The 117,667-nt window shown below is 45.6% G+C and overlaps 1 protein-coding gene across 3 annotated transcripts; it reads left to right on the top strand.

Annotated features, from left to right (window-relative positions):
- Positions 1-21,593: 21,593 nt before the first annotated feature.
- On the top strand, positions 21,594-101,730 carry GABRG1 (gamma-aminobutyric acid type A receptor subunit gamma1). 3 transcript variants are annotated; one of them, XM_068137636.1, is made up of 10 exons: positions 21,594-21,797; positions 47,332-47,480; positions 62,720-62,787; positions 75,055-75,275; positions 78,409-78,491; positions 81,168-81,305; positions 81,440-81,592; positions 87,104-87,315; positions 94,011-94,299; positions 95,166-101,730. In XM_068137636.1, exons 1-9 carry the CDS (start codon positions 21,706-21,708, stop codon positions 94,287-94,289), a joined length of 1,395 nt encoding a protein of 464 aa, XP_067993737.1. In that variant the 5' UTR covers positions 21,594-21,705; the 3' UTR covers positions 94,290-94,299; positions 95,166-101,730. The 3 variants fall into 3 exon arrangements, with proteins under 3 accessions (XP_067993737.1, XP_067993738.1, XP_067993736.1); XM_068137637.1 differs by having other exon boundaries at positions 81,530-81,592; positions 94,011-101,730; XM_068137635.1 differs by having other exon boundaries at positions 94,011-101,730.
- Positions 101,731-117,667: the final 15,937 nt, after the last annotated feature.

Below are 117,667 nucleotides of genomic sequence, written 5' to 3'. Positions count from 1 at the left end.
GGCCCCTTTCAGATACTGGAAGGCCACAATTAGGTCTCCTTGGAGCCTTCTCCTGTCCAGCCTGCACAACCCCAACTCCCTCAGTCTGTCCTCACAGCAGAGCAGCTCCAACCCTCTGCTCATCCTCGTGGCCCTTCTCTGGACATATTCCAGCACCTCCAGATCCTTCCTGTAATAGAGGCTCCAGAATTGGACACATTGCAGAGGAGGAGAAACACCTCCTTCACCCTGCTGGCTATGTTTCTCTTGATGCAGCCCAGGATCTGGTTAGCTTTCTGAGCTGCAAGTTCTCACTGCTGGCTCCTGTTGAGCTTCTCATCCACCAGCACACCCGAGTCCTTTTCGTCAGGGCTGCTCCTAAGCCAGTCCCTGCCCAGCCTATATGAGTGCTTGGGATTGCCCTGACCCAGATGCAGGACCTTTCTCAAAGCAAACTTGCTGAGTGACTGGGGTTGGGGGGAAAAGCTTTTTCCAACAGAAGTTTGTTTGAATCCCATTTGGTTAAGGGTTGGGGGTGGGTTTAGGGTTTTTTTGATTGGTTTTGGTTCTTTCCTAGCACAGTCCATCCCTATGAATTTTTCCATTAGTGAAAAGAAGTCTTCCTTATCATCAGACTTTCCCAGATGTTTCCCAATCCTTTACAGCTTCAAGCTTTTCCAAAACTGATTTGCTTCAATTTCCTTTGTTTGAGGGTTTGGGGATTTTGGGCTTGGCTTCTGGTTGTTTTCCTGATGTTTCCTAGCAGTGAATTCTTCTTCCTTAGCTTAGTGAAATGAATTTTTCCTTGGCTTCAATACTCCATATCATATTTATTTCTATAAAGGTTCAAGAGCTTACAAGAGTATTTCCAAGTCTCTTATCTCTCCCCAAACCCAAGGAAGATTAGATTCAATGCACCTCTTGCTTCTGAGGCACAGAAGAAACACTTCTATTGTCAGAAGCTGCTGCATGCATCATAGAGAAGTCAGTAACAGGCAAGCTGCAACTACATAACATCCTTTTGCAGTTCATTTGAAGGTATGAAGGTGTAAGCATTTATAATGTATGTAAAGCTCAAATCCTTTCCTTTGCTTTGCTGAATGATATGAGAAATTCTGCCTGGTTCAGGCTTGTGGAGAGCTCCCTGCTCCTGCAGGGCAGGCAGGGGCTGCCACTCTTTCTGCTATGCCTAGAAGGAGATTTTATGGGGTGCTTGGTGCCATGGTTTAGTTGATTAGATGGTGTTGGATGATGGGTTGGACTCGATGATCTTGAAGGTCTCTTCCAGTCTGGTCTGTGCTGTGCTATGCTATGCTATCTCCTGTGCAAACTGACTGTGCAGGGCAGGATAGAAGTTAGTGGCCCACATCCTTTTGATGCAGAAGAGAATGCTCAAGTAAGACAAGCAGGGAAGTCATTCTGTCCCTGTACTCAGCACTAGTTAGGCCACACCTTGAGTACTGTGTCCAGCTTTGGGTCCTTCAACTCAAGAAGGATGTTGAGTTGCTGGAATGTGCCCAGAGAAGGGCAAAGAGGCTGGGGAGAGGTATGGAACACAGCTCTGTGAGGAGAGGCTGAGGGAGCTGGGGTTGTTTACCTTGGAGAAGAGGAGGCTCAGGGGAGACCTTATTGCTCTACCTGGAGGGAGGTTGTAACCAGGTGGGGGGTGGTTTCTTCTCCCAGGCAACCAGAACAAGAGGAGAGAGTCTCAAGCTGTGACAGGGGAAGTTTAGGTTTGAGGTGAGGAGAAAGTTCTTCACAGAGAGAGAGATTGGCCATTGGAATGTGCTGCCCAGGGAGGTGGTGGAGTCCCCATCCCTGGAGGAGTCCCCATCCCTGGAGGTGTTCAAGAGGGGATTGGATGTGGCACTTGGGGCCATGGTTTAGTTGTCAGGAGATGTTAGGAATTGGAAACAAATTAAGTGTGGGGGAACTCAGACTCTTGAATTCTGTAAAATATTTTGCACTTAGCAAGTTTTCAGGTGTTCCTCATGAGATGATATGTGAGGTGATAGGTTGGATTCGACGATCTCTGAGGTCTTTTCCAACCTGGTTGACTCTATGAATGAGATTCTGAAGACAACCTTTCTTCCATGCATTATTTTTTTTTCCTGGAGAAGGAAATGATGGGAGTGTTTCACTCTTCCTGCCTAGGCAAAGAAATGAGAAAGTACAGATGGGTGCTTGGTGCATGCAAAGCAATCAGGAGGAATTCTTGTAAGGCAAATTAAAGGACGAGCGAAACAGAAATATTTCCTCATGCGATTCAGGCTGACTGAATCGGGAAGGGAAATGCTGAAGGGAAGGAAATTGCAGAAGCCTGAGCTGTGTTTTATCAAAAGCTACAATGTGATCTGCTTTAAGAGCATTCCCTGGAGATCAGTTCAAGGCATTCAAGTGTGGGAATTAATATGCTCCCTCACTCTCCGTTTCAGAGCTGTGAGACACCAGGCAAGTTGGAGGGGAGGAGAAAAACACCTGAGAGAGACTGAAGTAAAGGATCTTGTGTCAAAATACTGTGGCTTTCAGGGGCCAAGAAGCTCCTTTGGGCTACTGCTGTCTCCAACTACCTGAAGGAAGGTTGCAGCCAGGTGGGGCTTGATCTCTTCTCTCAGGCAACCAGCACCAGAACAAGAGGACACAGTCTCAAGCTGTGCCAGGGGAGGTTTAGACTGGATGTTAGGAAGAAGTTCTTCCCAGCAAGAGAGATTTGCCATTGGGATGTGCTGCCCAGGGAGGTGGTGGAGTCACCATCCCTGGAGGTGTTTAGGAAGAGCCTGGATGTGGTACTTGGTGCCATAGTTTAGTTGATGAGATGGTGTTGGATGATAGGTTGGACTTGATGATCTTTGAGGTCTTTTCCTACTCTACTCTTTATAATTGTCTCCCACAGTATTCTAATACTTAAACAACCCCAGATGCTTCTAAATGGAATATATGGATAGATAGACATCTCCAGCTACTTTGCAGAAATGCATCAGGCAAAATGATTGCTACCATCTGATACACATAGAGGGAATTTTATTCCCAAAAGCACTTCTAAGGCACCTACTATCTTGCTATCAGGACAAACACACTCAAGCATCTTTATCATAGAGAACTAGCATGGGATTGGCTATGAATTAATAAAGGTTTGGAATCATCTCGAGGCCTGTTGTGGGCAGTTTGGGTTCCAATGATATGCATCCTCTAATTGGCTTAAATGCATATTTTCTTTTATCTCTTGTTAAGTTTTCCCTCTCTCTGTCTCCCCCCCTCTCTCTCTTGGAAATTCTCCACCACAGCTTTTCTGAAGGATTTTCATTACTGCTGTTTCATCTTCATAGAGTCCCCCAGGTTGGAAAAGACCTCAGAGATCATCAAATCTAGCCTATTACCTCTTACTTCCTGACAACTAAGCCATGGCTTCAAGTGCCACATCAAACCCTTTTCTGAACACCTTCAGTGATGGTGACTCCACCTCCTCCCTGGGCAGCACATCCCAATGGCCAATCTCTTTCTGGGAAGAACTTTCTCCTCGCCTCCAGCCTAAACCTCCCCTGGCACAGCTTGAGACTGTGTCCCCTTGTTCTGGTGGGTTTTGCCTGGGAGAAGAGACCAAACCCTATCTCTCTGCAACCTTCCTTCAGGTAGTTGTAGAGAGCAATAAGATCTCCCCTGAGCCTCCTCTTCTCCAGGCTAAGCAACCCCAGATCCCTCAGCCTCTCCTCACAGGGCTGTGCTCCAGACCCCTCCCCAGCCTCACTGCCCATCTCTGGACACATTCTCTAGGTCAATCTTCAGGAAGGTTATATTCAGAATCTCATTCTCTGGGTCCCTCCTCTTGCAGAGTCTCATTCTCTTGGTACCTTTCTTACATTGGATGTGTGACCTGGTACAGGTGACCCTGCTCTGGCAGGGGTATTGTACTGGATGATCTCTCAAGGTCCCTTCCAACCCCTAACATTCTGTAACTCTGAGATATAGAATCAGAGAATTGTCAGGGTTGGAAGAGATCTCAAGGATCAGCCAGTTCCAACCCCCTGCCATGGGCAGGGACACCTCACCCTGCAGCAGGTTGCTCACAGCCACAAACAGTGTGGCTGCAACAACCTCCAGGGTTGAGGCTTCCACCACCTCCCTGGGCAACCTGTGCCAGTGTCTCACCACCCTCATGGGGAAGAACTTCTTCCTAACATCCAATCTGAATCTATCCATTTCTAGTTTTGCTCCATCCCCCCAGTCCTATCACTCCCTGACACCCTCCAAAGTCCCTCCCCAGCTTTCTTGGAGCCCCCTTCAGATACTAGAAGGCCACAATTAGGTCTCCTGGGAGCCTTCTCCTCTCCAGACTGAACAGCTCCAACTTTCTGTCTGTCCTCACAGGAGAGGAGCTCCAGCCCTCTGCTCATCCTCGTGGCTCTTCTCTGGACACTCAGCAACAGGCCCAGCTGGGGGATGACTAAGCAGCAGGCAACAGCCAAGTTCAGTGTAAAAGCTGATGGAGCACAAGCAGCCTTTTCTTATCCCAGGCACTTCCATGTAGCATGTGTAAAAAAAATTGAGAGACATATTAATACCCAGGTAGTGACTGTGCTCTGCAAGAGCTGTCTTGTAAAAGGATTGTTTGACTGCCATAGCATCTAACACCTTTTTTTCCCTAGAATGAGTTTCCACACTTAGATGTCATTTCAGTGTTGAAGAAGTACTGTTTTAATCTGCTGAATGCTGGATGGTCCCTAAGGGAGTTTAGAACACCATTGAAAGTCAAGCTTTATAGCTTTTATATCTATTTTTTAATGTTTTATGGCAAAGGCAGTTATTTTGAAGGGGAAGGAATACCTACAAAGTAGATATGAGGGGTGGGTAACCCAAACAAATAGAATTCAGCTTTAGGCATTTCAGAAGAGGAAAAGGAGCAAGCAAATACATTAATAACTTGCTCTCTTTAATCACCAACTCCTGAATTATTCCCTTAAAGGGGAATTTCCTGGAGATATTCTCCTTAAAGGTTATTGATTTATGGTAGGATGACAGATTACTTAAGGGCTTCTGTGAATGGAAGGAGTCAGGTACATCAGGGAGGCAAAAAGACATTGATCATTTAACAAGCCCAAGTGCTGGGTGCTGCACTTCGGCCACAACAACCCCATGCAGTGCTACAGGCTGGGGTCACAGTGGTTGAAGAGCAGCCAGGCAGAAATGGACCTGGGGGTACTGGTTGATAGTAGGCTGAACATGAGCCAGCAGTGTGCCCAGGTGGCCAAGAAGGCCAATGGCATCCTGGCCTGCATCAGGAACAGTGTGGCCAGCAGGAGCAGGGAAGTCATTCTGCCCTGTGCTCAGCACTGCTTAGGCCACACCTTGAGTCCTGTGTCCAGTTCTGGGCTCCTCAATTTAAGAAGGATATTTTCATACTTGAATGTGTCCAGAGAAGGGCAGTGAGGCTGGGGAGGGGTCTGGAGCACAGCCCTGTGAGGAGAGGCTGAGGGAGCTGGGGTTGCTTAGCCTGGAGGAGAGGAGGCTCAGGGGAGACCACCGTGCTCTCTACAACTACCTGAAGGGAGGTTGTAGCCAGGTGGGGGTTGGTCTCTTCTCCCAGGCAACCAACACCAGAACAAGAGGACACAGTCTCAAGCTGCACCAGGGGAGGTTTAGGTTGGATGTTAGGAAGAAATTCTTCCCAGAAAGAGAGATTGGTCATTGGAATGTGCTGCCCAGGGAGGTGGTGGAGTCACTGTCCCTGGACGTGTTCAGAAAGGATTGGACGTGGCACTTGAAGCCATGGTTTAATTGTCAGGAGGTGGTGGGTGACAGGTTGGACTTGATGATCTCTGAAATCTTTTCCAACCTTACTGATTCTATGATTTCCTGGAAAGGAGTTTTGTGGTGGTGGTGGTGGGGGAGTTATGTATTTAGGCAGCTGCAGTATTGAAAGAGACATTTGAAACCCCCTGTGCTGTGCTATACAAAGTGATTTGTTGTCCTTCATTAATTGTCATGGTCTGGCTGTGATTTTTATCAAGGATTCCACCATCTCATCTCATAGGTGCTTACCACTGGCTAATAATAATTTGTTTTCCCCAAACTGCTTCTCCTACTGAAAAACTTTCCCCAGATAAGGAAGATTTTCTTTCTTTGATTTTCCTCCCTTATAGAATAGAACAATAAACCAGGTTGGAAGAGACCTTCAAGATCATTGTGTCCAACCTATCAACCAATCCAACCTACCTAAACAACTAACCCATGGCACCAAGCACCCCATCAAGTCTCATTAAAATCTTAGATAAAAGGCTTCTGTTCTCAGAAGGAAGTAAGGTTTTCTGTGCCAGAAGAAGAGTTTTACCTCCTTAAGGTGCTCTAGGGGAGCATCAGAAGAGGGGACCTACAAGAGAACTGGGGAGGGACTTTTGAGGGTGTCAGGCAGTGATAGGACTGGGGGGAATGGAAAGAAAGTAGAACTGGGTAGATTCAGACTGGCTGTTAGGAAGAAGTTCTTCCCCATGAGGGTGGTGAGAGCCTGGCACAGGTTGCCCAGGGAGGTGGTGGAAGCCTCATGCCTGGAGGTTTTTGCAGCCAGGCTGGATGTGGCTGTGAGCAACCTGCTGTAGTGTGAGGTGTCCCTGCCCATGGCAGGGGGGTTGGAACTGCATGATCCTTGAGGTCAACCTCAACAAAGCCACTAAATTAACTAATTCACCTGTATAAAACATCAGGAGGCTCAGCAGCATGCTGTTCTCTGACCCTGACAGCAACATTTCTATTAAAAGCCCCCATTGCAGTTTCCAGTGTGAGAGTGCAGCAGCTACTTTGCTTTCCCTGACCTGTTCATCCCAGCAGCACTACAGCACCACCACCACAGCCCGTATTTACAGCTGAGAGGGAAGCACCACTGCAATACAGCACACCTAAGGCATGTGTGTTAATAAAAAGTAGTGTGGCTGCTTAAATCATTTAAGCCAATAAATCAGTTTAGTTTTGGCTTAGAACTTGGCCACTGACGTAGCTTTGCCTCTTCTCAGGAGCATCTTTCCATTGGTAGATCCTGATATTAATGAGGCCAAGTTGTGCCTTCCTGAAGAGAAGCTGCAACTTGGATTTAATGACCTTGCATTCCAACACATGTGATAATAAACCATCCAGATGACTTTTAAAAGCTTTGCTAGATAAAAGAAGTGAGATTGTTTCAATAGAGTGAATCTCTTTTCTCCCCCCAGAATACTTCTCCAAGGAGAAGTTGACAATATTTCAGGGCACAGTCTTACAGGATAAAAGCTTATCCTGATCTCTTGAAATGCCTCTAAAGCAGAGCAAACCCAACCTATAATAAGTGAGATTGATTAGGTAGAATAGAATAGAATTAGCCAGGCTGGAAAAGAAATCAGAGGTCATCAAGTCCAACCTATCATACAACAAAATGTAATCAATTAAACCATGGCTCCAAGTGCCACATCCAATGCCCTCTTGAACACCTCCAGGGATGGTGACTCCACCACCTGCCTGGGCAGCACATTCCAATGGCCAATTACTCTTTCTGGGAAGAACTTCTTCCTAACACCCAGCCTAAACCTCCCCTGGTGCAGCTTGAGACTGTGTCCTCTTGTTCTGGTGCTGGTTGCCTGGGAGAAGAGACCAACCCCCACCTGGCTACAATCTCCCTTCAGGGAGTTGGAGAGAGCAATAAGGTCTCCCCTGAGCCTCCTCTTCTCCAGGCTAAGCAACCCCAGCTCCCTCATCCTCTCCTCACAGGGCTGTGCTCCAAACAGAATAGAACAATAGAATAAGCCAGGTTGGAAGAGACCTTCAAGATCATCGTGTCCAACCCATCATCCAACCCCACCTAATCAACTGAACCATGGCACCATGAATGAACTCACCTGTCCTTACCAGGTGCCATGTGTGAGGTCACCAGGTTGCCACAAGTCTTGAAGAGGATATCCTTGTGAACAGGCAGCTTACTCTAAGTCCAAAGACGAATGAGATGCTCCTGGCTAGGACATTCAGAGAAGGCTCCAGCAATCGTGTTGTTACTGGCAGGACTCTCCATTTTCCCCAAGGCAAGTGGCTTTGCTTTTTCAAGACTCTTTTTGTTGTTTGCTCATCATGACAAAAATGTTCTGAGATCCCTATTTGGCAGACAACTACACCCCTGCCTTTGAGAAGTATTTTGCCATTGTAGTAGGCTCTGGCAGTTCCTGGTATTTGTGCAGCTGTGACTCACTTCATCTGGGATTTAACACAGGGTCTGCTGCTCTGCAGAATGTAGCTGTGGCTGAAGGCCAAGAGATAGCATGAATGTGTGTTTCCCATTGGTGCTACCTTTATTCCAAAGGGCAAAACTCACTCTGCAAGGGAGCCAAGCTCTGAAGGTAACACAAAGGCTGAGACTGGCTCAAAGCCTCTCGTTCTTGCTGTGATTCAGCTAGAGAGCACAGCTTCATTTCAGGTGCTGCTCACAACTCGGATTGTAAATGTCAAAACCTGGAGGCAGGACTTTATCAGCAGAACAATTTTCTGGCAGAAATTTGGGGAATGAAGAGAGGCAAAGTTCATGATCAACACAAGGCTCTGCAGAAAAAAACAGCTCTTAGAAGAGTTTCACTTCCCCATAAGCTTCTCCACCTAACCTCCACAATTTTGGCTAAGTTGAGTGTGCAAAACCTCCACTGAGATTTAACAAGAAAATGATGCAAAGTCACTGCTACTATAGGAAATATGTTGAAGAAATTCTGAGGGGAGAATGATACAAATCATGTGAGGATCAGCTGAGGAAACTGGGGGTGTTGAGTCTGGAGAAGAGGAGGCTGAGGGGAAATAACATTCCCTATGACTACCTGAAAAGAGGCTGGGGAGGGGTTTGGAGCACAGCCCTGTGAGGAGAGGCTGAGGGAGCTGGGGTTGCTAAGCCTGGAGAAGAGGAGGCTCAGGGGAGAACTTCTTGCTCTCTACAGCTACCTGAAGGGAGCTTGTAGCCAGGTGGGGGTTGGTCTCTTCTCCCAGGCAACCAGCACCAGAACAAGAGGACACAGTCTCAAGCTGCACCAGGAGAGGTTTAGGCTGGAGGTTAGGAGGAAGTACGTTACAGAGAGAGTGATTGGCTATTGGAATGTGCTGCCCAGGGAGGTGGTGAAGTCATCATCACTGGAAGAGTTTAGGAAGAGCCTGGATGAGGCACTTGGTGCCATGGTTTAGTTGATTAGATGGTGTTGGGTGAAAGGTTGGACTTGATGATCTCGAAGGGCTGGGCTGGGCTGGTCTGGTCTGGTCTATTCTATTCTATTCTAGCATGGCTGATGCAGCATGGTAACTGAGGTGAAGCTCCCCAAGAGCATGCAATGATTTTTAGCAGCTATTAGGCAAATCAAAGGCTCTAACATCCATCCAGCGTATCGCTCGTAGCACAGCTGAAGCAGAAGATAATACAAGTGCCACCAATCTTGTCAGTGGAATTATTTTAGGAGGTGCTTTCAAGAATGGTTGAATTACCCCATGGAAGAAATCCTACTCCAGAATAATAGTATCATCAATGATCCAAACTGAAGCAGCTGCTCCATTAGTCTCCAATCAAAAGGGTGAATTGGTATTGATAATCCTGAAAGCGTAGCATAAACCAGCAGGATAATTCTTCCACTTTTAAAAACCAGTTGATTTCTGTGGCATTCACCAGAATTATCTCTGCACAGCAACATTTCTTTCCATGCTGGAGTGATGAATTTTCATCACATGCAGATGCTAGAGTCTGCAAGTTGGTGATTAAAGGCAACTGCAGACACAAAAGTTTGTCTAGGAGCAAAAGACTAAGGGCCTTCTAGTCCCGCTTTCTTGTACTGCTTGAGAGAGGAAAATACTCCTCTCTGGGAGAGGTTAAAAAGCAAAATCCAATCATTGTTTGTTTGGGGATATTTTGTTTTACTTGATTGTGGAAATTTGGGGCTGTGCCTAGAAAACTTTCCACAGATCCTGAACAGAAAGTAGTAGAATGCAAATAAATTGTCCTTAGATGTAAAAGGGAAAAATAATAGAATAGAATGGAATAAATCAGGTTGGAAAAGACCTCAAGATCATTAAGTCCAACCTATCACCCAACACCATCTAATCAACTAAACCATGGCATCAAGCACCTCATCCAGGCTCTTCCTAAATACCTCCAGTGATGGTGACTCCACCACCTCCCTGGGCAGCACATCCCAAAGGCAAATCTCTCTTGCTGAGAAGAATTTCTTCCTAACATCCAGCCTGAACCTCCCCTGGCACAGCTTGAGACTGTGTCCTCTTGTTCTGGTGCTGGTTGCCTGGGAGAAGAGATCAAGCCCCACCTGGCTACAACCTCCTTTCAAGCACTTGTACAGAGCAATGAGGTCTGCCCTGAGACTCCTCTTCTCCCTTGGTGCACCTTGAGACTGTGTCCTCTTGTTCTGGTACTGGTTGTGATAAGTTCTAAATAGTGCCCCTGGGCTGAAAATCAACACAAAGTTGGAGCTGTGTAAACTAACTTTCTCTCTTTTGGCTTCCTTCACTCTGGCAGATACTAGCTGGTAGCCTTTGCTCAGCTGTTGCTGACCTTGGCTGTGTTCTTTGTTGTGGATAAGTATTAAAAGCAACTCTCTGCTCTTCTCCCTTCTACCATGTACAGGGAGGAAGGGAGCAGGGAGGGGGAAGCTATTAGTAGCCCCCTGGTTTTGTCCAGGGGCCTCCTTGTGTTGTTTATAAATTGCAAATATATGTAAACATAGTCCATTTGTTACATGTTCCTTGCATTTCATATTTGGATTGCAGTTTAGCTTGAAAATGTAGCTTCATTTGTTTGCAAATGAGCTGGTCTGGCAATTTCATGTTGAGGGGGAATCTCAACCCACCACAGTGAGGATGCAATGGAGTTATTTGGAAAACATACCATGAAAATCACAGAATTGTCAGGGCTGGAAGGGACCTCAAGGATCAGCCAGTTCCAACCCCACTGCCATGGGCAGGGACACCTCACACTACAGCAGGTTGCTCACAGCCACATCCAGCCTGGCTGCAAACACCTCCAGGGATGAGGCTTCCACCACCTCCCTGGGCAACCTGTGCCAGTCTCTCACCACCCTCATGGGGAACAACTTCTTCCTAACATCCAATCTCAATCTACCCATTTCTAGTTTTGTTCCATTCCCCCCAGTCCTATCACTCCCTGACACCCTCAAAAGTCCCTCCCCAGCTTTCTTGTAGCCCCCTACAGATACTGGAAGGCCACAATGGGGTATCCTCAGAGCCTTCTCATCTCCAGACTGAACAGCCCCAACTCTCTCAGTCTGTCCTCACAGGAGAGGTGCTCTTAAAGAAAAAAGAATCAGCAGGCAGCTGCCTTTTGACACCATGGAATGTGCATTTCTTCCTTAAGCTCCATGGTGCTGTCTCAGTGTTGCTTAATGTTTGGTATCATCAGCAAATGATTACTGGTAATTAAGAGCATTTTATTTGCACAGTCCTGTGAGGACCTGTCATGACACACTGCTGAAGAAGGTTAGGGGGATGTTTGTTTGTTTGTTTTCTCTCAATAATTAAGTTTGGAAGCAGTGCTGGGCTTGCAGGATGTATTTTGACATATTGACAATATCACAGAACATCAGGGGCTGGAAGGGACCTCCAGAGATCATTGAGTCCACCCCCCCTGCCAAAGCAGGATCACTCAGGGTAGTCTGCACAGGAATGCATTCCTGCCTCAGTAAATAAATCTACTGACCCAAAAGCTGAATGCACACCAAGCTGTGTTGTAGGAGAATTCTGTTTGATTATGCAGGCAATATTCAATTAAAATAATTTGAAGTTCAGCCAGATCTCTGCTTCCCCCTGCTCCCTACTGCTGCAGTTCAGGGCCAGTGCCCCAGCCCAGTGTCCAACTGTAAATAAGAGTTTATTCCAGAGAATTTGAGTCTATACTCAGCACTGGTTAGGACACACCTTGAGTCCTGTGTCCAGTTCTGGGCCCCTCAGTTTAGGAAGGATGTTGAGTTGCTGGAAGGTGTCCAGAGAAGGGCAACAAAGCTGGGGAGGGGTCTGGAGCACAGCCCTGTGAGGAGAGGCTGAGGGAGCTGGGGTTGCTTAGCCTGGAGAAGAGGAAGCTCAGGGGAGACCTTCCTGCTCTCTACAACTACCTGAAGGGAGGTTTTAGCCAGGTGGGGGTTGGTCTCCCAAGTGGCCAGCACCAGAACAAGAGGACACAGTCTCAAGCTGTGCCAGGGGAGGTTTAGGCTGGATGTTAGGAAGAAGTTCTTCCCAGAAAGAGAGATTGGCCACTGGAATGTGCTGCCTGGGGAGGTGGTGGAGTCGCCATCCCTGGAGGTGTTTAGGAAGAGACTGGATAGAGTGCTTGATGCCATGGTTTGGTTGATTAGATGGTGTTGGCTGATAGGTTGGACTGGATGATCTCGAAGGTCATTTCCAACCTGGTGAATTCTCTGTTCTGTAATTAGGAGGTCTAGAGGTCAATTAGTAACAATTATAGAACTTCAGAAAGTTTAAGTGTTGCAGAGTCACTGTTACTGTTGTGGACAGCAATTGCATCACCCTTCATTTATCTTTTTGCTAGGGGGTTCTGCTACCAAGAGTTTAAATCCTCGCTCTGGAGAGAATTATTTTTCCTTCTGATTATCAGACAGAGCAGTCCTGTGAAGAAACCTTTTTATGTCTTGTGCTTTGCAGGTTGAAACACTTCTTGTGCTCTAAGGAGGATTGGTCAGGATAGGGTACAGTGAAGAGCCACTTTCAACCTTCAGCAAAGGCTGAGTCAAATATCAAATGACTCTTTTTGAAACTGGAAAAGAATACAGACTGCACCCTCTTGCCTGCCCCATTATTTTTCATTTTCACATGTCTTTGTCCTCTGGATCTGGCTGGAACAGTAAGTGCTCGCAGTAGTCAGGTAGAACAGCTGCCCTGTTAGCCTCTAACAAAATAAGACCAGACAGATAATCAAATAGTTGTCTCATGAAAGCATCCTATAAGCCACAAAACAATTCTTATTCTTAGTATTTGCAGGCACTTTCCATCTTACCTGGACATGAGAGGAAGCAGCAAAAACAAAAGGGCTCTCTACAATGTGATTTCAAAGTATGGGAGCACCCACAGTAGCAGACTCTCCAGAGTGCCTGGAGGGCAGCCAGGTGTAAAGAGACTTGGGGGTAGTGGTTGACAGTAGGCTGAATGTGAGCCAGCAGGGTGCCCAGGTGGCCAAGATGGCCAATGGCAGTATCAGGAATAGTGTGGCCAGCAGGAGCAGGGAAGTCATTCTGCCCTGTACTCAGCACTGCTTAGGCCACACCCTGAGTCTTGTGTCCAGGTCTGGGTCCCTCAACTCAAGAAAGATGTTGAGTTGCTGGAATGTGTCCAGAGAAGGGCAAAGAGGCTGGGGAGGGGTCTGGAGCACAGCTCTGCGAGAAGAGGCCGAGGGAGCTGGGGATGTTTAGCCTGGAGAAGAGGAGGCTGAGAGGAGACCTAATTTCTGTCTACATCTACCTGAAGGGAGGTTGTAGCCAGGTGGGGGTTGGTCTCTTCTTCCAGGCAAGCAGCACCAGAACAAGAGGACACAGTCTCAAGCTGAGCCACGGGAGGTTTAGGCTGGATGTCAGCAAGAAATTCTTCCCAGAAAGAGAGATTGGCCATTGGAATGTGCTGCCCAGGGAGGTGGTGGAGTCACCATCACTGGAGGTGTTTAGGAAGAGACTGGCTGAGGTGCTTGGTGCCATGGTTTAGTTGCTTAGGTGGTGTTGGGTGATAGGTTGGACTCAGTGATCTCTGAGGTCTTTTCCAACCTGGTGAATTCTGCATTCTGATTTGCTAGAGTCTTTGTCCTCTTATAATTCATTGTGGCTTTGGCTACATCAGCAATTAGTATGGTGAAATAGAATAAGGTCTTCAGAGAGAATCAGTTGACCCTGAAAAGCTAACACCCATAGTAAGCATGTTTGGAGTAGATTACTTTTAGACCATTACTAATCTAATCCCACAGGCTGAAGACACATTAGTGCTGAAATACAGTAGGTTCCAGTACTCCTGGAAATCACCTCCAAAAAGATGCTGCAAGCACCTTCATGTGCTCCAGGGACTCTGTTATACCAGCTAAAACTCAGAAGGTGGTGGCTGGGAGACTCACTTTGAAAGCATGCTCCTCACTACTGCTCAAGTGCCAATGTGTGTAATGTACTTTCTGTGTGCTGGCACCACTGCACTTAAACTATGTCACTTCCTTGCTAGGGGAAAGAGGGCATCAGCTTGAAGAATTTGAATGGTTTAGTCATGAGGTCTGTTGTGACAGGTTGGACTTGATGATCTTTGAGGTCTCTTCCAGCCTTGGTGATTCTGTGAATGCTTGCCCATGCTTGCTAGGCTCACTTGCTGCCCATGACATTGTGGTAGTCCAAGATGGACTTCCTAAAGGAACTAGAGTGCATCCTGGTGCCCCAGGCCCCTGTAAGACTTGTCCCTTGCCTGCAGCATACATGTTCTTCACGCTTCTCATCAGTCACCACATTACCTAACCAAGTCTGCTGTCTTCAAAGATGTGCTTTGGCAGATGGGAAATGCAAGCTCCTGAGACTTCCAGGCCTCTGGCCTCTGTGTTCTGGTAAAGATAAAACTGTGCTTTGGGGGAGGAGAAGGATTGTAGATTTAGACCTTGAGAAACAGGAAGCATCAAAATGTATTTCTGCTGTTTTCTGACTCATTTTTGAAAACACTTGAGGATCTGGGTGAAAGGGCAGTGTCAATTATCACAGACCAAGGGCCCACTTGTGCTTTGAAGTTATCTTTCTGTACTCAAGCACTTCAACCTAGACACCACAGTGTAGGATTTGATTTATTTTTTTTCCCTTCATTTCATCACAGCTTAAATCTCTGCCAATGCACCAACAGCATAGCTTGAATGCAAAGGGAATGTTTTCTTTGTGGTCTAACCCTTCCCCTCTCCCTTGGAAGGCAGACATGGCTGCAGTTTCCTCCTTTCCCACATCCGTCGCTCTCCACTTCAGATTTTTTAAGTGCTGCTAAAGTTGTCCTGCTAGTAATGATCTTAATGAACAAGATAAGTGAGCAAGCAGTTAAATCAATGTATTGGAGATGAAATCTTAATTAAAATGATATTTAGCTATGGGAAGTGAGAGGTTTGTAATTTATTTTCTATTAAGATGTTGACTGTTTCACTGAACACAAACCATTTCGTGGCTTTAATCACAGCGCTCTGAAGTTGTGCTCCTGCACCTTCCTGTTCTCCTCCCATGGATAGCCATCATCCTCATATTTAAAGGTCCACTTGAAAAGGCCAGTCCTAAAAAATGCTTGCATTCATTTTTCTTTGTTGCCCTGAGAAGTGTGGAGCTGTCTTCATTTGAACTCCAGGCTTAAAATACCTGGTGTGTGACTCTGCACCTTCTAGCGCCTGAAGGGGTCCTGCAAGAAGGATGGAGAGAGGGTGTTTACAGAAGCCTGCAGTGCTAGGATGAGGGGAATTGGTTTGAAATTAGAGAAGAGGAGATTTAGATTGGATGTTAGGAACAAGTTCTGCACCACGAGGGTGGTGAAACACTGAACAGGTTGCTCAGGGAGGTAGTTGAGGCTACATCCTTGGAAATATTGCAGGTGAGGCTTGACAGGGCTCTCGGCCACCTGATGTAGTAGATGATCATAGAATCATAGAATAGTTAGGGTTGGAAGGGACCTCAGGAATCATCCAGTTCCAACCCCCCTGCCATGGGCAAGGACCTCTCACACTAGATCAAGCTGCTCAGAGCCACATCCAGTGTGGCCTTAAAAACTTTCAGGGATGAGGCTTCCACCACCTCCCTGGGTAACCTGTGCCAGTGTCTCACCACCCTCACAGGGAAGAACTTCTGCCTAACATCTAATCTCAATCTACCCAGTTCTAGTTTTTTTCCATTCCCCCCAGTCCTATCACTCCCTGACACCCTCAAAAGTCCCTCCCCAACTTTCTTGTAGCCCCCTTCAGATACTGGAAGGCCACAATTTGTTCTCCTCAGAGCCTTCCCTTCTCCAAACTGAACAGCTCCAACTGTCTCAGTCTGTCTCTACAGGAGAGGAGCTCCAGCCCTCTGCTTATCCTCGAGGCCCTTCTCTGGACACATTTGTCAGGCAGGATTTGCCCTCGGTGAAGCTGTGCTGATTGTGTCAAATCACCTCTATGTTATTCTTCTACCTCAGCAGTGCCTCCAGGAGGATCTGCTCCATGATCTGTGAGACTGACTGGCCTGTAGTTTTCTGGGTCATGCCTCTTTCCTGCTCACTGCAGGATCATTGGGCTAGATGACCTTTGGAGGTTCCTTCCAATCCAAACCATTCTGTGCTTTGTGCTCTACCCAGATGCACTCACACAAATCACATGTGCATGCTTTCTGAAGATGCCCCTGAGCATTGCAGGTGGGTTGGACTAAAGAGCCTTCAAAGCTTCCTTCCAACCCAACCTATTCTATGGCTCTATCAGTCTACAGGGTGAGGCACACACAGGAAGTTGCTGTGTGTGTCTACACTTAAGGTGTACATTGGTAACTTCACCAAAAGAAAAGGGTTGAATCTATTCCTTTGAAGACATGGCTGTGTTAGTCCTTGAGCCCTGGCTGGTTTATGCTTTTTTGTCTTGGTGGAGAACAGAACACCACAACAATTTTCTCTTCTCTCCCCAGGCACTGGATGACTTTACCCTCAGTAAGATAAGTACTCCTCACAGAACTACATGAGTAAGGACCATCCAGCTCCCTCTAACAGGGGCAATGAAGATGGCTTGCCCACTAGGGCTAGATTTTCAAAGCTTTTTATGCACTCCAAGTGGTCTGGAGGTACACAAACCTCCCATCAAGTCTCACATGGTCCTGTCAGGGAAGTAGTTGTGTCCAGGAGAAATAGAGCAGATGTGTGATGTCAACTATGGAAAATTACATATGAGTGCTTGAAGAAATGAAATGCTCTGCAATACCAGGTGTGAAGGCTCCCAGGTGAAAAACAGAGTGATATCAGCTAGCTTCAGAAGTTATTTTTCTCTCTGCCTTCTATTTGGACTTCAGCTTTAAGGATGACAATTCTTTCTCATGCCATTTTTAGATACATGATAGATTATAGGTACCTTGCAGTTGAATAGGTGGCTTCCAGACTGGAAATTAGAATAGAATAAACTTTATTAGAATAAACCAAACCAGGTTGGAAGAGACCTTCAAGATCATCATGTCCAACCCATCAACCAATCCAACCCACCCAACCAGCTAACCCATGGCACCAAGTACCCCATCAAGTCTCCTCCTGAACACCTTCAATGATGGCGACTCCACCACCTCCCCGGGCAGCACATCACAAGTTTGTGCTCACTGCCTTGGCTCATTTTGCCAGAGCCTAAGGGTTAGGCCTATTTCTACGGAATCCAAATCAGTTCTTACACTTCTAAGGAGTGATCTACCCTGACAGTGTTTTAGCAGGCTTCTGCTTGCATTTCACTATCCTGCTCTCTTGCACTCTGACCTTGTGGCCAAGAAGGCTAATGGGACCCTGGGGTGCATTAAGAGGAGAGTGTCCAACAGATTGAGGGAAGTTGTCCTCCCCCTCTACTCTGCCCTGGTGAAGCCACACCTGGAATATTGTGCCTAGTTTTGGGCTTTCCAGTTCAAGAGCAACAGGAATCTGCTCAAGAGAGTCAAATGGAGAGCTACCAGGATGATTGAAGGACCAGAGCACTGACTTATGTGGACAGGCTGAGAGGGGGTTTAATAAATGTTTATAAATACTTGAGGGCTGGGGTTCAGGAAGGAGGGGACAGGCTCTGCTCAGTTACACCCTGGGATAGGTCAATGGGTAATGGATATAAGCTACAGCACAGGAGGTTCCACCTCAACAGGAGGAGGTTCTTCACTTTGAGGGTCACAGAGCACTGGAACAGGCTGCCCAGAGACGTTGTCGAGTCTCCTTCTCTGGAGACTTTCAAGACCCATCTGGATGCAGTCCTGTGCAACCTGTGCTAGATTCTATGCTCCTGCTCTGGCAGGGGAGTTGGACTTGATGATCTTCAGAGGTCCCTTCCAACCTGTGATCCTGTGAAAGATTTCAGATGAACGTGGATAGAATTTAGGTGCTGAGCTGCTCAAATTGGTGCTCTTCTGGATGTTCCTATGGGTGCTGCCCTGGAATCCTGGAGCAATTTCACAGTTACATTTAATGCTTTCTCTGGATCTTCTGCTATTAGGCAGAAGCAGAGCTGAGGTGTGATTTCCCATTTAGGTACTTAAAATCTTCAACAATTCAATCCTTGAATTATTGTGCTCTTTCTGTTTGCCAACATACCATCACTTCCAGGATTAGGAAGACTTTTCTATACTCAGATGAATTAATTAGTATTCTCTGTTCTGTTCTATAAACTCAACCAAACTAAAGCTTTAATCTGTGTGTTTTCCTATTTCTTGTCTTTAAAATCATTACTTCAGTGGGGAATTGGCTAAGCAAGATATTCTCAAGAGTAGGTTCATAAGAATCACAGAATGGTCTGGATTGGAAGGGATCTCTGAAGGTCAAGATAGAATAGAATAGAATTAACCAGGTTGGAAAAGACCTTTGAGATCATCAAGTCCAACCTATCACCCAACACCATCTAATCAACTAAACCATGGCACCAAGTGTCTTGTCTACTGTCAGCCAGGAAATGCCACCTAAACATGAGGAGGAAATTCTTTATGTTGAGGGTGATGGACCACTGAAACAGGCTGCCCAGAGAGGTGGTGGAGTCTTCATCTCTGGAGTCAAAGCCCACCTGGACTCCATCCTGTGCAACCTGTTCGAGGTGATCCTGCCTGTCTCTCTGTGACTTTCAGATTCCATTTTGCAGTTTTCCTTTATTGCTTCTTTGGTCCTCAGGAGATGAGACAATCAGAATGTTCCACTGGTAGTTAAAAAAATTGTAGTATTTCTTGTTTCCTGTTTGCTTTTCAACATTTTCAGACCTATTTTTTCGTGGAGCTGGGATTGCTTAGCCTGGAGAAGTTGAAGCTCAGGGGAGACCTTCTTGCTGTCTACAACTACCTGAAGGGAGGTTGTAGCCAGGAGAGGGTTGGTCTATTCTCCCAGGCAACCAGCACCAGAATGAGAGGACGCAGTCTCAAGCTGTGCCAGGGGAAGTTTAGGCTGGGGGTGAGGAGAAAGTTCTTCCCAGAGAGAGTTGTTGGCCATTGGAATGTGCTGCCCAGGGAGGTGGTGGAGTCACCATCCCTGGAGGTGTTCAAGAGGGGATTGGATGTGGCACTTGGAGCCATGGTCTAGTAGTCATGATGTCTTGGGTGATAGGTTGGACTTGATGATCTTTGAGGTCTTTTCCAACCTTGTTGATTCTATGATTTTCAGACCTATTTTTTCATGTAGTATTATATTGACTCATGAAAGAGGCTCTTCTCTAGCTTTGAGAGGGGTGGGTTTCTATTGCTTGCATAAAAGCACAAGGTGGGGGGGGGGAGGGAAATCAGATTTGGGACTTCCTGCTGTCACCCTTAGTCTCATGCTCTTTGAGGAACACCATTGATGCAGATTTTGTTTTAAATAATGAAGATGGAAAAACTTTGTTTTGTCACTGTTTGAGCTACCTGCCATTTTAGCTGCAGTCCTTCACCTCCTTCAGTGCTAGCAAGCTGCTTGGACCTACTACCCAGGGGTGCAATCGAATGCTTTTAAAGAGGTGCTCCAAACTGCTCCCATAGAGATTAGAGGGGTTATTTTAATCCTGAAAGTGCCCTTAAACGTCTTCCATCGAACTTCCTCACCTGTCACATTAATTACATAATATATTTTAAGGACAGGACGAAATTTTATAGACTAGTAAAGAGTTTTAAGGGCTCCATAAACATCAGAATGCAAAAGCATCAGAGGAGTTCGTTGCTTATTTGGCGAAACGCAGGCAATTTGGCAGATCAATCCATAATAAACCTAAGGACCGTGGCTATTTGCAGGGCAAAAGGACTTCCCAGAGAGAAAGGGACTTGGGGACAGGCTGTGCTTATTTTCTTGCTGGAGGGGACAGCAATCCTGCTCCCGGGAGCCGGTGCCACCAGCTGCATCAGGGAAGCTGCTCCTGCGCTTACTCCGTAATAAATGCATATTTCCCCCTCTGAGCTCATCATGGTAGGATGCTGCCTGCTGTGTTAATCCACCAAGAAAGAGACCTCAGGTCATACAATAATATGTGCCTTTACCTTCTGCCAGTCCCCCCAGGACTGGCTATTAATTTTCAAGTCGTTGAATTTTCACTTAATGTACTGCAGCTCTCTGAGGCGTGCTGAGTTTCTTTAACCATTAAAGCAGCTGTAAGCTGTGTGTATAAAATAATAGCCAGATGATGTGTAAAGTAGCAGGAAAAACCCCAGCCAAAGCCCTGCCTTTCATCAGCATAACCACGGCAAGAAGGATTATTTACATTTCGGTGCAGTTACATCTTGACTCGGAGGAGGAGGATGGCTATAAAGCGATTTGGTTTTGATGCAGCAGAGGTTACTCCAGGAGTGCCTTGTAAGATAGCTGCAAGCCGTGGCACCTCCGGGGCCAGGAAATTGGGCTGGGGACCCTGAAGCCGTGCCGAGGAAGACCCTTTATTGAAGCGCTGGTCCCGCCGCCGCCTAACTGGCTGTCCCCGCCGCCGGGGGAAGCGGCTCTCACCGCGGTTGCTTCTCCTGCCTCGGCTTTCGTTTTGGTGGGGGATTTGGGGTGACGGTAACAGTGGTTGTTGGGGGATTGTTGGCTACTTTGCCCCGTTACTCTCCCGAGAGAGACAGGAGGAGGGAGCAGCAGAGAGGAGACAAGAAAGGGAGGGAGCAGAGCGTTTTGAATCTTGCAGCAAAGCCTTGTGCGTTTTATAGCACCGCGCATCGCCCGCTTTCCTCCCCCTTCCCCCCCGGGGGCGCTCCGCGGCCGCGTAGAGCCGCCCGCAGCCTCCTGGCTTGCACCACTCCGGTTCCGTGGCTGCGCGGAATTCCCGCCGTCGCACTTGCGCCCTTGACGAGCATGCCGCCGGCCTCCAGCACGGCTTTAGGGACCGCGGTTAGAGGGCTGCGCCCCTTCTCCTGGGGACGGACGAGGGACTGGAGGGTCCCTCCTAGCACCCGCAACCGGCGCCGCCCTCCCCAGAATCGCTTTCTCGCCGGACGCGGGGCCGCGTAGCCTCCGCGGGTGTCCGCGCACATCCCCCGGCGCTTCTCCTCCCGCCTGCGAGTCTCCACTTGGCAGGTCCGAGGGGCTGCCGCTCAGATTGCGAGCAGATCCCTGAGTGGCTTTAAAGATAAAAAGATTTGAATATCGGTAGACACGTAGCTTCAAATATATGCTTATGACTTTCTCTCTGGGCATATTTCTGTGCGGGCAAGACGGCATTATTTTCCCTCGTCGGAGGAAATAGCAAATCAATGCCACCCTTTCTCCCAAGCATGTTTCCCTTCTAGTAAAGGAGGCTCCACCTCTGCCAGGGACTGATTCGCCCAGCAGTTTTTAGGATAATTTATGGAGCAACCTGATGAGCCTATTGGGCGAGTTGCTCGCTCCTTGTAGAGTGGGTTCCTACCTGTTTGGGTGGTTTATTTTATTTGATTTTATTTTATCTCCCCCCCCCCCCCCCCCTTTCCTACCCTTCCTGCTGCCTGCCGTGTGCCGGTGTGTGTTGGGGGGGACGCACGGTGGGATTGGCAAGGTCGCTATTCCCCATCCTCTCCGGAGAAAACTCGGTGAAGGGAGAGAGCCTTCAGCCTCATGGATGCGTGGGGGGGCCCCGCGCCCCTCTGGAGCCGGCGCCGCGGGGCCCGGCTGCTGCTGTTGCTGCTGACGGTGCGGCTGGGGAGCGGGTGAGTACCACGGGCACCCCGGAACCGGCCGCCCGCGCCCTGCCGCCGGCTCTCGGCTGGCTGAGCCTTGTGCCCGGGGGTCGAGGGGATGTGGGCTCGGAGCGGGCTTGGGGAGGGGAACAGGGGAAGGGGGCGCGCTACGCGCCGCCAAACTTAAAAAGAGAAGGTCCCCGTGCTCCCATGGCGTCTGCTGCGGGAGGCTGCGGGGGAAGCCGGCGCCGCCAAAGTAAAACTTCAGCCGTATCCCGCTCGGTCTCTGAGCGAGTTGGGTAGTCTGGGCTCAGCTCGCTGCTGGGAAAACCGCGGCGATCCCCCCGCAAGGCCGGGCCGGAGAACACTGGCTGGTAGAGAAGCCCTAAGTCCCTCGGGGGGCCGTCGGTGTGGGCTGCACCCAGGCAACCAGCTCCCGCCGCGCCCGCACCTTCTGCCGCGGTGCCTGCGCTGCTGCTCAGCAGCTGGGAGCGGGGCTGGAGCTGGGCTGGCGAGCGGCTGCGGCGCTGGAGGCTGTTCCGGGAGAGGTCTGGTCCAGCGCTCGGTGGTAAGGCGGGGGCACTGCCCGTGGTGCCGGCACTTACTCACGGCGCTGCCCGTGCAGTCGGGCACTACCTTGTGCTGCCGCCGACGGCAAGGGAATCGGGCCCACGCGTGGGGTGGTGCCGGGCAGCTGCTCAAGTCCCAGAAGTTGGAAAGGTGCGTTTGAAGGGAGAGTTAACGACAGCGATTTGTAGAGCTCCGAAGACATAGCAGCTTGGCATTGCTGTGCAGTTGTGTTATTAGTACCCATAACAACGAAAAGCAATCTAGTCGTTCATCCCTATTAATAATGCAGAGCTAATGTGAACCATTCCACAGGTTATACTCTCATAAAAATCACAAAGCAGTACTGAAAGGGTATTTGTCTGTGGCTCAGTGTGCCTTTCTTTGGAACCATAGACCAAATTATCATTCTAAGAGGATATAACCAACGTGTAGTATAAAGACTGGCTAAAAAAAAAACCGAAGTTAAAAGTCTAGTAAACATCTTCCTTGAAGTCTGTCAAGCACTAGACCCCTTCCCCATACTGAATGGTGATTTATCAATCTCTGTGGAGTGTGGTATCTCAACTCATCTCGTGTCTTCTGTGTTATCCCACTCAGAAATGCCACTCACTGATTAGGCTTTTCTTATTCTGTGCCTTCTAAAAACCTTGCTATGTCAGGGAAATATAATTTCCATCAATGCTTTTGGGGGGTGGGGGGGAAAAGAGATAATAAAAAATAACCAGTGCAGCTGTGCATCTTCTTCAGAATGCTTCTTAATGAACATATTGTACCTCAGGTATGAAAGAAATTATCAAGTGGTTTGAGAGAGGAAAAGAATATGCATGCTAATTTATCAGTTCAAAGTCTTGGATGCAAAAGAGGAGGACCAGCTGAAAAAAAAAATAGGTATTTTTTGGGTTTTGTTCCCTCTTGAAGTGTAGTTGTGATTAGAGGATTAGGTATAGATTATTATGTATGCATCTCATTAACATTAGCTTGCATAAATAAGTTGCTAAGAAGTCTTCAGTGAAGGGGAGGGGGGGAAATGAAACCCTAAGTTATACATGCATTATTTTGTGTTTCAGAGCATCTCAGATAAAATGGAACCTTTTGCTGTAGGTATTCATGTATCTGAATCAGCTTCAGGCTTGCCTGGAAGGGAAGGGAAGGGAATGGAAATGGTGGAATGGTGATTGGGAGGTATATTTCTTTCCCAACTTTGAAGTGGCCACCAATGGACATGTTTTTCACATCCTGATTCTGTGCTCTGTAGTGCCTTACAACTCGGGGGTGTTTGCAGAGAGCTCTGGAGCTCTTAGAGCCCTTTAGCAGCCTGCCACAAAGTAGGATGGAAATGCTATTTTTTTTTCTCCTTCTTTGGGTGCCTTTCTGTAGTTTCAGCCCAAGCTTTACCTATGAAGGTCAAACTGAACCACCAAAGTAATGTCTTTCTCAAGAACAGACTAGGTTGCAGCAACTCTGGCTGCTTTTCTGAGCTAAGCCACCTTTTCAACACAGACTCTTGCAAGGCTGCAAACTGCATCCCTTCCAGTGTGCATTTATAGACTTTGTGCTGAGTGTGAGTCAAGTTACTTCACGTGTAACAAGTGGAAAAGACTTTGGGAGCCAAGTCCAACCAAGAGTTTATCCTTTCAATGCTGTACTGTGACATAAGATCAAACTTCCTTCACCAAAGGGGTTCATTGCATTTAATGTCCATTGGAATGTGCTGCCCAGGGAGGTGGTGGAGTCACCATTCCTGGAGGTGTTTAAGAAGAGACTGGCTGAGGCATTTGGTGCCATGGTTTAGTTGATTGGATGGTGTTGGGTGATAGGATGGGCTTGATGATCTCAAAGGTCTTTTCCAACCTGGTTAATCCCATCCCTACCCCATCCCTACCCCATCCCTACCCCATCCCTACCCCATCCCTACCCCATCCCTACCCCATCCCTACCCCATCCCTACCCCATCCCTACCCCATCCCTACCCCATCCCTACCCCATCCCTACCCCATCCCTACCCCATCCCTACCCCATCCCTACCCCATCCCTACCCCATCCCTACCCCATCCCTACCCCATCCCTACCCCATCCCTACCCCATCCCTACCCCATCCACCAATTCCACCCGCTCCCTCCCTCATCCAGCTCTCTACATGCAGCACAAGCAGGCCAGAATGTCCAATGCACTTGGTGTAACTGTGTGAGTCACTATTTTGCCAATAGCTGACATCCCTTCTGTAGCAAATATTGGGCTGTAAGCCCTCCTCTGAGGTACATGCAAGGTAAACTTCTCAGCAGTCACTGAGTCCTCAGTGTTCAGCAAACCCACTCTTCCTGCTGAACTTCAACAAATAGCCAATTCACAGGGAGAGCATAAGAGCTGACAATATAATTAATATTATTTCCTTGGTCCTAACCATGCAGGTGGAGCAGAACTGTTAATTTCTTCTAATTTATGCTGCTCTAAGTGGTAGGTGCTGGTCAGCATCCCCAACAGTCTGTTGGAAGCTGTACTTAATGTTGGCCGTATCTTCCCTTTTAGTTGTTGCAACCTGGCGTTCTGAAAAGCAGTTCTAAATGCTCCACTGCAACGTGGCTGTCAGCAGGCACAAGTGTCAGCTTATGTTTGCTTACCCATTTCAAAGCATCTCTTAGGGAAATACTTTTATAATGGGGCCTACATTTTCCCCTCACAGAAATTCCTGGGTCAGTGTTCAGCTTGTCATAACACTATGGGTTCCTTAAGGCTTGATGGCAGTGATTTGCTGTTTCATTTGAACATCTGTGGCATTTATTCATTATTATCCTCGCTCTTATGTGCTTCGTGCATGATGTGATGGTGAAGAGGAACTTGTTACTTTAGCAGTCCTGGTGGTTTGAGAGATGGCTTATTTCATTAAGAAGTTTATTAATGTTTTGTTTGGTTAGTATCAAGTTTAATGAGACATAGGCGCTGAGAAATGTTTCTGTTCTTTGCACACAGTTTACTAACTATGGATTTAAAGGAAACCTTCAGACTATGACAATCCATAACAATAATAACAACAATAATAATAGAATCTCTCCCAGAAAATTGTACTTCATTTTCAATTACTTTTAACTTTCTCTTTGTTCAGTGTGCTTGATGTTGTATAAGAGATTTCTTGCTACCAATCCAAGCCTTCATGAGGTGGGCAGAAAAGCTTACAGTCAAGCATTTACTGACATCTGTCAACTTTCTTGCTGGGTACATAAGTCAGTTACTTAGGGGGTCTGTGACCCTTAGGAGTTTCTGTGGTCTCTAGAAATGGGTAGATTCAGATTGGGTGTTAGGAAGAAGTTCTCCCCCATGAGGGTGGTGAGAGACTGGCACAGGTTGCCCAGGGAGGTGATGGAAGCTTCATGCCTGGGGGTTTTTGCAGCCAGGCTGGATGTGGCTGTGAGCAACCTGCTGTAGTGTGAGGTGTCCCTGCCCATGGCAGGGCGGTTGGAAGTGGATGATCCTTGAGGTGCCTTGCAACCCTGACAATTCTATGATTCTCTCTGAAGCTGTAGAGGAATAGTAATTAGCTGGGTCAAATGCAACACTTATTTTTTATGGTCAGGAGGTAGGACTACTGACATGGACTTAGCATATCCAGTGCTTGAAAGTGGATTGCCTTGGTTTGTGCTATCATATATGCATACACTAAAAAGTCAGGGTGTGTGGGGGGCTCAGACTAAAGCAAAGAAGAGCATCTCCCAAGGTGCACAGAGACCTTTTTGTAGTACCTTTGCTAATTACCTGCAGAAGGCTTTCTTGCACTGCATACTAAGTCAAGCATCTACGCCTGGATGCATTCCTGTGTGATCTGCTCCAGGTGCTCCTGCTCTGGCAGGGGGGTTGGACTGGATGAGCTTTTGAGGTCCCTTCCAGCCCCTGAAATTCTGTGTAAAATAACAACATCATAACTTGGTGAGGAGCAGCAGAGAGAAGTGGTGATGACAAATGAGAGCACGACAGGAACATTTCAAAGGGTGGTGGATGACAGTGACACATACTTTTATTTCTTCACACTTTATCTGAATGGTAATCATTTGCAAGGAGTAATTCACAATGCAATTGAATTAACCTGGAGGTGACACAGAAGCCCTAATTTTGCATTTTCACACATGCAAACATTCTTAATAAGGCTGTGACATCGGACCAAACTTCCTCCACCAAAGGGATTCATTGCATTTAAGGTCCATTGGAATGTGCTGCCCAGGGAGGTGGTGGAGTCACCATCACTGGAGGTGTCTGAGAAGAGACTGGATGGGGCACTTGGTGCCATGGTTTAGTTGATTAGATGGTGTGAGGAGTTCACTGGCCTACCAGCCTGTGAAAGAACTTGACTCCACAGCTCTAAACTTAAAATGGTAAATCATGCAACAACATTGAACTAATAAAGGTAGCAGGAGAGACTAGAAAGGTCATCAGGAGTTCACCAGGACAGAGCTTGTTTCAAAGGAGGAAATCTCAGTGATATGGCCAAGATGGAAAGAAATAGTTTCTAAAACATATTGTCATTGTGGATGCTCAAGTCAGAAGGATCTGTTGTGATAATCCAGACTGGTATCAGAATAAACAAAGCTGCAGCATTTATCTTGGCTTCTGCATCAGGTTTGTTGGTTCAGTATAAGTGTTTTAAGTCCCTGCATAAAGATTTGATGAGGAGAAATCGATGAAGTGTTGTACAGTGTTTCTAGTCTGAGTTTTCCCTGGCTTCCAGCCAAAGGATCCAGCTGAAAAGGCTGATTTAGTTATTTTTTTAACTCCCCCCCCAGTGCTACCTGCTACGGCTGGCTCAGCCACTGGATCCCACATCCACATCATTGTGAGGAGATGCAGGTTTTTGGTTCATACCTCTGGTTCTTCAGGCTGTCCTCAGGCTGTGTGGTAGTTTTAGGCTGACACCTAGAAATTTTCCCCAGGTCTTGAACAGAAAGTGATAGAAAGTAAATAAATTCCCACTGGATGCAGAAGGGAACATAATGATGAGGTCTAAGAGAAGGGCAACAAAGTTGGTGAGGGGCTTGGAACACAAGCCCTATGAGGAGAGGCTGAGGGAGCTGGAGCTGCTTAGCCTGGAGAAGAGGAGGCTCAGGGGAGACCTTATTGCTCTCTACAACTACCTGAAGGGGGGTCGTAAACAGGCAGAGGTTGGTCTCTTCTCCCAGGCAGCCAGCACCAGAACAAGAGGACACAGTCTCAGGCTGCACCAGGGGAGGTTCAGGCTGGAGGTCAGGAGGAAGTTTTACACAGAGAGAGTGATTGCCCATTGGAATGGGCTGCCTGGGGAGGTGGTGGAGTCACCATCACTGGAGGTGTTCAGGAGGAGACTTGACAGGGTGCTTGGTTGCATGGGTTAGTTGATTAGGTGGTGTTGGATGATAGGTTGGACACGATGATCTTGAAGGTCTCTTCCAACCTGGTCTGGTCTATTCTATTCTATTCTATATTATCCCATTGGCCTGGTGTCTAACATAAAGGCAGTTGTGTACACTAACTTTTTCCTCTCTTTTTGCTTCCCCTGCTCTGGCAGATAGTGGCTACTGCTTCTGCTACCTTGCTGACCTTGGCTGTGTTCTTTGCTGTGGTTAAGTACTAACAGCCTACTTCCTGCTCTTCTCTCTCTTTTGCCTTGGGTATAGGGGCCCAAGGGGGAAGGGAGCAGGGAAGGAAAAGGAGCTGGTAACCCCTTGGTTTTGTCCAGGGTGGGGTTCTTGTGCTGTTTCTAAATTGTAAATACATGTAACTGTTTTATATTTTGCACATAATCACAGAATCACCAAGGTTGGAAGAGACCTCAAGCATCCTCAAGTCCAACCTGTCACCACAGATCTTATGACTAAACCATGGCACCAAGTGCCACGTCCAATCCCCTCTTGAACACCTCTGGGGATGGTGACTCCACCACCTCCCTGGGCAGCACATTCCAATGGAGAACAACTCTCTTGGTGAAGTACTTTCTCCTCACCTCCAGCCTAAACTTTCCCTGGCACAGCTTGAGACTTTGTTATTCATTGCATTTCATATTTTAGATTGTACTTCTGCTTGAAAATACAGCTTCATTTACTTTCAGCTGAGCTGGTCTGGTAAATTCATTTGCTTTCAGCAGAGCTGCTCTGGCAATTTTATGTTGGGGGGTGTGTAGTGGGTGGAATTTCAACTCACACATGGGTTCAGACCCATGGCTGCAGCTGCACATCCTGAAATGGAGTATGGTCTGCAGCCATCTACTCTTCAACTGGAAGACAGCCACCAAAACTCTTCTTTCCCTTGTCTGCCTCTGCCAGGTTTTGCCTTGACAAGAACTCACAGTGCCTCATCAGGCTGCACCAGGGGAGGTTCGGGCTGGATGTTAGGAAGAAGTTCCTCACAGAAAGAGCAATTGGCCATTGGAATGTGCTGCCCAGGGAGGTAGTGGAGTCACCATCACTGGAGGTGTTTAAGAAGAGACTGGACGGGGTGCTTGATGCCATGGTTTAGTTGATTAGATGGTGTTGGGTGATAGGCTGGACTCAATGATCTTAAAGGTCTTTTCCAACCTGTTCTGGTCTGTTCTGGTCTATTCTATTCTCAAAGCAATTAGCATTTCTGGTCACAAAACATCCTTCTGTCTTTTTCTTCCCAGCCTAGTGTTCCATGATACGTTGTAGATTATCAGCTTGGAGAAACCCCTTCATCTGTCAGAGATGAGAAGCTGCAGTGCAATTCTGTGCCTAGCAGTTGTTGCAGGAGAAATGATCCAGTCCACAATGGAAGTTTTAGACAAATGGGTTGCAGTCAGAGATAACTCTCTGCAGAGTGGAAGTTTCTGCTGAATCAGATTCACCCATGCTACACTCATACTAACTACCCCTGGAATTATTTCCTCAGTAGATGTGATTTAAGAGGCAGCTTGACAGCAGCTTGCATTTTCCTCTTGGAGAAGTAAACTGAGCCACTTGATGTTTATTCAGAAAAGGCTGAAATGTTTGTCTAACCATTTTATAAACACTTCCCATTTGTTTCTTTGAAGAATAGACCTCACAAATGAGTAGACTGTACAAATATTAGCCTCATTATAGAATACTTCCCTGCTACTACTTCATCCTGCTGCCTCAGCCTGCAGTAGTGTTCCAGCATCACTTAAGGTTTGTTTTGCTCTCTGCCTTGGTCCTTAAATCCTTTTCCATGGCAATACATTAATTTCTGGTGAGGTATGAATGGCTAATTCTGTATTTCTAAATTTGCATGCAGCTATTTTTCTTATTTTCAGGAAGACACTGAATAGAGTTCATAGAATCATAGAATTAATGAGGTTGGAAAAGACCTCAAAGATCATCAAGTCCAACCTATTACCCTATACCTAACACCTCATGACAACTAAACCATGGCTCCAAGTGCCACATCCAATCATTTTTTGAACACCTCCAGGGTTGGGGACTCCACTGCCTTCCTGGGCAGCACATTCCAGTGGAAAATCTCTCTTTCTGGGAAGAATGTCTTCCTAACATCCAGCCTAAACTTCCCCTGGCACAGCTTGAGACTGTATCCTCTTGTTCTGGTGCTGCTTGCCTGGGAGAAGAGACCAACCCCCTCCTGGCTACAACTTCCCTTCAGGTAGCTGTAGAGAGCAAGAAGGTCTCCTCTGAGCCTCCTCTTCTCCAGGCTAAGCAACCCCAGCTCCCTCAGCCTCTCCTCACAGGGCTGTGCTCCAGACCCCTCCCCATCCTCATTGCCCTTCTTGGGACATGTTCAAGAGTCTCAATGCCCTTCTTAAACTGAGGGGCCCAGAACTGGACACAGGACTCAAGGTGTGACCCAGCCAGTGCTGAGCACAGGGCAGAATGACTTCCCTGCTCCTGCTGGCCACACGATTCCTGATGCAGCCCAGGAGGTAACAAGATGTGTCCCCTTTGGATGTAATTAGATTATTAGCACTTTCAATGAATGTGCTGTTCCTGTTGTTTAAGGCATTGTATCATGCAGGATGAAGCTTTATTCTTATTAAGTCTCGTTATTATTAATGCAATTTTATGGTCCAATTTATCTTCCAGGATAAAGTTCCGCTGGGGCGAAATTTATAGCGGGGAAAAGTTGTGGTGTTATGTACTGAATTAGGTAGCTAACACTTGTCACCATAATTCAGAACACACTATTGTTGTTTTAATTTTAAGATTAATTCTCTGATATATTGTCATGGTTTAACCCCAGCCAACTACTGAGCACCACCCAGCTGCTCTCTCATTCTCCCCACCCAGTTTATATGGTATGGAACATTCCTTTGGCCAGCTTGAGTCAGCTGTCCTGGCCATGACTCCTGCCAGCTTCTTGTGCCCCTCCAGCATTGTTGCTGGCAGGGCATGAGAAGCTGAAAAGTTCTTGTCTTAGGACAAGTGCTTTTTAGCAATAACATTCTGCCCCTCTACTCAGCACTGGTTAGGCCACACCTTGAGTCCTGTGTCCAGTTCTGGGTCCCTCAGGTTAGGAAAGATGTTGAGGTGCTGGAATGTGTCCAGAGAAGGGCAACAAAACTGGGGAGGGGTTTGGAGCACAGCCCTGTGAGGAGAGGCTGAGGGAGCTGGGCTCAGAAGAGACCTTCTTGCTCTGCACAACTACCTGAAGGGAGGTTGTAGCCAGGTGGGGCTTGGTCTCTTCTCCCAGGCAACCAGAACAAGAGGACACAGTCACAAGATGTACCTGGGGAGGTTTAGGCTGGATGTTAGGAAGAAATTCTTCATAGAAAGAGAGATTGGCCATTGGAATGTGCTGCCCAGGGAGGTGGTGGGGTCACCTTCACAGGAGGCATTTAAAAAGAGCCTGGATGGGGTGCTTGATACCATGGTTTAGTTGATTAGAAGGTGTTGGGTGATGGGTTGGACTCAATGATCTCAAAGTTCTTTTCCAACCTGGTTAATTCTACTGTACTCTACTCTATTCTACTCTACTCTATTCTACTCTACTCTATTCTACTCTACTCTATTCTACTCTACTCTATTCTACTCTATTCTACTCTACTCTACTCTACTCTACTCTACTCTACTCTACTCTACTCTACTCTACTCTACTCTATTCTACTCTACTCTATTCTACTCTACTCTACTCTACTCTACTCTACTCTACTCTACTCTACTCTACTCTATCCTATAACTATCAATGTTTTAATATCATTATTTTCTAAATTATTCTCTTAGTTATGAAATCCAAACCACAGATCTACACCAGCTATTAGGAAAAAAACAATTGGCATTAACCCAGCTGAAATCAGGTTATACATCTACATGGCAGAATTAATTCTGGAGATACTTTACAAAATAAAGTATCCTCAGTGTCCTCTCTGGGGGAGAAAGGTACTTGATCTTACCAGCATGCAGCCATCAAATATAGAACTGTAGAAAGGTGTGGGTTGGAAGGGATCTCCAAAGGTCATCTTGTCCAACCCCACTGCAGTGAGCAGGGACATCCTCCGTTAAATGAGGTTGCCCAGAGCCCTGTGGTGCCTTAAATATCACCAGGGATGGGGCCTCAACCACCTTCCTGGACATCCTGTTCTAGTGTTCCACCACCCTCATGGTAAAGAACTTCCTCCTAATATCCAATCTAAATCTCCTTTAATTTCCAACCATTGCTCCTCTTCCTATCACTTCAGGCCTTTGTAAACAGTCCCTCTGTGGCCTTCTTATAGGATCCTTTCAGGTTGCTATTAGATTTCCCTGGAGTCTTCTTTCCAGGCTGAACAACCCCATCTTCCTCAGCCTATCCTAGTAGCAGAGATGTTCCACTCCCATGATCTTTTCACCACCCTGCTCTGGATCCTGTCCATCATTCCATGTCTTTCCCATGTTGAGGACACCAGAGCTGGACTCAGTACCAGATTGTATCACACCTGATGCAGGTGAGCTATGGGCCTGTACCATTGGCATTGCTTTATCAAGCCATCCAGCTGATGGCTTGCAGGTTGAATCCTTTGGGAGACACCTGTGACAGTCATGAATTTAAGTCACCATATGATAAGAGGTGGATTACTCTGTGGTGGGTTAAAATCCATCCCCTCCCCACCCTCCAGCATTAACTGTGCTCATTATGAAAGAGATGGAAGCTGTATTTACAAGCAAAACTACACTCTACAGTGGAATGCAATGAATGTGGACAAAACATACAGGATTCACAATATTATACAGATACTTACAATTAGCAAACAACATGAAACCCCTCCTGGGCAAAAAGACCAAGGAAACTGTTCCACTGCCCCCTGACTCCCTGTCCCAAGAGAGAAAGCCGCAGAGGGAAAGCAGTGCTTAGACTTAACGAAAATAATGCACCCAAGGTCAGCCAGAAGCAGAAGCAAGCAGAGAAGAGATCAGAAAAGAGAGCAAATTGTTATCACATAATCACCAAGGTTGGAAGAGACTTCAAAGATCATCAAGTCCAACCTGTCACCACAGACACCATGACTCCAGTTCTGGGCCTCTCAGTTTAGGAAGGATGTTGACTTGCTGGAACGTGTCCAGAGAAGGGCAACGAAGTTAGTGAGGGGTTTGGAACACAGCCCTATGAGGAGAGGCTGAGGGAGCTGGGGCTGCTTAGCCTGGAGAAGAGGAGGCTCAGGGGAGACCTTCTTGCTGTCTACAACTACCTGAAGGGAGGTTGTAGACAGGCAGATGTTGGTCTCCTCTCCCAGGCAGCCAGCACCAGAACAAGAGAACACAGTCTCAAGCTGTGCCAGGGGAAGTTTAGGCTGGATGTTAGGAAGAAGTTCTATACAGAGAGAGTGATTGCCCATTGGAATGGGCTGCCTGGGGAGGTGGTGGAGTCACCATCATTGGAGGTGTTCAGGAGGAGACTTGACAGGGTGCTTGGTGCCATGGGTTAGTTGTTCAGGTGGGTTGGATTGGTTGAAAGGTTGGACGTGATGATCTTGAAGGTCTATTCTATTCTATTCTATACCATGGCACCAAGTGCCACATCCAATCCCCTCTTGAACACCTCCAGGGATGGTGACTCGGTACAGCCAGTCTCACCCTGGCTATTTTCTCCAATGAAATTGTTTAGAATACTCTTTGGTTTTCCTTTTCACACCCAACAGTGATTGATTTATATTTTTCCACTTTACTGCTCAAAACCTGGAACTTAATTTTAAAGGCAGAGCCTAAAACCCACCACAGCTCTTGTTGTGGAAAAAAACACCAATAGATGTTCTGTTTAAGACCCAAGAAATTGCAGTGGAGAAGACATAATTTTGCTTGCAGACAGGGAGAGGCAGCAAGCTCTTTTATGACATGATTAAGGTATTTACCTCAGCCTTTATGGAATACATTCACCTCTTTTGTACAATTATTCATTAATTTCATTGACCTTGGGGTTAGTCTGTAAGTGCCTAATTTTAGTAGAACCCATTCACCATATTTATCCTGGGGATATGTCATTGCCTAATTTGGGAGCTGTATGGCCTTTCCTGGGGTTTTAAGCCAGATTGTATGCCACAATTACAGTTCAGTGCAAGTCTCTGGTTCTCTTTCTGCTTCAGTCTATCTGCTGCTGCTTCAGTCTGTACATATTTCCTTGCTTCCTGTGGAAGGAGTCTCAAGCTGCACCAGGGGAAGTTTAGTCTTGAGGTGAGGAGAAAGTTCTTCACAGAGAGAGTTGTTAGCCATTGGGGTGTGCTGCCCAGGGAGGTGGTGGAGTCACAGTCCCTGAAGGTGTTCAAGAGGGGATTGGACGTGGCACTTGGTGCCATGGTTTAGTAGTCATGAGGTGTTGAGTGATAGGTTGGACTTGATGATCTCTGAGGTCTTTTCCAACCTTGTTGATTCTATGATTCTATGTCTGGTCTGAGAAACTGGGAAGTATGTCTGTGACCATATATGGGGGAAAAAGCTATGCTTCTGTGATTCTCTTAATCTTCCTGATGCTTGGTCTGGATGAACAGCAAGAAGCTGTTCAGTCTGCAGAAGAGAAGGCTCCGAGGTGACCTAATTGTGGCCTTCCAGTATCTGAAGGGGGCCTACAGGAAGGCTGGGGAAGGACTTCTCAGGTAGTGATAGGACTAGGGGGAATGGAATGAAGCTGGAGGTGGGGAGGCTCAGGCTAGATGTGAGGAGGAGGTTCTTCACCATGAGAGTGGTGAAACCCTGGAATGGGTTGTCCAGGGAGGTGGTCGAGGCCCCGTCCCTGGGGGTGTTAAAGAGCAGGCTGGATGAGGCTCTGTCCAGCCTGATCTAGTGTGGGGTGTCCCTGCCCATGGCAGGGGGGTTGGAACTAGATGATCCTTGTGGTCCCTTCCAACCCTGAATGATACTATGAAACTATGAATATGGCTGTTTACATTTTCATGTAAGCATTGCAGTTCTATTCTATTCTATTCTATTCTATTCTATTCTATTCTATTCTATTCTATTCTATTCTATTCTATTCTATTCTATTCTATTCTATTCTATTTCCTAATCTCTGAGGGCTTTTCCAACCTTACTGATTCTATGATTCTACTTCAATGAAGCTTGTTTGTGTGAAGACCTGCAGTGGATTTCTAGTTAGTTGAAAATTAGGAGGAAATGTCCACTCACAGAATCATAGAACCAGTAAGGTTGCAAAAGACCTCAGAGATCATCAAGTCCAACCTGTCACCCAAAACCCAATGAAATGCTCACATAAATACCTTGAAGTACCAGCAGCTTAAAATGACTGAAAATGTCTTATAAAGGAGAAGTCATTTCATATATTACTTGAGATGCTGCTGACGTTTTAAAGTAGTGCTCTAATGAACTTTACTTTGCAATGTGATGAATGTTATAGTGACTGTGGGACGGCATTTAATTAGGGTAACTGCTTTTTATTGAGGCTGTGGTTCTCAGCATTCATTTTTGTTAGATTTGTTCAGTGTAGTTCCACTGTGGAAAGGGTTTCTTGGATTAATGCACTCAACCCTTCAACAATGTATCAGTTCATCCTGGACTTGATGACCGTTAAGCTCTCGTCAATCAAGTACAGAGAGAGATCTGCAGCCTCTTGAGCAGGGTGCTGACACGTGGCACATGGATTTATGTGTCTGTCTTTGTGTGATGATTCCAGTCTGCAGCTGCCAGATCTGATACTGCCACAGTTGGCACATGTTCCAGACGTCCAAAGGGGTGATGTCTTTTCATCATCATGTCCTTCCTGAGCAGGTTGGGCATATTTTGTCCTCTGTTTAATGTAGTTTGTCCTTTTCAGTTGTATCTGCTTAGGCTTTATGATCTGCCATTGTTATTATTTATCTTCTGTTCCCTCAGTTCAGGAAAGATGTTGAGTTGCTGGAATGTGTCTAGAGAAGGGCAACAAAGCTGGGGAGGGGTTTGGAGCACAGCCCTGTGAGGAGAGGCTGAGAGAGCTGGGGTTTTTTAGCCAGGAGAAGAGGAGCCCCAGGGGAGACGTTCTTGTTGTCTACAACTAGCTGAAGGGGGGTTGTAGCCAGGTGGATTTTGGTCTCTTCTCCCAGGCAACCAGCACCAGAACAAGAGGACACAGTCTCAAGCTGTGCCAGGGGAGGTTTAGGCTTGAGGTGAGGAGAAAGTTCTTCCCAGAAAGAGCAATTGGCCATTGGAATGTGCTGCCCAGGGAGGTGGTGGAGTCCTCATCCTTAGATGTGTTCAAGAGGGGATTGGATGCGGCACATGAAGCCATGGTTTAGTTAGTCATGAGGTGTTGGGTGACAGGTTGGACTTGATGATCTCTGAGGTCTTTTCCAACCTTGTTGATTCTATGATTCTATGTCTGGTCTGAGAAACTGGGAAGTATGTCTGTGACCACATATGGGGGAAAAAGCTGTGCTTCTATGATTCTCTTAATCTTCCTGATGCTTGGTCTGGATGAACAGCTGTTTACATTTTCCTGTAAGCATTGCAGTTCTGTTCTGTTCAGTTCTATTCTATTCTAAATCCTTATCCTATTCTAAATCCTAATCCTAATCCCAATCTTAATACCAATCCCACTCATAATCCCAATCCTAATCCCAATCCTAATCCTAATCCCAATCCTAATCCCAATCTTAATCCTAATCCCAATCCTAATCTTAATCTTAAAACTAATCATAATGTTAATCCTAATCTTATTCCTATTCTATTCTATGCTATTTATTTAATTGCATGGTCAGGCCAAAACCCACACTGAAGACAAAAACCAACTGAGAAGATAAGACTTACCAGCTTATATTTCTATCTTTCATTCAAATCCATCTGAAATAGACCTCCCTACGAATGTTAGTAGGTTTAGACTGCAGTTGCAGTGTCTGGAAGGCTTTCCTTTAGAAGGCATTTATAAGAGGAGGATATATATGTATAAAAAAAGGTGCAAAATGCTCTTGATCTCTAAGATTAAATTATAGCTGACATACAGGCCCCCAGCTTGCATTAGAAATGTTTGGACTAGGACAAATTAAGGACCTACTTACTGGAGATAATGGATACTCTCAAGCACTTCCCTCAGCAAAGGGCTGCTTTAAGATGCTCTCTCAGAAGAGAGGAAGGGATGTAGAGGTTCTGTGAATCATACAATTGTTAAGGTTGGAAGGGACCTCAAGGATCATCTAGTTCCAACCCTCCTGCCATGAGCAGGGACCCCTCACACTACAGCAGGCTGCCCAGAGCCACATCCAGCCTGGCATTGTGGGTGTTACAATCACTGAGTTACCTCAGTGGTTTTGTAAGCTACAACAAAACACACAAAACACACTACAAGTTTACAGTCAGAATGTGGAGTAATTGATGTGAGGATAGAGAAGTGAGAAATGTGTCCTGTTTCCATGCTTGTCTGGTGTAGAACAAGAACAGCTCAGAGCATCAATCCCAAGCACCAATATATGCTGGGCAGGGACTGGCTTGACAGCAGCCCTAAAGAAAAGGGCTTGGGGGTGCTGGTGGATGAGAAGCTCATCAGAAGCTAGCAGTGAGCACTTGCAGCCCAAAAATCCAAGCAGAGCCTGGGCTGCAGCAAGAGAAGCAGAGCCAGCAGGGCAAGGGATGTGATTCTCCCCCTCTGCTCTGCTCTGGTGAGACCACACCTGGAGTACTGTGTCCAGTTCTGGAGCCTCTATTACAGGAAAGATCTGGAGGTGCTGGAAGGTGTCCAGAGAAGGGCCATGAGGATGAGCAGAAGGCTGGAGCTGCTCTGCTATGAGGACAGACTGAGGGAGTTGGGGCTGTTCAGTCTGGAGAAGAGAAGGCTCTGAGGAGACCTAATTGTGGCCTTCCAGTATCTGAAGGGGGCTGCAAGAAAGCTGGGGAGGAACTTTTGAGAGTGTCAGGGAGAGTGATAGGACTGGGGTGGAATGGAGCAAAACTAGGAATGGGTAGATTGAGATTGGAGGAAGTTCTTCCCTGTGAGGGTGGTGAGACACTGGCACAGGTTGCCCAGGGAGTTGGTGGAAGCCTCATGCCTGGAGGTTTTTGCAGCCAGGCTGGATGTGGCTGTGAGCAACCTGCTGTAGTGTGAGGTGTCCCTGCCCATGGCAGGGGGGTTGGGACTGGATGAGGTCCCTTCCAACCCTAAAAATCCTATGATTCTATGATTCCAAAACAGTGCATGGTAAGAGGATGAGGAACAATGGTGATGTCATGCAACAAGGAAATCCCAGCTAACTGGGATTAACACTGGGATGTTCATTTAACAGTAGAATATGTTGTCCAGTGTAGGTTGTGGCATCTCTGTCCATGGTATTTTTAAAGGTCCCAGTGTATGCATCATGGCCTGAATTCAGTATTGGCCCTTCTTTGAGTAGAAGTTAGCTTTCCAAGATCCCTTCTGAATTGCATGGTGATGTGGAAAATGACAGGAAACAGTTGGTGGTTTTTTGTTTTTAGGTTGGGGGTTTTGTGTGTGAATTTTGTGTTTTCTTTGGATATGGTTTGTTGTCTCATTGTGCCAAGAATATCGCTCTCTGTTGTGTAGCATAAAATACAAGGGTGCAGACACAGGTAATTGTTTTCATCAGAAATAGTGTTCATCAGGAACAGTGTGGCCAGCAGGAGCAGGGAGGTCCTGGTGTCCCTGTACTCAGCTCTGCTTAGGACACACCTTGAGTACTGTGTCCAGTTCTGGGCCCCTCAATTTAAGAAGGACATTGAGACACTTGAACGTGTCCAGAGAAGGGCAACGAGGCTGGGGAGAGGTCTGGAGCACAGCCCTGTGAGGAGAGGCTGAGGGAGCTGGGGTTGCTTAGCCTGGAGAAGAGGAGGCTCAGGGGAGACCTCATTGCTCTCTACAACTACCTGAAGGGAGGTTGTAGCCAGGAGGGGGTTGATCTCTTCTCCCAGGCAAGCAGCACCAGAACAAGAGGACACAGTCTCAAGCTGTTCCAGGGGAAATTTAGGCTGCAGGTGAGGAGAAAGTTCTTCCCAGCAACAGAGCTTGGCCACTGGAATGTGCTGCCCAGGGAGGTGGTGGAGTCACTGTCCCTGGAGGTAACCACATATAGAATAGAATAGAATAGAATAGAATAGAATAGAATAGAATAAACCAGGTTGGAAGAGATCATCACGTCCAACCTATCCTCCAGCACCACCTAATCAACTAACCCATGGCACCAAGCACCCTATCAAGTCTCCTCCTGAACACCTCCAGTGACGGCGACTCCACCACCTCCCCAGGCAGCCCATTCCAGTGGGCAATCACTCTCTCTGTGTAAAACTTCCTCCTGACCTCCAGCCTGAACCTCCCCTGGCACAGCCTGAGACTGTGTCCTCTTGTTCTGGTGCTGGTTGCCTGGGAGAAGAGACCAACCTCGATGTGGCACTTGGAGCCACATGGTTTAGTAGTCATGAGGTGATAAGTAGTAGGCTGGACTTGATGATCTCTGAGGTCTTTTCCAACCTTGTTGATTCTATGATTGGGTCTAAGAAACTGGGAAGTATGTCTGTGGGGGTCACATATGGGGGGGAAAAAAAAGCCATTTTTACTAAGACTGTCAAAATGCTATCACTGTACTAATCAGGCTGAATATGTCCAGCAGCTCTTAACTGGCACAGAGAATTACCTGTAGGTAGATAGATGTGAAGAAAATTTTCAATTGATTTCTGGACTGCAGCTTGATAGGAGTAGAGGCAGCAGTTCTGCTGGTCTGAGTATATCAGTATTTGGATGAACTGTCAAGGAGATAAGATTAATTCTGTGTTATATGAGAAGACTGACAGATAAAGAATATCTCTGCTGCTCTGGGCTCAGATAATAATTCTACTGAGGTCCTTAAAAGCCATTTGAAGTGATAACAAATTTGACCAGTGATGGTTTCAAACAGCATGGGGGATTTTCTGAGAGTTGATTTTGGTCTGGAACAGATCTTTAATAATACCTGTTGTTCTTCACCTTGAAAAATTCCCCTGTCTTAGATTGTTCTTTGCAGTCAGGTGGAGCCTTCATTAAGTGCTCATAGTTAAGGCTGGCTGCGCTGTTCAGCCATTTCTGTTCAGAGCGGTGTTTGTGATATCAGACACCACAGAGATGTCAAAGATCATCTTATAAGAAATTTGATAAGGTTTTTAAGTGAGGGCCTTGCTGGGACTAAATGTAATTGTACTTAGAGTATTGTGTGTGAGAGAAAGTGTGTCTCTGAGGTCTTGGGTGAGAGGTTGGACTCGATGATCTTTAAGGTCTTTTCCAACCTTACTGATTCTATGGCTCTATGATTCTTTCAGAGCTGTACTTCAAAGCTGCAGCGACTCAAGAGAGCTTGATCACCTGATACTTGTGATATGTGTTAAGGTATCACAAGTCTGATGGTCTAAACATTCAAATACACAGGCAGCACTTTTTGTCCTGTGGCATGAACAGCAGATGCTCCTGCTTTTATCCTTGGGGTGCATTAAGAGGAGAGTGTCCAGGAGATGAAGGGAGGTTCTCCTCCCCCTCTACTCTGCCCTGGCGAGACCTCACCTGGAGTATTGAGTCCAGTTCTGGGCTCCCCAGTTCAAGAGGGACAGGGATCTGCTGGAGAGAGTCCAAGGGAGGGCTACCAGGATGATCAAGGGCTTGGAGCACTGACTGATGAGGAGAGGCTGAGGGACCTGAGGCTTTTTGGTCTGGAGAAGAGAAGACTGAGAGGGGATTTAATAAATGTTTATAAATATCTGAGGGCTGGGAGTCAGGAGGGAGGGGACAGGCTCTGCTCACTTGCTCCCTGAGATAGGACAAGAGGCCATGGGTAGAAACTACAACACAGGAGGCTCCACCTCAACATGAGGAGGAACTTCTTCCCTGTGAGGGTCACAGAGCACTGAAACAAGCTGCCCAGAGAGGCTGTGGAATCTCCTTCTCTGGAGACTTTCCTGACACATGTGGATGTGTTCCTGTGAGACCTGTGCTAGATCCTCTGTTCCTGCTCTGGCAGGGGGGTTGGAATCAATGATCTCCAGAGGTTTCTTCCAACCCCTGACATCCTGTGATCCTGTTAGTGCTATGATTGTTCTTTTCTCTTTTACACAAAGCTTTTCTTGTTTAATACTAAGAACTTTATGTGGCTTCTCTATACAGTCTTATGTTTCTTTTCTCATGCTCCTCCATGATAAATTTACTGCTGATTTAAGGTCCACATTCATTCCTACACCTAAAACTCAGGCAGGAGAAGGGAAAGTATAAACAGGGCAGGAAATTACAGATAGATAAATATGAGATTAAAGAAGGGAAAGAGCACAACACAGGTTGTGTAGCCCAAAGAAGAATTAACCTAACAGTATGTGGTGGGTTAACTGGAAAAAAATACGCAGAGAATAAGTAAAACATAGGATCATAGAATCAGCCAGGTTGGAAAAGACCTCAGAGATCATCAAGTCCTACCTAATACCTCATGACAACTAAATCATGTCTCCAAGTGCTTGAACACCTCCAGGGACAGGGGCTCCACCACCTCCCTGGGCAGCACATTCCAATGGCTAATCTCTCTTTCTGTGATGAACTTTCTCCTCACTTTGAGCCTAAACCTCCCCTGGCACAGCTTGAGACTGTGTCCTCTTGTTCTGGTGCTGGTTCCCTGGGAGAAGAGACCAACTCCCACCTGGTTACAACCAGGTCTATTCTATTCTATTCTATTCTATTCTATTCTATTCTATTCTATTCTATTCTATTCTATTCTATTCTATTCTATTCTATTCTATTCTATTCTATTTTTTCTGGTTTGGAATAAGTTTGCTGTCTTCTCTCTTTCCTTCTGCCTCATTCCAAATCCAGGAGGAAAACAAATATCAACTAGAGTTTACAAAGTGAGATGCATAATGATTTAAGTAAAGCCAAGAGGTTTGGACCACCTTATCTCCCAAAAGTGAATAATTCCTTAAAGAATGTGGTCTAAGAACTTAGGTTCAATCCTGATAGATCATCATCCTGATAGATCATCATCCTGATAGATCATCTCAACTGATCTTGCTGAGTGTAAACCTTAAGAGATTTATACCTTTGAAACAGAGTAGTTCAAATCTGTTCAGTAAGACAAAGCTCAGTGATCCAGCCCCTAGAAATGAACATGCACACAGCGTCTGTCCTGTTGTCCTCTTGTGTCTAGGTGTTCTTTTGGGGGACTTTTATGTGACACCCAGACTGAGAATTCAGGTTGACAGATGTTGTGTGCTCTGCTTCACTGGAGAGAGTACAGAAGACTTTCTATATATTCTGGACACTTCTTTTTCTTCCAACCAGCATAATTTCTTTCTTATCTCAGTCCTGTGGCTGCTACAGCTTAGGAATCAGAAGTGTAGCACTGGGTGCCCTCAGCACTGCAGCTTTTATGGCATGTTCACTGGTCTTGAGCATACTTTAAGGAAGAGTTTAAAAGATGGGCTGGTGGTAGCTGGATGGGTTAATCACAATCAATCATCTCTGAAAAGGTCAGTAAGATAGCAACAGAAAGAGTAAGACTAAGTCCTTTCCCTGTATAGAACAGGTGTGGTCCAAGTTAACGTGCCCAGAGAAGGGCAACGAGGCTGGGGAGAGGTCTGGAGCACAGCCCTGTGAGGAGAGGCTGAGGGAGCTGAGGGTGTTTAACCTGGAGAAGAAGAGGCTCAGGGAAGACCTCATTGCTCTCTACAACTCCCTGAAGGGAGGTTGTAGCCAGGTGGGGGTTGGTCTCTTCTCCCAGGCAAGCAGCACCAGAACAAGAGGCCACAGTCTCAAGCTGTGCCAGGGAAAGTTTAGGCTTGAGGTGAGGAGAAAGTTCTTCACAACAAGAGAGACTGGCCATTGGAATGTGCTGCCCAGGGAGATGTTGGAGTTCCTGTCCCTGGGGGTGTTCAAAAAGGGATTGGATGTGGCACTTGGAGCGATGGTTTAGTTAGTCATGAGGTGTAGGCTGATAGGTTGGACTTGATGTTCTCTGAAATCTTTTCCAACCTTATTGATTCTATGATTGATTCTAGTTCCTTCATGTTTGGTTCTATTGATTTCTGTGTGTGCTGCTTTAGCTAATAGATTAGTAAGCCACAAGCTCTGGCTAACCTTGTGTACTGGTATGGAACTCCAGTGTATTTCTCTTCTGGCAGTTGGCACTTTGTTCAGACTGTCTTATTTTCTAGACAAAGCGAGATGATTGTGGGTAAGTAGTGGGAGATGTGCATTTTAAGCCAAGGCTCTTGTCAGGCACAGAGAAATATTGCCTTTAATATAAGTGCCTCCTTAAATCTATTTGCTTAGTAGTGACTGGAAAACCTCTGGGATGTTGGGATGGAATTTTCCCCTCCTCCTCTGAAACTGAATTATTAAGACCTTTCTGTAAAGCTATCAGTGTCCTCAGCTCTATACCTATTTCTGGGGTTGCTTAGCCTGGAGAAGAGGAGGCTCAGGGGAGACCTTCTTGCTCCCTAAAACTGCTTGAAGGGAGGTGGTAGCCAGGTGGGGGTTGGTCTCTTCTCCCAGGCAAGCAGCACCAGAGCAAGAGGACACAGTCTCAAGCTGTGCCAGGGGAAGGTTAGGCTGGATGTTGGGAAGAAGTTCCTCCCAGCAAGAGAGATTGGCCATTGGAATGTGCTGCCCAGGGAGGAGGTGGAGTCACCATCACTGGAGGTGTTTTAGGAAGAAACTTGATGGGGTGCTTGGTGCCATGGTTTAGTTGATTAGATGGTGATAGATGATAAGTTGGACTTATTGATCTCAAAGGTCTCTTCCAATGTGGTTAATTCTATTCTATTCTGTTCCGTCCTGTCCTATATCCTATCTATAATTCAGAGTTATCCTATACTATAATTCAGAGTTCTAAAATTGGAGCAGGACCAGAGGGCAGAAAGTGGAAATCTGAAGTGTATTTGTTTGGTTGGTTGTTTTTCTTGTTAATTCCAAGTTTATTTAACTATGGTAAATAGGGGAAAAGAGAGATGTGGAGAGCAGGTTACTCAGAGACGTCATATCGTTGTCATCCTTGGAGTGCCAGTGTGAATCAAGCCTTAAGCAACCTGCTGTGACCTCAGTGCTGGCCCTGCTGTCAGCAGGAGAGTGGTCTAGAGAGCTCCCATGATCTCTTTTTCCACCAGAGCTGTCCTGTGACTCTATAAATAAAATTGAGAACACTTGAAAATGTCAGGATGTTGCAGTGACTGTGAGTGAAGGTATCATGGTTGTATCTCCTCTTGGGTTTAGGTGGGAAAGGCCTGACCTCTTGTACTTTTCATTTCGGCTAGATCTGTGCTGCTCTTAATAATAGTGTGGAGAGAACACTAAAGCAGGACAAAACTGTGTCACCATCACTTCAAATTCCCTGCAAATAATTGAGCTGACCCTGAGATTCTGTGCAAAACTGGGTGCTTGGGGTTATGGTTTAGGATTGAACTTCCTAGAGCAGGGTCAGTGGCTGGACTTGATCCCAGGGGTCTTTTCCAACCTGAATGATTCTATGAACTCTGGCAGCTTCACCATGCTTTCCCCTGCTTGTGAGATGGAGGGCAAGAAGAAGGAGAGGAAGAAAAGGTCACTTTTGCAGTGGGCACAGAAGAAAAGGTCAGTTTTGTAGTGGGCATGTCTCTTGCCTTAGAGAGCTGCTTATAAATTAAGTTTTGCTCCTCATCATCTTAATGCTCCTGGGGAAAGACCAGCAATGCCTCTGCACTCTTAGCAACCATAACCTCATTTATGTAGCAATTAGATGACATAAAGTGCAAGCAGACCAAAAGGATGTACTCAAGAAAGCTGCATGGTGCTGAAAGATCAAAGATCTGGCAGAAGGTAGCTCTGAGGGAGAAAGAGTGGACAGCTCCAAAACCTAGTTTCCTACTTCTTTTAGTGCTCCTGTTAGTGGGCTCCTGCTAATGGGAAATGTTAAATATTTAATCTCTGGCATTTCTGTAATGTCTGTGTAGTAAAGTAAAGACCAAGTGGTTTATGGTGCATTTCAACTTAAAAGAAAGCAAGCACTTTGCAGACTGCTACAGGGGAAGCTGTCAGGGAACCTTGTATTTAGAGTCCATATTACTCTCAGCTATAATAGACCCTTGCAACTTGTTTGCAGGTATGAAAGTCCTGATATACAAGCAGGCAGTGCCTTTTGTTCATCCTCTGGGAACCTACTGAGCTGTGGCAAATTCCCTGTTGCACTTCCTAAATTAAGCAGGCATGCCAAAGCCACTAATCCTTTTCCACAGCAGTGACAGTCTTGATTTTCACTATTATTTGAGAGCTGATGCAAGGTCTTTTGCATGCAGGCTGCTTTGGTGCATTCCTGCAGTGGAGTGTGATAAAAGCCATGCACAAGTACTCCATCTGTCCTTTCCTCTTGGAGGTGTAGTCTCCATGTGTAACACAGCAGTGGTCTTCATTCCTGTAGGAAATGTGGCCAAGAGAGCCAGTGGTGTCCTGGGGTGCACCAAGAAAAGTGTGTCCAGCAGGTCTAGGGAGGTTCTTCTCCACCTCTGCTCTGCCCTGATGAGACCACACCTGGAATACTCTGTCCAGTTTTGGGCTCCCCAGTTCAAGAGAGACAGAGACCTGCTGAAGAGAGTCCAAGGGAGAGCCACAAGGATGATTAAGCGACCTGAGCATCTCCCTCATGAAGAGAGACTGAGAGCCCTGGGGCTGTTAAGCCTGGAGAGGAGAAGGCTGAGAGGGGATCTAGTCAATATCTATAAATACCTGAGGGATGGGTGTCAAGTGGAGGGGGCCAAGCTCTTTTTGGTGGTGCACAGTACTAAGACAAGGAACAACAGGTTCAAGCTTGAACATAGAAGATTTCACCTCAACATTAGTAGAAACTTCTTGACAATGAGAGTGCCAGAGCCCTGGAGCAGGCTGCCCAGAGAGGTTGTGGAGTCTCCTTCTCTGGAGCTTTTCCAAACCCACCTGGATGCATTCCTGTGCAGACTACCCTGGGTTTGGCAGGGGGGTTGGACTTGCTGATCTCTGGAGGTCACTTCCAACCTCCAATGCACTGTGATACTGAGATAAATGTACTGAAAAAGTCCACCCTTGGTTGTGACAGCAGCGTGTCTGTGTAATTTAGAAGCCCTTAAGTCCCTTTCTAATGACATTGCAGCAGCATGTTTGGTTTTGCTGTACAATACCAATTAGTACAAGGACAGTCATTCAATTGCTGTCCTTTACTGGAGTGCCTGGGCTTATGTTACCATTAGAACTGGCTTATATGGACTACATGCATCCTGTAAGGCTGCCCAGGGGGGTTGTGGAGTCTCCCTCTCTGAAGATATTAAAAACATGCCTGGATGCATTCCAGTGTAATCTGGTGTAGGTGACCCTGCTCTGGCAGTGGGGTTGGACTGGATGATCTTCCAAGGTCCCTTCCAGCCCCTGAAATTCTGTGGTTCTGTAATAACTGCTAGCCAGTGCCCATTTGTTGAAGATGTGTGGTGTGACTGTCAGAGCTGCTGCTATCACTGTGATGCACTCTGCTTGAATTGAAGCCCATAGTTCCCTGAAATAAGCTGGGTGAGTAATACAGATTGCAAACTTCAGTGCTGGAGGAATGCTGAAGTCCACATTTGTTTGATACAAATGGAAAGAAAGCTACATCCAGGCACTCTTTGCCCTCTTGGTGCTCTCTGAGCCAATCTGCAGACACAATCAGGGTATTGCAGTTTCTTCCTAATGACTTAGTGATTAACTATACATTGCAGCTTCCCTCATTAACAGATAGGCAATAAATGAATGTGGAAAGGTTTTCCTTATATGGTTGTTTCATCTTGATAAGACAGGTAGCTACCAAAGGTTATTTCTAACTGAAAGGAATGGTGCAGCAAATTAACTATAGGTTGTTGCAATAAAAATGTATATTTTAATGTATTTTGTAATTAATATTTCCTGGTGAGGGTGGTGAGACACTGGAGCAGGTTGCCCAGGGAGGCTGTGGATGATACCCCCTCCCTGAAGGTGTTCAAGGACAGGTTGGACTTGAGCAATGTGCTCTAGTGGAAGGTGTCCCTGCCCATGGCAGGGGTTTGGAACTAGATGATATTCGAGATGCCTTCCAACACATCCAATCACATCTTGGGCTGCATCGAGAGAAGCATAGCCAGCAGGATGAGGGAGGTGATTCTCCTCCTCTCTCCACTCTGGTGAGACCCCAGCTGGAGCACTGTGTCCAGTTCTGGAGTCCCTAGGACAAGAAGGATCTGGAGGTGCTGGAAGGCATCCAGAGAAGGGCCATGAGGATGATCTGGCCATGGAGCTGCTCTGCTATGAGGACAGACTGAGGGAGTTGGGGCTGTTCAGTCTGAGAAGAGAAGGCTCCCAGGTGATCTAATTGTGGCCTTCCAGTATCTGAAGGGGGCTACAGGAAAGCTGGGGAGGGACTTTTGAGGGTGTCAGGGATCTTGACACATCAGGGACTTGATCTCAAAAGTTTTTTCCAACCTGCTTAATTCTGTATCTAATTCTGTTTTGTTTTAGTAAGGGCCTGCCACTTTCTCTTGGCACCAGAGTGCATTTGAAGCTTTATGAAGTACTCTCAATAATGTCCAATATTTCAGCAGCTTTTCCCTCACCCCTTGTGTATCTGAGTTTCACTGTCGAGATGAATATCTTTTAACCTAACCTCCTTTTTCCTCTTCCTCTTTTTGTTCACTAACCATAGAGCTGATAAAGCAGATGATGAGGATGATGAAGATCTAACTGTGAACAAAACATGGGTCCTTGCACCAAAGATTCATGGTGGGGATGTCACTCACATCCTGGACTCCTTGCTTCAAGGATATGATAACAAGCTCCGGCCGGATATTGGGGGTAAGCCCTTATAAAATACTTCAGTAAACAGAGGATGTGAACCAGAGCTGGGGCACGTTTTGTGAAAGAGGGCAACAATCTGCTTCATGCAGATTTTAACTCTCAACATAACAAGCCAGATACAACAGCAATAAAATGAAATGATTTTCTGCAACTGGGAAAAATAATGTTCCGTGCTAGAGTAGATTTGTGAATGCTTTATTTACAGTCTCTCCTCTTGTAAGGTATTGCTTTTTTGGGGGGGGATAGTGGGCAATCTGTATCTGCCAGCAGGAGCAGGGAAGTCATTCTGCCCCTGTACTCAGCACTGGTTAGGACACACCTTGAGTCCTCTGGCCAGTTCAGGGTCTCCTCAATTTAAGAAGGACATTGAGACACTTGAATGTCAATGAGGCTGAAGAGGGGTTTGGAGCACAAGCGCTATGAGGAGAGACTGAGGGAGCTGGGGTTGCTTAGCCTGGAGAAGAGGAGACTCAGGGGTGACCTTCTTGCTCTCTACAACTACCTGAAGGGAGGTTGTAGCCAGGTGGGGGTTGGTCTCTTCTCACAGGCAATCAGTACCAGAACAAGAGGACACAGTCTCAGGCTGCACCAGGGGAGGTTTAGGTTGGATGTTAAGAAGAAGTCCTATACAGAGAGAGTGATTGCCCATTGGAATGGGCTGCCTGGGGAGGTGGTGGAGTCACCATCACTGGAGGTGTTCAGGAGGAGACTTGATGGGGTGCTTGGTGCCATAGGTTAGTTGTTGAGGTGGGTTGGATTGGTTGATGGGTTGGATGTGATGATCTTGAAGGTCTCTTCCAACCTGGTTTATTCTATGTAGTCATTCTACCCCTGTACTCAGCACTGGTTAGGACACACTTTGAGTCCTCTGTCCAGTTCAGGGTTTCCTCAATTTAAGAAGGGGAAGTTTAGGCTGGAGTTAAGGAGGAAGTCCTTCCGAGAAAGAGTAATTGTCCACTGGAGTATGCTGCCCAGGGAGGTGGTGGAGTCCCCATCCCTGGTGGTGTTCAAGAAGGGATTGGATATGACACTTGGAGCCATGGTTTAGTTGTCATGAGGTGTTGGGTGACAGGTTGGACTCAATGATCTCTGAGGTCTTTTCCAACCTGGTTGCTTCTACGATTCTATATTAAATCATGACAAGGCAATTATAGTTTGCTGTGTTCAGATATGATCTTCTGGCAGGAAGAGTTGTAGATGTAAAGCAGTGCTGGATCTGATCTTGAGCCAGTAGGAGTTTATTAAAGGAACATTCCTAGATATTTTTACTCTTTCTGTGGAAAACTCACTGTAAAGGGTTTATGCTGAGCCAATTTAACTCAACCCAGTTGTCTTTTCCCCCTTAGCTGAGATGTTAGAACATAATTTAGGAGTAGAGGAAGGACTTACAGGAAGGAAAGCTGCACTTCCTAGGCAGCTAGAAGGAAGGCAGTTTTGTCACTCAGTAGTCAAAGCATCAATTTGCATATAACTATTAAGTGTAAATGTCTGGAATAATGTTGTGTTGAAAGCATGGCATGCATGAAACCTTGCCAGCTCTTCCCTACCAGGTGCATGCTGGATCAAATTGAGGAAAAATAATTTGCCTCTGAATTTGTTTCAGAGGTGGAGGAGATAATTATGTGTTAAATCCTTGGCTTTCCCTGTCAAAGGAACGTGGTGTAAGTCGGTAAGCTGCTTATGTGATAGACAATTCAACAGCCTAGACTTGTTTCATTCATGTTGGAGGTGCAGTCAGATGCAATCTCAGCCTCAGTATCTGCTTTTGAAAGCCTCTGACAAATCTGCTTTCTTCCCCAAATCTCTTAGTTCTGTCATATTGTTGACTGGTCCCCTGAAGATGCTGAGTGACAACTTTTCTGTCACTGTCACAGCACAATCACATGGGAATCCCATGAAGTTTGTGGCAAGGCTTTACCTTCAGGTTCATTTATCACATTCATCAGAAATTGTGTGGCCAGCAGGAGCAGGGAAGTCATTCTCTGTCTGTACTTGGCACTGTTAGGCCACAGCTTGAGTCCTGTGTCCAGTTCTTGGCCCCTCAATTTCAGAAGGACATTGAGTGTGACTTGAATGTGTCCAGAGAAGGGCACCAAAGCTGGGGAGGGGTTTGGAGCACAGCCCTGTGAGGAGAGGCTGAGGGAGCTGGGGTTGCTTAGCCTGGAGAAGAGGAGGCTCAGGGGAGACCTTATTGCTGTCTACAACTACCTGAAAGGAGGTTGTAGCCAGGAAGGGGTTGGTCTCTTCTCCCAGGCAACCAGCACCAGAACAAGAGGACACAGTCTGGGACATGCCTCAATCCAATATATTAAAACATGAATAATGAATAATCATGAATAATAAGCCAGAGTGCAAAGAGCTGGAGATGTTTGGCTGTATTCACCTTGTTGCCAGTAGAACCCAGGTTAAGAATAACTCCCTTCTGAATGGAGTAGAATAGAACAGAATAGAATTAACCAGGTTGGAAAAGACCTTTGAGATCAAGTCCAACCTATCATCCAACACCATCTAAGCAACTAAACCATGGCACCAAGTGCCTCATCCAGGCTCTTCTTAAACACCTCCAGTGATGGTGACTCCACCACCTCCCTGGGCAGCACATTCCAATGGCAAATCTCTCTTTCTATGAAGAACTTCTTCCTCACCTCCAGCCTAACCATTCCAATGGCCAATTACACTTTCTGAGAAGAATTTCTTCCTAACATCTAGCCTGAACTTCCTCTGGCACAGCTTGAGACTGTGTCCTCTTGTTCTGGTGCTGGATGCCTGGGAGAAGAGACCAATCCCCATTTGGCTACAACCTCCCTTCAGGTAGTTGTAGAGAGCAAGAAGGTCTCCCCTGAGCCTCCTCTTCTCCAGGCTAAGCAACCCCAGCTCCCTCAGCCTCTCCTCACAGGTCTGTGCTCCACAGGACATGTGCTCTGGATGGACAGGCAGCTGCAGGCTTCTGCTGCAAGGAAGAAATGAAGAAATATGGACAACATAAGTTGAAATTTCCAGCTTTGAGTGAAGGCATCACATTCTGTCCAGCTGCAGACATTTAAGAGTCAGAAAAACAGAATCAGGCTATAGTGCATTCATCTCAGTCTGCTTCAATTATGCAGATAAAATCTGGTGTCAGATTGCACATCTTCAGAGTATATGTCAGTACTTGTACAACAAGGTTATTGAACAGGATTTCCAATTATCTTTCAAAGCAATAATAACCCACAGAACATTTTTACTATTGAATTACAAAGCTTAGTTACAACAGCAACGTTTTTGTTCTGCTTGTTTGGGACCTGGACTTTTGGGGTCCGAATGCCAGGGCGGAATTTTGTTCTCTTCCTGGTGTTGACACAGCATTTCAGCACCTCAGAATATGAGACAAGGAGGTCTCATTGTTAAACATGCACTCAGTTGAGGGAGGTGATAAAGGAGAGAGTGGAAGTAAAAGCAAAATGTCAGAGGCAAGACTGAAAGCTAATAGGAGGAAACCACATTGTCATTGCCAGCGTCTCAGAATGAGACAAGGAGGTTTCATTGTTAAACATGCACTCAGTTGAGGGAGGCGATAAAGGAGAGAGTGGAAATAAAACCAAAATGTCAGAGGCAAGACTGAAAGCTAACAGGGGGAAACCACATTGTCATTTTCTGTTTGTCTTATTCAAATATCCAGGGGGCTGGCTGGCTGGCTTAGTGCACGAGTCCATTATTGTGCTGAGCCTCAGGGACAGGTGTGGTCAAGAGGGAAAGGATTGAAGCTGGAGGAGAGGAGATGAAGAAGGAATTCTTGACAGTGAGGGTACTGAGACACTGGAAGAGGTTGCCCAGAGGCTGTGGATGCCCCCTCCCTGGAGGTGCTCAAGGCCTCATCCAACCCAGGCTAGTGGAAGGCGTCTTTGCCCATGGCAGGGGGGTTGGAACTGGATGATCTTCAAGGTCCCTTCCAACCCAAACCATTCTATGAATCTATGAGTTGCTGTTCTTTACTGCTACCCTTTCTTCTGTTTATTAAGCCTACTAGTCTTTAATTTAGTTTACAAGATGTAGCTTGAGGACTTTGGAGCATAAAGGAACTAGTACTGAAGGACCTTCTGCTCAATATGGAGCAACAGTAGTCAGCAGATAAAGCCTCTCATCTGTGGGAGCAATCTCTTTAATTACAGATGCAACCTTGGAGTGTGGACAAAGCTGTATTATTCTCACTGCAATGTTAGCTTTTGAATGCCTGATTTTATAACCACACTAGCTGTTATTTCTTTAACTTTCTTGTTTTTAAAGGAAAGAATTCTGGCTGCACACTCTTTCACCTCTCACCTCTTTTTCAGGGACACTGATCTGTTATTAGCCTATCAATGCACAGCACATTCTTTTGCTGTATTCTGAAGGCACTAAACAGCACTATAAACTTACAGGAACTTCTAAGGAAGGGGAGAAAGAGCTTGTGCACTTCATATATTTACACTGAAAGACAATACTAGCCTGGGGTAGAGTAAAGTCAGAAGCTGAGAGGGACAGCAGATTGCATACTGAACAAAGAGAGAAAGAGAAGATCATCAAGGCTTAGCTGCCCCAAAGGGATAGTTCAACAACTCCTAAGGTAGCTGAAGCACACAGGTAAGCTGCTTGCTAAGCCTGATCTAGAGAGTACAACTCACACTTTCTGGTTTCCTGCTTTACCACTTCTTCTTCACAACACAAACCCTTTCCTCTCCTGGATCAAAAGGTTTGGCAAGTATTGAGCATCAACTAACACCAACACAGAGCTAAGGACAGGCTTGTCCCAAGAAATAAATATCATAAATAAGCAACTCTGATGGCTGGAATCCAAGAGCAAGAATGACCTTCCAAACAAGAAACAAGAGAGCTAATTGGTGATGTCAAGAGTGGAGGCAGCCTGGGCTGCAGTGATCACACTCTGGTGAAGTTCATAGACCTGAGGAATATAGGTCAGGCAAAGGGTAAAGTCAAGACCCTGATATTTAGGTAAACGAACTTCCAGCTCTACAAGGAGTTAGTCAACAGAGCATGATAATTATCCCAGAGGTGCTCCCACCATCACTGATGGCCTCAGCTTTGGCCACTGGTTGACCCATCACCTTCTCTGGAGACTTTCAAGACACATCTGGATGTGTTCCTGTGCAACCTGTGCTAGATTCCACGGCCCTGCTCTGGCAGGGGGCTTGGACTCCATGATCTTTGTAGGTCCCTTCCAAGCCCTAACATCCTGGGATCTTGGAACCAGCTGGCATTGGCTGAATCAGATTCAGGGGAAGCTTCTAGCAGCTTCTCTCAGAAAGCACCCCTGTAGCCTCCCCCACTATGAGAACCTTGCCACACAAACCCAAGACATGGGCATTATCTGAACTCCAATCTCAGTTCAAAATCTGTATTTTAACACCACAGTGATAAAAATCCACCTCAGCCACTGACAAATTAGTTTAGCAATTGTTCTTGCTACCAAAAGTGTCTTTTTTTTTCCTCCCTTTTTTTTAGCCTATTATTTATCCAGACCCAATTTTCATCTTTTAGTATTTGAAATATCTCTGCCTGCTACACTGAAGAGCTCTCCTTATTGGTTATTGTCAGTTTATAAACCCCCAGCTCCTGGTAGAAATTATTATCATTATGGTAAAAGTGCAGAAGATTGTGCTTTTCACTGCTTAATATTGAGTCATCTTCATTACACCAAGCCTCAACATTACGGAATGGAATGGAATAGAAAGACTAGTTAGGGTTGGAAGGGACCACAAGGATCATCTAGTTCCAACCCCCCTGCCATGGGCAGGGACACCTCAGGCTGGATGTGAGGAGGAAGTTCTTCACCATGAGAGTGGTGAAGCCCTGGAATGGGTTGTCCAGGGAGGTGGTCGAGGCCCTGTCCCTGGAGGTGTTTAAGCCCAGGCTGGATGAGGCTCTGGCCAGCCTGACCTAGTGTGGGGTGTCCCTGCCCATGGCAGGGGGGTTGGAACTAGATGATCCTTGTGGTCCCTTCTAATCCTGACTGATACTGTGATACTATACTATGATACCTCATACTACAACAGGTTGCTCACAGCCACATCCAGCCTGGCTGCAAAATCCTCCAGGGATGAGGCTTCCACCACCTCCTTGGGCAACCTGTGCCAGTGTCTCACCACTTTCATGGGAAAGAGCTTATTCCTAACACCCAATCTCAATCTACCCATTTCTAGTTATGTTCCATTCCCCCCAGTCCTATCACTCCCTGACACCCTCAAAAGTCCCTCCCCAGCTTTCTTGTAGCCCCCCTTCAGATACTGGAAGGCTACAGTAGCTTGTCCACCCATCTAAATTCACTGGCCATTTCCCTTAGCTCACCTTAGTGAGCTTATTTTGTATTGGACCTTTTTCATTACTATCACTTGTCGTGCTCTTTCATTTAAACTAAGACACTTTTTGATCATTCCACCCAAGCATATTTTCTTCAAGCATGTTTTCTGGTAACTCCTCATTAATTGCTTAAAGAAGCATCTCTGCTTGGTGATAAAGCAGTTGTTCAGGGGAAAAAAAAAAAAAAGATTAAGAATGCAGGTAACTAAAACATGGAGCAATAAGAGAGGCCTTCAGCCTGTGAGAGTTTTTCATGGATTAATGCAATTCTCACCAGCAGTTATCTCAGAGCATTACTTATGTGGCTATCTCTACTGAAAATTCAGCCTGGAGTGTCTGCAGAAGGCTTCCAGCTCCATCTCTGAAGAATGTTTTTCAAAGTGATTTTGATGAAAGCAGAGCCCTGCTCTCCACATTGCTTATCTTTTTCTTTCTTATTTAAAAGGAACCCATCTTTAGCCCATACTCCTACCCCACCACCTCGATGGTTTCCCCCCTTTTCTACTCAGTGCACACATCCAGCACTTTTAACGGTCACTGAGTAAGCTCTTCTACATCTTGCTCTTGTATTTCAATTTCCTTCAGCTCTTACACAATATTCCACACCTCAGAATTCATTCCTCTCTAGTTTTACTTGATATTTTCCTGCTTATTCGGGCTTATTGCTTCCCTGCCTGTATCATCCTTTCATCAGTGCCACACTAAGAGCACCTGTTCAGCGGAATCTCTCTCTGATATCCCTATCTTTTCTGAAGCAGTGCTTCTATTAGTTTCTTGAAAGTCCACTCTTTGTTCATGCATCCTTTTTATCCCTGAGCACATGAATTTTCACATTAGGGTGCTAAGACACAATTACTTACCCAGGCCTTGCTTATAGGGCAATTGTAACTACACAGATTTCTCCAGGTACCAAATTTCTTCATGTCTGTCATCAATCATCTTCACCATGCTTAAAAACTCTAGCAATGATGACTTTCCACAAACTGCTGAGTGAAAGATTCAGGGTGCTCTGGGCAATCTGATGTAGTTGAGGATAGGATAGGAGAGAAGAGAGACTAGAATAAAGAATAGAATAGAGAATAGAATAGACCAGGTTGGAAAAGACTTTTTCAAGATCATCATGTCCAACCTATCACCCAACACCATCTAATCAACAAATCCATGGCACCAAGTGCCTCATCCAGTCTCTTAATCACCACCAGTGATGGTGACTCCACCACCTCCCTAGGCAGCACATTCCAATGGCCAATCTCTCTTTCTGGGAAGAACTTCTTCCTAACATCCAGCCTAAACTTCCCCTGGCACAGCTTGAGACTGTGTCCTCTTGCTCTGGTGCTGGGTTGCTGGGAGAAGAGACCAACCCCCACCTGGCTACAACCTCCCTTCAGGGAGTTGTAGACAGCAATAAGGTCTCCCCTGAGCCTCTTCTTCTCCAGGCTAAACAACCCCAGCTCCCTCAGCCTCTCCTTACAGGGCTGTGCTCCAGACCCCTCCCCAGCTTTGTTGCCCTTCTCTGGACAAGTTCTGCCCTTCTCCCTTCTTGTAGTGCTTACAAGGCTGATACCAAACTTTTAAAGGAAAAGGAGCAGCATTCACAGTAGAAAAATCTTCTGAAGCCATCTCTCACTGTTAGCTCTTTGTGGAGAGCAATGAGCAGTAGTAATTATATGGATGTCAAATTAGTACCAAGGATGTATTTTCCTCCAGCATTTGTCATTTTCATGGACTCCAATCAGTTCTAGTTGAGAAGCACGAGAGGGGTGAATTCTTCCTTCTGATTCACAAAAGCACTTTGCTCTGAAGCATGCAGAGAATCCAAGGTAACAAAACAACTTCTGCCAGCCTTCTCGAGTTGTATCTTTTCCTCTGGATCATTTGGGTCAATTAGAATAATTTCAACAGAGGGAGATTTTCAGGCTCTTCACCGGCCCTTAATGGCTGTAACAATCTTCCTCAGAGCAGTATGGGAAATGCAAATTGAACTCCATGGCACATTAGAGGAGAGCCCTTCTGGCAGATCAAGTAGTGCTCACTGCAAGCTGGAATTTCATAAAATTGACAGAGCCCCCATTAAAAACTGGCTGGCTGACAGATCTCAACATTTAGTTTGCTAATAAGGAAATATCAGTTGTGTGGCTGTCTGTAGTGGGGGTCTCAAAGGAAAGTCCTGATCAAGAATAATGATACTTTGAATGATTTCAGCAGTGAATTTTTGGTAGTGAAGTTGGCAGATGATACAAAGGCTGCTGGGAAGGAAGAGCTGGGAATCTGCAGAGTAATCAACTCCTTCAGTAAAACTGGAGATACAGAAATTGAGATGGAGAAAAATGAGAAGATTATAGGGGGGGTGTGGGGAGGAGGGAGGGGGATAGGAGGAAGCCTGTGGGTCCTATTTCAAGGTGAGGGATTCTGCATAATAAAGCAATGATTTAGGAGGAAACTTAGATATTTTGGGTAGTATAAGATCTTAGCTATGTATCCCCTGAGCTTTTTCCTGTGATTAAGTCTCCTTTAGAAAAGGAACTCAAGTAGAAACTTGGAAATGTTGAAGCAGTGCTGATAACTCTTATGAAGATTTGCAGGTCTGGTTCCCACTTTTGAAGATGGATCTGGAAACAATGCAGTAACTTTAGAAGTTCAAGCTGAACAGACTATCTGTAGATTGCATCTGCAGTATGCAATATGAACTGTTCAGCATACTGAAGGCGAGTTTCAGAGGTGACCTTAGTCACTGTACCTGCATGTGAAGAAGAAATTTCACAGTATTACAGTACATTAGAGGTTGGAAGGGACCTCCAGAGATCAGCCAGTCCAACCTTCCTGCCAGAACAGCATCACCCAGGGTAGTCAACACAGGAATGCATCCAGGCGGGTTTGAAAGTCTCCAGAGAAGGAGACTCCACAACCCCTCTGGGCATCCTGCTCCAGTACTCTGTCACCATCACTGTAAAAAAGTTCCTCCTCATATTGAGGGGAAATCTTCTATGTTCAGGTTTGAACCTGTTGTTCCTTGGTTTATTACTGTGCATCACCAAAAAGAACTTGGCTCCCTCCACTGGACACCCACCCCTCAGATATTGATACATGTTGATTAGTTCCCCTCTCAGCCTTCTCCTCTCCAGACTAAACATCCACAGGGCTCTCAGTCTCTCATCACAGAGGAGATGCTCAAGTCCCCTGATCATCCTCATGGCTCTCTGTTGGTCTCTCTCCAGCAGGTCTCTGTCTCTCCTAAACTGGGGAGCCCAAAACTAGACACAGTATTGCAGGTATGGTCTCAGCAGGGCAGAGTAGAAGGGGAGAACCACCTCCCTAGCCCTGCTGGACACACCCTTCATGATGCACCCCAGGATCCCATTGGCTCTCTTGGACACAAGGGCACATTGCTGTCCCATGCAGAACTTGCTGTTCACAAGCACCCCATGGTCTTTCTCCATGGAGCTGCTTTCCAGCTAGCAGCCCTTAAACTGTCCTGGTGCCTGTGGTTGTTCCTCCCCAGATGCAGGACCCTGCACTTGTCCTCATTAAACTTCATGAGGTTTGATACAAGCCTAGGCAGTTCTGAAAGTTAGAGTCAAAGATCTGAAGCTCAGACCAAAACAAGATTTCCTGACTCCAAAGGGAGTTCACAAGACCACAGGATTTTAGAGGTTGGAAGGGACCTCTGGAGATCATTAAGTCCAACCCCCCTGCCAGAGCAGGACATAGAATCCAGCACAGGTCACAGAGGAACACATCCAGATGGGTCTTGAAATTCTCTGGAGAAGGAGACTCCACAACCTCTCTGGGCAGCCTGCTCCAGAGCTCTGTGGCCTTCCCAGTGAAGAAGTTCCTCCTCATGTTGAGGTGGAACCTCCTGTGCTGGAGTTTCTAGCCATTGCCCCTTGTCTTATCACAGGGCACAAGTGAGCAGAGGCTTTCCCCTCCTTCCTGACCCCCAGCCCTCAGATATTTATACATATTTATTGAACCCCCTCTCAGCCTTCTCTTCTCCAGACTAAAAAGTTCAACATTTTCTGAGAAGTTTAACATTCTTCTGTAAAGTTCAACATTGCTCTGAAAAGCTGACCACTTTCTCCTGATCTGGTTTAAAAGCAGTGGCATTGCTTAAGCCATAAAGCAAGACGAGATTCACCTCTTGGTGTTGTAGTCTAGTAGTGAAGTTGCTGTTCTGCAGCTCAACAGAGTTGCAAAACTAGAGGAAGAGGACATCTGTTGGGGCCATGTGGCATGTGTAAAATATGTTCTGTTGTACATATGTGCACATACATGGGTTAGTTGATTAGATGGTGTTGGATGATGAGTTGGATGTCATGATCTTGAAGGTCTCTTCCATCCTGGCCCATTCCATTCCATTCCATTCCATTCCATTCCATTCCATTCCATTCCATTCCATTCCATTCCATTCCATTCCATTCCATTCCATTCCATTCCATTCCATTCCATTCCACATAGGCTGGAGGTGAGGAGAAAGTTCTTCCCAGAGAGAGTTTTAGCCATTGGAATGCACTGCCCAGGGAGGTGGTGGAGTCACCATCCCTGAAGGTGTTCAAGAGGGGATTAGATGTGGCACTTGGAGCCATGGTTTAATTGTCATGAGGTGTTGGCTGACAGGTTGGACTTGATGATCTTTGAGGTCTCTTCCAACCTTGTTGATTCTGTGATTCTGATTTCACCCTATGGGGTTCTTTTGACAACAGTATATCTCATGCAGAACAGTATCCCAGCTGCAAAAAGCTGATTTTATTTGAGAGCTGGTGAAACTTTGAGGCTGATGACAGGAATAATGCTAAGAAAATCAGAAAGGAGGTGCTTGGCTGTTAGGAAGGAGCTAGGATCTAGGGGTGTTAGCCTGGAGAAGAGGAGGCTTAGGGGAGACCTTATTGCTGTCTACAATTACCTGAAGGGAGGCTGTAGCCAGGTGGGGGTTGGTCTCTTCTCCCAAGCAAGCAGCACCAGAACAAGAGGACACAGTCTCAAGCTGTGCCCAGGGAAGTTTAGGCTGGAGGTGAGGAGAAAGTTCTTCACAGAGAGAGTTGTTAGCTGTTGGAATGTGCTGCCCAGGGAGGTGGTGGAGTCACCATCCCTGGAGCTGTTCAAGAGGGGATTGGACGTGGCACTTGGTGCCATGGTTTAGAAGTCATGAGGTGATGGGTGGCAGTTTTGACTTCATGATCTCTGAGGTCTTTTCCAACCTTATTGATTCTATGATTCTATACACTCATGCTATATACCTTTTTAGTAATTTTTTTCCCCTTGCTGCAGATCTAAACTCTTGCCTTGCACTTCTTGTGTGAGCCCTGCAGATATTGAAAACATTTTCTGCTCCAGAAGTACTTTTTCTGTTTTTTTTTCTCTTTTCTCTCCCCAGGAAATAAATTGGGTTTCCAGAGTCCATTTAAACTTTCTGTGAAGCGTGCTGGGGATAGGATGGTGACCAGGAGCCTCTGTGCTCCGTGGCTGTACAGAAAATCCTTTGTGCAGCCTCTCTGCTGTGCCTTACTGGCAGGCTCAGGGTCACAGGAGTAATCGGATTTAGAATCGGGGAGAATTTCCTCCCAGGTGAGATTGGCAGCTGAAAGGTACCTCAGGATATGCAGGGAATGGATCTTGCCTGTCATTGCAGCTGGCAAGGATGTTAATGATGCCCTGTGTTTGAGGCTTTGAAATTTGGAGGTCTGAAAAAATCCTCTTAAGACTTTAGGTCTTAATGTTGTAGAGCATTTGGGCAATCTCTGGTGGTTTGCAGCATAAAGAAATCAAATTCAGTGACCTAGGGTCCCTCTCCTGCAGAATCAAAGTGCCTTTCTTGTTTGTACCTTCCTCATTTTCCACCTGCAGATGGACAGAGATGCTTCATTTTAACCTGCCACAACAGGACAGAAGGCCCAGGAGAGCTTCTTATTAGCTGTCTGTATTCCACTGGGGACTAGGCTATTTTCCATCATTTTCCTCCAGTCCTGGCTCACTGGTGAGGTCCCAGATGACTGGAAACTGGCCAACGTGGTCCCCATCCACAAGAAGGGTCGGATGGAGGAACCTGGAAACTACAGGCCAGTCAGCCTGACCTCAGTGCCAGGGAAAGTGATGGAGCAGATTATCCTGGGGGCAATAACTGCGCACCTGAAGGATGGCCAAGGGCTCAGGTCCAGCCAACATGGATTCAGGAAGGGCAGATCCTGCCTCTCCAACCTGATCTCTTTCTATGATCAGGTGACCCGCCTGGTGGATGTGGGGAGGCCTGTGGATGTGGTCTACCTAGACTTCAGCAAGGCCTTTGACACCGTCCCCCACAGCAAACTGCTGACTAAGCTGTCAGCCTGTGGATTGGACCACTACACTCTGTGCTGGGTTAGGAACTGGCTGGAGGGCCGGGCCCAGAGAGTGGTCGTGAACGGTGCCGCATCCAGCTGGAGGCCAGTCACCAGTGGTGTCCCCCAGGGATCAGTGCTGGGCCCTGTCCTCTTCAACATATTCGTTGATGATCTGGATGAAGGGGTAGAGTCAGTCATCAGCAAGTTTGCAGATGACACAAAGTTAGGGGCAGATGTTAGTCAATTAGAGGGTAGAAAGGCTCTGCAGAGGGACCTCGACCGACTGGACAGATGGGCAGAGTCCAATGGGATGGCTTTCAACAAGTCCAAGTGCCGAGTGCTGCACTTTGGCTACGGCAATCCCATGCAGAGCTATAGGCTGGGGTCGGAGTGGCTGGAGAGCTCCCAGACAGAGAGGGACCTGGGTGTGCTGATCGACAGCCACCTGAATATGAGCCAGCAGTGTGCTCAGGTGGCCAGGAGGGCCAATAGCATTCTGGCCTGCATTAGGAATAGTGTGGCCAGCAGGAGCAGGGAGGTCATAGTGCCCCTGTACTCTGCTCTGGTTAGGCCGCACCTTGAGTACTGTGTCCAGTTCTGGGCTCCTCAGTTTAAGAAGGACATTGAGACACTTGAGCGTGTCCAGAGAAGGGCAACAAGGCTGGTGAGAGGCCTTGAACACAAGCCCTATGAGGAGAGGCTGAGGGAGCTGGGATTGTTTAGCCTGGAGAAGAGGAGGCTCAGGGGTGACCTTATTGCCCTCTACAACTACCTGAAGGGTGGTTGTAGCCAGGAGGGAGTTGGCCTCTTCTCCCAGGCAACCAGCACCAGAACAAGGGGACACAGTCTCAAGCTGCGCCAGGGGAGGTTCAGACTCGAGGTGAGGAGGAAGTTCTTCACCGAGCGAGTCATTCGGCATTGGAATGGGTTGCCCAGGGAGGTGGTTGAGTCATCGACCCTGGAGGCGTTCAAGGGGAGATTGGACGTGGCACTTGGTGCCATGGTCTAGTCATGGGGTCTGCGGTGTCAGGTTGGACTCGATGATCCTCGAGGTCCTTTCCAACCTAAGTGATACTGTGATACTGTGTGCTCTTCATTTCACATTCTGGATTTCCAGCACATCCAGAAGCAAGTGCTGGGGAAATCAGTGGAGTTAAAATGTGGTTTGGAGCTTTAAAATGTCTTTTGAATTTTTTTATCTTCATGTTTTTACCTTTCCCCCTTATAAACCAGCCAGGCAGAGAACACCTGAATTTATCAGTGCTTCAGATGTGACTTTGATGGGAAGCCACTTAAGGTTTGTGCCCTTTTGTAGGGGCACAAAGTAAGAGAGGATATTCTGGAGGAATAGTTTTAAAACTGTTTTTGTTTTGTTTGTTTGTGTTTGTTTTTTAATATCTATCCCCCTATGAGGACAGACTGAGGGAGTTGGGGCTGTTCAGTCTGGAGAAGAGAAGACTCCCAGGTGACCTAATTGTGGCCTTCCAGGATCTGAAGGGGGCTACAAGAAAGCTGGGGAGGGACTTTTGAGGGTGTCAGGGAGTGATAGGACTGGGAGGAATGGAAAAAAACTCTAGAAATGGGTAGATTCAACTTGGATGTTAGGAAGTTCTTCCCCATGAGGGTGGTGAGAGCCTGGCACAGGTTGCCCAGGGAGCTGGTGGGAGCCTCATGCCTGGAGGTTTTTGCAGCCAGGCTGGATGTGGCTGTGAGCAACCTGATGCAGTGTGAGGTGTCCCTACCCATGGCAGGGGGGTTGGAACTGGCTGATCCTTGAGGTCCCTTCCAACCCTAACAATTCTATGATTCTATGGCTACATATGGAAGACAATACAATATAAAATGGGGGGTGTGGTATTTGATTGGTTGGTTGCTGAATTGTTTTGTTGTTTGGGTTGTGGCTTTTCCCCCCTCCTCATTTACCATTTATGCCTTTTAAACCTGTCTTCCATCTACTCACAAAGCACAGGTGGAGATTGCATGGTGAAGTAAAACATAAGAGGAGACTCAGGGGTGACCCTATTGCTGTCTACAACTATCTGAAGGGGGGTTGTAGACAGGCAGAGGTTGGTCTCTTCTCCCAGGCAGCCAGTACCAGAACAAGAGGACACAGTCTCAGGCTGCACCAGGGAAGGTTCAGGATGGAGGTCAGGAGGAAGATTTACACAGAGTGACTGCCTATTGGAATGGGCTGCCTGGGGAGGTGGTGGGGTCACCATCATTGGAGGTGTTCAGGAGAAGACTTGACAGGGTGCTTAGTTGCATGGTTTAGTTGGTTGGGTGGTGTTGGACGATAGGTTGGACACGATGAACTTGAAGGTCTCTTCCAACCTGGTCTGGTCTATTCTATTCTATCCTATTCTATTCTATTCATGCTGATAATTCCAACAACTGAGATGGAATAAGGGAGCCAAGCCATATATGACCCTTCACAGAATGAGCAAAGAAGAGGTTGAACTATTCTGAGTTATTCTGAATCTCATAAAAGCATGTCAGATTTGCTGCTGGTTTTAGTAGATAGATTGAATGATACTAACAATGCCCAGAATTAATCAAATATGTAATTATTATGATTGCTGTTTTGTTTAGTGAGAACTACAGTGATTGAAACAGATGTCTATGTCAACAGCATTGGCCCAGTTGACCCAATCAATATGGTAAGTCCCAATCATTGGCAGAAAACATTTCCTCAGTGTGCTGCGGGTTAATGCTATGGAATAATTCTGACCTCATTCAAAATACACTTCTTGATTTCTTACTGTGTGTTCTTGCACTGTGGGTTATGCTTGTGGTTATTGCAGAAATAGGGCTAGACTCCATCTGAAATGGTGATTTAAAAGAGATAGGTTTCTTCTCTCCACACAGAGGACATTGTACCAGGTCTTTATTTTGCACATTTTCATTGTGTTTGCTAACTCCTGCTTTATCCCTGGCCCAGCATAGTTTCCTGCAGCTACTCTTCAGAGGTTAAGAAAAACACCTGGGGGCAGGTGTTGATCTGTTAGAGGGTAGGAGGGCTATGCAGAGGGAGCGTGACAGGCTGGACAGATGGGCAGAGTCCAACGGCATGAGATTGAACACATCTAAGTGGCAGGGTCTACACATTGGCCACAACAACCCCATGTAGTGCTACAGGCTGGGCTCAGAGTGGCTGGAGAGCAGTCAGGTAGAGAGGGACCTGGGTGTGATGGCTGATAGTAGGCTGAACATGAGCCAGCAGTGTGCCCAGGCAGCCAAGAAGACCAATGGCATCCTGGCCTGCATCAGGAACAGTGTGGCCAGCAGGAGCAGGGAGGTCATTCTGCCCTGTACTCAGCACTGGTTATGCCACACCTTGAGTCCTGTATCCAGTTCTGGGCTCCTCAATTTAGGAAGGATGTTGAGTTGCTGGAATGTGCTTCTTGTGCACCTCACCAGTTTTCTCTGCCCCCAAATCCTGTTCTTCCCCCAAACCCTGTAGGCCTGCTGGCACTCCAAGGGGTCTAGGGGAAAGCCAAGCCACTGCCATAGCTTTTGTGTTTTGACAGGCCATGGAAGTGTGCAATTAAATGAGTTAGGAGAGGCATTGCAGCCCTCCAAGGCATTTTTACCTTCCTTTAGCCAAGAGAACAGCTAACCTTGCCATTTCTGTTTGATCCAGACTGGTATCCCAAACAAGAGAATTTTTGGAGGAGGCATGCAGGACCTTAAGAAGCAGTATTACATAGTTGTGTCACAAATGAAGAGTTGCCTTGTCTTTAATGTCTGTTTACTCAAGTTTTACTTAGTAAATAGTGGAGCAAGAGTTGAGTAGCAAAAGCAGAGGATGGGTTAGAAAGTGGCAGATCATTTCTACAGAGAGACTTCATGACTGAGAGATTAAAAACTACCCAAAGAAAATACTCTGCCTGTATCTCTGTGCAAGTCAGCCTGTGTGACTGTGTATGGTAACAGAAAGAGGGTTTTTAAACTACAGGAATTTCACATTCTTTTGTATTTTTCCATGTGACTTTAAATCAGGGTTTGACAGTTTGAGACATTAGATGTTGAGTTGCTGGAAGGGCTCCAGAGAAGGGCACCAAAGCTGGGGAGGGGTTTGGAGCACAGCCCTGTGAGGAGAGGCTGAGGGAGCTGGGGTTGCTTAGCCTGGAGAAGAGGAGGCTCAGAGGAGACCTTCTTGCTGTCTACAACTACCTGAAAGGAGGTTGTAGACAGGTGGAGGTTGGTCTCTTCTCCCAGGCAAGCAGCACCAGAACAAGAGGACCACAGTCTCAAGCTGTGCCAGGGAAGGTTTAGGCTGGATGTTAGGAAGAAGTTCTTCATAGAGAGTGTGCATTTGGAATGTGCTCCCAGGGTGGTGGTGGAGTAGCCATCACTGGAGGTGTTTAAGAGGCGACTGGATGAGGCACTTGGTGCCATGGTTTAGTTGCTTAGATGGTGTTGGATGATAGGTTGGACTTGATAATCTCAAAGGTCTTTTCCAACCTGGTTAATTCTGTCCTGTTCTGTTCTCTTCTGTTCTGTTCTGTTCTCTTCTGCTCTGCTCTCTTCTCTTCTGCTCTGCTCTCTTCTCTTCTGCTCTGCTCTCTTCTCTTCTGCTCTGCTCTCTTCTCTTCTGCTCTGCTCTCTTCTCTTCTGCTCTGCTCTCTTCTGTTTAAGGATCACAGTAATTTTACTGTTCTTGATGGCTACATTTTCTTTCCTTTCCTTCCATTGCTGTGGATGCAGATGATGCTCTCTATTACACTTTTATTTCTATTGATGGAGCTTGGTGTCAGGAAGTCCAGACCGGAAATTCCAGGACAAACTTGTAGGGCTGCACTTGACAAAGTGGTTTGGTTCCCAGCATTTCTCTCTCTTCTGAATATGGTTTAGCTTTTGTTGCGTGATCTTTGCTAGCTATGTATTGAAGGCTACTATGACTGCAAGCTGAAGGCCATACTTTGAAGCCCAGCATTCTTATTTTTTAACAAGAGAGCAAAACCTCTGAGCCAATAAGATACTGACTGAATGCACAATGCGCTGCTGCTTTGGTACAGAGGCTGTGTGGCCTCGATGCTGTCAGGATGCAATTTTTTGCTCAATGTGTTGTATCATTTATGACTTAGTGTAGAAGGTACTGATGGTGAATTTTAATTATCCTTTGACTTCCAAGTTCCATTTTCATTCTGAAGTTGCAGCAACTGGCAACATGGGTTTTCTCAAACATTTCTTTTTTAAGTATCAATGTCATGAGTATCCTAACACTGATTGCTCAGTGTAATTGTACTTGTGGAGGATGTTTTGTGGTCAGGTATGGAGCTCCTCTTCTAGGAGGACAGACTGAGGAAGTTGGGGTTGTTCAGTCTGGAGAAGTGAAGGCTCCCAGAAGACCTAATTGTGGCCTTCCAGTATCTGAAGGAAGCTACAAGAAAGCTGGGGAGGGACTTTTGAGGGTGTCAGGGAGTGATAGGACTGGAGGGAATGGAACAAAACTAGACATGGGTAGATTCAGATTGACTGTTAGGGAGTAGTTCTTCCCCATGTGGGTTGTGAGACTCTGGCACAGGTTGTCCAGGGAGGTAGTGGAAGCCTCATGCCTGGAGGTTTTGAAGTCACTGAAACTGTACTAAATGTTTGATGTTTTGTGTTTATTTACTTTACGTTGCCAGGTAATTTACATTGAGCACATTAGAATAGAAGTAACCATGACCCAGAGATGCATTATCTGGAGCTACCCTGAAATCCACTCTTTGTGTGCATTTTTCTTTGAATCAATAAGATTTTTAACGGTGTTTTTGAATGGCAATGTATGTTTTGTTACTGAATGAACAGTAACTAGCAAGGAGAAAGGTGAGGCTTAGAAAGAGGTAGAAATAGATACTGGAATTAGCATAGAATCATCGTATCAGTAAGGTTGGAGAAGACCTCAAAGATCAAGTCACCACAGACCTCATGCCTACTAGACCATGACACCAACTGCCACGTCCAGTCACCTCTTGAACACCTCCAGGGATGATGAATCCACCACTTCCCTGGGCAGCACGTTCCAATGGCTAACAACTCTCTCTGTGAAGGACTTTCTCCTCACCTCGAGTCTAAACCTCCCCTGGCACAGCTTGAGACTGTGTCCTCTTGATCTGGTGCTTGTTGCCTGGAAGAAGAGACCAACCCCCACCTGGCTACAACCTCCCTTCAGGTAGTTGTAGAGAGCAAGAAGGTCTCCCCTAAGCCTCCTCTTCTCCAGATGTCCTACCAGTGAGAATTTTCCACCAGTTCTACTGGGCTGTTTCTTGCTCAGGTTATTGCTCTGTCTTCTCTTTCACTGAACTTCACATAGAAACAGTTTTAGTTCACTTCCAAGGCCCTTCAAAGCCTGTGCCCATCCTTTTATTTTTAATTGTTTAATTGTTTTTTTCTTTTTCCCCTCCAGAGGCCCTTCCCTATCTCAGCTCTCACAAGTCTGTCCTCCCATCCTTTCAACTTTTCATCCCACTCTCTCCCATGCTGCCCTGTAGGCTTGGAAGGACCTTTCTATAGATGTCTGCAAAGGCTCTTTATTCTTTCTCTTTGTGTTTCTGTTTAAACTTTCTTCTGGTTTTGTTTGGGTTTGGTTTGTTTCCCTCCCCTCCCTTTTGCTTTTCTTTTTGTCTTTCTGTGGAGGCTACAAAATTCCACAATCAATCGAGCTTTTGTTGTGCTGAAAATCACTGCCTGTAATCCTGACTGGTGCTGGGTGCTCTGTTTCATGTTGCTCCTGACCCTGTTGTCTTTCCAAATGCTATTTTTCTCCACATTAAATTCAAACTGTAAGCTCCTTGCAGAGGATGTGTATCCTCTGTAAGCAGTGCTGAGTGCCTGCACAAGTCAGTTGTGATCCGAGATGATCTGCACCAAGGATTGTTATCTAAGCCACATAGCTCTTCCTTGAGAAGGTAAAGATATTGACTAGGGCTGAAGCTAACCCAAACTGTGCTTTACTCCTGCTTTTCCTCCCAACACTGCATGGGCTGCTTGGCTGCTGTGTCATACAGTTGATTGTTGCTCCCAATGCTTAATATCCTCTCCAAATCCTTTCTGTCTGCTTCTGCTGTGGCTGTCTCCCTTCTGTCTGCAGCTGAGACAAGCTACAGCTGAGACAAGTTCTTTGTCTTGTACCTCTTATCTTTGTGTCAAATAGATGATAAATATTTAGAAGAGCATTACACACCTGCTCTTTGTTATTATTTCCTAATCTGTCTGCCTACATGGAAATTTGTGATGCTGCATTCTAATTGTGGGAATAATTCTGCTGACCTAAATTTGAAGGGAGTTTGGGGGGGTGGGGGGTGGGGTGGGGGAAGCTAAGGGTGTGCTTTGATTGCGTTTTCTTGTAACAGCCTGTAGCAATAGCAACTGGCCTGGATCAGGAACAGTGTGGCCAGCAGGAGCAGGGAGGTCATTCTGCCCTGTACTCAGCACTGCTGAGGCCACACCTTGAGTCCTGTGTCCATTTCTGGGCTCCTGAGTTTAGGAAAGATGTTGAGTTGCTGGAAGGTGTCCAGAGCAGGGCAACAAAGCTGGGGAGAGGTCTGGAGCACAGAGGTCTATGAGGAGAGGCTGAGGGAGATGAGGGTGTTTAGCCTGGAGAAGAGGAGGCTCAGGGGAGACCTGAAAGGAGGTTGTAGCCAGGTGGGGGTTGGTCTCTTCTCCCAGGCAACCGGAACAAGAGGACACAGTCTCAAGCTGTGCCTGGGGAGTTTTAGATTGGATGTTAGGAAGACGTTCTTCCCAGAAAGAGAGACTGGCCATTGGGATGTGCTGCCCAGGGAGGTGGTGGAGTCACCATCACTGGAGGTGTTTGGGAAGAGCCTGGATGAGGCACTTGGTGCCATGGTTTAGGTGATTAGACGGTGTTGGGTGACAGGTTGGACTTGATGATCTTTGAGGTCTTTTCCAACCTGATCTGGTCCATTCCATTCCATTCCATTCCATTCCATTCCATTCCATTCCATTCCATTCCATTCCATTCCATTCCATTCCATTCCATTCCATTCCATTCCATTCCAACTATCCTTGGCAATGGCTCCTTCCACACAGGTTTTCTTTCCTTTCTTTACTGCTGTGCTCCAGAGGAAAGCTGCTGCTCTTCACTGGCTCCTAAAATGGGTGATGCCAGGCATGGAGCTGACACTTCAGAGCCACATCCTCTGTTAAAAGCCTCTGGGCAGCTACAGGGTGGGAAAGCAACCACATTTTAGATCTTTTGTTAAGAGGAGTTATACATCAAGGATAAGTTATGTAATTTAATACATTTCTTAATAGCCCTTTATTGATGTCCAGAGATATTTGGATGAGGGAAAAAGGTAAAGGTTACCAGTGTTTATTGGCAGCACACTGACAAGATGGAGACAAAGTGGCTAATGCTTGAAGGTCCATTTGCTGCTTACCTCTCAGGAAAGTGTGTGGTTATCACAGAATCACAGAATTTCAGGGGCTGGAAGGGACCTCAGAAGCTCATCCAGTCCAACCCCCCTGCTAGAGCAGGATCACCTTCACCAGATCACACAGGAATGCATCCAGGGGAGTTTTGAATATCTCCAGAGAGGGAGACTCCACAACCCCCCTGGGCAGCCTGTTCCAGGGCTCTGCCACCCTCACAGGGAAAATATTTTCCCTCATATTTACATGAAACTTCCTATGGCTCAGCTTCCACCTCTGCCCTCTGTGCTGGCATTGGGCATCACCCAGCAGAGCCTGGCTCCAGCCTCTCAGGACTCCCACTTTGCATCCTGATAAACATTGATGAGGTCACCTCTCAATCTCCTCTTCTCCAAGCTGCAGAGACCTCAGGTCCCTCAGTCTCTCCTCATACAGAAGATGTTCCCCTCTCTTAATCATCCTCATGGCTCTGCACTGGACTCTCACAAGCAGCTCACTGTCTTTCTTGAACTGAGGGGCCCAGAACTGGACACAATATTCCAGATGTGGCCTCACCAGTGCAGAGTAGAGGGGGAGGAGAACCTCTCTTGACCTACTGGTCACACACTGGAGGTGTTTAAGAGGAGACTGGGTAGAGTGTTTGGTGCCATGGTTTGGTTGATCAGATGGTGTTGGGTGATAGGTTGGACTTGATCTCAAAGGTGTCTTCCAACCTGGTTAATTCTATGCTATGCTATTGCTATGCTATATTATCCACCCCAGAATGGCACTGGCCTTCCTGGTTATCAGTTTTGTCTGGGACTTGCTTGTTTCAACCTCTTGATTTGCTTACTAAGTTGAATTTTTGGTATCAGATCACCTCTCTTAATGTCAAAACATAGAGCTTTGCAGAATGCTTCCTTTAGTTTTTCCTTCTCCATTGTTTGTTTTTCTTCTTTTGCTCCTTGCCTGACTCCCATTGGGCTGCAATTTAAATGATCAGAAAGCTGGAAAGGATTAAGAAACGGGGAGAACATCTTGAAGCTCAGACAGCTGCGTAAGGTAGCTGTCACACTTGGTGACTGAACTGAGTTCAGGGCCTCCCTGTGAAGCAGAATACTTAATTAGCTTCTTGTACTCCTGAGTGCCCTTCAGGTGAAATTTTGAATCCAGGAGAAAAGCTCAGGTGGGTTTCTGAGCAAAGATGAAATGTCAGGAGCATGTTTTTATTCACCTTTCTCTGAAAGTCACTGATCATGAACTGTACTGCAGGCCTGTAGTTTGCTAATACCTTTTTCTTTTCCAGTCCTGAGTTTCATTTTGGGACTTTATGTTGCTTTTGCATTTGGCCTCAGAAGACTTTCTCCCCATTCTCAAACAAGATGTATTGCACTGAGCATCATCCAGCCAACGATTTAGGTTAGTTGATTCGGTGGTGTTGGATGATAGGTTGGACGTGATGATCTTGAAGATCTCGAAGATCTCTTCCAACCTGGTCTGGTCTGGTCTGGTCTATTCTATTCTATTCTATTCTATTCTATTCTATTCTATTCTATTCTATTCTATTCTATTCTATTGTTTGATTTCTCCACATATTTTACTGTGCAACATCAAATCAGTCATGAGACTGCCAGACAAAATATCCAAGAAAAACAAAAATCATCTCCTTTGTGAGGATGTACTCAGCACTGCTTAGGCCACACCTTGAGTTCTGTGTCCAGTTCTGGGCCCTTCAATTTAAGAAGGACATTGAGACTCTTGAGTGTGTCCACAGAAGGGCAACGAGAGGTCTGGAGCACAGCCCAGGAGAGGCTGAGGGAGCTGGGGCTGTTTAGCTTGGAGAAGGGGAGACTCAGGGGTGACCTTACTGTTCTCTACAACTACCTGAAGGGAGGTTGTAGATAGGTGGATGTTGGTCTCTTCTCCCAGGCAGCCAGCACCAAAACAAGAGGACACAGTCTCAGACTGCACCAGGGGAGGTTTAGGTAGGATGTTAGGAAGAAGTTCTATACAGAGAGAGTGATTGCCCATTGGAATGAGCTGCCTGGGGAGGTGGTGGAGTCACCATCATTGGAGGTGTTCATGAGGAGACTTGATGGGGTGCTTGGTGCCATGGGTTAATTGTTTAGGTGGGTTGGATTGATTGATAGGTTGGATGCGATGATCTTGAAGGTCTCTTCCAACCTGGTCTGGTCTGGTCTATTCTGTTCTGTTCCCTATTGGAATGGGCTGCTTGTGGAGGTAGTGGAGTCGCCATCACTGGAGGTGTTTAGGAAGAGACTGGATGGGGTGCTTGATGCCATGGTTTAGTTGATTAGGTGGTGTTAGATGATAGGTTGGACTTGATGATCTTGAAGTTCTCTTCCAGCCAGGTCACGTCCATTCCGTTCCATTCCATTCCATTCCCATTCCATTCCCTAATTGACTCCATAGATGGAGTCAATTTTATTCTCCAGGCCTATTTTATCATTACTTTCATTTGAAAGAGAGAGCAGGAAACGAATTGTGGAGGTTTTTTTTGGTTACACAGTGACATTGCATGGTGAGGTTTATGAAAACCTAATAGAAGCAGTGATGAGAGTGTTAATTTGGACTTTTGTGTAAGAATGCATGGAAAACAGAGCAGTTGCTCAGAAGGACTCATTGCACTAAGAGTGTCTTATGAAATCTGGCTGCTATTGTGCTTGCTCAGATGGTGTCTAAGCAGAGATATGGACTTTATTCACCTAGGTCTGGAGACAAAATACTCCCAGAAATGACACATTCTGGAGAAGAGAATACTCCCAGGAGACCTTATTGTGACCTTCCAGTATCTTAAGGGGACTATGAGAAAGCTGGGGAGGGACATTTTAGGGTGTCAGGCAGTGATAGGACTGGGGGGAATGGAGCAAAACAGAGAGGGGTAGAATCAGATTGGATGTTTTTACCTTTAAAAAAAGCTCCTGTTTTACACAGGTAAGATTAAAAACTCACACACCTAATACTGAAAGGTAAGAGAATATCAACCCCTGTGGCTGCTGAGGCCATCCCTTTGCTTTGTGCACTCACAATGTTCTCTGCACTTACTTTTCTGTGTTTTTCCTCTTAACTTGTTACAGTGGTGGGTAGTCTGTGATGAGCTGAGTTTTCTTGCTCCAGGTGGATTTGATTGTAATGACACTTTGGATAAATGTTCTTTTCAGGCCATGCAGAGCTGCTGTGAAGTGGCTGCTTAGAACAGCACCTTCAAACTCGGAGCCTGCTCTGTTCATACATTTGGTCATGTCTGTTGATTTCACTCGCTGACCTTTCTTTGGTTTTTTTCCCCCTTCCTATTTGTACTGCAAAGGTAACATGGAAAATTCAGTTCTTTCTGTTCCATTTTAAGCCCCCCACTTTGGTTCACTGCCTCAGGCTCTCAGTTATGCTACAGCCAGGCAAGTTTCCAGCTGTAACCACCTCAGATGAGGAAGCACAGGAAGATGAAATTTGAGGTTAAACAAGCATTGGGTTTTCACAGGTGTCTTGAGCATTATTTACAGAAGTAAACTAATCAAGGGTTTGTTTTCCCAGAATCATAGAATGGTCCAGGCTGGAAGGGACCTCCAAAGGTCATCCAGTCCGACCTCTCTGCGGTCAGCAGGGACATCCCCAAATAGATCAGGCTGCCCAGAGCCCTGTTGAGCCTCACCTTATATATCCCCAGGAAAGGAGCCTCAGCTACCTCCCTGGGCAACCTGTTCCAATGTTCTGTTACACTCATAGTGAAGAACTTGTTCCTAAGATCCAGTCTAAATCTGCCCTTCTCTAGTTTGAAGCCATTGCCTCTCATCCTATCACTGCAGGCCTTTGCAAACAAGCTCTCTCCATCCTTCCTGTAGCCCCCTTCAGGTACTGGATGTCTGCTATTAGGTGTCCCCAGAGCCTGCTCTTCTCCAGGCTGAACACCCCCAGCTTCCTCAGCCTGTCCTCATAGCGGAGCTGCTCCAACCCCCTGATCATTTTTCTGGCACTCCTCTCTACCCTCTCCACCAGGTCCATGTCCTCCCTGTGTTGAGGGCTGCAGACCTGGATGCAATACTCCAGACCAGGTGAGGTCTCACCAGAGCAGGGCAAAGTGGCAGAATTCCCTCTCTGGATCTGCTGACAACACTGCTTTTGATGCAGCCCAGGATGTGATTGGCCTTCAGAATCCTCCCCTGATGATACCACCTCTTAAGGAACAAGCAGAGTTTTAGAGCCAAGTTATCTCTAAACCACACTTTTCATTAGTCTTTTTGTTCCCTCTGTCCCTCTGCTCTTCACCCCATGCACAATGCATGAATAACTTTTAAGTCACCAAGTCACCACAGTGCAATTCATGTGCAATGCATCACAGAACAAGGGCAAACCTCCCTTCTGCATATCTGTTTCCTGAACCTGGAGAGGTGGGAGAATTGAGAGGTAGGTAGTCCTGGAATATCTGCTTTGGGATGTCTTAAGGATGAAATGCCTGATTTCCCAGTTTTTCCTGGGAGATAGGTGGTATCAGCTGCAGAAGTGAGTGAGGAGTGAGTCACACAGCTGGCTGCTGTGATGAGAAACAAAACCCCCTCATTCCAACCAGCAAAGCCTTCCACTTTTCTTTTATGTAAACCCAGAATTACCTGTCTGCACCGTGCATTTTTATTGACCAAACTGGTAGTGACTCCTTTGGCTCAAGCAAAGTTTGGACTGCTGCCTGCATCTCTCTTCCTCCTGCCCACTCATGCCATACTGACAGGTGAGCAACCAACACCGAGACTTAGGTCTGTTCTCCAGCTCTTCTTTTTTCCTGCAGAGGGACTGCTGAAGTGCTCATTGGAGCCCTTGTGGGCAGCCATGCAGGAAAGGTCACATCTGCTGTTAAGCAGAGAAACTGCTACCCTTAAGGTCACAGTTGTGGTCTGGAGCTGTGACAAATGCAACAGAGAAGAAGGTGCTGCTTCCCTCCTTTTGTCTGAAGTGCAGGAGCAACTGTCTGGATGCCTTGAAAAACGATATTTAATTGCACCTCTTGTGTTTGCCTGCCTAAAAGAGCTATCTCATTAAAAGGCTGTGGGTTTTCCTGCCATTTATTAGTTTAATCTGTTTTTCAGCTTTCCTGGCCACGAGGTATTTTGCTTTCTATCTCACACACACACAAAATAAAAAGGAGAAAGAAAAAGAAAAGAAAAAAGAAAGAAAAAAGATACAGAAAAAGAAAAAGAAAGAAAAAAAAAAAGAAAGGAAAAAGGAAAGGAAAAAGATATTAAAGAAAAAGAAAGAAGAAAGGAAAAACGAAAGGAAAAAAGATAATAAAGGAAAAGAAAGAAGAAAGAAAGGAAAAAGATACTAAAGAAAAAGAAAGAAGAAAGAAAGGAAAAAGATACTAAAGAAAAAGAAAGAAGAAAGGAAAAAAGAAAGGAAAAAGATACTAAAGAAAAAGAAAGACAAAAGGAAAAAAGAAAGGAAAAAGATACTAAAGAAAAAGAAAGACAAAAGGAAAAAAGAAAGGAAAAAGATACTAAAGAAAAAGAAAGACAAAAGGAAAAAAGAAAGGAAAAAGATACTAAAGAAAAAGAAAGACGAAAGGAAAAAAGAAAGGAAAAAGATACTAAAGAAAAAGAAAGATGAAAGGAAAAAGGAAAGGAAAAAGATATTAAAGAAAAAGAAAGAAGAAAGGAAAAAGGAAAGGAAAAAGATACTAAAGAAAAAGAAAGAAGAAAGGAAAAACGAAAGGAAAAAGATACTAAAGAAAAAGAAAGAAGAACGGAAAAAAGAAAGGAAAAAGATATTCAAGAAAAAGAAGAAAGGAAAGAGAAAGGAAAAAAGAACTTTCTTGAGGTTTTAATAAGTAAAGTGTAATTGCTTTAGGCAAATTTCCTTCCTAATTATGGTTCTATATACTTTTGTGTGCCTGTAGGTAGGTATCTGAGGCAGATGGCAGGGCATGGTTCTGCAAACTGTCCTTTGTACTTCCTGCATATTCATGACATTTCTTGAAGGATCTTAAACTGCATCTTGGTTGTTTGGTTTGGGTTTTTTGGCGGGGAAAGTTTATTTGGTTTGTTTCTAAAGAGATGCACAATCTCTATCTTAAAAAACACAAACTATCCTGGAGGCCTTCAGGTTGCCCTTAAGTTTCTGTCTAGTATAGCCCCAGAGGTGGTTGCACTGTGCAGTGACCCCCAAGCTACAGCAAGCTCCTATCACATCTCCTCTTAACTAATCAATGTGTGTCAGGGGAGAGGAGGTAGGGCTGTCCCGGAAGGCTGTGTGCAGCTTTTTGTCAGCCTGTAATTTCTCAGTTTGGAGTTCCAGGCTGCTGAGTGTTATGCCTATACTACAACAACACCACCACCACCAGGCCCTTCTGGATGTGTTCCTCTGTGACCTGAGCTATGTGGTCCTGCTCTGGCAGGGAGGTTGGACTCGATGATCTCTTTGGGTCCCTTCCAACACCTGACATCCTGTGAGCCTGTGAACAACAACAAGTAGAAAAAGTGGTCTCAGACTTATATATATGAGTTAAAAACTGCTGGCTTGGTCAACCTGTGCAGAGCTGTGATTGTTTCTCTGTTTTTCAGGAATACACTATAGATATCATCTTTGCCCAGACTTGGTATGACAGCCGTCTAAAATTCAACAGCTCAATGAAGGTGCTTATGCTCAATAGCAACATGGTTGGAAAGATTTGGATCCCAGACACTTTCTTCAGGAACTCCAGGAAATCTGATGCTCACTGGATCACGACTCCAAATCGTTTGCTTCGAATCTGGAGTGATGGGAGAGTGCTATACACCCTAAGGTGGGTAGAAAACCAGCCAAACAACCCGCTGGTATGGCTAGGAATATGTCAATAACGAATATAAATCAAGTCCTTCTCATCTCTTTTTGTTGGGGACCACAGGGATTTGCAAGGAATTTACCAAAGGAGAGAAAAAAAGTTAAGGCTGTTACTCTATCATAAATCCCATGAAATCAATGCTGTGGAAAGATCTTGCCTAAATAAATGGATATGGAAAGATCTTGCCTAAATAACTGGATATGGAAAGATGGATCTTGCCTAAATAATTGGATATGGAAAGAAAGACCTTGCCCAAAAAATGGGATACAGAAAGACCTTGCCCAAAAAATGGGATACAGAAAGACCTTGCCCAAAAAATGTGATACAGAAAGATCTTGCCCAAAAAATGGGATACAGAAAGATAGATCTTGCCTGTGTAATTGGATATGGAAAGATAGATCTTGCCTAAATAATTGGATACCGAAAGATCTTGCCCAAATAGTTGGATATGGAAGGAAAGGTCTTGCCCAAATAGTTGGATATGGAAGGAAGGATCTTGCCCAAATAGTTGGATATGGAAGGAAAGATCTTGCCCAAATAGTTGGATATGGAAGGAAAGACCTTGCTCAAATAGTTGGATATGGAAGGAAAGATCTTGCCCAAATAGTTGGATATGGAAAGATCTTGCCCAAATAGTTAGATATGGAAAGATCTTGCCTAAATAATTGGATATGGAAAGATCTTGCCCAAATAGTTGGATATGGAAGGAAGGATCTTGCCCAAATAGCTGGATATGGAAGGAAGGATCCTGCCCAAATAGTTGGATATGGAAAGATCTTGCCCAAATAGTTAGATATGGAAAGATCTTGCCTAAATAATTGGATATGGAAAGATCTTGCCCAAATAGTTGGATATGGAAAGACAGATCTTGCCTAAATAATTGGATACTGAAAGATAGATCTTGCCCAAATAGTTGGATATGGAAGGAAAGATCTTGCCCACATAGTTGGATATGGAAGGAAGGATCTTGCCCAAATAATTGGCTACTGAAAGATCTTGCCTAAATACCTGGATATGGAAAGAAAGATCTTGCCCAAATAATGGATATGGAAAGATCTTGCCTAAATAATTGGATAAAGACAATTAATGGAAGGAGACAGCAAATTTTGGTCTGTTTTAGGTCCAGACAAGATTTGAAGATGCTGCTACATAGATAGCACCATGCTGGTCTGTCACTAACCATGGATTGTTTTGCAGGCTTTCTGCCCTAGAACAGCTCAGCATCTAATTTCCACCAAACGATGCTTTGTAAGTAAAATATGGAAGGCTTCAGATCATTAATCAGACTTAGGAGTTTTTTAAGCTCAAGCCCCACTCCTGTGTGTACTTCTAACAAGTTTACCCTTGCAAGCTATTAAAATCAACAAATCTGTTCATTCCAATAAGACAGAAGCAAACATGGTTTAGTTAGTCAGGAGGTGTTAGGTGTTAGGTAATAGGTTGGACTTGATGATCTCTGAGGTCTTTTCCAACCTGGTTGATTCTATGATTCTATGTTGGTAATAATTCTTCTTGGCAAATGGGGGATGCTTGGGCTGCTTTTAAGCTTCGTGTCTGGGCCTGTCTGTACTAAGCCACTTATCTCAGCCACTTTTCAACCACTTCTTGAGAGGCTGTAGCCTACAGAAGGCATTTTGGAGACATCTCTCCATTTTCATGTTTTTTTTTAAGAATCTCTAAAACAAATTATCTTGCAATAAATGGGGAGCTGGTCAAGAAGCAGTCCATGCAGAGGATGCCATAAGTCTGAGTCTTCTCATAAGAGTAGCTTGATTTTTTTCAACCAAAATGTAGCAGCTTCTAAGTACTTCTTAGTCATTTGAGTTGACAAATGTGTTCTTCACATCAGCACCAGGCACCAGGACAGTTCAGGAGTTGTCCTGCTGGAAAGCAGCTCCAAAGAGACAGACCTTGGAGTCCTAGGGGACAGTAAGTTATCTATGGGACAGCAAAGTGCCCTTGTGGCCAAGAGGGCTAATGGCATCCTGGGGGGCATTAGTAAAAGCATGTGCAACAGGTCTGTAGAGGTTCTTCTCCCCCTCTACTCTGCCCTGATGAGACCACACCCGCAGTACTGTGTCCAGCTTTGGGCTCCCCAGTTCAAGGGAGACAGAGACCTGCTGGAGAGAGTGCAACAGAGAGCCACGAGGATGATTAAAGGACTCAAACATCTCTCCTATGAAGAAAGACTGAGAGCCCTGGGGCTGTTTAGTCTGGAGAAGAGGAGGCTGAGAAGGGATCTGATCAACATCTATAAATACCTGAGGGGTGGGTGTCTAGAGGAAGGGGCCAGGCTCTTTTCAGTGGCACCTGGTAACAGGACAAGGAATAAGGGATATAAGCTAGGACACAGGAAGTTCCACCCCAACACGACAAGAAACTTCTTTGCTGTGAGGGTACTGAAGCACTGGAACAAGCTGCCCAGAGAGGTTGTGGAGTCTCCTTCTCTGGACATATTCAAAACCTCTCTGGATGCATTCCTGTGTGGACTACCCTTGGTGATCCTGCTTTGGCAGGGGGGTTGGACCTGGTGATCTCTGGAGGTCCCTTCCAACCCCTAACATTCTATGATTTAGAAACTTCCTGTATTTTCAGTATCACTAAGGTTCAATGATCATCGAGTCCAACCTGTCACCACAGACCTCATGACTAGAGTAGGGAGGACACTACTGCCCACTGCAGGCTTGAACTCAGGACCTTCCCTCCCAACTCCATCCAAGAAAAAGAGGATAGATAATTCTCAACTCCTTGTCCTACTCTCAGTCCCTCCCTTTGCTCCCTTATTTGTGGTGAAGGGCTGAGAAATTCTCCCCCCCAATCAACTGAAATTGGCTTGCCAATTGAAATGCCAGCTTGAACCAACACAGGTCCTCAGTCCTCAGGTGGCAGGTGATGAACACTCTTTGTTCATCCAGGGATGCTGGATGCTTTTGCAGATACACAGTTGGCTATGCATAACCTCCATTAATTGCCAACATTGATTTCTGTGCATGTTCTTTTCTATCTAGCCTGAAGTGTCTGCATGCTTGAACATAATCTTGGGTTTGGTTGTTGTTTTGTTTGTTGTTTTGTTCTTCTTTTCTTTTCCAATTAGGCTGACAATTAATGCTGAATGTTATCTTCAGCTTCATAACTTTCCTATGGATGAACACTCCTGCCCACTGGAATTTTCAAGCTGTAGGTGGTAAAACAATTTCTTTCCATTATTATTATGTGTTTTGGTTTTCTTTTTAACTCTGTACATTAAGGCTTTACATTTCTTTGAGTTCTGGCAGCAAGAGAGCAACTGTTTGCTTTCAAAGCCTTGTAGTGAGGGAAAGAACTGACTTGTTTGTGTTTTGGTTCAATATAATAGGTTGAACTTGATGATCTCTGAGGTCTTTTCCAACCTGCTTGATTCTGTGATTTTATTTTTTAGCATTAATTTGATGCTTTATTAAATGCAGCAATGAATGAGTTGAATTGCATGCATTTCATCTAGGGGCAACTTCAAAGATAACCTTATTCCTTAAGAGTCTGATATACAATGTCCATTGCTGTTAATGGAAATCTATTGCCCTGCCAGAACTTTGGGGATATTTTTATGCCAGCCAGATTTGCCAGCTTTGAATTAATTCCATGTGATATATTTAAAAGCCAAAATAAGATCTCTGTCCTTGAGTCCTGTGTCCAGTTCTGGGTCCATCAGTTTAGGAAAGATGTTGAGTTGCTGGAAGGTGTCCAGAGAAGGGCAACAAAGCTGCTGAGGGGTCTGGAGCACAGCCCTGTGAGGAGAGGCTGGGGGAGCTGGGGTTACTTAGCCTGGAGAAGAGGAGGCTTGGGGGAGACCTTATTGCTGTCTACAACTACCTGAAAGGAGGTTGTAGCCAGGTGGAGGTTGGTCCCTTCTCCCAAGCAACCAGCACCAGAACAAGAGGACACAATCTCAAGCACCAGGGGAAGTTTAGGCTGGATGTTAGGAAGAAATTCTTCCCAGAAAGAGAGATTTGCCATTGGAATGTGCTGCCCAGGGAGGTGGTGGAATCACCATCCCTGGAGGTGTTTAAAATGAGCCTGGGTGAGGCACTTGGTGCCATGGTTTAGTTGATTAGATGGTGTTGGGGGATAGGCTGGACTTGATGATCTCTGAGGTCTTTTCCAACCTGGTTAATTCTGTATTCTTCATCCTGTTCCCATAAATATTCATCAGTGTAAGAAGTCCTTCTCCTTTCAGTGTGAATAAGAAGCACAACTTCCAGGCTTGAACAATAAAAAATGAGAAAATGAAAAGATTCCCAAAACCAATTGTGCTTTTACCAGCAAATTGAACCCAAACCGCCTGAACACAGCTAAATGACTAATTCCTGAAAGTGAAAGCTAACAGGCAATGAAATCAAACTTGACTGATTCTTCTTTAATTAATCTTTTCATTTAATATATTCTGCTTGAGTTCTTCCAGCTGAAGGAGCTTTGCTAGCTCCATTGATTCCATGGTTTTGCCACATAAGCAAGTCTTGCTTGATATCATTGCTGCTTTCCTGCAAGATGATGGGGATGAACATGTGAGGCATAAGAAAATCGAGAAGGCTTCACTGCCTTGAAGTTGGGATATTGGGCACTGAATCAGGCCACAAAAATCTGTTTGGAAGGTGAAGAGAGAGGTGTTCAAGAGGGGGTTGGATGTGGCACTTGGTGCCATGGTCTAGTAGTCATGAAGTCTTGGCTGACAGGTTGGACTTGATGATCTGTGAGGTCTTTTCCAGCCTTGTTGATTCTATGATAACTGTCCAGGATTATCAATAAACATCAATAGGGATTTAATCAAATGATGTACTAATAAGTGCCTGTGTGAACTGTTAGTCTATGTACTAATAACCTCTTTGAGAACTGTTATTGATAGTGCCTATTAGATTTGTGTATTCCTTCATAGAGATGATCCTGAGACAGTTTTTCGTATCTTGAGTCCCAGGATATTATTTTGGCTGTTTCCTAAATATTTGTATTTACATAGTATTTGATTTGATTGATGGAATGGATTGGAATGGAAATAAATGGAATACAATACAATACAATACCATGGCACCAAGTGCCTCATCCAGTTTCTTCCTAATCACCTCCGATGATGGTGACTCTACCACCTCACTGGGCAGCACATTCCAATGGCCAGTCTCTCTGAGAAGAATTTCTTCTTAATATCCAGCCTAAGCCTCCCCTGACACAGCTTGAGACTGTGTCCTCTTGTTCTGGTGCTGGGTGCCTTGGAGAAAAGACCAACCTTGCCTGGCTACAACCTCCCTTCAAGTAGTTGTAGAGAGCAATAAGGTCTCCCCTGAGCCTCCTCCTCTCCAGGCTAAGCAACCCCAGCTCCCTCAGCCTTTCCTCACAGGGCTGTGCTCCAAACCCCTCCCCAGCTTTGTTGCCCTTCTCTGGACACCTTCCAGCAACTCAACATCTTTCCTGAACTGAGGGGCCCAGAACTGGACACAGGACTCAGGGTGTAGCCTAACCAGTGCTGAGTACAGGGGCTAAGAGTACATTTAGCTAAGCTTAAGACTGTGGCTAGATAGTATTTGATTGATCATGCATTGAGCTAAGCTTAAGACTATAGCTTGATAGTATTTGATTGATCATGCATTGAGCTAAGCTTAAGACTATAGCTTGATAGTTTTTGATCATGCATTTATCTAAGCTTGAGACTATGGTTAGATAATTAGTGGTTAATTTTTGAGTGTACAGGTGTGCTACAGGTTGGCTTTCTCTCTGACCCACCTCATTTATCTAGTGGCTTATCTTATGAACAGCTTCAGAAGCCACAAAACGTGCTTGGAGCACATTCTGTGTCTTGAATGCTCGATTTGCTCTCTTTCATTCTAGATGGTTATCCCAGGAATGAAATTGAATACAAATGGAAGAAAACCTCTGTGGAAGTGGCAGATCCCAAATACTGGAGATTGTATCAGTTTGCATTCGTAGGGTTACGAAACACCACTGAAATTTCTCATACCTTATCCGGTAAGGCCAAGGGTTAAGCTTTATTTCATCCTAATATCTATGTAGAGCAGGCCTGGCAAAGGGGAAGATACAGCTGAAAACCATTTCCAATGTCATGTAAGTATTTCTTTCTTGTATTTTGTTTTAACTTGTAGGTGATTACATTATTATGACAATCTTCTTTGATCTCAGCAGACGCATGGGATATTTCACTATTCAGACATACATTCCTTGTATCCTCACAGTTGTTCTTTCATGGGTGTCTTTTTGGATCAATAAGGATGCAGTTCCTGCAAGGACTTCTCTGGGTAAGGATGCCTTTTTCTTTGTCAGCCTTGAAAGCTCTGCTGCTCCCCAGGCATACAAATCTGCAGCAGGGAGCAGATTAACCACAGCTTATTCCCCTCCAGATTGTGACCACTGGTCGCCTTTGCTCTTGAACTGCAAGATTAAGAGTAGGAGGATCCTGCTGTGGATGCACAGCAGGGTTGAAGGCGGGAGTGTTGACAATGGAAATCTGGAAATCCTGAACCAGGCCTTGTGGTTCACATTAATACATCTTTTTGCCCCCAATTCTTTATATTCTTGTTGCCATCACCATGCAAGGCAACGTGGTAATCACTAGTCCAACAAGTCCAGCAGGCTGGATGTGGCTCTGGGCAACCTGACCTAGCATGAGGGGTCCCTGCCCATGGCAGGGGGGTTGGAACTGGCTCATCCTTGAAGTCCCTTCCAACCCTATCAATTCTTTGATTCTATTAAACTTCACTTAGCATCATGGAACAAAGGATGTCATTACTGCAGAGGCAAAACCCATGAAGATCTCCATTCTGGGGGATTTTTTAGTTGCTTGCTTTGTTGTTGTGGTGGTGGTGATTATGCTCACTTATTTTTGATAATAGCAATGATTCAGTTGTTCTTTTAAACCCATGACAGGATGAAAAATTTGCAACCAAATTTGCTCTTCAAGCAGCTATGCCTAGAACTCACTAAAACCTGATTCACTGTCCTGCACTTACTGCTGACTACTGAAGTGTGCTGCAGAGAGAAATCTGTGCTAGTGTCATCCTGGCTGACCTGTGCTGTCAGTCTCCTACATTTTCCTGTTTAGTATCTGTGTGCTGCCTTGGAGTAGAGTTGGTGTCCCCACAAAAATGTGATAGACAGGACCCAGGTCACATACATGCTAGCAGCCTTGAGCTCAGCAGTGAAAGATGGTTTTAGTAAAGCTGCTGACAGCAGTATGACCATGCAGTGCTGCACGCTGGAGACAGACAGGCTGGAGAGTGGCCAGGCAGAAAGGGACCTGGGGGTACTGGTTGATAGTAGGCTGAACATGAGCCAACAGTGTGCCCAGGTGGCCAAGAAGGCCAATGGCATCCTGGCCTGCATCAGGAATAGTGTGGCCAGCAGGAACAGAGAAGTCATTTTGCCTTGTACTTAGCACTGGTTAGGCCACACCTTGAGTCCTGTGTCCAGTTCTGGGCCCCTCAGTTTAGGAAAGATGTTGAGTTGCTGGAAGGTGTTCAGAGAAGGGCAAAAAAGCTGGGGAGGGGTTTGGAGCACAGCCTTATGAGGAGAGGCTGAGGGAGCTGGGGTTGCTTAGCCTGGAGAAGAGGAGGCTCAGGGCAGACCTTATTGCTCAGTACAAGTACCTGAAGGGAGGTTGTAGCCAGGTGGGGGTTGATCTCTTCTCCCAGGTAAGCAGCACCAGAACAAGAGGACACAGTCTCAAGCTGCACCAGGGGAGGTTTAGGCTGGATGTTAGGAAGAAGCTCTTCACAGAAAGAGAAAGTGCCCATTGGAATGTGCTGCCCAGGAAGGTGGTGGAGTCACCATCCCTGGAGGTGTTTAAGAAGAGACTGGATGGGGTGCTTGAAGCCATGGTTTAGTTGATTAGATGGTGTTGGGTGATAAGTTGGACTTGATGACCTCTGAGGTCTTTTCCAACCTGGTTGATTCTGTATTCTGACCTATGTCGAGGGAACAACCTTGTATCTTAGGAAGTGAGAGATGAGTTATATTTCTTCATGAGCTTTATAGGGTCATGAATACATCAATCCCACATTATAGGAGATATTTCTGCTAGAAAGGAGTCCAGGCTTTGACTCCCTGCCTTTCCCACTGAAACTGGACCACTGTCCAGCCAAACCTGCAAGGTTAGTAAGTCAAGAAAGAAAGGAAGCAGAAGTGAGCATGACTCACTACCCTAGTGAAAAGGTAAGGAAAGGAAAGTCTTGGATCCTAACTTGATGCTAGTTAAAAATGCTGCAAGGTTCAGTGAAGAGAGCCTAAAACCTTCCATCAATAAGTGAGAGTGTCTCTTAATAGCTTCAAATCTTGATTTCAACATTAATTTTAAGGTTGTTATTGACCAGCTAATCACTGGGCATCGCTGTGATTACTCTCTGGAAATCCACTAACAAGCAGAAGTTGTTTTAACATCCTGCTAGTGCTGTTTCCAGTTTGTTCTTTTTGCAGAGCACTCTTTCTTCTTCTTCTTTTTTTTTTTTCATGCCATGAATCTAACAAATTTGCTTTTGATCTCATGGTTAAGCTGGAGCTTTCATGCTCCCACTTCAGCAGTACTAACCTTCATCTACTTGAGATGTACTACAAATATTTGCAAAACCATGTTTACAGCTCCCTGCAGTCAACTCTGAGCTCCTTTTGTGTGAAGATGCAGAAACCATTGTTTGACAGGTGGTAGGATGACTTTTCTCACATGCAGAGGTTCTGGTGACAAAAGAAAGTGATGGATACACCAAAGAGAAGCAATTATGTGGAATATGACTGAGAAAGTAAGAAAGCCAGGCAAGGTCTATTGTGTCAGGCAGTCATGATGCTCTGGGAGATTTGCTCCCTGTGACAGCCTCCTGAATGCCTTTTGCTTAGTGGAGAGGGACTGGGAAAGTCCACATCTCCTTTTCTCCTTTCTGAACAGAAGTCAGTAGGCTGTGGGTGTGACTGCCCACCTGGAAGCTATCCTGTGGTCTGGCTTCACTGAACAGGCTAGGAACCTTTTCTTCAATGTATGTTGAAAGATGCTGGCAGATTGTAGATTTGAGAAGGTTAAAGGTGTTTAGATAATTAACCACACAGAGAAATGCCTAATTGATTTTCAGAAGCATCTAGTTGGGAGCAGAGCAATTTTGAGAAGCTCTGTGGTTATTGCCCTTGTAAGCATGCAGTTTCACTGAGAAATTCCTTGCAACACCACTGCAGCTTTCCTGCTGCAAGATCAGGTCAGAGTGACCCCTGCTTCCATGCTTTGATTTATAAGCCACAGACAGCCTTGGAGTGCTTTCTTCTTCATTGTGCATTTCTTCTTTGCAATAAGGCCATGCACATAAATAGCAAATTGTCTGCTCAAGTGTTGCTCTCCAAAAGGAAAAGTCACATCTTCCTTTTGGCGGTGGAACACTGGAACAGGTTCCCCAGGGAGGTGGTTGGGGCTTCATCCCTGGAGATATTCAAGGTGAGGCTTGCAAGTGTCTGGGCAACCTGACCTAGGTGAGGATGCCCCTGCTGACTGAAAGATGGACCTTTGGAGGTCCTTTCCAGCCCAAACCATTCTCTGATTCTATGACTACTATGAAAAATCTCTGCATCTTCCTGAAGCATCAAGAAGAAGAGGAAAATGTTAACACCTTGTAAATGTTAAAACAGTGAAGAATGGTATAGTTGAGATTCTGAACACATCCTTGTTAAGACCAGCTTGTTCTTTTAATTAACTCCCAGGTAAGTGAATCAAGGGAACCGTTTTCTATTACTTAAGACAGAGTATTGAAGAAATACCTGCTAACTTAGAGAATGAACCTAGGGAGGCCATAAAAGCCATCTCTATTGGTCTGCTACATGTCAGTAGCACATAACATGACAGTAGGCTGAACATGAGCCAGCAGTGTGCCCAGGTGGCCAACAAGGTCAATGGCATCTTGGCCTGCATCAGGAAGATTGTGGCCAGCAGGAGCAGGGAAGTCATTCTGCCCTGTACTCAACACTGGTTAGGCCACACCTTGAGTCCTGTGTCCAGTTCTGGGACACAGTTTAGGGAGGATGTTGAGTTGCTAGAAGGTGTCCAGAGAAAGCCAACAAAGCTGGGGAGGGGTCTGGATCCCAGCCCTGTGAGGAGAGGCTGAGGGAGCTGGGGTTGCTTAGCCTGGAGAAGAGAAGGCTCAGGGGAGACCTTCTTGCTGTCTACAACTCCCTGAAGGGAGGTTGGAGCCAGGTGGGGGTTGGTTTCTTCTCCCAGGCAACCAGCACTAGAACAAGAGGACACAGTCCCAAGCTGTGCCAGGGGAAGTTTAGGCTGGATATTAGGAAGAAGTTCTTCCCAGCAAGAGAGATTGGTCATTGGAATGTGCTGCCCAGGGAGGTGGTGGAGTCACCATCACTGGAGGTGCTTAGGAAGAGACTGGATGGGGCACTTGGTGCCATGGTTTAGTTGTCAGGAGTGTTAGGTATTGGGTGATATGTTGGTCTTGATGATCTCTGAGGTCTTTTCCAACCTGGTTGATTCTGTGATTCTCACTGAAAACATTATGAGTTTTTCTCATCTTTTCGAAAGCCTGAAATAATTTGTCAAATAAGACACTTCTTTTTTTTTTTTAACTGATGTCTCCTTTTGTACCTTTTAATCTTTCAAGAGAAAAAAGACCTTTTTTTTTCCCTGTGTGTTTATACATTTTTTTGGTGTACTTATTTCAACCCTTTGGTCTCTTGTAATTGTTTTCTATGTGCCACCTAGAGCAGATTTGTTAGAATCATTTCCCAGTGTCGTGATTTATTCAGTAGGTTGATAAAACTGGGAGGAATTTCAAGTGAAGGGGAAATGTGATGCCTTCTGTTTGATTCCATGGTGATTGCTAGAGTCCTAAGGTGGGCCCAGGTGAGCCTTGTGAGCAAGGGCAAGGTTCTGCACTCAGGCCAGAACAATCCCAACTATCAATACAGACTGGGGGGATAAGGTGAGAGAAAGCAGCCCTGTGGAAAAGGATTTGGGGCTGCTGATGGATGAGAAGCTGGACATGAGCAGGCAGTGTGAGTTTGCAGCCCAGAAGGCAAATCACAACCTGGGCTGCATCAAAAGCAGTGTTGCCAGCAGAGCCAGAGAGGGGATTCTGCCACTTTGCTCTGCTCTGGTGAGACCTCACCTGGAGTACTGTGTGCACCTCTGGAACCCTAAATATAGTAAGGACATGGACCTGATGGAGAGGGTCCAGAGGGGTTCAAGCACCTCTGCTATGAGGACAGGCTGAGGGAGCTGGGCGTGTTCAGCCTGTAGAAGAGGAGGTTCTGGGAAGACCTAATAGCAGACATCCAGTACCTGAGAGAGGCTACAGAAAGGATGGAGGGAGACTCTTTACAAAGGCTTACAGTGACAGGATGAGGGGCAATGGCTTCAAAGTAGAGAAGAGCAGATTTAGATTGGATGTTAGGAACAAGGTCTTCACTATGAGGGTAGTGGAACACTGGAACAGGTTGTCCAGGGAGGTGGCTGAGTCCTCATTCCTGAAGATATTCAAGGTCAGGCTCAACAAGGCCCTGAGCAGCCTGATCTATTGGGGTATGTCCCTGCTGACTGCAGGGAGGTCAGACTGGATGACCTTTGGAAGTCTCTTCTGGCCTGGACCATTCTACAATCAAGGGCAGCTTCTTGCAACAGCACTGATGGATGTGGGTGCGATTGGGGGTGAACACTGTTGTGGCTCTGTTTTCGTATGCCTCAGGAATGAATCAAGGGCTAATTTGAGGATTTTTTTGGTAACAATATGTTTGGATTGTTCATTCACTTCCTCCCTGTCTTTCTCCCCCAGGCATTACGACGGTGCTGACCATGACGACATTGAGCACAATCGCTCGGAAGTCTCTCCCAAAGGTGTCCTACGTGACAGCGATGGACCTTTTCGTTTCAGTTTGCTTCATTTTTGTCTTTGCTGCCTTGATGGAGTATGGCACCTTACATTATTTTACCAGCAACAGGAAAGGGGACAAAGGCAAAGAAAAAAAGGCAAAATCGAAGCCATCGGTAAGTTTAGCCAAACAAGGAGGGAAAACAAAGGATGAAGTGATGCTCTCCCTCGTAACATCTGGCTTTGAGGGGCTGGTTCTTAAGCAGAAGGGTTGCTGTTCAAATATAATTAGCAATATTTGTTTTGTAATTAACTTCAATTTTTCCCCCCCCAGTTTGGTGCTTGCAATTCATTTTCTGTAAGTACTCCTAATGACCGTGGGGTTGAGAACATTCCACTCGGAAGCTAATGAGAACACAGACTGTCTGAGCTAGAGGGTGGTTGGAGATAGTACTCCTTCCATGCTATGTCCAAGCCCTTGAGTTTTCTAGAGCTGCCCATGCAGGGTGATCTGTCTCATCACAGTGCCTTCGAAAACAGCCCCTAGCAGAAACCAAAGATGAGGCTGTAGCAATAATGATAAGGGAAAGGGACAGAAGGGATGAGGATTATTTTGGATCTGCATCTCCTAACTTGTGTCTTACCTCAGCATCTCTGCAGGGGGAATAGTGTTTATTATCGGTCAGTGTTCTGACTCTCTTCCACTTTAACTCTTTGTGTGTCATTTCCTTCCATCTTTCTCTCCACAAAGGGCACATTTTGCTTTTAGAAGTTGATATTTTCAGGGTGTGACTCCTCCCACATCCCAGCAACAAGAACTATTCATTTTTAAGAGGCTTTCTGTCCTTCTAGTAGCAATACTGGACCTTCCAAGGAATCAATTGCTGAAAGTCAGTATAAATAATCAAAGCTAATCTGCAAACTAATAGAACATTGAGGTAAAAGCATCAAATATCTTACTAGTTCAACACCAGTCTTAGTATCTCGAGGCTTGATTGTAGTCATATTTTTTTGACACAATAAGAGGAAGGAGAATGTTTACAAAGCTCTCTTCCAGATCATTGTGTTGAAGGAAACAGGAGCACAACTGAATCACACCAGCTGCCTTTTCTGGGTGAAGGCTGAATGTCACCTGTGTGAGATTCAACAGAAATAGAAATGAAATTGTAGAAGTGAAGAGGCAGAAATGCAGAAATCCTGCTGTGAGTCTCATCCATTCTGCAGCCAGTGTCAGAAAGCACTGTTGCTCCCTTGTTGAGCAGAGCTGCTATGGGAAGCTGGCTGAGTATCAGGGAAATGAGAACCCTTGCATTGCCTGTGGAGAGCTGGTCTGAGTGGATCAGCTGTGCATTTAATCCTGCCCTGTGATGCCTTGGTTGGACATCACTGTGACCTTAAGGGAATCCAACACTGCCAAGAGAACTGGAAAATCTAAACCCCAAACCTGCTTCCTGTTAGTGGTGGAAGCCAATGTGGGCACAAAGGACAGGATGGAAAACAGGCTTTGGCAGGGGCCACAGCTGAGCAGTGAGGATAAAAGGTAAGAGAGGCTGCAGAATTTGGAGGGCTTCCCAGTGCCTGCATAGCAAATTAAGTTTTAGGTTGTTGCAGCAAGGTCTCAACAACACTTAGGGAACAGGGAGCTGAAATAGAGCTGCTCTCAGCATGCACAACAAAGAGAAAAGGCAGAGTGGAGGAAATGCTGTTTATTCAAACCAGGGAAATATTAAAGATCAGGTGCTGGCAGCTCAAAAGCCATTGAAGTGGTTTGCAAATATGCTCTGTTGAAGACTTTGGAGAACCTATTCACATATCAGCCGTTTGTGCAGCAATCTACCAAGTGAGTTGAGATTTTTTTCAGTGCCTTATAGCAATTTAAAATGCAGAATAATGGTGAGATTGAAGCCATGACACTGAAGAAGTAGCTGGAATTTGGGCTGAGATTAAAATGAGTAACTGTTCAGTTGTGGTTTACTGTGCTCTTCCTTCTCTTTCCAAACAGTTAAAAACTAATCACCTTTCCACACAGAATACTTTGAACCTGTTTCAGCACATTGTGGCTACAAGACCACATTAAATAAGAGATTACTCTTAGAGGAAAAAATAAAACTATGGAGGAGATTAAATTCAATGCACTTAAATGCAAAGATTCCAATTTGATAACTGGGGGTTGGTGTTTCATAAAGGGCTATAAAGTTTCTTGTTCCAAACAGAACAATTAAAGCATCTAGCTCATTAATGGGAAGCCATACAGTCACAAATCCTTTTTTAATTCATTATTTTTTCCCCTTCCCTTTATCTGGGTCAAAGACTTCTATTAATTCTTCTTGGTTTTTTTTGTCCTCTTGTAGTTATGGATATGCAACTCAAAAAAACCCTCAGTTTAATTAAAATAGTCAGTTTAATTCCTTCTGAAGGGTTCTTATGTGCAGATGTTTCTTCTTTTGTTTCTTTTCTGTTCTTTTTTGCTTGGAAAACTTGCCTTGCATACATCTTCTCTTCCCACAGCAAGCTACAGTCAAAGCTTATTACTCCAGGAGCTGATGGCAATAAGGTGAAGGAAATGATCTTGTGAAGAAATGCTGGAATTTAGCAAGTGATTACAGCGCTTTTATCTCAACAAAAATATGTGCTGGCATCATTCAAGTGAGATAGCATGAAGTGGCTTATGTAAATCCACATTAGGAAGGATAATGAGTTTGGGTAGGAAAGATTAAACTTAATTAGTTGTGGATCGGGTGCTGATCACCTGCAGTGAATGCATCACCTTTTGTACCTGTATTAGTGCTACTACAGAATAATTTGCTTTTGATCCTATCAGAGTGCACTTTAAATGCTTCTCACTGTATTTGGAGTTCTGTCTACAGTATCAGTTGGCATATATATCATGTGCTGCTGGAGCTATATGTTGTTCTTTTTCCTTTCTTTCTCAAGCCTCTGTCAGTTGATGTAAGGTCATTTTCCTGCAAGGAGTTGGTCTTTCATCCCTTTTTCCTTCACATTGTCTCTTACACACATTTTATGTGCCCCCTGTAGGTAGCCAGTCCTGTGAGAGGGCACTGCCTTTCTTCTTCTTTCAGGCCATCTCTTCAAACCTCTTATTCAGCAGCCAACTTCTGTCTGTGCTGGTGAAAAGGAGCAGTGAAAAGCAGCACTGTTATTTTTTAACTCTTTCTAGGGTGTCCCTGAGTTGAGGGCTCCTGATTTACCCCACCAGCAGAAACGAATCCTTCCATGAACTTTAACACTGGCAGAACCAGGCCAGAAAGCCCTATGAGGAGAGGCTGAGGGAGCTGGGGTTGCTTAGCCTGGAGAAGAGGAGGCTCAGGGCAGACCTTATTGCTCTCCACAACTCCCTGAAGGGAGGTTGTAGCCAGGTGGGGGTTGGTCTCTTCTCCCAGGCAGCCAGCACCGAACAAGAGGACACAGTCTCAAGCTGTGCCAGGGGAAGTTTAGACTTGAGGTGAGGAGAAAGTTCTTCACAGAGAGAGTTGTTAGCTGTTGGAATGTGCTGCCCAGGGAGGTGTTGGACTCACCATCCCTGGAGGTGTTCAAGAGGGGATTGGATGTGGCACTTGGTGCCATGGTCTAGTAGTCACGGGGGATAGGTTGGACTTGAGATCTTTGAGGTCTCTTCCAACCTTGGTGATTCTGTGAAAACACTTGCAAAACCAGAGTAGGTGTCAGTCAGAGCTAAATACTTTCCCTTATAGATCCTCAACAAAAATAATGACATTTTTATAAGGTAAAGAAAGAAGAATTTGAATAAAAATAAGCCCTGCTTGTAATGCCTCAAATGAAATCTAGGAGCATGTAACTGCTGTGCATTAGTATTGGCAGTGTTTTACCATACCTGCAAAGAATAATGAGGCCCTTTAAGGTAATAATTAGCTCCCTAGGTCATCATGTCTCCAAAATTAAAGAAAAAGTGTTGAACCAGCAGTCTGTGTGAAACTTCCTCTGGTAAAGACAGTGATTAAATGAAGTTGTTTGAAAACGTGGAGGAAAGAAACTGCACTGCTTTAACATCACCCCTTGAGACGCTGAGGAAAACGTCCCTGCAGTGGGAGAATTCCTCCTTAACAATGCAGAGAGATTTGTGTGCTGGCCAAAGTAATTCTCTGGAAGTGGGACAGCACTAAAACACAACAAGGCTCTCAGTGATGTGGAGCCCTGGGTTTACTTTGAAAATATTGTATTTTTTTTTTTTCTTCATTGCCCATTTTGCAGAATTGTTTGAGAGAGATTCTTCTCCCATTGGCCACAACAACCCCAGGCAGTGCTCCAGGCTGGGGTCAGAGTGGCTGAAGGGCAGCCAGGCAGAAAGGGACCTGGGGGTGCTGGTTGAGAGGAGCTAAACATGAGCCAGCAGTGGGTCCAGGTGGCCAACAAGGTCAATAGCATCCTGGCCTGCATCAGGAACAGTGTGGCCAGCAGGAGCAGGGAGGTCATTCTGCCCAGTACTCAGCACTGGTCAGGCCACACCTTGTGTCCGGTGTCCAGTTCTGGGACACTTAGTTTAGGAAAAATGTTGAATTGCTAGAAGGTGTCCAGAGAAGGGCAACAAAGCTGGGGAGGGATTTGCAGCACAGCCCTGTGAGGAGAGGCTGAGGGAGCTGGGGTTGCTTAGCCTGGAGAAGAGGAGGCTCAGGGGAGACCTTCTTGCTGTCTACAGGGGAGACCTTCTTGCTGTCTACAACTACCTGAAGGGAGGTTGTAGCCAGGTGGTGGTTGGTCTCTTCTCCCAGGCAACCAGCACCAGAACAAGAGGACACAGTCTCAGGCTGCGCCAAGGGAGGTTTAGATTGGATTTTAGGAAGAAATTCATCCCAGAAAGAGAGATTGGCCATTGGAATGTGCTGCTCAGGGAGGTGGTGGAGTCACCATCACTGGAGGTGTTTAGGAAGAGCCTGGATGAGGCACTTGGTCCCTTGGTTTAGTTGATTAGATGGTGTTGGGTGATAGGTGGGATGATCTCTGAGGTCTTTTCCAACCTGGTCTACTCTACTCTAACTTCTACTCTACTCTAACTTCTACTCTACTCTAACTTCTATTCTATTCTAACTTCTATTCTATTCTATTCTATTCTATTCTATTCTATTCTATTCTATTCTATTCTATTCTATTCTATTCTATTCTATTCTATTCTATTCTATTCTCAGTCAGTTCTGGCTGCCGCCTTTCATGCTGTGTTTATTCCTTACAGGAGAAAATGTGGGGATGGTCGGGAAAAAAAAGAGAAGGCAGTGTAAGAGTAGTGTTGCTATAAGCCCTGTCCTTGCTCTGAAGATTTTAGGATAGGTGGCCAAAGGTCAGGTGCAGGGTAGAGTGTTGAAAGAGAGGATTATGGAGTAATTTTTAAAGGCTTGGAGGTTTAGAAAGAGGAAAAAAAGGACAGATAGTGTATGTCTTTTGAGGAATTCAGGAAAACAAAGATGAGGAGTGCAAAACTGCATGGAAACAAGAAAAGGAGGAATGATGGGCTGTGGCAGTGCAAGTAAAAGGAAGGTGAAAAGGCAAACGTTGCCAGAAAGGGAAGAGCAAACAGAATATGTCCTAGGCAATGAGGCATCCCATCTTTTCCTGTGAAAGTTATTTGTGAACTTTAACATCTATTACACTGAGGATTTGCCACATTGCAAGAGCATTGAGTTATGCCCCTGGAAAGCAAAACTGAGAAGTAACAGCTGAATTAGTAAGTTTCACTGACTTGAATGATGTTCTCCTATGGATTCTTATGTCTTGGTTCCTAAAGGCAGGGCATATTTAGGGACTTAACATCACAGAATTAGATGCCATAGGCTGGCCTGATGTATCTTCATCAATGATGCTGTACCAATCTCATTGGATTATCTTTTGGGGTCAAAATGTATCTTCCAGCAACAACTCCAGTCTCATTCCAAAGCTGCTAAATGCTGGGAGAACCACCATTCCCTTGGTAGGGATGCTTGTGGAGTTGCTTGTGACCCAGTTGTCAAGCTGTGTCTGACTTCAAAATGTTCCTTTGTGTCGTGTAGATGGGATCAGCTAACCCTGTCTGTGTAACTAATTATCCACTATTCCCAAATCCCAGCACAACCCAGTTTTTACTGTGGCAGGTGAAAATCATTTGTGATCTTTTGCCTGTGTGAGCTAATTATATACAGCAGTTCATAATTCACCAAGCTCCCCACACTGTTTTCTTTCATATGAGAATTTCTGTGCATTACTGAAGGTGCTTGGATTGTCCTCTGCTGTGGAAAGCCTTTGGAATTCTTCAAGGATAAAAATAAAGAGAAAGAGAGATTGGCCATTGGAATGGGCTGCCCAGGGAGGTGGTGGAGTCACCATCACTGGAGGTGTTTAGGAAGAGACTGGATGGGGCACTTGGTGCCATGGTTTAGTTGATTAGATGGTGTTGGGTGATAGGTTGGACTTGATGATCTCAAAGGTCTTTTCCAACCTGGTCTATCCTATCCTATCCTATCCTATCCTATCCTATCCTATCCTATCCTATCCTATCCTATCCTATCCTATCCTATCCTATCCTATCCTATCCTATCCTATCCTATCCTACTCCATTCTCTTCTCTCTTCTCTCTTCTCTCTTCTCTCTTCTCGTCTCTCTTCTCGTCTCTCTTCTCGTCTCTCTTCTCGTCTCTCTTCTCGTCTCTCTTCTCGTCTCTCTTCTCGTCTCTCTTCTCGTCTCTCTTCTCGTCTCTCTTCTCGTCTCTCTTCTCGTCTCTCTTCTCGTCTCTTCTCTTCTCTTCTCCCAGAAAACTTTATCTTTTTCTTTTCTTTCCTCTCTTTTGTGTGTGTGTGTGTTTGTTTGTTTTTTCCCTTGTTGTTGATTTTGGTTTGGTTTGGGTTCATTTGCTGTTTTCCTTTTTAAGAGACCACCTGCAATCGCTGTTCGACCGGGATCGACGCTAATTCCAATTAATAACATTAATCATCTCCCTGAACGTGATGATGATTACGGCTATGAGTGCCTAGAAGGGAAAGACTGTGCTAGCTTCTTCTGTTGCTTTGAAGACTGCCGCACAGGATCTTGGAGGGAAGGAAGGATACACATCCGCATCGCAAAAATTGACTCCTACTCCCGAATCTTCTTCCCAACGGCCTTTGCATTGTTCAACCTTGTCTACTGGATTGGCTATCTCTACCTATAGGTTTCAGAGGGTGGGCAAACTCAGAATAAACCACCCCCAAAATCCCCCCAACATGCTAATTGAACACGCTAATTAATGCTTTATCGGTCAGCAGTCAAAGGTTAGAACCGGCCCAAACACGAGGAGAGGAAATAGGGTGATGTAGTCTCCCTCTTGTGATCAACCCTAGAACTGATATTGGTATTTTGGAGAGGGGACTCAAAAAATAGATATTCCTAAGACTTAACTTGCCTGAACACACACACACACACACATTTTTGTCTTGCAGAGTTAAGAGGCTATGTTAATCAGCTAGATGGTTCCACATAAGCTTTCGATTTTAATCCTAATGATAATGCAGATGAAATTTGTAGCATCTCTAAGACCTGTGCAGAGAAAGCCTTAATAAAATGGGATTGGTTATTCTCATCCATTTCCAGCCATAAGGTGATGATTTTATTAATCCCTGCTTGAAAAAAAAAGAAGTTGAACTGGGACATTTCTATTTTTCAACCCACCATTTGTTCTCTGCAGTGTGTTGAAAAGAATGATTAAGTCATAATGCATCACATTCAGATTCATACAGAATGCAGGGGTTAGAGCAATGAGAAATAGATGGATCACAGAAGAGCCCAAGGGTAGTTCTGAGCTTGTTTTATCCTGACCATTGGTACAGGCTTTTGGCTTTCAACCTTAGATTTACATTTATGTTTGTGCATCACTGTTGTGAATTTCCCTGAAGTTCTCCAAGAGGGCTACAGCTTTTAAATACTTCTACCCACCTCCCACTACATGTTCATTTCATCAAAAGCAGACTAATTTTGGCTGACATTTTGGCCATTAAGCTTAACGACCTTCATATCCTCCTCATTCCCCTCCCTTGTGTTTGATTCACAGTCAGGACCAGAGAAGAACCAGTCCTAACTCTACAGTCAGTGGAATTTGTACCATTAGAGTTTGGAGAACCTGTCACAGTCATTGTATTCAAAGCCATTCTATTAAATCTCCAGCCCTGCAAGTGCAGTGTGTGCCCTGCCCCACTTTGCATACAGTCTGGTGTAGTAGATTCTGCTTGTCGCTGCAAATGCTGCTCACCGAGCCGAACCAAACGGTTTGAATTCACTGGACCTGTGTCATGGATTGCTGTGTAATTGCCTCCTTCATATTTGTTTGTCTCTAATGAAAAGCCCTGTGATGGGGGATGAGTGGGTTGGGAACAAGCTTTGTGAGTTCCAGATCCTCCTCCAAGGTGGGATGTATCCCCCTAAACATCATAGCACCGCTTCCCCAGCCTATCTGTGGTCTCAGCTTCTGTTCACTTTAGCAGCAAGTCTTCAGTAGCAACCTTTCTGGATTGACTTCTCTGTGTTGACTGTTGCTGGCTGGCAGCATTTTGTCTCTCGTTTCTATTTTTAAAGCCATTGTCTTCATTAGGGAGAAGAGCAGCCTTTCCTCCTTTCTCAAAAGAGAAACTGATCTCCAGTGAGCTGGCAAGAAAAAAAAATCCCTGTAAAATTAAAGTAATGCAGTAAGTAAAAGTCAGAATCACACAGAAGACCTTACAGATCTTTAAAGAGGATTAATGAGATTAGCATTTGGCTGTAGGTAAGGATGTTCAGTGCTGGAGATAAAGGCATGATTAATGGCTAATATTAGAAAATGATACAAGGACCCCTCCAATATTTCTGTTGACTGTGCTCCATCCTCTGAATTCCTCAGTGAAGATTAATGCATTTTGGTATCCTAGTTGGTGCCAGACATCATAAAATACGATGTGCAATACACATTTCAGATGAAATTTTGCTGCAGTGTTCAGTCCCAAAGTTTAATAGAGAATGCAAGACTGTGGGCAGCGATTCTGGAAGAAAGTGTGGCAGAGAAGATCCCTCTTTCATACAAAACTATGCTGGTATTTAGCTGATGGAATAGGAAAGGGATTGAGAGAACCGAAAGTGTGGCAGAGAAGATCCCATTTTAATAGAAAATTATCTCAGTGTTTAGCTGCTGAAATACAAAAGGTGATTGAGAAGAACCTGAAAGCCTTCAGTGGAGGTGGGCTGACAGCATTTGTTGCATGACCTTTGTGAGCACCAACATCTTCTGACTTGTTAGGCTGAGCAGAGAAGTGTGGCACCGTTAGCAGCACTGATCTGCTGTAATTTACTTTTGCTTTAGAGTCTCATTTTCCAGCAAGTGTTCAGCACAATGGAAATGTGTCAGTTTTGATTCCATGCTGCAGTTTGATGCTTCTTGACAGCAGGCTGAACACATTTCTCTGTAGGAGGAGTGAAGGTGGCTTCAGTGGCAGCGTGTTGGATGTGTACTTGAGGAGTACTTCACTCGCTTTGTAATACGAGGCCTGGATTTTTGTGAGCTCCTGAGTTTCATTAATTCACCTTTAAACAAAAGGGACTTGAGAGAAAAAAACCAGCAACAACAACAACAACAAAAAACACCCAAAACTTGGCACTTCACAAGAGGAAATGCAAATTTCACAGCCTGCTCTCCTCTGGCACATCTAGTTAGCTTTTTTTCTCCTATTCATGTGGTTGTCAGTTGCCAATCAGCCTCCAGTGACTGAATTGGAGAACAGAAAACACTCAGAATTGGCAAGGGATGGATCAAAAGTCTTTCATCTCTAATTTCTATGAAACAATGTAATGGAGCATTAAACCTATTGAATCTTGTGGCTGTTTGGCTCGTGGATACACTTGCTTCTGTCTGTTGACAAACTTTCCTGTGTACTTCATTTGTTTCTGATGAAATAATTTTAGTTTCCCATAGTGCTGTGAGTGCAAATAGAAATGGGAATGCAGTGAACTGTAACATGGCATGTAATAAATGTGGTGTTTTGGTCCTGTGTGTTTCCTTTCTAAGCTGCCTGTAAACACTTGATTCCGGTGATACTCAACAGAAGAGAGAGACTATAATTACTTGGACTTTTCTTTTTTCCAGCCTACCTGGATGAAAATTTGTTTTCTGATGGCTGGGATCACAGTATCTGGAGTCATAGTTTTCTGACCATTACTGCTTAAGCACATGCTTAAACCTATTCCTAATCAGTACTGTAATTAGAGCAGAACTCGGAAAATCCTGTGCTTATGTACTGTCATAAGGGATGATGCTGTCCTGAAGTGATGCCATTAACACATGCTTAATTTGCACTAATTTCAATAATGAGTGTTCAGCAGCTCAGATGATTGAACATTAATGATGTGAAGCCAGAGCCTCTTCAGTAAGTTATTTTCTCACTGAAAGAGAGGGACAGAAGAAGAAAATTGCCATGAAGGTGGAGGTACGAAAAACTCTGTGGAGACTGTTTCAGAGTGCACCTATCTTAAGCATCTCCTGAAAGGTATTTTTCACCCAAAGATGCTTTTCCTTGATGTTTCTGTACTACTGTTCACCATTTGTCTACTTAGTCGTGAGTACCTGCCAGTGTGTTCTTATTTGGTAAGGTCCTGTCTGTGACTGTACCTCTCTGCTCTTCGGTGCACGTCTTCAATGTCTGACTGAGTCTGTTTCACGTAGTGGCAGTGCAACCAAAGCATGAGCTCTGGGTAAGGTACTTTACATTCATGGGTTGATGTGCTTCAAAGGCTTCAACCTGCTCTGGTTTTCTGAACGTTCAGAGACACAGAGTTGTGTAAGGCTTTGAAGGAGAATCGCCTCCAACCTGGGTTTGGTGGCTTTCTGTCACTCGTTTGCTGCGGTAGCAAAAGACTCGATTGGAACCGAGGTGTGAACTGCGCTTGTAGTTTGTGAACACCTTTCAATTGGAAGCCCAAGAGGAGGAGCCTGGATTTGTTAATCTGCCTAGAGTATTGCAGGTTTTGTTTAATTGCATCAGTCTTTGTGGCACTTTACTGTTTCCAAATATCTGAGAATTAATGCAAATACATCCAACTGAAATCGTGACATTCCAATTACGAGGTTGTTTTGGTTTTTGACTGATTGCAGTTTCTCTCAGTGACACATTAAAGGTGATCTGCTTTTCTTTGTGAAATAATACTCTTATCTGTTTGTTTTCTTCTTCTTAGCCATTATAATAAGGATAGAAAATAGAAACTGCTGTAGAAGAGAAGGCTCCGAGGTGACCTAATTGTGGCCTTCCAGTATCTGAAGGGGGCCTACAGGAAGGCTAGGGAAGGACTTCTCAGGATCTTAGGTAGTGATAGGACTAGGGGGATTGGAATGAAGCTGGAGGCGGGGAGATTCAGGCTGGATGTGAGGAGGAAGTTCTTCCCCATGAGAGTGGTGAAGCCCTGGAATGGGTTGTCCAGGGAGGTGGTTGAGGCCCCATCCCTGGAGGTATTTAAGCCCAGGCTGGATGAGGCTCTGGCCAGGCTGATCTAGTGTGAGGTGTCCCTGCCCATGGCAGGGGGGTTGGAACTAGATGATCCTTATGGTCCCTTCCAAGCCTGACTGATACTGTGATACTGTGAATTCCTCAGTTGAAGAGTACAAGGCCAGGAAGTGGAATTGCTGTGCAGAAAAGGCTCAGTGAATGTCCACATGCCCCTGGGAATGTTCTGTGGGGAGAACTGACTCACACTGAGAGGCAAGATATTCAGCAGGCTATATAAAAGGCCTTTGCATTGATTCATGCCACGGGCTTCATACCCAAGCAGTGCAAGTCAATGAAAGAGGTAGATCTCTCCTCCCTTTTTCACTCATTTCCTATTTCTGCTACACTTGTACCAGCAACAGCAGTTGTAAAGCTGTGTTGCCAGGTAAATCAAAACCTGGACACTTACTTTTACTCTTTTGAAGGTTAATGTTTCAACCTGCTGGGTGGGATTACCTGAGTGAACACACAAGACTCCAACCAAGTTCTCTTTCAAGACAGGTGATGGGAGCTTGCAGCTCGAAGCTGAAGGTTGGCTTCTTCTAATTGGACATCTTCCATTCTGAGAATCTGCACTGAGAGCTGCTGTGAAAGAAAAGGAAAGATGAAGTGGTTTGGGGGGGAAAGGTTACTGGAGGCAGTGATTCCAAAATCCAATTGCATGGATCTGAGTGACTTCTATTCAGTTAATAGGTTTCTCGCTGGCATTTGTAGCAATGCTCTTCGTTTCCCTGCCACATAATTAAGTCTTCTTTCTTCTTTAATTATAAAACCCAACCCCATGCATTTCTTATGCTTTAATTGCAGAGTGAATGAGCATTAGACAGTTATCCTGAGTGATCAGTCTGGTGAAACTGACAGAAAAGGAGGTTTAATGAGAAGGAGGCCAAGGTGTCTACATCTTCACAGAGCTCAGTATTTTGGGTTCTGAGCTGTCTTTTATGATGCTGGAGACAAGGCAATCAATAGCAAGGTTTTGATTTTACTGACTAGTAAATCTCACTGAGAAGGAGTGTTAATCAAGGCTTTAGAGGAAACATCAGACAGCCTCTGGATGTAGGAAATTAGCTAAAACTCTATCAGACTGAAAGATCCAGCCCTCTTTTCCACAGGTGGATCTTCTTGCTTGCTGGCAGTATCTTGTTTCTCAGTGGAGACCTTATTGATGCCTACAACGACCTGGAGGGAGGTTCTAGCCAGGTGGGGGTTGGTCTCTTCTCCCAGGCAACCAGCACCAGAACAAGAGGACACAGTCTCAAGCTGTGCCAGGGGAAGTTTAGGCTGGATGTTGGGAAGACGTTCTTCCCAGAAAGAGTGAGTGGTCATTGGAATGTGCTGCCCAGGGAGGTGGTGGAGTCACCATCACTGGAGGTGTTTAGGAAGAGACTGGATGAGGCATTTGGTGCCATGGTTTTGTCAATTAGATGGTGTTGGGTGATAGGTTGGACTTGATGATCTCTGAGGTCTTTTCCAACATGGTCTGGTCTGGTCTATTCTATTCTATTCTATTCTATTCTATTCTATTCTATTCTATTCTATTCTATTCTATTCCTCCTGGTATTTTAAGGGGGGGAAAAAAAGGCCAAACAAACCATAAAATTCCTGGACAATCTCCATTGCCCTTCCTGGACAATCTCCATTGCCTTTCCCAGTGACAAATCTTTCTTTGCCTGCAAATTTTCCTTATCAACTGTTCTTGAGCTTTGTAAGGAGAGCCATGAGGAATGTAAGACAGAAGACCTATAAAATGTTCTACCTTGTTCTTCCTCTCAGTTCCTTTTCTTAGTCAAGGAATTTCAGAAGAGTAGGTGTGTGGCATGTGTAAATGAGGACAATTTTGCTGTTGACAACAGGCCCAAAGTCCCACTAGCTCACAGGATCGAGACAGGAATCTGCTGGCTGTAATGCAGCTTCTCTTTGGTCATTCTTTGTAGCAACTTCTTTTCCATACACCTCTCCATGGCTGCCTGAGACTTGAGCAACTTTCAGGTTGGAAGCAATTCTTGTGTGTGTTTCTGGCTTCACAGAATGATCTCTATCATCAAGGCCTTACTGAATTCAAAAGCAAAGGTTTCCTCTTGAAGTTTCCCTCTCTGGGCATTGCAGGTAGGAGATGTCTTGCCTTGGAAGACTGATTTTCTTCAGGTGATCCCACAGAGGAGGCAGAGTGGCTCTGCAGGGTGACATTAGGATTGCTTTGTCATTTAGACTTGAAAAGGTTGAAGGCTGTAAACAGCAATGACCAGCACTGCCCCCTCAGAGGATGTAATACCTTTGCCAATTGGATATTTAAAAACAAAGCCCAAACCTAGCTGCTGAGGGTGGGAAGTGAGAATGAATCATTATTTCACTGCAGATGTCGATTTCCCCTTGATTTATTTTCTTCCCCACCCCTCCCCTCTTTGAAAGGGAGTAAATAGGAATCTTGGCTCGTGAAACCTGCAGGAAACTGCTCGTGGTGGTTTTAAACAGGTAAAGGTGTGTTTGCCCCTCTGCCCACTGGTGGCAGAGGAGCAGGAGCAGTGAACATACTTCCACCAGGGCTCAGATTTTGCAAGAGAAGTAAATGTGGACTTGTACATATCAATAGGCCCAAGGCACCCACACAGTCTGTGTTCACACTTCAGTCACTGGGGAAAAAAGAATCTCAGTTGTTTGTGCTGCTTTGCAGGATCTGTTGTATTTTCCACACTTTTGGTGTGAATGTCAAGGGTCTCATTATGAAACTTTTGCTTACACCTAAAACTGCTATGGAATTGTAGAATGGTTTGTGTTGAAAAGGGACCTTCAGAGGTCATCTAGTGCAACTCCCTCTGTAGTAAGCAGGGGCATCCTCAACTGGATCAGGCTGCCCAGAGGCCTGTTGAGCCTCCCCCTGAATATCCCCAGGGATGGAGCCTCAAGCACCTCCATGGACAACCTGTTCCAGTGTTCCACCACCCTCATGGTGCAGAATGTGTTCTTGACATCCAGTCTAAATCTCCTGTAGTTTGAAGCTGTTGTCGCTCACTCTATCACTGTAGGCTTCCATCCTCCTTGCAGGATAGGGTAGGGTAGGATAGGATAGGGTAGGAGAGGAGAGGATAGGAGAGGAGAGGAGAGGATAGGATAGGGTAGGAGAGGAGAGGATAGGATAGGATAGGATAGGATGGGATTAACCAGGTTGGAAAAGACCTTTGAGATCATCGAGTCCAACCTGTCACCCAACACCATCTAATCAACTAAACCATGGCACCAAGTGCTTCATCCAGTCTCTTCCTAAACACCTCCACTGATGGTGACTCCTTCAGGTACTGGAATATAGATACTTAAATGAAACTGAAGGATCTCATGTTGATTTCTATCTTGCAAAAGATAATATCTGTTCTTAATTGCTGTTTCCAGTTAAGTGCATAATGCTGCAGCTAATTTGTATTATAATAGTTTTATAAACAATTGCAGTGGTCTAATGCCTAAATGTGCAGCAATGTGCTTCAAAAATAACTTTTGTTGCTTGATTCTGTGCAACTCCCTGAAGGGAGGTTGTAGCCAGGTGGGGGTTGGACTCTTCTCCCAGGCAACCAGTACCAGAACAAGAGGACACAGTCTCAAGCTGCACCAGGGGAGGTTTAGGCTGGATGTGAGGAAGAAATTCTTCCCAGAAAGAGAGATTGACCAGTGGAATGTGCTGCCCAGGGAGGTGGTGGAGTCACCATCACTGGAGGTGTTTAGGAAGATACTGGATGGGGGATGATGATCTTGTAGGTCTCTTCCAACCTGTTCTGTTCTGTTCTGTTCTATTCTGTTCTATGCTATGCTATTCTATTCTATTCTATGCTATGCTATTCTATTCTATGCTATTCTATGCTATTCTGTTGGGTGATAGGTTGGACTCAATGATCTCTGAGGTCTTTTCCAACCTGGTTAATTCTAATTCAGCATTTGCTATTTTGAGGTTCCTTTATTCACCTGCAGTCTCACTGCAAGTCTCCATCTCAGCATCTCATCTCATCTAGCATTTCAGTGATTCATAGTTGGGGCTTAGTACTTCACTAATGCATTTCCTCCCCCCCTCTTTTTAAAAAATGCTGATATATCTGACTACCTAAGTGACCATTCATACCCTGCATTTAATTTGATAGTGTTTTGGCACCAGTGGAAAATGTTTCTGTATTATGCATCAATGTTCCTTTAAAAATTATTTATTGAAGGCCCTGTGGAGAACTTACTGAAAATAAAAAAGAAAAATAAAACACCGACAAGTAAGGAACATGAAGATTAATTTTGTAAGTGCCGGGTTCTGCACATCAGCCACAACAACCCCATGCAGTGCTACAGGCTGGGGTCAGAGTGGCTGGAGAGCAGCCAGGCAGAGAGGGACCTGGGGGTGCTGGTTGATGGTAGGCTGAACATGAGCCTGCAGTGTGCCCAGGCAGCCAGGAGGGCCAATGGCATCCTGGCCTGCATCAGGAACAGTGTGGCCAGCAGGAGCAGGGAGGTCATTCTGCTCCTGTACACTGCACTGGTTTGGCCACACCTTGAGTCCTGTGTCCAGTTCTGGGATCCTCAGTTTAGGAAGGATGTTGACTTGCTGGAGCATGTCCAAAGAAGGGTAACAAAGTTGGTGAGGGGTTTGGAACACAAGCCCTGTGAGGAGAGGCTGAGGGAGCTGAAGTTGCTTAGCCTGGAGGAGAGGAAGCTCAGGGGAGACCTTCTTGCTGTCTACAACTACCTGAAGGGAGGTTGTAGACAGGCAGAGGTTGGTCTCTTCTCCCAGGCAACCAGTACTAGAACAAGAGGACACAGTCTCAGGCTGCACCAGGGGAGGTTTAGGCTGGAGGTTAGGAGGAAGTTTTAGAGAGAGTGATTGCCCATTGGAATGGGCTGCCCAAGGAGCTGGTGGAGTCACCATCACTGGAGGTGTTCAGGAGGAGACTTGACAGGGTGCTAGATTGCATGGGTTAGTTGATTAGGTGGTGTTGGATGATAGGTTGGACGTGATGATCTTGAAGGTCTCTTCCAACTTGGTCTATTCTATTCTATTCTATTCTATTCTATTCTATTCTATTCTATTCTATTCTATTCTATTCTATAGACATGACACTGGTGCAAAAGTATCCTTCCAGTTCAGTTTTCCTTCCAAAGGCCTCCTCAGCTGGGCTAATAATATTATTAGAAGTGTGCTGATATTTACTGCTCTATTCACTTACTTGGTACTTTTCCAATAGCCTTGGTGTGCACTCAGCCATTTTTGCATTCCATTACCTAGAAACATCAAGGTATCCTCACAGGCTTTTAATGTGATTAAGCTGTGGCTTCTTCAAGCCCCTCTTAAAATGCTGCTACCCATTGTGTGCTGTGCCAAAACTGAAGCCTGGATTGTCATTTGCTCCTCCAGTTTAACAAAGCCTGGCTGCTGGCTTAGGCTGAAATGTTGATGTCATCATTCCAATACTTGGCAATGTCGTTAGTGGGCACAGGTGAAGCTGAAAGCTTCTCAAACCATAACCTGAAGATGCTCTTGGCTACATCCTATACAACTGAGACTCTGTGAGAGTGGTAGGAATCATATGGGTGATGGCAAGGATGTGTACATATATCCATACATAGACTGGGAAGCAAGACATAGAAAGTTTTACATGTACATCTAGTTCTGATGATCATTTAAGCATGCTTTTTCCCCCTCTCATAAATTTATGCTGTTATGTGTGACCCCCTCCCAAAAACAATCAACCCCCAAACAACAACCATTTGGATTTGCAGTTAGAATGTAGAAGTGGTTCAGAAGCTTACAATAATGATGAGTCCATTGGATGGATTTGTGGATTCAATTATAGGTTTATTAAGGAAGAAGGGGAGGACACAGAGGTCCTGGTGGAAGGTAGGCATTGCTATCTCTGAAGCTAACCATGAAAATTCACTAATGGTGACTCCATTGGATGGGTTTGTGGGTTCACTTTTAGTTGAACTCTGTTTATGGAGGAAGAAGGGGAGAACACAGAGGTCATGGTTGAAGATAGGCATTGCTAACTCTGAAGGTAACCATGAAAATTCACTATTTGGTCACAGAATGATTTACAGACAGAGGTAGGAGCAAATTTTATCTGAGGAAGCTGCTGTGATTACATTTGCAGAGTGGATGGATGGATGCTGCTCTTTATTTTGGTAACTTTGCTGGTGCCATGGTATAAAATCTCTTCAGTTTGACACTTTCTGGTACACTCTTAGTTTTTGGGTGGCTCATTTTCTGATGTCAAATTAAGATGTATGAACAAGACCTGAATTTCAGATGGTGATTGTTTTGTCCCTTTCTAAAAGTCATTCCTTAAGCTTTCAGTTTAAAACATCCCCAAAGAAAGGCTGGAGTCAGACTGGCTGGAGAGCAGCCAGGCAGAAAGGGACCTGGGGGTACTGGTTGATAGGAGGCTGAACATGAGCCAGCAGTGTGCCCAAGTGGCCAAGAAAGCCAATGACTTCCTGGCCTGCATTACAAATAGTGTGGCCAGCAGAAGCAGGGAGGTCATTCTGCCCTGTACTCAGCACTGGTTACACCACACCTTGAGTCCTGAGTCCAGTTCTGGGCCCCTCAGTTTAAGAAGGACATTGAGACACTTGAACGTGTCTAGAGAAGGGCAACAAAGCTGGGGAGAGGTCTGGAGCACAGAGGTCTATGAGGAGAGGCTGAGGGAGATGAGGGTGTTTAGCCTGGAGAAGAGGAGGCTCAGGGGAGACCTGAAAGGAGGTTGTAGCCAGGTGGGGGTTGGTCTCTTCTCCCAGGCAACTGGAACAAGAGGACACAGTCTCAAGGTGTGCCAGGGGAGGTTTAGGCTGGAGGTGAGGAGAAAGTTCTTCCCAGAGAGATTGGCCATTGGAATGTGCTGTCCAGGGAGGTGGTGGAGTCACTGTCCCTGAAGGTGTTCAAAAAAGGCTTGGATGGGACACTTGGAGCCATGGTTTGGTTGTCAGAAGGTGTTGGGTCTTAGCTAATAGGTTGGAGTTGATGATCTCTGAGGTCTTTTCCAACCTGGTTGATTCTATGAAAACTGAGTAGCTTGGCATCACTGAGAGTGTTTTAATTGAATGGGAAGTTTAGATTAATAGGGAACAGATTCAATACACATTTCAAGGCCAGCATTTTCCAGCCTTTTGTTCTCTCTTGACCTGGGATGTTATTTCTTAATTATTGTGTTTCAAACATTCTTGAAGTGTGGTTTAGAGATGAAAGCAAATGGCCAGATTTTAGGTGTTCAAGAGGGGACTGGACGTGGCACTTGGTGCCATGGTTTAGTCATGGGGTCTGTGGGTGACAGGTTGGACTTGATGGTCTTTGGGGTCTCTTCCAACCTTGGTGATTCTGTGATTCTGATTTCACCCCATGGGGTTCCTTTGACAACAGTATACCTCATGCAGAACAGTATCCCAGCTGCTAAAAGCTGCTTTTATCTGAGGGCTGGTGAGACTTTGAGGCTGATGACAGGAATAGCACTAACAAGCTCAGAAAGGAGGTGCTTGTGGCCCTCATTATCGGAAGGGGCTTGGCTGCCCAAGGCTGTGGAAGCAGGATTTCTGAGGCAAGCTTTTGGGAGAGAACGGAGTTAGAGAAGCTTCTAGTTAAATAAATCAATCAATAAAATAAACCCACAAAAATCTCAGAAACCTCTGGCCAGGAGGAGGCTGACAGCAGCTTGAAGGGTAGGTTTTATAGCTCATGGCTGTACTGTGAATATTAATTGTCTCTTGGACTTTCATATCAGTGTTGCACTCGTCCTCGTGCATTGAGTGGGAACGTGCTTGCACCCCGGTGCATGGGTCATGCAGGTGTTTCTGAGGGGTAGCCTGCTGCTGTAATCCTCTAAATGTTAACAATTCTGAAAGCCATAGTCTCAAGAGATAAAAGGGAAGCCCACCCATCGACTCCCATGTGTTCTGTGCAAAATGAATAGAGTAGATGTTTGTGCTCTTGTGTCTCTTAAACCGGTAGGAACAGAGAGAGTTTCACCGCTGGGCTTTGTAAAGCAGTTGTAATGCATTGTTTTTACTGTGTCTGCTGTGAAGTTGGTTGGTTACACTGTGAAAAAAACAATAAATAGTGCCTGGCTACCTGATTTTTTTTTCATGTGATTTATTTTCTGCCTGTCATGCATTCTTTTCTCTTCAGGACCATGAAGATAACAGCCACTCTGGCATATGAAAATAGTCTTGCATGCTGCTCTGATTGAGGGCTTTGCAATTTCTCCTTCCCCTCCTCTCTCCTTCCCCTCCTCTCTCCTTCCCCTCCTCTCTCCTTCCCCTCCTCTCTCCTTCCCCTCCTCTCTCCTTCCCCTCCTCTCTCCTTCCCCTCCTCTCTCCTTCCCCTCCTCTCTCCTTCCCCTCCTCTCTCCTTCCCCTCCTCTCTCCTTCCCCTCCTCTCTCCTTCCCCTCCTCTCTCCTTCCCCTCCTCTCTCCTTCCCCTCCTCTCTCCTTCCCCTCCTCTCTCCTTCCCCTCCTCTCTCCTTCCCCTCCTCTCTCCTTCCCCTCCTCTCTCCTTCCCCTCCTCTCTCCTTCCCCTCCTCTCTCCTTCCCCTCCTCTCTCCTTCCCCTCCTCTCTCCTTCCCCTCCTCTCTCCTTCCCCTCCTCTCTCCTTCCCCTCCTCTCTCCTTCCCCTCCTCTCTCCTTCCAGAAATAATTGCATCAACAGAACATCAGTCATCTCACAGAGTCATCTCTGGAGTTAGAATTCCACTCCACCAGCCAATTTGGCTGGGAGCAGTTTCATAGCTAATTAAAGATATCCTGCTTATACTGCCAAGAGGAGTGGTCCTGCTCTGCCCCACAACCCCTTCACCTCTACCAGTGCTGTTGCTTGGCTAATCCTGCTTTGCTTCCCCTACCAGGATCCCTTGAAAGCCATGATGTGTGCCTGCTTCTTCTTTGTCATGGTTGTCAGTCTAGGAGAGGTTGCAGCTTTCTGTTAAGACATGTGGGGCAAAGAGCAGGGCTCACACTGTAAGCAAATATCCAGGGCAAAAATCACACCTCATTATTTTTATCAAATATGTTTTGTTCTCTTGCCTTGCTGGCTCACCAGAGGATCTGCCTGGAAGCATCTGTTTGGTCAGACCCAGAAAAGATTCTTTATTGATTCTCAACAAAGGGTGGAAAGGTAATGAGGGTGCCCTCGAAGTAAAACCTCTGGGAAAGAGACACAGAAGCACAGAATGTTAGGAGTTAGAAGTGACCTCCAGAGATCATCCAGTCCAAGCCCCCTGCCAGAGCAGGATAACCCAGGGCAAGTCATACAGGAGAAAATCCAGACAGGTTTTGAAAGACTCCTGAGAATGAGGTTCCACAACCTCTCTGGGTTCCTGTGCTCTATAACCTTCACAGTGAAAAAGCTTATCCCTATATTTAAGTGGAGCCTCCTCTGCTCCAGCTTGGACCCTTTGCCCCTTGTTCTATTAAGCAGAGCCTCTTAAAAATTTACTGCCTTACTCATGAGTCCTGTGTCCAGTTCTGGGCTCCTCAGTTTAAGAAGGACATTGAGACACTTGAACATGTCCAGAGAAGGGCAATGAGGCTGGGAAGAGGAGCACAGCCCTGTGAGGAGAGGCTGAGGGAGCTGGGGTTGCTTAGCCTGCAGAAGAGGAGGCTCAGGGGAGACCTTCTTGCTCTCTACAACTACCTGAAAGGAGAGAGGTGGGGGTTGGTCTCTTCTCCCAGGCAACCAGCACCAGAACACGAGGACACAGTCTCAAGCTGCACCAGGGGAAGATTAGGCTGGAGGTGAGGACAAAGTTCTTCCCAGAAAGAGAGATTGGCCACTGGAATGTGCTGCCCAGGGAGGTGGTGGAGTCACCATCCCTGGAGGTGCTCCAAAAAGGCTTGGATGTGGCACTTGGAGCCATGGTTTAGTTGTCAGAAGGTGTTGGGTGATAGGTAATAGGTTGGAGTTGATGATCTCTGAGGTCTTTTCCAACCTGGTTGATTCTATGATTCCACAACTCTGTGTTCTACACTGACACGAGCTTCAGTCAACCAGGTTTGTGCCCACCCAAGCCTTAGCAGTCTCCATGTTGTAGAAAATCATATTACTCTTCTTTTTTTTTGGCATGTCAGAGAGAAATGAATTCATTTTCGCTCCTTGCAGGCATCTATTGCTGAAACATTCACCCTATTGACAGTAATCATGAAAAATGTTTACCTTAAAAATATAGATGAGAGGTTTTACTCTGAAGTCTGTACATAAAGCCTTTTGCCTAATTCCCTCATTTATCAGCTACTTCAGTGCCTGTGGAAGGTAGGGTTTTGATTATTATCATCATGTTTGGGGTTTTGGGTGGGGGTTTTTTTGAGCTGAAAAGCCATTCAAAACATTATGCTTGAGAGGTTTGATGCTATGAAATAGCACAGTTCATTGCACCCTTCGTACAACAGAGAGGACAGCAACAATCTGGAAGGAAAATACAAATGCATCCTATTATACCTTAAATAACCCTTAATAATTTAAGTAACATAATAGCAGAGGTAGTTAGCAGGGGAAGGAGGGGGGAAATATGATGTTAAAGGGGATGTAGGTATTGCTGCTGGGATCTTAATCAGCCCACAAAGCCAATCACATCCTGGGCTGCATCAAGAGAAGCACTCTGCTATGAGGACAGGCTGAAGGAGCTGGGGGTGTTCAGCCTGGAGAAGAGATGGCTTTGGGGAGACCTAATAGCAGCCTGCCAGTACCTGAAGGGGGCTACAAGAAAGATGGAGAGAGCCTGTTTACAAAGGCCTGCAGTGACAGGACAAGGGGCAATGGCTTCAAACTAGAGGAGCACAGATTTAGATTGGACGTCAGGAAGAAGTTGACTGTGAAGGTGGTGGAACATTGGAAGAGGTTGTCCAGGAAGGTGGCTGACCCTCCATCCCTGCAGATGTACAAGGTAAGACTTGGTGAGGCCCTGGGCCACCTGATCTAGCTGGGGATGTCCCTGCTGACTGCAGGGAGCTCAGACTGGATGCGCTTTGGAGGTCCCTTCCTGCCTGGACCATTCTATGAATGATGAGAACCGAAGCCATTCCTGGCAGGGCAGTGAGCAGCCAGCAGATGGTAATAGACTTGAGGAACTAAGCTTGGGTGTTCACTGGTAACTGAAACTTTCTCACTATCAGTTACCAGGTCAGCTGCTGCTCTTCTGTTCTCTCATGTCTTCCTTCCTGTGAGAAACATCACCTCAGATTTCCCAACCCCTTCTCCTTGTTTAGTGCTCTTGACTGCCATCTTCCCAGCAACATCCTCAGCAAATCTGATCCCTGCTTCTTTTCCTTGCCTTAGAAATCACCTTGTCTGCCTAAACCTCAGCATGCTGCCCACCCTTTTACCTGTTCCCACACCTTTGTTTTCTCATTTCCTGCCTAGTCCTGGGTTAATTCACACATTCAGAGATGAGAGCTGTGGAAGGTGAGAGATGATCACTGTGAAAGTGATGCTGACATAAGGAAGGAGACGTTACCTTCCTGTGCACCACCAGCAGTCCAATGATGCAGCCTCCTGCTGTCTGATGAAGCCCTCAGAGACCTCTGGCTGGTGTGAAGTCCTCTGACAAGAAATGGTAAATAAGCAGCAGATCTTTCCTAGCACTCTGCTAAGGATGTTAAAAGACAGCAAGGACAAAACATCCTTGAGAATGATATTTTTTGGGGGGGAAGGAGGGTGGTGGAGGGGGGAGGATAAGGTGGTGGGACATTCTTACATGGCCCTGCTGTTGAGGTCAGTGAGCTCTCCCCAGCAGTGTCTTCTCAGCTGGTTGGGTTCTTGAAAGCACTTTCCCTATGCCATGGTTATGATGGATAACCTGTCAGAAGTTCAGATACTTTACTAAGCTTCCTGCTGTTCATTGATATATAAATAGGAGCACTGATACCTTGACACTGACCTTATTTCCCTGCTTCTAACTGTGGAGACCACTATGAGAAGTCTTAGCTTAAAATCACTGCTGGTGGCTATGCTCAGTGTGAATCAAAGGTTAGAATCACAGAATCATAGAATCAACCAGGTTGGAAAAGACCTCAGAGATCACCAAGTCCAACCTGTCACCGAACACCTCCTGACTAACTAAACCATGGCTTCAAGGGCCACATCCAATCCTTTTTTGAGCACCTCAATGGATAAAATCCTTAAGACTTGGACTTTGAAGGTTCTCCTGTCCCTATATTGAATCTCTGTGACTCAAATGTTTCTGTTTTATTTGATCTAAATAGTTTTCTTTTGCCTCAGTTTCTATGTGCATACATCTCATTAGTGAGAGCTATAATGGAGTAAGGAAGCAGGGGATAGTTGTGTGCCTGGATCTCCCTACTAGTACAACTGCTTTTAATGCAAGTATTAGAAGTCAAATTGAGCAGTCATTAAAGTAGACAGATCCTCAGAAGAACTTAGTGATCAGCATCACCCATGAGCATAGAGCATACAATCAGAGAATTGTCAGGGTTGGAAGGGACCTCAAGGATCAGCCAGTTCCAACCCCCCTGCCATGGGTAAGGACACCTCACACTACAGCAGGTTGCTCACAGCCACATCCAGCCTGGCTGCAAAAACCTCCAGGGATGAGGCTTCCACCACCTCCCTGGGCAACCTGTGCCAGTCTCTCACCACCCTCATGGGGAAGAACTTCTTCCTAACAGCCAATCTCAATCTATCCATTCCTATTTTCTTTCCATTCCCCCCAGTCCTATCACTCCCTGACAGCCTCAAATGTTCCTCCCCAGCTTTCTTGTAGCCCCCTTCAGACACTGGAAGGCCACAATTATTTCTCCTCAGAGCCTTCTCTTCTCCAGACTGAACAGCCCCAGCTCTCATAGGACATAGATACCTGGCTGCACTCTGAATATTAATACTCTCTGGGAAGAAGTGTGGCACTAAGTACAGTGATATCTCCCTGTTGTTACTAATGATAGCACACAAATGTAATTTTATCCTGCTTATCTGTCCCCTGGTTTGGGTCTGCTGCTGGTAACAAACCAGGCTGTCTTAATACTGGTTTTATTTGGAGTTTGTCTTACAGGCAATATTGGAAGATTCTAAGACCTTCATAGCTGCAGTAAATTAAGTTGTAGTCCCCAGTGCAGCTCAGCACTGCCTAAGGTCTGAATGGGTGGAGGTTAAAAAAAGTAAATAAATATCTCTGTCAGAGAATAACTAAAGTTAATAGCAAAGTTTAGTCTGATCTGAGAGTGCTGATCTAATTTCATTCCAATGCTGTACAGGACCAGAATATCAGAGTAAGGCAGTATTGCTTCTCGGAGATCAGTGGAATTACACTGATCCAGAGCTGATGCTGCATGACCAAAATTATTTTGGAACTAAGAGCTGTGTTTTCTGACATGAGTGAGAAGTATCACCAGTGTTCTGCATGAAAAATAAATATATATATATATAGGTTTGGAATTGCAGCCTCTCTCAGCAGATAGTAAACTCATAGTTCGTTTACGCCGTGTCTGGACGTGAGCAGGCAGTGTGAGCTTGCAGCCCAGAAAGCAAATCACATCCTGGGCTGCATCCAAAGCAGCAGGTCCAGAGAGGGGATTCTGCCACTTTGCTCTGCTGAGACCTCCCCTGGAGTACTGTGTCCAGCTCTGGAGCCCTCAATATAGGAAGCACATGGACCTGATGGAGAGGGTCCAGAGGAAGGCCACAAAAATGATCAGGGGATTGGAGCACCTCTGGGACAGGCTAAGGGAGATGGGGTTGTTCAGCCTGGAGAAGAGAAGGCTTTGGGGAGACCTAATAGCAGCCTACCAGTACCTGAGGGGGGTCTTACAGGAAGGATGGAGAGAGACTATTTACAAAGGCTGAGGGGCAATGGCTTCAAACTAGGGAAGAGCAGATTTAGATTAGATATCAGGAAGAAGTTCTGCACCATGATGGTGGTGGAAGATTGGAACAGGTTGCCCAGGGAGGTGTCTGAGGCTCCTTCCCTGGAGATATTCAAGGTGAGGCACGACAAGGCTCTGGGCAACCTGATCTAGTTGGGGATGTCCCTGCTGACTGCAGGGAGCTTGGACTGGATGGGTCTTTGGAGGTCCCTTCTGGCCTGGACAATTCTGCCTGTGACAGAACAAGAGGACACAGACTCAAGCTGCACCAGGGCAGGTTTAGGCTGGATGTTAGGAAGAAATTCTTCATAGAAAGAGAGATTGGCCATTGGAATGTGCTGCCCAGGGAGGTGATGGAGTCCCCATCACTGGAGGTGTTTAAGAAGAGCCTGGATGAGGCACTTGGTGCCATGGTTTAGTTGATTAGATGGCGCTGGGAGATAGATTGGACTTGATGATCACAAAGATCTTTTCCAAGCTGGTTAATTCTGTATTCTGAATGATTCTGTGATTGTTGTTCAGTCTGTCAATGAATGCTCAGCACTGTTCTCATCAGTAGCTGCTACTTAATCCATGCAGCCAGCCGCACTGCCTCTATATGCTTGTGACTTGACAGAGGACTGGGTTTGATTCCCTGTGTTTGGAATTCCACAACAATGGGCTTTGAACTATTATTGGTCAGAATGTCTCCATCCATCTGCTGCTTGTTAAGGCTGGAGATTTGTTGCTGCCTTCGGAGAGCTGAGTGCTTTAAAAGCCTAACCTAATTGTTTAACTTAAATGGGCAAATCTCGTTACAGACAACCTTCACATTTCCCAGCAGCCACAATGAAGATAAATGTGCATGGCTTATTGTCACAGTGTTCAAAAAAAAACCAACCCCAAACAACACATTAAGGGAAGTTATACATCAAACCTGACTTGTCCTCCAGACTGCTGGGGATTTGTGGTCAATAACTGGGCAGAGGCAGAAGCGTGCAGCCAGCCATTAATGCAGCACTTGCTCTCAGGGAGAGTGTCTTGTGGAACAGGCAGCAGTCAGAAACTTGGGGAAACTTGGATGTCCAGCACCAGAACAAGAGGACAGAGTCCCAAGCTGTGCCAGGGGAGGTTCAGACTGGATGTTAGGAAAAAATTCTTCATAGAAAGAGAGATTGGCCATTGGGATGTGCTGCCCAGGGAGGTGGTGGAGTTACCATCATTGGATGATTGCTTGTCACCATCTCACTTAGAGGCAGCTGCCCTAAAAAACCCCCAGTCAGTCAGTTTCACAACTGTACATTTTAAATGGATTAGCACAGAGGGGTAAATGGAAATCTCTGCATTTGAGGCCCTTCCAAGCACTTGAGGCTCTGTACTGTTTAGAGAAGGGAGAAAGCTTGCAGCAAGCTGAGATTAACCTCTCTTTGCTTTGTATTTCCAAGCTCCTTTGTTTTCTCAATTGAAAATATTCCCTTTGAAGGCTTTCCTTCGTGAAAGGGATTATTGCTTGCCTGAGAAATAATAATTAGCTGATAATTTAGACTGAAAATAAACCACTAGGTCTAGATTCACAGTCCAGAAGAGAAAATGCAGTCTTCTATGTGGAAAACAAAAGTTATAATCTATTTTATTTCCTTTTTACCCTGTAATGGTGGCAATGCCTTAAAAATATGCACATTGTGTCTTAGGACAGCTGGGAAAATCACTTGTAGTTTAGTGAAAAGAAAAGCTGGTTATGAAGGATGCTTTAAAGGGATAATGCAGCCCAGAAAGCCAATCACATCCTGGGCTGCAGCAAGAGAAGCAGAGCCAGCAGGTCAAGGGAGGTGATCCTCCCCCTCTACTCTGCTCTGATGAGACCCCACCTGGAGTAACTGTGTCCAGTTCTGGAGCCACTATTACAGGAAGGATCTGGAGGTGCTGGAAGGTGTCCAGAGAAGAGCCACAAGGATGAACAGAGGGCTGGAGCTGCTCTGCTATGAGGACAGACTGAGGGAGCTGGGGCTGTTCAGCCTGGAGAAGAGAAGGCTCTGAGGAGAACTTATTGTGGCCTTCCAGTATCTGAAGGGGGCTACAGGAAAGCTGGGGAGGGACATTTTAGGGTGTCAGGGAGTGATAGGGCTGGGGGGAATGGAAAGAAAACCAAAACACCTAGAAGTGGGTAGATTCAGATTTGATATTAGGAAGAAGTTCTTCCCCATGAGGGTGGTGAGACACTGGCACAGGTTGTCCAGGGAGGTGGTGGAAGCCTCATCTCTGGAGGTTTTTGCAGGCAGGCTGGATGTGGCTGTGAGCAACCTGCTGTAGTGTGAGGTGTCCCTGCCCATGGCAGGGGGGTTGGAGCTGGCTGATCCTTGAGGTCCCTTCCAACCCTGACAGTTCTGTGATTCTAATGTCCATAGTCAAGGAATAACATAAGTGAAAAACCAGTGAGAGCTGTCTTTCATTTGAAGCTGAAATAGCATCTGTTGTTTGTCTTCTTTTAGGTATTGCTTTTCTGAACATGGAGATGTTGCTGTTAATGCTTTCAAGGGACACTGAGGACATGCTAGGAGGTTATCTGGTACGACCTGTGCTAGATTCCATGGCCCTGCTCTTGCATGAGCATTGGACTCAACGATCTTTGGAGGTCCCTTCCAACCCTTAACATCATGAAATCTTACATTTCATAGAGTTCATACAGAAATACAGAATCCAAACCAGCAAACAAAACATCTCTATGAGTCTGACTGCATCAGGCTTTCAAAAGGGTCACTGTTCATGGCTTAAACCTCAGTAAATGGAATTGCTACCATTTGGGATCCTTATCAACATCTATAAATATCTGAGACATGGGTGTCAAGATGAAGGTGCCAGGCTCTTGCTGGTGGTGTTCAGTGGCAGGGTTCAAGAGAGGATTGGATGTGGCCCTTGGTGCCACATGGTTTAGTGGTCATGAGGTGTTGGGTGACAGGTTGGGCTTGATGATCTTTGAGGTCTCTTCCAACCTTATTGATTCCATGATTCTATGACAAGGATCAAGGGGTATAAACTGGAACATAGGAGGTTCCACCTCACCATGAGGAGACACTTGTGTATGGTGTGGGTAGAACAGACTGCCCAGGGAGGTTGTGGAGTCTCCTTCTCTGGAGACACTCAAAACCTGCCTGGATGTGTTCCTTTGTGACCTGCCCTAGATGTCCTGCTCTGGCAGGGCAAGGGGTTGCACTCAGTGATCTCTGGAAGTCTCTTCCAACCCCTACCATTCTGGGAGAAGAAGAAAGGTCCATTTCCCTCACAATTTCTTCTTTTGTTTTCTCTGTGAATGCTGTGGTGTAAAGTACTTGTAAGTGCAGTTGCAATGTTTGTATCTGAAGAACTGATGACTCTCTGAGTGGGCAATATCTTTTACCTGGAAGGGAACTTGGCTTTTCACTCCAGCACACAATATAATCCTCTTTATGATAAGCTGGAAAAGCTCTTTTTTCAGAGGCATCTTTGCTTGGGCTTTGAATTATGTTTGGAACTCTTTGTGTTCCCTGAGAGCTCTTCAATGCTGAGGATAAGCACAATGTTCTTCTATCAGCTTAATCAGTGGTCTAGTGGAGAGAAAACCTCTAGTTCCAGGGTTTTAATTAACCTTGTGTGTTCACATGGGACATGTGAAGTGCCTCCCAGTACTTTTAATACTCCTGCTCGTGTTATGCTTTCATGTGCAGATTAAATCTGAGTGGAGCTCTTAGCAGAACTTAGAGGTGGGTAAGGATAAATTCCCTCATCTGGAGACATTGACAAAGAGGTGGTCTAAGATTTAGGGTACCAAAATGTGAATAGAATAGGAATAGAATAGAATAGAATAGAATAGAATAGAATAGAATAGAATAGAATAGAATAGAATAGAATAGAATAGAATAGAATAGAATAGACCAGGTTGGAAGAGACCTTCAAGATCATCGTGTCCAGCCCATCAACCAATCCAGCCCACGTAAACAACTAAACCATGGCACCAAGCACCCAATCAAGTCTCCTCCTGAACACCTCCGATGATTCTGACTCCACCACCTCCCCAGGAACTGCACATGCTGCCACATACCTACCTATGGATCTCTTTAGAATAGAATAGAATAGAATAGAATAGAATAGAATAGAATAGAATAGAATAGAATAGAATAGAATAGAATAGCCCAGGTTGGAAGAGACCTTCAAGATCATCATCCAACCCATCATCCAACACCACCTAATCAACTAAACCATGCAACCAAGCACCATATCAAGTCTCCTCCTAAACACCTCCCTGGGCAGCCCATTGGTAATGGATAATGGGTAATAGGTAATCACTCTCTCTGTGAAGAATTTCTTCCTAACATCCAGCCATAACCCTCCCTGGTGCAGCTTGAGACTGTGTCCTCCTGTTCTGGTCTCCAAGGAGACCCTATTGTGGCCTTCCAGTATCTGAAGTGGACTACAAGAAAGCTGGGGAGGGACTTTTTTGGGTGTCAGGGAGTGATAGGACTGGGGGAAAAGAACAAAACTAGAAATGGGTAGATTGAGCTTGGATGTTAGGAAGAAGTTCTTCCCCATGAGGGTGGTGAGACACTGGCACAGGTTGCCCAGGAAGGTGGTGGAAGCCTCATGCCTGGAGGTTTTTGTAGCCAGGCTGGATGTGGCTGTGAGCAACCTGCTGTAGTGTGAGGTGTCCCTGCCCATGGCAGGGGGGTTGGAACTGGCTGATCCTTGAGGTCCTTTCCCACCAATTCCAGTTCTAACAATTCTATGATTCTATGATTTAAATTGATTTGCAGTCTTTTTGTCAGTTCTCAGTGGTTTCACAGTATCACAGTATAACCAAGGTTGGAAGAGACCTCGACTTTGTTTAATTCTGCTTCTCACAGAATAAACAAACAAATGAGGGGGAAAACATGGAAATAATGAAAACATGAAGGAAGAGTTCTTTTGCACATGAAACTGTGTGGTTTGGTTGATCTAATGTACAGTCCTACTGGATGTTACCAAGCAGTTTAAGATGAATCTTGATCACATCATAGATGTGTAAATCAGTGGGAAGATAAAGAAGTTTATCAAAGACACTGCTAAAGGGATGGAGTCTAACTGCTGGTGGGTCAAGGTAATTGAAGAAATTCCACTGGAACACCTACTCAACAAATAACTTTATTATTCCAACTATAGAAGATCTCTTTGACAGAGACAAAGCAGATTACATTTGCTTAGGACTTTTTCTTGATGGTAGGCAGAACATGAGCCTGCAGTGTGC

Source organism: Melanerpes formicivorus, unplaced genomic scaffold (assembly GCF_026170545.1).
Source record: "Melanerpes formicivorus ecotype bairdi unplaced genomic scaffold, bMelFor1.0.p_v2 SCAF_4, whole genome shotgun sequence".
In the NCBI taxonomy this organism is placed as follows: Eukaryota; Metazoa; Chordata; class Aves; order Piciformes; family Picidae; genus Melanerpes; species Melanerpes formicivorus.
This window is presented reverse-complemented; position numbering and strand designations above follow the sequence as displayed.

Coding starts and splice junctions, on each gene's coding strand:
- GABRG1 (XM_068137636.1), top strand. CDS start 21,706: ATGGATGCGTGGGGGGGCCCCGCGCCCCTCTGGAGCCGGCGCCGCGGG. Junction 78,492..81,167: donor CCCACTGGAATTTTCAAGCT/GTAGGTGGTAAA, acceptor CTTTCATTCTAG/ATGGTTATCCCAGGAATGAA. Junction 81,306..81,439: donor AATTTCTCATACCTTATCCG/GTAAGGCCAAGG, acceptor TTTAACTTGTAG/GTGATTACATTATTATGACA.